The following is a 144,179-nucleotide window of genomic DNA, read 5'->3' as shown; positions in this document are numbered from 1 at the left end:
TGTCCCAAATACATACATTTAAATATCACTCGATTTGGACAGAATTTGCTAGACTTTTACAAAACCTATAGACTCAAAATTTAAGTTGGCTAATGCACTAGGGTGGAACACAATTTTAGTAAAAAACAAGGAAAATGTTGGTATTTCGACCATTTTTGTCGAAATCAGAAAAACATATATATGGGAGCTATATCTAAATCTGAACCGATTTCAATCAAATTTGGCACACATGACTATATTACTTATTGTACTCCTAGCGCAAAATTTCAACCAATTGGGCCAAAACTATGGCTTCTGGGGCTATATAAGTCCATATCGGGCGAAAAGTATATATGGAAGCTATATCTAAATCTGAACCGATTTCAATCAAATTTGGCACGCATAGCTACAATGCTAAATCTACTCCCTGTGCAAAATTTCAACCAAATTGGGCCAAAGCTCTGGTTTTTAGGACCATATTAGTCCATATCGGGCGAAAGATATATATGGGAGCTATATCTAAATCTGAACCGATTTCAATAAAATTTTGCACACTTGACTATACTACTAATTGTACTCCTAGTGCAAAATTTCAACCAAATTCGGACAAAAATCTGGCTTCTGGGGCCATATAAGTCCATATCGGGCGAAAGATATATATGGGAGCTATATCTAAATCTGAACCGATTTGGCTGATATTGTGCAAGATTTTCGAGATTCATAAAATATTTGGAGTACGGTATTTCAAGAAAATCGGTTGATAAACACGCTAACTATGAGCACATCGGGGATAAATATATATGACAGCTATATCTAAATCTGAACCGATTTTTTCCAAAACCAATAGCGATTGTCTCTGTCCCAAGAAACGGCCCTCTGCCAAATTTGAGGACGATCGGACTTAAATTGCGAGCTGTACTTTGTGCACAAAATTACATATACAGACAGACGGACGGACAGACGGACGGACGGACAGACAGACAGACAGACAGACAGACGGACATCGCTAAATCGACTCAGAATTTAATTCTAAGCCGATCGGTATAATAAAAGATGGGTCTACGACCACTATTTCTTGGCGTTACATACAAATGCACAAACTTATTATACCCTGTACCACAGTAGTGGTGAAGGGTATAACAAGTATATACAGCAGTAAGTTCGGCCGGGCCGAATCTTAAACACCCACCACCATGAATAATATATTAGGGTTTCCTTTGAAATTTCAGAGGGTTTGAGGACAGATCAATTGGGAGATCGGTCTATATGGTGGCTATACCAAAACATGGAACGATACGGACCATTTTCGGCACACCTTTTGATGATCTTCAAGTACGTCTAGATTTTCAATTTCAGGCAAATTGGATAAAAACTACGGTTTCTATAAGTCCAAGACCCCAAATCGGGAGGTCGGTTTATATGGGGACCATACCAAAACATGGACCGATACTCACAATTTTTAGCACACGTATTTGTGGTCCTACAATACCTCTAGATTTCCAATTTCAGGTAAATTGAATAAAAACTGCGGTTTCTATAAGCCCAAGAAGTAAAATCGGGAGATCGGTCTATATGGGGGCTATACCAAAACATGAACCGATACTCACCATTTTTGGCACACCTCCTTATGGTCATAAAATACCTCTAGATTTACAATTTCAGGCAAATTGGATAAAAACTACGGTTTCTATAAGTCGAAGACCCCAAATCGGGAGGTCGGTTTATATGGGGACCATACCAAAACATGGACCGATGCTCACCATTTTTGGCACACCTCTTTACGGTTCTAAAGTACCTCTCGATATCCAATTTCAGCTAAATTGGATAAAAACTGCGGTTTCTATAAGCCCAATAAGTAAAATCGGGAGATCGGTCTATATGGGGGCTATACCAAAATATGGACCGATACTCACAATTTTTGGCAAACGTATTTGTGGTCCTACAATACCTCTAGATTTCCAATTTCAGGTAAATTGAATAAAAACTGCGGTTTCTATAAGCCCAAGAAGTAAAATCGGGAGATCGGTCTATATGGGGGCTACACCAAAACATGAACCGATACTCACCATTTTTGGCACACCTCCTTATGGTCATAAAATACCTCTAGATTTAAAATTTCAGGCAAATTGGATAAAGACTACGATTTCTATAAGCCCAGGACCCCAAATCGGGAGGTCGGTTTATATGGGGACTATATCAAAATCTGGACCGATATAGCCCATCTTCGAACTTGACCTGCCTGCAGACAAAAGACGAGTTTGTGCAAAATTTCAGCACGATGGCTTCATTATTGAAGACTGTAGCGTAATTACAACAGACAGACAGACGGACAGACGGACATCGTTATATCGTCTTAGAATTTCTCCCTGATCAAGAATATATACACTTTATATAGTCGGAAATCGATATTTCGATGTGTTACAAACGGAATGACAAACTTATTATACCCCCGTCACCATTCTATGGTGGTGGGTATAAAAAAACAACAATTTCAAAAATATTTTATTGAAATTTAGGGCATGAAATTTTGTCAAAATTTCATTTAATTTTGTCTATATACAGGAATTTTGTCAAAAATTTAATTTCATTTCATTTTGTCAAAATTTCATTTCTATAGGAAATTTTGGCAAAATTGCATCTCTATAGGAAATTTTTTAAAATTTCATTTCTATACGAAATTTTGTTATACAAACTTTCTATGTCATGCGCCACACTGTGGAACAAGTTAGTGCATATGTTTGCAACACCCACAAGGAGAGGAGATAGATTTTGTCAAAATTTCATTTATATAGGAAATTTTGTCAGAATTTCATTTGTATAGGATATTTGGTCAAAATTTCATTTCTATAGGAAATTTTTGTATAAATTTCATTTCTATAGGAAATTTTGTCAAAATTTAATTTCTATAGAAAATTTTGCTGAAATTTCATTTCCATTTTCTCAAAATTTAATTTCTGTAGAAAATTTTGTCAAAATGTCAGGTTAGGTTAGGTTGGTTGGCAGCCCGATGTATCAGGCTCACTTAGACTATTCAGTCCATTGTGATACCACAGTGGTGAACTTATCACTGAGTGCTACCCGATTCCATGTTAAGCTCAATGACAGGGGACCTCCTTTGTCAAAATGTCGTTTCTATAGCAAATTTTTCCAAATTTAATTTCTATAGGAAATTTTGTCAAAATTTCAATTTTGTCAAAATATAATTTCTATAAGAAATTTTGCTAAAATTTAATTTCCATTTTATCAAAATTTTATTTACGTAGGATTTTTTTTTTCAAAATTTTATTGCTATAGGAAATTTTGTCAAAATTCCATTTCTATAAGAAATTTTGTCAAAATTCAATTTTTATAGGAAATTTTGTCAAAATGTCAACTTCGATTTTGTTTGGTGTTTGGTCAACAACAAAACAATTAAGTTGTTTTGTTATAGAAACTGGTGTCATTCCTCCTAATAAATACGAAATGTAAACATGGATTTCTTCCTGTCATCTTCGAGAGAAATTAAGCTCTTTGACTTTGACTATTTACTTGTGCGGACAAATCGTGCCTACAATGTTCGTAATGACCAAATGTAATTAAATCTTAATAACTTTAGCTTTGAGCACACAATCGCATCAAAGTTCAACCAATCACGTCGATGGAAATACAAACAAATTGCCAACATTGCCAAATTTCCTTTGGACAATCAGTTTTAATTGAAACACACATTGAAATACAAGCCACAATCACTGGTGATTACAACATAGACAAGGAGCCGGGCCATCCGGGCTTATTTAAAGATATTTCGATCTTCCTCTTTCTCCCCCTGTAAGAGCTACATAAAGAAAAAATCTGAGCCTGTCTTACAGTACGACTAGATTATCTGCACAAATGGTGGAATAATAATTTCAATTACATTGTACACCTTTTTGAGGCACGAGAGGCTCTTAGATAGGAGTAAAATAACAAACATATGTGGAGTAGCATAGCATCTATGAGGGCAACAAGTGGCAAGTGATTATTCCACGAATTCAATGAACCACAGTGTTTCTAAAGTTTGTAAATTTTTATTATTCTGCACAAACGCCATTGAACACGATGCATCAAAACGTCTATTCAAATGTTTGTGATATGAACCAAATTTAATTTTTTTTTAGTTTTTATTATATTTTGAGAAATTTAATTGTCCAAAACTTAAATTTTCTCTTAAAACGACCTAAATCCGTACTTTCTAAAACTTGTCCTTAAGGACTGCAGCGGAAGTGGAAAAAATTGAAGGGGAGATTCCGAGATGCGCTTTAAAAGAAATGTTTGTGGAATAACTTCCTATTTTTTTTTTGCTGGGCAAAGCTCTTTAGACGTTTCTGTCCTACCACATTCCTCATCAGCATCCTCTACTTGCAGCGAAACTATTATCTTTGATTCATTGTGGTGGGCAGCGTTGCCAGAATTGTTTCACCAAAAACCGCTAGATTTGCCCAAAAAAATAGCTAAAAAAAGCTAAAAAATGCTAAAAAATAGCTAGAAAAAAAGCTAAATTTTTTTGTATCAAAAGTCACATTTTTGATTGAAATTTAACAAACTTAAAGGCTTTATTTCACTTACAATGCATATTATTTTCATTTTAGTTCCACTTCTGTGAGACTGTAACAATATCTATGGCATATTAGCTCTGTTTGCGTATTCGATACATTTTGATTACTATCACAAATTTTTTACTGGAAGTCCTTCGTTTTGTGGGAGCTACCTTCCCAACACCTCTATTTTATTTACTTGTTATTTTAAAATAATAAATGATCTAAGCATGCTTTGGATTTGGTAAAAAAATGATTTGTCATTTTTTTAAATAAAATTTTAGTTTGGATTTGAAATTGTGAAAAATTCGAAATACATTACTTTTATTTAAATTGTAGAAAATACTATCAAAGTGCCTATCAAAGTGCTTTAAAAACGTGCTAACGCCAACTTAAATTTCCAAATTCAGACTCGACTTCAAGTAGAAATTATTGTATATATACGTTTTTAAAATAAAGTGTTGAAAAACATCTTCTATTTTTGAACGCTATTTTGGTTTGTGGTTAAGATGCAAAAACTCCTCACATTTAAAGACTATTTCATTAATTCTTCCTTCTTTCATGAAAACATACCCATTTTTAAGTTGAATCGCTTAATTATAAGGACAAAACGACTTTATCGTCTTTTGGACAAGGAAAACATAAAAGAAATTCACAAATGCTATTATAACCAAAATTCGCGTTCGTATTTTAAGGAGACGACAATATTTTTCAGTGCACAAAGCTATTCACATCTACTATTTTAATTTAGTAATATCGTAATAACTTTAGAATATTATAATAACATAAAAAGGATAAACGAGTCAAATGATAATATTCCCAATAATTTACTGACAGTTTATCTAACAAATTTGTATGGTAATAGTAGATTTAAAGTTTACGATAACTTTTATGTATATAATGAAAAAACTTTACAACAAGGTGTATTTGCTACAAAAATGCCCGCATAATGGCTGGACTCATTATTAATGTTTCAACTGTGCTTTGAAATATGTGGAAACCCTTATACTTGCAGCAAGGCTTAGATAAAAACGACGATTTATCCATATTTCAATAGAAACATGTCGAAAATAAAAAAAGCCAAAAATAGCTAAAGGGGTCATGAAAAAAAGCCAGAAAAAAAGCTGAAAGCTAAATGCATTTTTTTCCCGCTAAACGTCTTCAAAAAAAGCCAAATCTAGCGGGAAAAAAGCTAAATTGGCAACGCTGGTGGTGGGTATTTAAAATTCGGCCCGGCCGAACATTCGGCTATAATATTAGTTTTTAATACAGTATGAAGTAAAAAGCTTTAAACATTCGTCCACATTGGAGAATGAATAAAAGAGATACAGTGGCACACATAAGTATGGGCACACAAACAATTTTCTTGAATAAAAACCTACTTTAATTCGGATTGTAACTGCATTAAGCATCTAGATAATTTTTTATTTTAGAACAAACAATTTTTTGAATTAAAACCTACTTTAATTGGGATTGTAACTGCATTAAGCATCTAGATCATTTTTTATTTTAGAAAATTTTTTGTTCTTTAAATATTTAAATTAATATTTTGCTCGCAGGAGAAGGGTCCCTCACAGAAATTTAATTGTGTAGTGACAGAGAAAGGAGAAGACGGTGTAATACGTTGATATTATAGTTTATTGATGGTAAATCGTCTATAATTAGAGTGGTATACAATGACTGGAGATACGGGTGGTGTGGGCACGTTCCGGGACGTGGTACTGTTTCGATGGGGCTGGATGGGCTTGAGATGGTGGTCTGGATAAGCACACCAGTCTGGACTGGCCACGTGTTTGGCCTGATCAATGGTATGGTAGGAATGGGCGAGCTTAATGGTGACATAGCTCTTGAAGTCTGGGCAGGATCTTGCGCTGGCGAATCTGGGCAGGATCATACGCTGGCGAATCTGAGTGATGAAATGGCGACCTGGCTAAGTACGCTCTGGAAGTCTGGGCAGGATGATGCGCTGGCGAATCTGGGTGGTACACAAGTTAATCGAAGGGCAGAGACAATAGGATCGTGTAGATATTTAGTATCTGTGACCTTGATAAGGACACATGTCAAATGTAAGGCAGAGGCACCGAAGATCTAAGAGGAGCAGGGTAAATGGAATCGTGAAGATTTAGTGTGACCGTGACCTTGATAAGTACACAGGTCAAATATGGGGCAAACTCAAGGGGATCATGAAGATTGAGAGTGAGAGTGACTGTGATCTTGATAAGTACACTAGTCAAACGTAGGACAGAGACAACGAAAATCTATCAGGATTGCGAGCAGGGTAAATGGATTCCTGAAGATTTTGGAATGACCGTGACCTTTATAAGCACACAGGTAAAATATGGGGCAAAGTCATGGGATCGTGAAGATCGAGAGTGACTGTGACCTTGGTAAGTACACAAGTCAAATGTAAGGCAGAGACAACGAAGGTTCACGGAATCGTGAAGATTTAGGGTGACCGTGGCCTTGATAAGTACACAGGTCAAATATGGGGCGAAGTCACCGTGGTGCAATGGTTAGCATGCCCGCCTTGCATACACAAGGTCGTGGGTTCGATTCCTGCTTCGACCGAACACTAAAAAGTTTATCAGCGGTGGATTATCCCACCTCAGTAATGCTGGTGACATTTCTGAGGGTTACTTTTCGAAGCCAAAAGTTGCTAAAATTATATAATATCAAATTTAAATACTATTGTAAGAGTATACAATTCTTTTAGTTTTCTAAAAAAAGTATTATTTTGCAAAAATTTATTTTTATAGGAAATTTTGTCAAAACTTTATTCTACAGAAACAAAGATAAACAATTTTATCTCTATAGAAGATTTTGTCAAAATTTTATTTCTATAGAACATTTTGTCAAAATGTTGTTTCTACAGAAAATTTTTTGAAAATTTTATTTCTATAGAAAACTTTTTGAAAATTTTATTTCTATTTATTATTATTTTTATTATTATTATTTATTTATTTTATTCTCATTTCTTTACTTATAATAACAATAAGTACATAAGACAATTAAAATACTTCATATTGGTTTCACAATTGTATTCTATATGAAATAAATCTTGATTTCTGACAATAACTTTTATTTCTATAGAAAATTGTTTGAAAATTTTATTTCTATAGAAAATTGTTTTGTTTTTTGAAAATTTTATTTCTATAAAATGTTGTCTACAACATAATCTTAGCAGAAGATTATGTCAAAATTTTATTTCTATAGAAATTTTTGAGAAAATTTTATTTCTATAGAAAATTTTATTTCTATAGAAAATTTTATTTCTATAGAAAATGTTGTCAAAAGTTTATTTAATAGAAAATTTATGAAGCAGTACCTCTTTGCAAAATATACCAAACGAATGTGGTATATTCCTCTCAAATATGTTGAGATCCTGTAATAAAAACAAAAATATCCTCATTTGCGAATATGTTGATTTCTTCAATGTCCGCTATTTATCAGAGTTCAGTTGATATCTGAGAAACGTTCATATTTAGGGCAGAATAACTCTATATAGAGTAATTGTGATGAGAATGTACCAAATGGCTCGCGGTCGTGCCACGGTGCTTTTGGCAGTCGAAATGTATCGAAAAAGCACAAAAGTGTCATCTTTATGAACCCTGTTATGTATGGCACTGTATATCAAATTCTTAACGTCAAATTCAAAAATTGATTATTATTGTAGTTGTTTTGGAAGAAAAGTATATGAATTTTGTGATAAACGTTTATTATTTTCCAGGATATAAAAACAATTTCATGAAGACTAACTCAAAAATATTTTTTTAATTTAGAAACTTTTTCTATAAAAAGAACAATGTAGAAGAAATTTTTCGATTTTATAAATTTTACCTTTCTCCCGGACGGAGAATCGAACCGGGGACCATTACATAGCCAACACACATTTATTGTCATCAACAGATAATTATCGCTATAGCCATCCACGCACAAGCATCGCATATAGCCAAGCAGTTTTATCTATAGAGCATAGTTTTGGGCGCCCACGAGCCAATGTAAATAAACTTTATTTAAAAGAAATATACACTTTATTTGGGCACTTTCTTAATAGTACAACTTTTGGAAACGGGAGTAATGTAATTTTAGATATCTCCCAAAAATGTTTGCAAGATTTTGAAAAATTGTTCGGCATTACATACTACTCTATTAAAGTTTTACTACACTAAAAAAAAATATTGATATAAAGTTTCTCTGATATAAAGTTTTTTTCCTTGTCCAAAAGTCGATAAACTTTTCAATAGTTATAGTTAGGTGATTCGGCTTAAAAATGAGTAAATTTATATGAAGTAAAATGTTGTTTCAGTGAGGTCAACTTGACTTTAATAATTCTGAAAAAATCGTCGAAATTAATGAAATCGTCATTAAATTTGTTGACTTTTCGTATCTTGACTATAAAGCAAACAAGCGTTAAAAAATAGGGCATATTGTTTTAAAAACGGTTTTTACCTGAAATATAGCATTATTTCTTTTTGAAGTAGGGTCTGAATTTAAGTTGTTGTTAACATGGTTAAGTTGTTGTTAACAATTGACTGTGATAGCACATGAAGAAAAATGCTGAAAAAAAGGAATAAATTATTTTTTCCCCAGAAGTACGCAAACCTCAAACTTAAAAGAGAATTGTGTCTTAAATGTGTCCTTACTTCAATTCTCCGCTTCTCTGGGTCAAAATCGATACCAAAATGATGAGGGTGAAGACGAAATTTTGGATCCGGGTATGATTTTTTATGAATCTTTAAAATGTGTCTTATTATAACCTCCACCATAGGATGGGGATATATTAACTTTGTCATTCCGTTTGTAACACCAAATTTGTGTACAAAATTTCATCCGATTCGGCTGAAATTTGGTACATGGAGTAAGTATATGGTCTCTAACAACTATGCAAAAGTTGGTCCACATTGGTCAATAATTACATATAGCCCCAATATAAACCGATACCCCGATTTGGCTTGCGGAGCCTCTAAGAGAAGCAAATTTCCTCCGACCCGGATGAAATTTGGTACATGGTGTAAGTATATGGTCTCTATCAACTATGCAAAAATTGGTCCACAGAGAGCCTCAGAGAAGCAAATTTGATCCGATCCGGCTGGTGTTAGTATATGGTCTTTAACAAACATGCAAAAAATGGTCCACATCGGTCCATAAATATATATAGCCCCCATATAAACCGATCACCAGATTTGAACTCTGGAGCCTTTTGGAAGACCAAAATTCATCTGATTCAGTTGAAATTTGGTACGTGGTGTTAATATATGGCCTCAAACACCCATGCCAAAATTTGTCGAAATCGGTTCATAATTATATATAGCGTAGGGAAAAATCCTTTTTTGTAGGGATTTTTTCCTAAAATTACATCTGTAGGGAAAAAAGGACAGATTTTTCATTTTTCGACAAATGTAGGGAATTTTTCCAATTTCCAGAGTTTACTACATTTTGCAACAAGAAGATTACTTTTCCTTAATATTCCAGATATTTGAAGATCCAAAATATATGGTAGTCAAAGCTTCAACGAATGGAATACGCAATTCACCGTTAACGAAGTTCGAGTTTAGCCGCTAAAATCGCTAAAGTAAAACCTAAATCAGTAAGAACAAGTAAGGAAAGTCTAAAGTCGGGCGGGGCCGACTATATTATACCCTGCACCACTTTGTAGATCTAAATTTTCGATACCATATCACATCCGTCAAATGTGTTGGGGCTATATATAAAGGTTTGTCCCAAATACATACATTTAAATATCACTCGATCTGGACAGAATTTGATAGACTTCTACAAAATCTATAGACTCAAAATTTAAGTCGGCTAATGCACTAGGGTGGAACACAATGTTAGTAGAAACAAGTACATGCGGCCGCAAGTTCGGCCAGGCCGAATCTTATGTACCCACCACCATGGATTGCGTAGAAACTTCTACGAAAGACTGTGATTTAGTCCATACATGGTATATATTAGACAAAAAAGTTATGTATAGTTAAGTCTACAAGTAAATATGGGGGTCGCTTATTTGGGAGCTATATACAATTATGAACTTGATATGGACCAATTTTTGTGTGATTGGGGATCGATTTATCTGAGGGCCATATATAACTATAGACCTATATGGACCTAGTTAGGCATGGTTGTTAACGACCATATACTAGCACAATGTACCAAATTTCAACTCACTCGGATGAAATTTGCTCCTCCAAGAGGTTCCAAAACCAAATCTCGGGATCGGTTTATATGGGGCTTTGTACGATTATGGACTGATATGGACCACTTTTGGCATGGTTGTTAAATATCATATACTACCACCACGTACCAAATTTCAAGCAGATCGGATGAATTTTGCTTCTCCAAAATGCACCGGAGGTCAAATCTGGGGATCGGTTTATATGGGAGCTATATATAATTATGGACTGATAGGAACCAATTCCTGCATGGTTATTGGATACCATATACTAACATCACGTACCAAATTTCAACCGAATGGCAAGAATTTTGCTCTTCCAAGGGGCTCTGGAGGTCAAATCTGGGGATCGGTTTATATGGGGCCTATATATAATTATGGACCGATATCGACCAATTTTAGCATGGGAGTTTGAGGCCATATATTAACACCACATACCACATACCAAATTTCAACTGAATCAGATGAATTTTGGTCTTCCAAGAGGTTCCGGAGGTCAAATCTGGTGATCGGTTTATATGGGGGCTATATATAATTATGAACCGATGTGGACCAATTTGTGCATGGTTGCTATAGACCATATACTAACATCACGTACAAAATTTCAGCCGGATCGGATGAAATTTGCTTCTCTTAGCGGCCTCGCAAGCCAAATCGGGGGATCGGTTTATATGGGGGCTATATATAATTATGGACCGATGTCGACCAATTTTTGCATGGTTGTTAGAGACCATATACTAACACCATGTACCAAATTTCAGCCGGATCGGATGAAATTTGCTTCTCTTAGAGGCCTCGCAAGCCAAATCGGGGGATCGGTTTATATGGGGGCTATATATAATTATGGACCGATGTGGACCAATTTCTGCATGGTTGTTAGAGACCATATACTTAGGGGCCTCGCAAGCCAAATCGGGGGATCGGTTTATATGGGGGCTATATATAATTATGGACCGATGTGGACCAATTTTTGCATGGTTGTTAGAGACTATATACTAACACCATGTACCAAATTTCAGCCGGATCGGATGAAATTTGCTTCTCTTAGAGGCCTCGCAAGCCAAATTTTGGGGTCCGTTTATATGGGGGCTATACGTAAAAGTGGACCGATATGGCCCATTTGCAATACCATCCGACCTACATCAATAACAACTACTTGTGCCAAGTTTCAAGTCGATAGCTTGTTTCGTTCGGAAGTTAGCGTGATTTCAACAGACGGACGGACGGACGGACGGACATGCTCAGATCGACTCAGAATTTCACCACGACCCAGAATATATATACTTTATGGGGTCTTAGAGCAATATTTCGATGTAACACAACAGAATGACAAAGTTAATATACCCCCCATCCTATGGTGGTGGGTATAAAATATGGGAAACATTTAAATCTGGAGCAATTTTAAGAAAACTTCGCAAAAGTTTATTTATGATTTATCGCTCGATATATATACATTAGAAGTTTAGGAAAAGTAGAGTCATTTTTACAACTTTTCGACTAAGCAGTGGCGATTTTACAAGGAAAATGTTGGTATTTTGACCATTTTTGTCGAAATCAGAAAAACATATATATGGGAGCTATATCTAAATCTGAACCGATTTCAACCAAATTTGACACGCATAGCTACCTGTGCAAAATTTCAACTAAATCGGAGCAAAAAATTGGCCTCTGTGGGCAAATGGGTGTAAATCGGCCGAAAACTATATATGGGAGCTATATCTAAATCTGAACCGATTTGGCTGATATTTTGCAAGTTTTTCGAGACTCATAAAATATTCGGATGTACGGAATTTGAGGAAGATCGGTTGATAATCACGCCAATTATGACCAAATCGGTGATAAATATATATGGCAGCTATATCTAAATCTGAACCGATTTTTTCCAAAATCAATAGGGATCGTCTTTGAGCCGAAACAGGGCCCTATACCAAATTTTAGGACAATCGGACTAAAACTGCGAGCTGTACTTTGCACACAAAAATACATCAACAGACAGACAGACGGACAGACAGACAGACAGACAGACAGACAGACAGACGGACATCGCTAAATCGACTCAGAATTTAATTCTAAGACGATCGGTGTACTAAACGATGGGTCTCAGACTTTTGCTTCTTGGCGTTACATACAAATGCACAAACTTATTATACTCTGTACCACAGTAGTGGTGAAGGGTATAAAAATTTTGGGCGTAGGGAAAAAAGGGAATTTTTAGGAGCCGCGTAGGGAATTTTCAAAAAACTTCCTGGCATCACTGTATAGCCCCCATATAAACCGATCCCCAGATTTGACCTCCGGAGCCCCTTGGAAGAGCAGATTTCATCCGAATCGGTTGATATTTTGTACATGATGTTAGTATATGATATCCAAGAACCATGCAGGAATTGGTTCATATTAGTCCATAATTATATATAGCCCCCATATAAACCGATCCCCAGATTTGACCTCCGGAGCCCCTTGGAAGAGCAAATTTCATCCGAATCGGTTGATATTTTGTACATGATGTTAGTATATGATATCCAAGAACCATGCAGGAATTGGTTCATATTAGTCCATAATTATATATAGCCCCCATATAAACCGATCCCCAGATTTGACCTCCGGTGCCTTTTGGAAATTTGGTACATTGTGCTATTATACACTGAAAAAAATATTGTCGTGAGGTCAAAGATTTCATGTCTTTAAAATACGAATGCAAATTTTGCTTAGCATAGAAGACGCATTTCTCTATTTAGTATAAAGTTTTTTTCCTTGACCAAAGGTCGATAAACTTTTCAATGAAGTCGTATTGTCCTTATTATTAAGTGATTTGATTTAAAAATGGATATCATAACATGAAAGAGAAAATGTTTGGGCTAAGATCAACTTCACTTTAATAATTTAGAAAAAATCTTTAAATTTAATGAAATTGTCTTTAAATTTGTTGTCTTTTTGCATCTTGACTACAAAGCAAAAAATCGTTCAAATATAGGACATGTTTTTCAACACTTTATTTTAAAGACGTTTTTTACTTGAAACACAGCTAATTTCTACTAGAAGTCGAGTCTTAATTTGGAAAATAAAGTCGTCGTTAACTTGTTTTTAAAGGACTTTGATAGCATATGAAGAAAAAAAGCTGAAAAAGCGAAAAATTAAAATTTGCTTCCTAGAAGCAAGTACACAAAACCCGATTTTAAAAGAGAATTGTGTCTTAAAATTATCCTTACTTGTATTATCCGCTTCTTTGGCTCGGAATCAATACCAAATTTTTTAAAGTAAAGACAAAGTCTTTGGAACCGGGTATGCGTTTTTTTCAGTGTATGGCTGTTAAAAACCATGCCCAATTAGGTCCATATCGGTCTATAGTTATATATAGCCCTCATAAAGCGATTCCCAATCACACAAAAATTGGTCCATATCAAGTTCATAATTGTATCTGTATAGCCCCCATATAAGCGAACCCCATATTTCAATTCTGGCTCTCTACCACGTATAGACTAAGTCACAATTTAGAAAGAAGTTTTAAGATACCACAGCCCAAGTAATTCGATTGTGGATGACAGTCTTTCGTAGAAGTTTCTACGCAATCCTTGGTGGAGGGCGAACTTACGGCCGTATATACTTGTTAAAGTCTGAAAAAAACAGTGCTTGATATAAACGAAATGGACTATGATTTTAAAACAAAACTTATTTTTTATTGCAATAATAAACATTTTGTAACTAAAATTTTTTTGGTGATAAAAATGTGTTATTTTCGAAGAAATTCAAAAAACTATAATAAAAGAAAAACGTTTTTCAAACGTGTTTTCTTTGCCTGTAGATGAGATTACAAAAGAGTCCAGCCTCCAATGGTATCGATAAACTAAACTGTTTTTTATGCGTAGCATCACCAGGACATTTTGCATCACTTTTTCAAAAAGTTTCGTAATACAATTTAGAAGGTGACAATCAATTTCCCATACAATGTTATAGTGTAATCCATTGCCACAGACAAGCCAAGATTACCGTTTGAGCGGCAATCTCCAAAATGCAGAATCCACAGGAAACTCCAACTTACATCTAAATGTTGTCATTGTCGCATGAGATAGGTTTACGACTCCAAATGTTTGGCAAGTGAAAAATATGCATCTCTATTTTCTTCACACTGACAGTCAACAGCATCCACACTCCCGCTGAGTCAGGTTGTAGAATTGCTAATAATTTTCAAAGGCTGTGAATGCTACTGCGCGGCAAATATAAACAAATTAATTTGCAACATTTGTTTTATGCCATTGTTGGGTAGTGCATTTCAATTGACAATTGCACAAATCCAATGGAAACAAAAAACACCTAAATTTGAATGTGCAACTTCATGTTGCATACATATGATCTTACCTGAATCTCAAGTACTTGCATGCTTTCCTGGTAGCATTTAACTAATCCTGCTGCATTTATTATGAGCCAACCATACGCCCACTGCCATTTTGTAGCTAAAAGGAGGGGGCAAAGCTGTAACTATCAACGTTTAATGATTTTGGAGAATAAAAGCGTTAGAAATTAAACAAATCACACATAAATAAATTTAAATTTTATGAATGAAAAGAAAAATCAATTATGTGTCATGAATAATTGAATATAAACTTTATGAATTTTTCCACTTCCTATGATATAGACGACGGCAATAAGCCGTACCTTATGGCAAATAAACTGTATTTTCATGTAATTTGAGGAAGGATTACTGGGTCTTACTTAGGCCGGACGGGGGCTTTCATAATCTATACCACATATTTGAGGGTTTAGGCCTTGCTATAGAAAATCGTTAATAATTTAAAGTGCTCCCAAATTTGCTGGAAATGATAGATCCAACATATTTGTCTTACAGACCATTATATTGTGTAAAGCTACCAACAAGCATTTACATCTGAGTTTATTTAAAAAGATTGTTATTTTTTATGGAAGTGAGACTTTGACAAAAGTTTCTATAGCAATAAGATTTAGATATACAATTTTGACAAAATTTTCTATAGAAATAAAATTTTGATAACATTTTCTATGAAACTAAAAATTTTTTATAAAAATAAAATTTTCACAAAATTTTCTATAGAAATCAAAATTTGAGAAAATTTTAAATAGAAATAAAATTTTGATAAAATTGTCTATAGAAATTTTGATAAAATTGTCTATAGAAATAAATTTTTTGACAAAATTTTCTATAGAAATAAAATTTTTGACAAAATTTTCTATAGAAATTTTGAAAAAAAAATTGTATAGAATTAACATTTTGACAAAATTTTCTATAGAAATATTTGTCAAATTTTTATTTCTATAGAAATAAAATTTTGACAAATAGAATTTTAAAAAAAAATTCTATGGAAATAAAAGTTTGAGAAAATTTTATATAGAAATAAAATGTTGATAAAATTTTCTATGAAACTAAAAATTTTTTATAGAAATAAAATTTTGACAAAATTTTCTTTGGAATAAAATTTTGACATAATTTTCTATAGAAATAAAATTTTGACAAAATTTTCTATACAAATAAAATTTTGACAAAATTTTCTATAGAAATAAAATTTTGACAAAATTTTCTATAGAGATAAAATTTTGACAAAATTTTCTATAGAAATAAAATTTTGACAAAATTTTCTATAGCAATAAAATTTTGACAAAATTTTCTATAAAAATAAAAATTTTACAAAATTTTCTATAGAAATAAACTTTTGACAAAATTTTCTATAGAAATAAAATTTTGACAAAATAAAATTGTGACAAATAAAATTTTGACAAAATTTTCTATAAAAATAAAATTTTGACAAAATTTTCTATAGAAATAAAATTTTGACAAAATTTTCTATAGAAATAAAATTTTGACAAAATTTTCTATAAAAATAAAATTTTGATAAAATCTTCTATAGAAATAACAATTTTTATAGAAATAAAATTTTGACAAAATTTTCTATAAAAATACAATTTTTGACAAAATTTTCTTTAGAAATAAAATTTTGACAAAATTTTCGATAGAAATAAAATTTTGAGAAAATTTTGACAAAATTTTCTATTGAAATAAAATTTTTTTATAGAAATAAAATTAAAAAAAAAATCTATAGAAATAAATGTTTGACAAAATTTTCTATAGAAATAAAATTTTGACATAATTTTCTATAGAAATAAAATTTTGACAAAATTTTCTATACAAATAAAATTTTGACAAAATTTTCTATAGAAATACAATTTTGACAAAATTTTCTAAAGAAATAAAATTTTGACAAAATTTTCTATAAAAATAAAATTAAGGCAAATTGTGCTATTGAAATAAAATTTTGACAAAATTTTCTATAGAAATAAAATTTTGACATAGTTTTCTATAGAAATAAAATTTTGACAAAATTTTCTATACAAATAAAATTTTGACAAAATTTTCTATAGAAATAAAATTTTTACAAAATTTTCTAAAGAAATAAAATTTTGACAAAATTTTCTATAGAAATAAAATTAAGGCAAATTGTTCTATTGAAATAAAATTTTGACAAAATTTTCTATAGAAATAAAATTTTGGCGAAGTTTTCTATGGAAATAAAATTTTGACAAAATTTTCTATAAAAATAAAAATTTACAAAATTTTCTATAGAAATAAACTTTTGACAAAATTTTCTATAGAAATAAAATTTTGACAAACTAAAATTGAGACAAATAAAATTTTGACAAAATTTTCTATAAAAATAAAATTTTGACAATATTTTCTATAGAAATAAAATTTTGACAAAATTTTCTATAGGAATAAAATTTTGACAAAATGTTCTACAGAAATAACATTTTTGACAAAATTTTCTATAGAAATAAAATTTAGCAAAATTTTGTATAGAGATAAAATTTTGAAAAAAAAATCTATAAAAATAAAATTTTTACAAAATTTTCTATAGAAATAAAATTTTGATAAAATCTTCTATAGAAATAACAATTTTTATAGAAATAAAATTTTGACAAAATTTTCTATACAAATAAAATTTTGACAAAATTTTCTATAGAAATAAAATTTTGACAAAATTTTCTATAGAAATAAAATTTTGACAAAATTTTCTATAGAAATAAAATTTTGATAAAATCTTACATAGAAATAACAATTTTTATAGAAATAAAATTTGACAAAATTTTCTATAGAAATAAAATTTTTGACAAAATTTTCTATAGAAATAAAATTTTGACAAAATTTTCCATAGAAATAAAATTTTGAGAAAATTTTGATAAAATTTTCTATTGAAATAAAATTTTTTTATAGAAATAAAATTTAAAAAAAAATCTTTAGAAATAAAATTTACACAGAATTTTCTACAGAAGTAAAATTTTGACAAAATTTTCTATAGAAATAAAATTTTAACAAAATTTTCTATAGAAAAAAAATTTCGACAAAATTTTTTGTAGAAATAAAATTTTGAGAAAATTTTCTATAGAAATAAAATTTTAAGAAAATTTTCTATAGAAATAAATTTTTTTATAGAAATAGATTTTTGACAGAATTTTCTACAGAAGTAAAATTTTGACAAAAGTTTCTATACAAATAAAATTTTGACAAAATTTTTTATAGAAATAAAATTTTGACAAAATTTTCTATAGAAATAAAATTTTGACAAAATTGTCTATAGAAATAAAATTTTGACTAAATAATAATTTGGAAGATATTTGTGGTTTTGTAGTTTTTTTGGTAAAATTTTCTCCAAAAATTGGTTAATTATTTTTGGTTCGTGTGCAAAAACCACACCGTTTGCGATTGAACAAACAACGCAACGAACAAAAATATGCAACACCGATACAAAGTCCAAAGAAAAACAATCAAAAAAAAAAAAAAACAAGTGGAATGAAGTGCTGATTTTTGGTAAATTAATCAGCTGTGGTGAAGAAATTGAAAAGCAACCTCTTACACGCGTCATACACTTTCTGAATTTTATTATTTAGTTCGAAGAATAAATGCGTCTACAACAGCTGTTTGAAAGTGTAACCTTCTGCACCATAGACTAGCTACGGTGCAAAATGGGTTACATTTTTGGTCCTGCGATGGGTAACACCCGTCAATCGTGTTGGGCTGCACTCCAATCGAACAAATATATTCGCTTTATGGGAGTAGGTGTAAAATATGTAACACATTTTTACCAATCGAAATCACTATTAGTCTTGCATATAAGTTTATCATACCCCTCCGCAATCGATTTTCCATCGTAATTACCTCAATGACTTCATATCCTTTGATAGATTGATGAGTATGTGGAACTTTTTAGAAAAATTGTATTTGATGAATGGAGAAAGTGAATTATTTGAGTTGCATCATTTGAATATGACCTTTGTATTCACTGCTCATTACGATGACTCGCCACCTGAACATTTTTTGACAGTAATTGACGAATTGTTTTAATTACCGCCAAGTATCATTTGCATGTGATCAAAGGTGAAGCAATTTTATGAATTTGCAACTTGCCCCCAGATATGGCTACAGGTTTTGTTTTGCTAATACCCGGGCCTTAGGCAAATGCCAAATTAGCGTATTAGCCATATTGAAAAATTTCACATTCATGAACTTTGCAAGTGAACGTTATGATGTAAATCTATATGCACCATGGTTCATAAGCTTACATACTTGTATATGTAAGAATAAATTTCAGCAAACATTATTTCCAATATATTTGCTCATTTTACAAATATCAGTAAATCAGTTGTAACATAATTTTAATATGGGTCATTTTGTAAAAAAAATGAAAGTCAAAGAGTTTTCCAATACGTCCACATATTTTGATAGGCGACCTAGATAAACCGATTTGAGGTTTTACTTTATGTCGTAAATGGGGAATTTCAATACGACCTTAAACCTGGAAAATCGGCTATCGACTGGATGTTCACATAATGCAAAATCATAAAAACCGGCCAGGCCGGACCGTTTTTTAAACCGGTGGGCAGTGCTTTAAAAAATAAATAACCGGCATAACCGGACCAACCGGTTTTCCTCAAAAGTAGCAAAAACGCTTAATTTAATATAAATAAAGGCAAAAATACTTCAATGTTTTAACGTAAAAAGTAAATTCCTTGGCTCTAATTGCGGTAACAATAGCGATAAATATTAAAATTTTGGATTTTTTATTTTTTGGTTCCATTTGATTTTTGTGAATATTTCTTAAATGTTGACGAGTCCCGACAACTAACAAATTTCTTATACTCATTTTGTGGTTTTTTAAAACATTCACAAACAGAGCTCAGTTTCTACATAAAAATACACCAAATTAATTCGAATAATTACGTAAGTAATATAATTTGAACAATACAAACAATATTTTGTTTGGACCAATCCTGAAAATATATATGCTTGCAGCAAAATGTATTTGCTGTATATGTTACAGAAGCGATTTTTTTTTGAGGGTGCAATTGAACAAGCACGAATGGTTTATATTTCATAGAACTATCTCTGGGATTTTTTTTAGAAGACTAACGTATTTTATTTAACAGCTTGGAAGTGTTCAGAAAAGAGTTGTAAGTTCGGGAAGATTTCTTATTTCAGTTTACGTTGAAAACCGAAAAACACCGGTTCTACCGAAAATGGCATTTTATACAAAACCTTCAATCGGTACAAAACGAAAAACCGATCCACCGGTTATGATCACTCTAGCCAGGCCGAATCCTTCCACTATGAATTATATACTCGTACAAAATTCTACTAATGACTGTCATATTAAAACTACACGCTCACAAAAAATCGCTTCTGTAACATATACTCCCAAACATATTTTGCTTCAATCATATATATTTTTGGGTATTGCCCAAACATTTATATGTTTGATCTCTTCCAATATATAATATGTTTGAAAGCATATTGGTCTAAACAATATATGTTTGGGTAGTCTAAGTTCCAAACATTTTGTATTTCTGCATCCAAATTCAATAATGTTGTCTTCCAAAAAACAATATGTTATTATGTGAACATATAATATGTTTGGAAGCATTTTGCACCCAAAAATATTATATGCTTAAAAAAAATTCTCCCAAACAATATTGTGCTCAAAATTTTATTTATTTATTTATATATTTACAATCATAATGAATTATGAAAATAAACAGGTAATATAGGTGCTAACAACATAGGTTTTCGACCTGAATGCTCAAAATTTTGTTTCTGCCCAATTGTATATTCCCCCACATCTTTCTCACTTCCACGAGATTTTTTAGTTCTTAGCACCTTTTTCTGTAAAACAAATATTGTAGAAGAAATTATTCAATTGTATGATTTTTTTTATTTTAATTTTATCTTTTGCCGGACGGGGATTCGAACAGCGGACCACACAGTTTGTAAGGATCAAAGAAGTAGCTGATCAATTGCCCAAGGAAAAATAAAATGTTAATTTTGTAATAACAAGCAACAACCACCAACTTAATTCAATATCGCTCCCTGTTAAATAGCGCTCCAAGCTACTAAACACATATATGTTTATAGGCTATTTCTAAATTAATATATGTTTGCATCCAAGCATATTATATTTACAAACATTTTATGTCCCAAACATAATATGTTCTAACATATTAACATATATGTCCCAAACATGTTATGCTAGTTTATGAACATTATATGCTTGCACTCAAAAATATTGTGTTTAAAAATTTGTGTTCCAAACATATAATGTTTATAGCCAAACATATGAAAAACAGTCTTTTTCATCCGTGTCTGGAGTCTATGACAGACTGGGATTAAATCCCTATATAAGCAATTTTAGTTCTTGATCCGTTTATATACCGGAGTCTATAAATAATTATGCTACCCCATTAGGATCCAAAAGTCATATGTTGGGGGTCGGTTTATATGGGGACTACACGGATGAAAAAGACTGTTTTTCATATGTTTGGCTATAAACATTATATGTTTGGAACACAAATTTTTAAACACAATATTTTTGAGTGCAAGCATATAATGTTCATAAACTAGCATAAAATGTTTGGGACATATATGTTAATATGTTAGAACAAATTATGTTTGGGACATAAAATGTTTGTAAATATAATATGCTTGGATGCAAACATATATTAATTTAGAAATAGCCTATAAACATATATGTGTTTAGTAGCTTGGAGCGCTATTTAACAGGGAGCGATATTGAATTAAGTTGGTGGTTGTTGCTTGTTATTACAAAATTACCATTTTATTTTTCCTTGGGCAATTGATCAGCTACTTCTTTGATCCTTACAAACTGTGTGGTCCGCTGTTCGAATCCCCGTCCGGCAAAAGGTAAAATTAAAATAAAAAAAATCATAAAATTGAATAATTTCTTCTACAATGTTTGTATTAGAGAAAAAGGTGCTAAGAACTAAGAGTAAGATTTCGGGGAATATACAATTGGGCAGAAACAAAATTTTGAGCATTCAGGTCGAAAACCTATGTTGTTAGCACCTATATTACCTGTTTATTTTCATAATTCATTATGATTGTAAATATATAAATAAATAAATAAAATTTTGAGCACAATATTGTTTGGGAGAATTTTTTTAAGCATATAATATTTTTGGGTGCAAAATGCTTCCAAACTTATTTTATGGTCACATAATAACATATTGTTTTTTGGAAGACAACATTATTGAATTTGGATTTGGAAAATACAAAATGTTTGGAACTTAGACTACCCAAACATATATTGTTTGCTTTCAAACATATTATATATTGGAAGAGATCAAACATATAAATGTTTGGGCAATACCCAAAAATATATATGCTTGAAGCAAAATATGTTTGGGAGTATATGTTACAGAAGCGATTTTTTGTGAGCGTGTATATATAACTATGAACTGATGTGGACAAGTTTTTGGATGTTTATTTGAAATTTACTCCTCCAAGAGGCTCTGAAAGACATATCTAGGGGCCGCTTAATATGGGTGCTATATATAATTAAAATTGCGTCTGCAAGAAGCTGACGAAATCAGATCTGTCGATCGGTTTATATGGGTCATATATATAAATATGGATCGGAATTACTGCTCTCAGAGGCTGCGGAAATCAAATCTAGGGATCTGTTTATATGGATGTTTTATATAATTATGGACACATATGGACAAATTTTTACATAGTTATTAGAGGGCGTACACTAACATCACGTACGAATTTTAACCGTTGTGGATATAATGTGCCCCTCGAAGAAGCTCAGGAAAACATATTGGGGGATCGGTTTATATGGTGGATGTATATAATAATATAATTATAAATCTGCATGCATTATATAATTATAATCTGCATTATATAATTATAAATCTGCATGCATGTTAGTGGACATATACAAATTTCAACCGGATTGGATGAAAATTGCCACTGCAAGAAGTTGCGGAAATCAAATCTGGAGATCGGTTTATATGATGGCTACATATAATTATGGACCGATGTTGACAAATTTCTACATGTTTGTTACATCAACCGGATTGGAAGAAAATTGCTACTGCAAGAAGCTCCGAAAACAAAATTTGGGGATCGGTTTATATAGAGGCTATACCTAAAAGGGGACCAATATGGCCAATTTGCTATACCATCCGACCTACCTAAATAACAACTACTTGTGCTAAGTTTCAATCCGATAACTTGTTTCGTTCCGAAGTTGGAGTGATTTCCATGAACGTAAGATACACAGTACGACGACAGCCTTACATGCCATTTCGACACATATCAATAGGGGGCTTAATCAGCCCAAGCCGTGTCATAGGAAGGTCCAAGTGGCGCTTGACCTATCGAAAGCATTTGATACGGTCAACCATGGAACATTATTCGAGGACATCAAGAATACGTCCCTACCGGCAGGAATGAAGCGTTGAATTATATGTGTGGACGCCAGTCGTACGTGGAATTCAGGGACAAGAAGTCAAACCCCCGTAGAGTTAAACAGGGAGTTCCCCAGGGCGGGGTGATATCTCCGGCACTGTTTAACCTCTACCTGTCCTCGATTCCAGCAGGGTTGGCTTGTCACAAACTGTGACTTTTGCGACATACATTTGCGACGGTATAATACGTATGTCGCAAAAGTCGTAAACCTACTTTAGAAAACTAAATTTTGAATAGAAGAAATCCTGAACATTTTTTAATTTAGTTTGACAGCATTCGCTGTGATTTTCTGCAGAATTTTGTGAAAGTTTTCCCATGGTCAAGCCTATTTTCTTAGGTGGTATCGAAATTCCCGTTGGTGAGTGTGCAAAATACCTTGGGGGTTATATTGGACAGGAGACTGAACTTAAAGCTAAGAAAGGACGAGGAAATCCACGTTTACCCTGTACTCGTGCAAAAGGCAATAGGGAAAATGTGGGGTTAGGTTAGGTTAATGTGGTAGCCCGATTAAGATTCAGGCTCACTTAGACTATTCAGTCCATTGTGATAATGGGGACTAAAACCGAAAGTTGTGAACATTCCTAAGAATTGAAACTTCTTCGCACATATCATCGTCTTGGATATCATCGAATTCGCTGCCTAGCTGACGCGACTAAAGTATTTTCAGTTTGCGACTTTTGTTACTTTTTCTACATTTACAACGCGTATGTGACGTTTACAACTTTGCGACAGTCGCAAACCTAAAAAAGTTTGATACAGACCATCTCTGGATTCCACCCCCTCCTGACGGCGTCGGGATTGTGTCATATGCAGGCGATTGCACAATCATGGCATCCGCGCCCATTGTTGATGACATTTGCGATCGATTGAATGTCTACCTCGCTGATCTTACCAGTTATTTCACTGCAAGAAATTTGAGGATAACTCCCACCAAATCCTCAGCCACACTATTCACTACATGGGCGGCGGAAGTACGCAGGCAGTTGAATGTCAGAGTCGATGGCGAAACAGTTCCGACAACAAATTACCCCAAGATTCTCGGGGTCACATTCGACAGCCTTTTTAAGTCGTACGCCTATGCCACTTCAATTTGTGATAAGCTCCGCAGTAGAAACAAGGTCCTCAAGTCGCTTGCCGGCAGCACTTGGGGTGCGGACAAAGAAACCTTGTTAACTACATATAGGCCATTGGCCGGTCAGTGGTTAACTATGTAGCGCCAGTGTGGACACCTCAAACGAGCGATACGCAGTGGAATAACATACAGAGCTGTCAGGACGCTGCCCTTAGAACCGCAAAAGGATGTCTCCGCAGTACACCCCTGGATCACCTTTATGCGGAGACCAAGATCATCCCAGTGCGTGGACACAATTACAAGTTGTCAAAGCAGTACCTCTTGGGTTGCCATCTAAGTTGTCATCCGAACCACCATCTTGTGGATAGACAACCTCCACCCAGGAATGTAAGGGTTGATCTTCACCTTCTAGAGCCCGAGATCCAGCGTTACAAAAGAGAGCCTGTCGATCAGGCAGCATACCAGACAGGTCTGAACAAGATTCATGTAGCTGAAGTGGTGAGAAGCTACAAGGTTAATCCTGTTCTCGGAGTCCGAGCGCCGCCCATAGCATCGGAGGAGAGAGACCTCTCACGGCAGACCAGGGTAGTTTTGGCCCAACTAAGATCACGCAAGTGCAGCCGCCTCAATTCATACTTATCAGTGATTGATAGCAGCGTAGCTGACGTGTGTCCCATCTGTAATCAAGGGCCACGTGACACTCGTCACCTTTTTGCTTGCCCAGTTAAGCCTACCCGTCTCACTACCAGATCACTCTGGACACACCCCATCCTTGTCGCAGAGTTCCTTGATCTGGCTACCAGCTGAACTAAACAAGCATAGAACAAAATGGATGAGACTACATTAAAAACTGATACAACAACAACAACCACGAACCAGAATATATATTTTTTATGTATTCTGAAATTTCGATTTTAACAAACGGAATGATAAAGTTAGTTTTATTTCTTTCATAATAGGATAGTGGTCTCATCCTATTGTCAAGGGTATAACAATGAAAAATTAAATGAGCAGCAAAAGTCATGGAATCCCAAACAAAGAAGTATGTGTTTAAAATTTTCAAAAATGTTTTTCTTCATATTAAGAAAAATTTATTTTACCTATAGCAGAAGGTCACAGATTTCGAAGATAAATATCCTGATTTTAATGAAAACATTTTCAAAACAAAAACAAGTATATACGGCCGTAAGTTCGGCCAGGCCGAATCTTATGTACCCTCCACCATGGATTGCGTAGAAACTTCTACGAAAGACGGTCATTCACAATCGAATTACTTGGGTTGTGGTCTTAAATCGTTTTCTAAATTGTGAGTTAGTCCATACGTGGTATAAATTAGACAAAAAAGTTATGTCTAATTATACAATTATTTTTCGAGCTTTATGGACAGATATAGATTAAGGAACATGGTTAATAGAGCCATTGAAAAGAAAACGCCAGATACAAATCTATACACGCCTGGACTGTACATGTTTCGGTTCGGGCGAATGAATAAATTTCGTGTTGTTGCATTACTATGTAACAAAACGAAATAAAAATAAGATTAAGGGACTTGTAAGTTGTATGAAAAGATGATGTACAGTGGGAGAAAAGATGATTCAATTTGTAAGAGGAAATTTCCCAAATGTTTTCTCCATAAGGAGTTAGCATAAAGGGCCCAAAATTGAGTTATCTCTCCCAGCCAGATGGTTGTTATAATATTAGCACAATGTATCAAATTTCAACTCACTCGGATGAAATTTGCTCCTCCAAGAGGCTCCAAAACCAAATCTCGGGATCGGTTTATATGGGGGCTATATATGATTATGGACTGATATGGACCACTTTTGGCATGGTTGTTAAATATCATATACTACTACCACGTACCAAATTTCAGCCAGATCGGATGAATTTTGCTTCTCCAAAAGGCACCGGAGGTCAAATCTGGGGATCGGTTTATATGGGGGCTATATATAATTATGGACTGATATGAACCAATTCCTGCATGGTTGTTGGATACCATATACTAATATCACGTACCAAATTTCAACCGAATCGGATGAATTTTGCTCTTCCAAGGGGCTCCGTAGGTCAAATCTGGGGATCGGTTTATATGGGGGCTATATATAATTATTGACCGATTTCGACCAATTTTTGCATGGGTATTTGAGACCATATACTAACACCACGTACCAAATTTCAACTAAATCAGATGTATTTTGGTCTTCCAAGAGGCTCCGGATGCCAAATCTGGTGATCGGTTTATATGGGGGCTATATATAATTATAAACCGATGTGGACAAATTTTTGCATGGTTGTTAGAGATCATATGCTGACACCATGCACCAAATTTCAGCCGGATCGGATGAAATTTGTCTTTCTTAGAGGCCTCGTATTTGGGGGTCCGTTTATATGGGGGCTATACGTAAAAGAGGACCGATATGACCCATTTGCAATACCGTCCGACCTACATCAATAACAACTACTTGTGCCAAGTTTCAAGTCGATAGCTTGTTTCGTTCGGAAGTTAGCGTGATTTCAACAGACGGACGGACATGCTCAGATCGACTCAGAATTTCACCACGACCCAGACAAATTTTTGCATGGTTGTTAGAGATCATATGCTGACACCATGTACCAAATTTCAGCCGGATCGGATGAAATTTGTCTCTCTTAGAGGCCTCGAAAGCCAAATTTGGGGGTCCGTTTATATGGGGGCTATACGTAAAAGAGGACCGATATGGCTCATTTGCAATACCGTCCGACCTACATCAATAACAACTACTTGTGCCAAGTTTCAAGTCGATAGCTTGTTTCGTTCGGAAGTTAGCGTGATTTCAACAGACGGACGGACGGACATGCTCAGATCGAATCAGAATTTCACCACGACCCAGAATATATATACTTTATGGGGTCTTAGAGCAATATTTCGATGTGTTACAAACGGAATGACAAAGTTAATATACCCCCCATCCTATGGTGGAGGGTATAATTATAAATAAACTTGTCTTTAATATTGTGAGAATTTTGTGTCCTAAAAATTCGATTGCAGAATCATGCCTACACAGAAAAAAAATTCTGTAGTTAAACTAACGCTAAATTTAACTTATTTTTATTGGAAAAAATTTATTTGCTTGTAGTTAAATTTTATTATTTTTATCGAAATTTTCCAGAGCTTAATGAAATCTTACTTTTTTTAAGTATGTCTCAAAAATTTTATTAACTAAACGTGAGTTCAATGACCGTACACATAAGTTCAATATGAAATAAAACAAATGAAAATTTTCGTACGATTCCCAAAAATAGTAAGAATGAACTACTGTATGGTTAAAATGGACATGATTTGGCGCCAATGATTTTCTTCTTTACTTTTAGTTAATTTTTTCTTCTATGAGATGATGTAATTTCGTGAACTGCAGTGAAAAAGTACAACAGGGCATTAAAATTTCCTGGTTTTAACAACGCTTTGTGGAAATCTCAAAATGTGGAGTAAAATTTAGTTTAATTTTCGTGCGTGGTAGTTCATTCTTCCTATAAAAGAGTTCACTTTTTTTCGGTGTACATCAATATTGTCGGTTTATATATTAACCCAAAAAAGCATTTTGCAATTTTATCAAAGAGTTAAAGAAGGGTACATCCTACAATAAATTTTTACAATGTACCAAAGACTTGTTAAAGGTTTGGTAAGCTATTAATCGTTTATGAATGCTATTTTTCACGAAATAATTTATCAATCGTTCATAAACGTCAATTAAGTTTTTATGAATACGGCTGTAAATGTTGGTCCCAATGTAACTTCAGGTTTCAAAAAATTCCACAGGAAGCCAAATATTCTGGCTTATAGTTAGAAAACACTTCCAATTGAGTCAAAGGTAACAATTTCCCAAATACAATGTAACTTTTCGTTTTGTTTATTTTTCCACACAATTACGAAGCGTTTCATACTATTTCATATTTCATATAAAATTTCATTGTTCTAATGAAATATTTTTTATGTCAATGAAAAAGTTTCGTTGGATCTATAATAATCAATGTTTCATTGTGCGTAAGAAGATGGCTTAAAAATATAGCCATAGAGCTAATTTTCCAACTTGCCTGTCTCCAATGAAAAAAAATCTGTACTGGATTTCAGAACTTCTTTATTCTCTTTGCAAAATATGCTGGGAATATCTCATATTTTCAATAATTCGGATTCGCAGCTGTTGTTTTTGTTAATTCTCCAAAAAAAAAAAAATAAAGAAACGTCGAATCGACAAAAACCACTTGTCGGCACAAACAACGCAAATAATGAATTATTTTCGCCTTTATTATCATTAACAATATAATTGCCATTCTCCTCGTTACATCTATGGCTGGTGTATTAGGCGTCATGGATGCACTTAGTTCAGACTTCATTCATAACACGTTTCGGACCATCTCGCCATGGCAGGTGGAGGATACCATCAGATTTGCTTAGCTTGAGAAAAGCTGCGTTTAGTATCGCGCTAATCCATTTGTGACTTTCAGTAGCATCTTTGGGGTTTTGGGCTATGCAAATCTATGCCGAAGTGTAGCTAAGTAAAAACCATACGTAGGTTGGTCTGGTCTTTGGCATTCCTACCACTTCAGTAGCTGAGTGATCATAAATCTTCCAACTGTTGATTTCGCATGTACAATTTAAGATACCCCAGTGACGGACGGGATAGTTTGGTTGAAGCGTACTTGTGTGGTTGGGCCACCGAGAAATTGAGGTGGGCTAAATGGCAAAAGATTGAAAACATTTAGAATTAATTTCGTTTTATTTATCTATCTATCATCACAAAGACTAAAGCATGATGATAATTTGACAATTTTTATTTGATTTAAGAATATATACATGCATTTGTAAATTCAAACAGCATAGAATAAGGATACAGGAAACGTTACATTTGGTTTCTTGAAGACATATGGAAGAAATTGAAAACCTCTGTGGGTTGAGATGGTAGTTGTCCATGGCATATATGGAAAAAGTGGAGATATTAATGGAAACAAGTATATACAGCAATAAGTTCGGCCGGGCCGAATCTTAAATACCCACCATGAACCAAATATTAGGGTTTCCTTTGAAATTTCAGGAGGGCTTGAGGACTTGAGGACACTTCCCGAAGATACATTTAAAGATTTCACCTATGAGGACTATATCAGATTCTTGATTTATAAGAACCATTTTTGTTTGAGTTTTAGAGGAATCATTAACATCTCTTGTAAGTGTACAAGAAAATTATAAAATAACGTCTTGATTTGAAATCTTAAATCTGTAGATTTTCACCCGAGAAATAAAATCTGGAAATTTTAAATTGAGTTTCAAGCAATTTTCATGATCAGTGCGCCTTCTATACTCTCAAGAAGTGAAGTCGGTCTATATGGAGGCATTACCAAATGGACCGATAAAAACTTAATCCGATATACGTTTTTGTGAGCCTAAAATACCAGAATATTTACAATTTCAGGCAAATCGGATAAAAACTACGGTTTCTAGAAACCCAAGGAGTTAAATCGGGAGATCGTTCTTATGGGGGCTATACTAAAATATGGACCGATACTCACCGTTTTCGGCACACCTCTTTATGGTCCTAAAATACCTCTAGATTTTCAATTTCAGGCAAATTGGATAAAAACAACGGATTCTAGAAGTCCAAGAAGTAAAATCGGGAGATCGGTCTATATGGGGGCTATACCAAAACATGAAGCGATACTCACCAATTTTGGAATACCTCTTTATGGTCCGAAAATACCTCTAGATTTATAATTTCAGGCATATTGGATAAAAACTTCGGATTCTAGAAGCCTAAGATGTAAAATCGGGAGATCGGTCTATATGGGGGCTATACCAAAACATGGAACGATACCATTTTCGGCACACCCTTTGATGGTCCTCAAGTACCTCTAGATTTTCAATTTCAGGCAATTTGGATAAAAACTAAGGTTTCTATAAGCCCAAGACCCCAAATCGGGAGGTCGGTTTATATGGGGATAATACCAAAACGTGGACCGATGCTCACCATTTTTGGCACACCTCTTTACGGTTCTAAAGTATCTCTCGATTTCCAATTTCAGGTAAATTGGATAAAAACTGCGGTTTCTATAAGCCCAAGAAATAAAATCGGGAGATCGGTCTATATGGGGGCTATACCAAAATATGGACCGATACTCACAATTTTTGGCACACGTATTTGTGGTCCTACAATACCTCTAGATTTCCAATTTCAGGTAAATTGAATAAAAAATCGGGAGGTCGGTTTATATCGGGACTATATGAAACCCTTAACCGATATAGCCCATCTTCGAACTTGACTTGCCTGCAGACAAAAGACGAGTTTGTGCAAAATTTCAGCACGATTGCATCATTATTGAAGACTGTAGCGTGATTACAACAGACAGACAGACGGACATCGTTATATCGTCTTAGAATTTCTCCCTGATCAAGAATATATATACTTTATATAGTCGGAAATCGATATTTCGATGTGTTACAAACGGAATGACAAACTTATTATACCCCCGTCACCATTCTATCGTGGTGGGTATAAAAATGAGTTCCTCAATTTATGTAGAATAAACAGTAAGGAGGGTAAATATTAGGAATCAGCATTAGAAGCAGCCAGGTATGTTACATGGACATACATATGTTCTGGGATACAAATTTTATGTTTGGGACTCGATAACACTAGTTTACACTGCAAATGTACATTTGATGAGAGGTGACTTTCTTATGCATTTTGATGTGCTGAATTCGAAAATGAAAGTTAAATTTTTTTATGGAACAGTTTTTGAGATATCTCGTTATTTTTAGTTTCTTTCGGCCTTTTTTTCACTAAACAAATTATATCTCGAGCTAGAAATTTCCGATTATATCGTTGCATTTTTGTGTGGGTGAAAAGCTCATATTTATATGAGTTGACATTAAAATGTTGATTTTTATACCCTCCACCATAGGATGGGGGGTATATTAACTTTGTCATTCCGTTTGTAACACATCGAAATATTGCTCTAAGACCCCATAAAGTATATATATTCTGGGTCGTGGTGAAATTCTGAGTCGATCTGAGCATGTCCGTCCGTCCGTCCGTCTGTTGAAATCACGCTAACTTCCGAACGAAACAAGCTATCGACTTGAAACTTGGCACAAGTAGTTGTTATTGATGTAGGTCGGATGGTATTGCAAATGGGCCATATCGGTCCACTTTTACGTATAGCCCCCATATAAACGGACCCCCAAATTTGGCTTGCGATTGCTCTAAGAGAAGCAAATTTCATCCGATCCGGCTAAAATTTGGTACATGGTGTTAGTATATGGTCTCTAACAACCGTGCAAAAATTGGTCCACATCGGTCCATAATTATATATAGCCCCATATAAACCGATCCCCCGATTTGGCTTGCGAGGCCTCTAAGAGAAGCTAATTTCATCCGAACCGGCTGAAATTTGGGACATGGTGTTAGTATATGGTCTCTAACAACCATGCACAAATTGGTTCATATCGGTCCATAATTATATATAGCCCCCATATAAACCCATCACCAGATGTGACCTCCGGTGTCTCTTGGAAGACCAAAATTCATCTGATTCAGTTGAAATTTGGTACGTGGTGTTAATATATGGCCTCAAACTCCCATCCAAAAATTGGTCGATATCGGTCCATAATAATATATAGGCCCCATATAAACCGATCCCCAGATTTGACCTCCAGAGCCCCTTGGAAGAGCAAAATTCTTCCCTTTCGGTTGAAATTTGGTACGTGATGTTAGTATATGGTATCCAACAACCATGCATGGATTGGTTTCTATCAGTCCATAATTATATATAGCTCCCATATAAACCGATCTCCAGATTTGACCTCCGGTGCCTTTTGGAGAATCAAAATTCATCCGATCTGCTTGAAATTTGGTACGTGGTGGCAGTATATGCTATTTAACAACAATGCCAAAAGTGGTCCATATCAGTCCATAATCATAGATAGCCCCATATAAACCGATCCCGAGATTTGGTTTTGGATCCTCTTATATATGGCCCTCAGATAAATCGATCCCCAATCACACAAAAATTGGTCCATATCAAGTTCATAATTGTATATAGCCCCCATATAAGCGTCCCCCATATTTCAATTCTGGCTCTCTACGTACCCTGCAAAAAGTCCATATCGATTCGTAATTATTTGTAGACTTAACTATACATAACTTTTTTGTCTAACATATACCACGTATGGACTAACTCACAATTTAGAAAACGATGTTAAGAAGTTTTAAGATACCACAACCCAAGTAATTCGATTGTGGATGACAGTCTTTCGTAGAAGTTTCTACGCAATCCATGGTGGAAGGTACATAAGATTCGGCCTGGCCGAACTTACGGCCGTATATACTTGTTTTTTATACCCTCCATCATAGGATGGGGGTATATTAACTTTGTCATTCCGTTTGTAACACATCGAAATATTGCTCTAAGACCCCATAAAGTATATATATTCTGGGTCGTGGTGAAATTCTGAGTCGATCTAAGCATGTCCGTCCGTCCGTCCGTCCGTCCGTCCGTCTGTTGAAATCACGCTAACTTCCGAACGAAACAAGCTATCGACTTGAAACTTGACACAAGTAGTTGTTATCGATGTAGGTCGGATGGTATTGAAAATGGGCCATATCGGTCCACTTTTACGTATAGCCCCCATATAAAGGGACCCTCAGATTTGGCTTGTGGAGCCTCTAACAGAAGCATATTTCATCCGATCCGGCTGAAATTTGGTACATGGTGTGGGTATATGGTCTCTAACAATCATGCAAAAATTGGTTCACATCGGTCCATAATTATATATAGCCCCCATATAAACCGATCCCCAGATTTGGCTTGCGGAGCCTCAAAAAGAAGAAGATTTCAACCGATCCGGCTGAAATTTGGTACATGGTGTTGGTATATGGTCTCTAACAATTATGCAAAAATTGGTTCACATCGGTCTATAATTATATATAGCCCCCATATAAACCGATCCCCAGATTTGGCTTGCGGAGCCTCAAAGAGAAGCAAATTTCATCCGATCCGGCTGAAATTTGGTACATGATGTTGGTATATGGTCTCTAACAATCGCGCAAAAATTGGTCCACATCGGTCCATAATTATATATAGACCCCATATAAACCGATCTCCATATTTGGCTTGCGAAGCCTCAAAGAGAAGCAAATTGCATCCAATCCGGCTGAAATTTGGTACATGGTATTGGTATATGGTCTCTAACAATCGTGCAAAAATTTTTCCACATCGGTCAATAAGTATATATAGCCCCATATAAACCGATCCCCAGATTTGGGTAGCGGAGCCTCAAAGAGAAGCAAATTTCATCCGATCCGCCTGAAATTTGGTACATGATATTGGTATATGGTCTCTAACAACCATGCAAAAATTGGTCCACATCGGTTTATAATTATATATAGCCCCCGTATAAACCGATCCCCAGATTTGGCTTGCGAAGTCTCCAAGAGAAGCAAATTTCATCCAATCCGGTTGTAATTTGGAACATGGTGTTAGTATATGATCTTTAACAACCCTGCCAGAATTGGTCCATATCGGTCCATAATTATATATAGCCCCCATATAAAACGTTCTCCAGATTTGACCTCCGGAGCCTCTTGGAGGAGCAAAATTCATCCGATCCGGTTCAAATTAGGAACGTGGTGTTAGTATATGGTCGCTAACAACCATACCAAAATTGGTCTAATCACACAAAAATTGGTCCATATCGGTTCATAATCATGGTTGCCACTAGAGCCAAAAATAATCTACCAAAATTTTATTTCTATAGAAAATGTTGTCAAAATTTTATTTCTAGAGAAAATTTTATAAAAATTTTATTCGGTTCATAATAAAATTTTCATCATTGTCAAAATTTTATTTCTATAGAAAATTTTGTCAAAATTTTATTTCTATAGAAAATTTTGTCAAAATTTTATTTCTATATAAAATTTTGTTCAAATTTTATTCGGTTCATAATCATGGTTGCCACTCGATCCAAAAATATTCTACCAAGATTTTATTTCTATAGAAAATTTTGTCAAAAGTTTATTTCTATAGAAAATTTTGTTAAAATTTTATTTCTGTAGAAATTTTTGTCAAATTTTTTTTTATAGAAAATTTTGTCAAAATTTTTATTTCTATAGAAAATGTTGTGAAATGTTTATTTCTATAGAACATTTTGTTAAAATTTTATTTCTGTAGAAATTTTTGTCAAAATTTTGTGTCTACTTTGTCAAACTGAATTATATACGTATTGGATCTATCTTTTTTGATTTAATATATACCACGTATGGACTTACATACAATTTAGAAGATGGTGTTAGGAGGTTTTAAGATACCTTGCCATCGGCAAGCGTTACCGCAACTTAAGTAATTCGATTGTGGATGGCAGTGCTTAGAAGAAGTTTCTACGCAATCCATGATGGATGGTACATAAGCTTCGGCCTGGCCGAACTTACGGCCGTATATACTTGTTTTTTTTTTTTATTTTTTGGTTCCATTTGCTTTTTGTGAATATTTCTGAAATGTTATATTAAAAACGGTGTTGAAGAATCTCGACAACTAAAAGTTTTCTTGTACATACTGCATTTGACTTTCGAAGAATCATTTAGTTATTTTTCAAAATATTCACAAACAGAGCTCATTATCTAAAGAAATGTACACTAAATTAAGTCGAAATATTATAGATTTTGTTGACAAAATATACGCTCCTAAATGAACAAGCCCGATTTGCTTATATTTCATTGAAATATCTCTCTTTAGAAAACCAACGTATTTTATTTGACATCTTGGACGAATAATATGTTGGAAGTGTTCATAAACGTTGGGTTGGAAGTGCGCAGAAAATACATTCGTGATGTTTTCTTATTTCAGTTTACATTGAAAATAAAAACCCGAAAACGGGGTTTTGTGATATTAAAAACACCAGTTCTACCGGTCCACCTAAAATGGGATTTTATGCAAAACCGACAATCGATGCAAAACGAAAAATCGGTCCACCGGTTTTAACCGTCCGGTTTTGATCATTCTAATTGGACCAAATTATGTGTGGAAACTAAAATATTATTCAATGTAATATGTGTCTATGCAAACCATATTTTAATTTAGAAGTTTCTTACAAATAAATCTGGAGAATTCTCGTATAAGATTCCCAGAATTTTAATTAACAAAAAATGCGTCCCAAAGAAATAAAACAACTTTTAATAAATAAATTTCATTGGGATGAGTAAAGTAAAGCTCCTTGCTTTATTGAGATCTATCTTTTAACTAACATTAATATGGCGATTTCAAACCTATGTACGCCCATAGCGTTTTGTACTTGTTTCACTACTATTTTTATTTAAAAAAAGTGTCGCCAAAAAAGTAATGAAAATGTCCTTTTTGGATCCGTAAGTGGTGCAAAATTGACTCAGAAGCATTGATTTTAACATAGGCTTGTCATAGGACGGAAGTCCTCCATTTCAACAGCCGTTGCACAGAATTTGCATCACTTCTTTAGGTGTGATCCGAATTCAATGTTTTGGATGTAAATTAAAAAATCTGTGATATTTTGTCAAATAAATAATTTTTATAATTTTTAATGGATTCTACGCTTGTCAGAAACGTTTAACCTCAAATATTTTCAAAAATGCAAAATTTTTTCAGATTGGATTAAGCATTTTTTTCGACAAAATTTAAATAATTTGTACCACTTTATGAATTCTTACTCTGTTTTTAACCTATTTGAAACAAAACAAGTATATACGGCCGAAAGTTCGGCCAGGCCGAAGCTTATGTACCCTCCACCATGGATTGCGTAGAAACTTCTACTGAAGCCGATGGCAAGGTATTTTAAAACTTCCTAACACCGTAATATATACCACATAGTCCATACGTGGTATATATTAAACTAAAAAAGGCCGATTAATTACGTATATAATTAAGTTTAAAGTTTCTATAGAAATAAAATTTTGACAACATTTTCTATAGAAGTAAAATTTTGACAAAATTTTCTATAGAAATAAAATTTGGAAAAAATTTTCTATAGAAATAAAATTTTGACAAAATTTTCTATAGAAATAACATTTTGACAATATTTTCTATAAAAATAAAATTTTGGTAGATTATTTTTGGCTCGAGTGGCAACCATGATTATGAACCGATATGGGAATACTGGGAGTTGAGTACCTGACCAGACTCCTCAATTTGTCTTTGGAATCACACATTATACCCGATGTCTGGAAAATGGGAAGGGTGATTCCACTACTGAAACCGGGCAAAGATTCGAGCAAAGGTGAATCGTACAGGCCGATATCCCTTCTTTCGCCAGTAGCCAAGACACTTGAGGCATTACTCCTCCCCAGCCTTGTGGAGAATTTTTCAGCTGCCCACCATCAACATGGATTCCGTAAGGTACATAGTACGACAACAGCCTTACATGCCATTTCGACACATATTAATAAGGGACTTAACCAGCCCAGGCCGTGTCACAGGACGGTCCTCGTGGCGCTTGACCTATCGAAAGCATTCGATACGGTCAACCATGCCACATTATTTGAGGACATCGAGAATACGTCCCTACCGGCAGGAGCGAAGCGTTGGGTGCTGAATTATATGTGTGGACGCCAGTCGTACGTGGAATTCAGGGACAGAAAGTCAAGACCACGTAGAGTTAAACAGGGAGTTCCCCAAGGTGGGGTGATATCTCCGGCACTGTTTAACCTCTACATGTCCTCGATTCCACCCCTCCTGACGGCGTCGAGATTGTATCATATGCGGATGACTGTACAATCTTGGCATCTGGGCCCAATGTTGATGACATTTGCGATCGGTTGAACGTCTACATAGCTAATCTTACCAGTTATTTCACTGCGAGAAACTTGAGGATATCCCCCACCAAATCCTCAGCCACACTATTTACTACATGGACGGCAGAAGTGCGCAGGCAGTTGAATATCAGAGTCGATGGAGTAATAATTCCGACCACAAATTACCCCAAGATTCTTGGGGTCACATTCGACAGCCTTTTTAAGTCATCTGCCCATGCCACTGCAATTTGTAATAAGCTCCGTGGTAGAAACAAGGTCCTCAAGTCACTAGCCGGCAGTACTTGGGGTGCGGACAAAGAAACCTTGCTAACTACTTATAAGGCAATTGGCCGGTCAGTGGTAAACTATGCAGCGCCAGTGTGGACACCGCAGACCAGTGATACGCAGTGGAATAACATACAAACCTGCCAGAACGCTGCTCTTAGAACTGCGACTGGGTGTCTCCGCAGCACACCCCTGGATCACCTTTATGTGGAGACAAAGATCATCCGTGTGCGAAGACACAACTACATGTTGTCAAAGCAGTATCTCCTGGGTTGTTATCGCAGTAATCATCCAAACCACCATCTTATGGATACACAACCACCACCCAGGAACGTAAGGGTTGATATACATAATCTAGAGCGCGAGATCCAGCGCTATAAAAGAGAGCCTCTAGATCAAGCAGCGTACCAGGCAGGTTTGAACAGGATTCATGAGGATACTGTAGCTGAAGCGGTGAGAAGCTACAAGGTTAATCCTGTTCTTGGAGTCCAACCACCGCCCATAGCACCGGAGGAAAGAGACCTCCCACGGCAGACTAGAGTAGTTTTGGCCCAATTAAGATCAGGCAAGTGCAGCCGCCTCAATTCCTACTTATCGGTGATTGATAGCAGCGTAGCTGACGTTTGTCCAATTTGCAACCAAGGGCCACACGACACGCGTCATCTTTTCTCTTGCCCAGCCAAACCAACCCGACTTACCACCAGATCACTCTGGACACACCCCATCTTAGTCGCAGAGTTCCTTGATCTGCCAACAAGCTGATGTACCAAGCGTATAACATGAAATGGATGAGATCACAATAAACTGTTACAACAACAACATGAACCGATATGGACCAATTTTTGTGTGATTGGGGATCGGCTATATATAACTATAGACCAGTATGGACCAATTTTGGCATGGTTATTAGCGGCCTTATACTAACACCACGTTGCAAATTTCAACCGGATCGGATGAATTTTGCTCCTTCAAGAGGGTCCGGAGATCAAATCTGGGGATCGGCTTTTATGGGGGCTATATATAATTATGGGTCGATGTGGACCAATTTTTTGCATGGTAATTAAAAAACATATACCAACACCATGTACCAAATTTCAGCCGGATCGGATGAATTTTGCTTCTCTTAGAGGCTACGCAAGCCAAATCGGGGGATCGGTTTATATGGGGCTATATATAATTATGGACCGATGTGGACCAATTTTTGCATGTTTGTTAGAGACCATATACTAACACGATGTACCAAATTTCAACCGGATCGGATCAATTAAAATTAATAAAATTAACTGAAGATAAATGATATGAAAGAATTAAAATATAAATAGAAATTAAGCTTGAATTCAAGTGGAATACAAATGTAATCTCACCATATGTATATATTTCGACCTAGGAATGAATTCCTATTTGTTTTAAAAAGTTTAACATTTACCGTCAAAATCTTTTTATTCGCTTTTTCAATCGCTCAAAAGGTTCGTATCGACTGGTCGAAAGTAATGCTCCAAAAACACGATCGCGGCATCGTGACAGGTGTCGAATCGTGGATTAACGTGTTCGATCTCGAAAGTAAACAACCATTAGCGTAGCTAGACAATTTTCCCTGGGGGGGATATAGCCCCCCTAGCTTAAACTTTCTAGACTGAACTTATATTTTCAACTAATGTTTTATTTCATAAAATTGAATAAAAAATAGACATCAAAATAACTCGACAATCAATTTATAATAAAGCAACTAAAAGTACCCTACGGGAAATTGGTGCAAATTGCCACTGACGGACCTATCACAGAACTGGTACCTGTGCTCCAGTTAGTTGCAATTTTCACATTTAGTGAAATAAAATTATCAGAATAACCTTTTGTTCAACATATTTCAAAAGTTTTTTTTTTCATTTCGGGTTCGATTAGGAGCCCAAATTGAAAGAGATTTCTAAGAGTTTGTCCGAGACTGGTTCCTGAAGACCTGTTTATGGGTTGCTCCTGCTAAATTGTCCCAGGACGTGTCCTTTGGGATGAGTCCAAGACGCGTCCTAAAATGTAAGTTTACTCCGTCAATGACAAACCCATGTTAAAGTGGACGGTCCCTTCCATACGTTTTGGTCAGAACTGGGACTGGTCCATACACACCAGGGACTAGTCCTGTACCAGGTCTGTGGTTGATCCGTTTCCCGTAGGGTAGTTCCACACTTTTCTTAGCAAAAAATTGGGAGTTGTTCTAAAGGCACAACTTTAAAAGCACTTCCAAAAATGTCCTCACAAAGAAGTTAACTATTTTAACTACACAGGCAGTTTATTTACTTCATTTTTTTATATTTTAATGCGTAATTTGTTGTTTTCTTTTTTCAAATAGTTTAAAAAAAAGAGTAAGAATAAATAAAATGGTACAAATTATTCAAATTTTGCCACAAAAATGCTAAATCCATTATAGAAAAATCGATAATATTTGAAAATAGTCGAAGGAAAACGTTTCAAACAAGCGTTAGAATGCATTAAAAATCATAAAAAAGTATAAAAATTATTTATTTGGGAAAATATCACAAAATTTTTAATTCACATTCAAAACACTGAATTCGGATCACACCTTAAGAAGTGGTGCAAATTCATTGCAACGGCTGTTGAAACGGTGGACATTCGTTCTATGACAAGTTCATATTACATTCATCGCTTCTCCGCCAATTTTGTACCACTTCCAGACCCAAAAAGAACATTTTCACTTCTTTTTTGGCGACACTTTTTTGCAGTATTATTAATATTAATTTATTAATTTTAGAGAGAAGTTCACCAATGTAGTATCACAATGGACTGAATAGTCTAAGTGAGCTTGATACATCGGGCTGCCACCTAACCTAACCTAACCTAACCTAATATTAATTTATGAAAGAATAGTTTTAATGTCAATTACTATTTTTTATTCAACTAAATCATAAATTCAACCACAGCTTTATTTCATAATTATCAGACTTCTACCACAACCCAAGTAATTCGATTGTGCATGAAAGTCTTTAGTGGAACTTTGTGCGTTGTACGACTATATACTTGTTTAATTTTTATAAAAATGTAAAATAGTAAATAGGTTTTCAAATTCTGGGGGGGGGGCTAAAATTTTTCTGGGGAGGTCTAAGCCCCCTCCCCAGAGGCCTTCCTACGCTTATGTAAACAACAGTCGACTGTTCGACACCTGAAGAAGGGTTTAGGAGATACCTCGATCAGAGTGGCAAAAGTGCTTCGACAATTGGTTCAAACGCATGCAAAAATGTATAAATCTTAATGGGGAATATTATGAAAACCAATACAGCTATTTTCGATTATTAATATTTGCTTTTTTTTCTCTAATCGCGAAATATAAAAGGCAATCCTCGTACAACAACATCCACATTTTTGTAATCAAAGTCTAGGTCGCAATTTAAGTCCAATCGACTTCAAATTTGGCACAAGTATGTGTTTTGACTCAGAATAGAGCTCTATTGATTTTGGAAGAAATCGATTCAGATTTAGATATAGCTTCCATATATATCTTTCGCCCGATATTGGCTTATATGGCCCCAGAAGCCAGAGTTTTAGCCCAATTTGGTTGAAATTTTGCACTAGGAGTACAATTAGTAGTGTAGTCAAGTGTTCTAAATTTGGTTGAAATCAGTTCAGATTTAGATATAGCTCCCATATATATCTTTCGCCCGATTTACACTCATATGACCACAGTGGCCAATCTTTTACTCCGATTTAATTGAAATTTTGCACAGGGAGTAGAATTAGTATTGTAGGTATGCGTGCCAAATTTGGTTGAAATCGGTTCAGATTTAGATATAGCTCCCATATATAGTTTTCGCCCGATTTACACTCATATGACCACATAGGTCAATCTTTTACTTCGATTTAGTCGAAATTTTGCACAGGGAGTAGAATTACCATTGTAGCATTGGTTGAAGTTGGTTCAGATTTAGATATAGCTCCCATATATATGTTTTTCTGAATTCGACAAAAATGGTAAAAATTTTTTCCTTGTAAAATCGCCACTGTTTAGTCGAAAAGTTCTAAAAATAACAGTAATTTTCCTAAACTTCTAATATATATCGAGCGATAAATCATAAGTAAACTTTTGCGAAGTTTCCTTAAAATTGCTTCAGATTTAAATGTTTCCCATATTTTTTTACTAACATTGTGTATTTGTGGATTTTGTAGAAGTCTGTCAAATTCTGTCCAGATCGAGTGATATTTAAATGTATGTATTTGGGACAAACCTTTATATAGCCCCCAACATATTTGACGGATGCAGGGTATAATATAGTCGGCCCCGCCCGACTTTAGACTTTCCTTACTAGTTTTTCTTAGACCATAGTATTCGGCATCCTTTTAGCCATTGCTTTGTTACACATCACTTTTTGTGGCACACGTGCCCATTAAACTAACTCAAGTGCCCATTAAACTAACTCTGTAAGTTCACTTGCTTTTGTGTCTCAGCCACGGTTGCCACTCATGTCAAATATAATCTACCAAAATTTTAAGAAAACTTTACCAGAAATTTATTAAATTGAAAAAATTCTATTTTGAAGTTTTTGATCAAAATTTTGTGGGTAGTATGAAAAATGTTTTTGTTGTTTGTTTCAGTTACTACTTCTACAAAAAGGGTGAACTTACTCACAATGGACGAACATTTTATCAAAATTTTGTTTCTATTAAAAATTTTGTTAAAATTTTATTCCTATAGAAAATTTTGTAGAAGTTTTTTTTTTTTTTTTTTTAAGCTCGCTGCAAGTAGAGGATGCTGATGAGGAATGTGGTAATTCCCAAACAGTTGTCCATCCAACCATCTTTCAGTCTATGGGACTTTGCCCAAATGAATTTGACAAATATACTTTTCCTCTGTTGGTTAAGCTACTCTTGTAGTTTAGTTAACGCATGGTTTTAAGCTGAAATTAAAACAACAATAATGATTGAATAAAAAACCGACAACAACAAACAAAACAGAAATTTTATTTCTATAGCAAATTTTGTCTAAATTTTATTTTTATAGAAAATTTTGTCTAAATTTTTATTTCTATAGAAAAGTTTGTGTAAATTTTTATTTCAACAGAAAATTTTGTCTACCATAAATTTTTATTTCTATAGAAAATTTGTGAAGAACCTCTTAGTTGGAGAGGAATATTTTGCAAAATTTATCAAAACATCAAGAATTCTACCAATTTACCAAACTGTAGAAAATCTGCCATTTTTGGTAGAATTCTACCAACTGTGGCAACCGTGGTCGCAGATCTTTTCACCAGTTCTTTTGTTGTTACGCCGACACACCAATCTAATCAGGGGTTCCATTACTTCGCCATATAAATTAACCCTTCAAAAAGGTCGATAGTGCCGTTCACGTTAATCCACTAATAACACACAACAATACCGATAGTCCCACTCGATAATTTACGTGTAATTGTTATGAGAAACTCAAATTCGGAAATAAGAAAAGGTGACATTTTTGCAAAATGATTCACCTTCAGTTTATCGCTATGGCTGTGTTTACTCAGAAAAAAGCGATTAATACTCGAGTTATCTAAATTAAATATGTTTCTGTCTACGGCAATTAATCCTACACCAAAATTCAATATTTTATTGTACTATACTCGTATTTAGTTTCTCAGTGCTGGAATAATTTTTTGCTTTTTGTTCCTTTTTTGTTTGTTTTTATAAAAGCTTGATTACATTCGGCGACTTATGCCTGTTGTACTGCCTCATATTTGTGACATATGTCACATTTTAAGTCATAATGACTTCATTCATAATAATCCCCCAATGATTTCCTCATCAATTTGTTTTGCAGCTATGTCACCATCATCAAGGTATTTAGATTTACAATAATTGTGAAATATGTCCTCAAATCTTGTAAATTCACAAATTCATGCGATTTCATGTTTTTTCTCTCTCTCTCTCTCTCTGCCAAAGTTATCAATTATGTTATGTCCGTCCACAAACGACAAGTAATAGGATTTTTTAGAATAAATAAAAATAAATTCAAAGCTATCACATTGTCCCAGCCACAAATCACAATTATTTAAGTAAATAGGCTTAAAAGGTGGTCGAATCTGTGGATAGGAAAAAAGCAAAATACAATTGGCGCTAAAAACACTCATTGAATCACTCGCTCGCACAATTGCATTAAATAACGACAGGAAAATTACACAATTTTTGAATATGAATTCGGACCAGCCTTGGTGGAGTAGATTCTGTCAGCTGACAGTCTATAGTAGTGTATTCCGAAAACTCCGCCTTTTCTTGGTTGGAGTTTAATCTGTTTGGCACAATGGGAGTTTTTTTTTCTAAAAAATGCATAGCATTTATTTGCATTCTACTCAGATTTTTATTGAATTAGTTTTTCACCATTGATATTACTTATTCAAATTTGTTGCATAGTTTTAGGCGTGTGTGAAATTATTCATCTTGTGGTAAAAGGTTGGGTTTGAGTACATGTGACCTTTACATATTCAGAAGGTCATGCTCTCCGTGGCCAGAGATCCATTGTGAACATTCTTCGAAGAATGTACAAGGTCTAGGGGTAGAGTTTGGGAAATTACTTGAAAATATTGAGAGAGAGAGAGCTTTTATATCCAAAGGGTCTGTTGGTTGTTTGGATGAGGTAGATGGAACTAGATGACAAGCAGTGATTATATTATCTTTGCCACATCCTGCAAAGTCCAGTACAACATCCAGCAAAGAAGTGTTCCAGGATATACGTAGGTTAGGTTAGGCGGCAGCCCGATGTATCAGGCTCACTTAGACTATTCAGTCCATTGTGATACCACATTGGTGAACTTCTCTCTTATCACTGAGTGCTGTCCGATTCCATGTTAAGCTCAATGACAAGGGACCTCCTTTTTTATAGCCGAGTCCGAACGGCGTTCCACATTGTAGTGAAACCACTTAGAGAAGAAGGTAGTGACTCCAAATCGCGATGATAAACAAAATACGACGGCCAAAGCGGGATCCCGGAGGCTGTACACGACGATGCTGACGAAGTTTGACTGCGTGGTAATGGACGACGAAACCTACGTCAAAGCCGACTACAAGCAGCTTCCGGGACAGGAGTTTTATACGGCAAAAGGAAGGGGAAAGGTAGCAGATATTTTCAAGCACATAAAACTGTCAAAGTTCGCAAAGAAATATCTGGTTTAGCAAGCCATCTGTACCTGTGGCTTGAAAAGCAGCATTTTCATAGCTTCCGTGACTGTCAACCAAGAAATTTACGTGAAAGAGTGTTTGAATAAACGTCTGCTGCCTTTCCTGAAGAAACACGGTTGTTCCGTACTGTTTTGGCCGGATTTGGCATCTTGCCATTACGGTAAAAAGGCCATGGAGTGGTACGCCGCCAACAACGTGCAGGTGGTTCCCAAGGACAAGAACCCTCCCAACACGCCAGAGCTCCGCCCAATTGAAAAATACTGGGCTATTGTCAAGCGGAACCTAAAGAAGACCAAAAAAACTGCTAAGGACGAGCAGCAGTTCAAGGCAAACTGGCTTTCTGCGGCGAAGAAGGCGGACAAGGTGGCTGTACAAAATCTGATGGCAGGTGTCAAGCGTGAGGCCCGGCAATTCGGATTTGAAAAAGCGAAAGCCTAACTGAATATTTTTCCTGAATTTTATACTAATTGAATTTGAAAAAGAAATTTAATTTGATTTTTTAAATAAACGATTTCACCGATTTACACGCGTTTTCCCTTGACCAAATTTTGACCGTATCACCCTTTAAACTTATTATTGTGCAGTTCAAATACTGTCGTAGCCAGTCTAGATGCAAATGTTGGGTATCCTCTGTCTACATGCGACATCATAGAGAGAATCTTCCATGCGTCGTTAAAGCCTTCGCTGAGGAGTCATCATGGGATGTGAAGCAAATGCGCATCATAATATATGCGACACTAATAGGGTAATTTTGCCTACCAACCTGGTAGTTTGCAATAAGTGAAATGTCTCAACCTTCTTCACCAAAGAAAGGGAAGAGGTTTAGGCCTCACCTTAGCCTCACAAGAACTGAATGATAAGATATCTGAGTGGAAGATTTTAAGCGAACATAGCTTCTCAGATCATCGCTTCATCATCAAATTGGTTTTCAAAACTATATTTCCGACAAATATGAGGGAAGCTGATTGCAATAACTATAAGATGATACTGGAGATACCAGAGACAAATACAAAGGCCTTCAACATCTCACTGAAAGCGGAAAGTGGAAAAACCGCCATAGTGGTGTATGGAGTTAAGAAATGTGAGGAAATCCAACAGGAAGCACTTTAACAGGGCAATGTCCACAAGAGGTCTGGTAGACTGGGACGCTTATAAGATGAATCTGAGAGTAGGTTAGGTTAGGTGGCAGCCCGATGTATCAGGCTCACTTAGACTATTCAGTCCATTGGGATACGACATTGGTGAACTGAACTGAATCTGAGAGTACATAAGCAAGAACTGGGAAGAGCTTAGCACAGCTCTTGGAATGCTTACTGTAGTAATACTGAAAACACATCCGAGGCTTCCGGACCACGAAAGCTATTAGCATCTACTCTGGGTTTCAGTAAACCATAGGAGGGTCTTTGGACAACGTCCAATGAGGAGACTATGATAGTACTACTGAACATGCATTTTCCTGAAAATGGGTTGGCTGAACCATAGTCTAGAAGAACCATAGAACCTTAACGGTGATTTCCTATTGGGAAAATTGTATAGGAATTGTATAGGAAGTGAACTTGAAGTAGATTTGGAATGTTTAAATCGCCCGAACCGGATGGAATTACTCCGGTGGAATGCAACATCGGAGGTTCTTTGGGCAACGTCTAATGATGAGACGCTGGAAGTACTATTGGACCTATATTTTCCTGGAAATCAGATGGCTGAACCGTCCTCTAGCAGTAGCATAGAAGCTCTATGACTATTTTCTATCAAGAATATTGAATCGCAATCTATAATGAAGTGAGCTTTAAGTAAATTTGGGCCGTTAAAAGCCCCCGAACCAGATGTACATACTCCGGCGGAATTGCATGCAGTGGAGTTCCATGAAAAGTGCCACAAACATGTAAAAAGAAAACAACAATCGGGAGGTCATAGAGAAATTGGCTCCTAACAACCATCGCACTGGCAGATTTGCATTCATAACGCTAATGTCGGCACAAATGCAGGGTTACGGAGAAAATTTCATACTTAAGAAATCACCATTAATACTTTTTCTTGATGCGAAAAGCTCCTCAAAAACATACATCGAACCCATTGTTCCAAATTAAATCCCCCATGAAATAAAGTGCCAACATTTAGATCAGCATTTAAGCCGATCACTAACAGCGCAAACAACCCGATCTCCGCTGAGATGGTATAGGCGTTACTGTTGTTGTCCGTGCTGCATAATGCAATAGTGGCCAAAGGGGCTGGCTAGTTTCGATACGATTTTCTTTTTGTTTTTCATATTCCTCAATCATTTGAAACACATTTTGGCACAGGTTTGTAGCAGTTGATAATTTATAGCTGCCTCATAGCTGACAACACTAAATTATAAAACTTATGACGGCCCGAAGAGGACGGACACATGGAGTTGCAACTGCCTGCAGTTGTTCAGTTCATACATAGTACGTGGTTACTTGAAAAATAAGTTGTAAACTGGACATATTTGCGAAAATTGTGAATGATCTCGTCGTAATCTTTATCCGAAGTGGAGCCATTGAACAAATTGATTGATGGCATACCATTTCACGATGGAAGGGGTAATGTTTGAAACTCCAATGGATTGAAGTTAAAAGTAGACTTAAAGACGTTCACATTTAAGAGTATAGAAGAGTTGTACTCATATTTGTCCTATTCACGGAAAGATGGATCTAAATCATTCCACCTGCTCATTAGGAGAGCAATGTTTTTCACTAATAAACATCATGAAAGTGTCTAATAAGATGCTGTCATCTATCAATTGTCCAATAAAAATGAAGTGAGAGGGTATCTGGCTAGGTAGTTAAGGCAAAAAATTGTTAATATCCATGGAATCAAGCGTAAATTATTAGAATGGACTGATGTTCTGGCACATGGAATAATGAACATTCAGGCATTGAAAGGAATCGTTTTTTTTATTAGGATTAATGGATTATCTGCAACAGGAATTAAGTTAATGACAAAATGGTTGTCATTATTCTGATGTAACATTGTTCTGATTTCACCCCTGATTGAAACAGAAAATAAAATTCGACGCAAAACTAATTCAGGTTTATTTTCTTCACACCACGATCACCTTGTTTCGTCATTGAAGCAATGTTAGACAATATCATTGTTAGTTCTCAGGGGTGGTTTGAAGTGAAATGCAATAAATTACAATTTGAAACTGTTGTGAATGTTCTGAAAATGATTCTGGATATTCATTCAAATAAAAGGCGTGCGATTTAGAAACATTCAGGCTATAGAAGGATACAGTCCATGGCCATTCATAAACCAGTATTATTGTCAGATAGAAAAGGAACACATGATCAAATTTTGTTTCCATTTCTATAGCGTAATAGTCTATGACATTTAATTACTAGCATGATTTATTATAAATTCTTATTTATACTAGGTGCGATAAATAGTTTGGAAACGTATGTGTAAGTATTTTACGTTAATGAAGAGTGGGAGAGAGAGATAGAGAGGAAGGAAATTCAGCACGTCAGGACAATTTTGTCATTGTGGTGTTATTGGACGAAATAAAATTAAAACAAGTATATACGGCCGTAAGTTTGGCCAGGCCGAATCTTATGTACCCTCCACCATGGATTGCGTAGAAACTTCTACGAAAGCCTTCATCCTTCTTAACATCGTTTTCTAAATTGTGAGTTAGTCCATACGTGGTATATATTAGACAAAAAAGTTATGTATAGGTAAGTCTACAAATAATTACGAATCGACATGTACTTTTGCACGCACGGTACGTAGAGAGCCAGAATTGAAATATGGGGGTCGCTTATATGGGGGCTATAAACAATTATGAACTTGATATGGACCAATTTTTGTGTGATTGGGGATCGATTTATCTGAGGGCTATATATAACTATAGACCGATGTGGACCTCGTTAGGCATGGTTGTTGACGGCCATATACTAGCACAATGTACCAAATTTCAATTGACTCGGATGAAATTTGCTACTCCAAGAGGCTTCAAAATCAAATCTCGGGATCGGTTTATATGGGGGCTATATATGATTATGGACTGATATGGACCACTTTTGGCATGGTTGTTAAATATCATATACTACCACCACGTACCAAATTTCAACCAGATCGGATGAATTTTGCTTCTCCAAAAAGCACCACAGCTCAAATCTGGGGATCGGGGGGCTATATATAATTATGGACTGATATGAACTAATTCCTGCATGGTTGTTGGACACCATATACTAACATCACATACCAAATTTCAACCGAATCGGATGAATTTTGCTCTTCCAAGGGGCTCCGGAGATCAAATCTGGGGATCGGTTTATATGGGGGCTATATATAATTATGGACCGATTTCGACCAATTTTTGCATGGGTGTTTGAGGCCATATACTAACACCACGTACCAAATTTCAACTGAATTAGATGAATTTTGGTCTTCCAAGAGGCTCCGGAGGTCAAATCAAATGATCGGTTTATATGGGGGCTATATATAATTATAGACAGATGTGGACCAATTTTTGCATGGTCATTAGAGACCGTATACTAACACCATGTACTAAATTTCAACCGGATCGGATGAAATTTGCTTCTCTTAGAGGCCCCGCAAGCCAAATCGGGGGATCGGTTTATAGAGGGCGGCTATATGTAATTATGGACCGATGTGGACCAATTTTTGCATGGTTAGACCATAACCATGTACCAAATTTCAGCCGGATCGGATGAAATTTGCTTCTCTTAGAGCAATATGGGGGCTATATGTAAAAGTGGACCGATATGGCCCATTTGCAATACCATCAGACCTACATCAATAACAACTACTTATGCCAAGTTTCAAGTTGATAGCTTGTTTTGTTAGCGTGATTTCAACAGACGGACGGACATGCTCAGATCGACTCAGAATTTCACCACGACCCATAATATGTATGTACTTTATGGGGTCTTAGAGCAATATTTCGATGTGTTACAAACGGAATGACAAAGTTAATATACCCCCATACTATGGTGGAGGGTATAACAAGCAGTAAGTTCGGCTGGTCCGAATCTTAAATACCCACCACCATGAATCAAATATAATATTTTCCTTTGAAAACTCTTCGTCGTAGCGAATTTCAGGGGTGGTTGATGACAGATATTCTGCCCAGCAGATCAGTTCAAACAGTACGTATTCCGAAGATAAATTTTAAAGATTCTATCTACGAAGACTAGAACAGATTCTGGATTTATAAGAACCATTTTTGTTTGAGTTTTAGAGGAATCATAAACACCTCGTATAAGAGTGCAAGAAAATTATGAAATAACGCCTTGCTTTGAAATCTAAAATCTGTAGATGTTTACTCCCATTATTCAAATGATTACGAGAAGAAAAATCTGGAAAGTTTACCTTCACATTAAAGCAATATTCATGATCTATGCGCGTTCTATACCCTCAAGAAATGAAATCGGTCTATATGGAGGCGTTACCAAATGGACCAATAAAAACTAAATCCGATAAAGATTTTTATACCCTTCACCACTACTGTGGTATAATAAGTTTGTGCATTTGTATGTAACGCCAAGAAGGAAAAGTCTGAGACCCATCGTTTAGTATACCGATCGTCTTAGAATTAAATTCTGAGTCGATTTAGCGATGTCCGTCTGTCTGTCCGTCTGTCTGTCTGTCTGTTGATGTATTTTTGTGTGCAAAGTACAGCTCGCAGTTTTAGTCCGATTGTCCTTAAATTTGGTATAGGGTCCTGTTTCGACTCAAAGATGATCCCTATTGATTTTGGAAAAAATCGGTTCAGATTTAGAAATAGCTGCCATATATATTTTTCACCGATCTGGTCATAATTGGCGCGTATATCAACCGACCTTCCTAAAATTCCGTACATCCGAATATTTTACGAGTCTCGAAAAACTTGCAAAATATCAGCCAAATCGGTTCAGATTTAGATATAGCTCCCATATATAGCTTTCGCCCGATTTACACTCAAATGACCACAGAGGCCAATTTTTTGCTCCGATTTAGTTGAAATTTTGCACAGGGAGTATAATTAGTATTGTAGCTATGCGTGCCAAATTTGGTTGAAATCGGTTCAGATTTAGATATAGCTCCCATATATAGCTTTCGCCCGATTTACACTCAAATGACCACAGAGGCCAATTTTTTGCTCCGATTTAGTTGAAATTTTGCACAGGGAGTATAATTAGCATTGTAGCTATGTGTGCCAAATTTGGTTGAAATCGGTTCAGATTTAGATATAGCACCCATATATAGCTTTCGCCCGATTTACACTCATATGACCACAGAGGCCAATTTTTTGCTCCGATTTAGTTGAAATTTTGCACAGGGAGTAGAATTAGCATTGTTGCTATGCGTGCCAAATAAGGTTGAAATCGGTTCAGATTTAGATATAGCTCACATATATATGTTTTTCTGATTTGGACAAAATTTTTCAAAATACCAACATTTTCCTTATAAAATCGCCACTGCTTAGTCGAAAAGTTGTAAAAATGACTCTAATTTTCCTAAACTTCTAATACATATATATCGAGCAATAAATCATAAATAAACTTTTGCGAAGTTTCCTTAAAATTGCTTCAGATTTCAATGTTTCCCATATTTTTTATTAACATTGTGTTCCACCCTAGTGCATTAGCCGACTTAAATTTTGAGTCTATAGATTTTGTAGAAGTCTATCAAATTCTTCCAGATCGAGTGATATTTAAATGTATGTATTTGGGACAAACCTTTATATATAGCCCCCAACACATTTGACGGATGTGATATGGTATCGAAAATTTAGATCTACAAAGTGGTGCAGGGTATAATATAGTCGGCCCCGCCCGACTTTAGACTTTCCTTACTGGTTTTACTTTAATTTATTTTCCCCCATTTTCCTCTTCGTACCACTGTACCCCTCCATTACTTGCTTTGCGTCACTGTACGCATTACTTTCATTACTTGGATAAAGTACGAGTGATACTAAAGGAAATTTACTTCCACCACTCAACGTTACTGACTTATATGTAGAGAATTCCCATCTGGTTACGGTCACTACCGACTTAAGAATGCGGGTTTGTCGGGACGATGGTATGAATCAAACGAAGCTTGACGTGTAGTAAAGCGAGACCGCAGCCTAACATCCGATAGCACACCCGATTCATCTTAACGCGTTTCGTTCGCATCCTATCTTTGTAGTTAACTACCACTCCCCACCGTCTTCTCCATCCCCTCTTCCGCCATGGGGCTATACAACACACCTCCCTAACGCGTTCGTCCGCTTACGCAATTCGTTCGCATAACTCAAACGCTAGTATAGCCGAATCCTCTCCTTTTCGCTCTTATCGTTACAGAAGCCGAGTCGGCACGACACCATCGTCATCCCCGTACACGAACAGCATCGGGCCGACACCATCGTCATTCCCGTTTACGTACACCAGTTGGCCCGACACCATCGCTACCCCGTACCCGAGCACCGTCGGCCGGCACCATCAGCATCGCCCCGTTTCACTATCGACACCAGTCAGCGTCGCCCCGTTTCAACATCGCACCGTCTCATCATCGTAACCAGTTATCATCGCATCATCACCAACCGTCAACATCGCCTCGTTTCATCGTCGTCACCAGTCAGCGTCGCCCCGTTTCAACATCGCACCGTCTCATCATCGTAACCAGTTATCATCGCATCATCACCAACTGTCAACATCGCCTCTTATCATCGTCGTCACCAGTCAGCATCTCACCGTTGCAACATCGATCAGCCGATCCCAAAAGGTCGAATCATACGATGTTTTACCTTTCAGGAAACATCAATATTTTATAACAGCCCATTCATTTACCCAATAAGTATTTGGAAATACCACTCCATAAAGATTATTTTTTAAGTGTTGTTTCGAACAACACTGTACATTGTGCAGTCGGAAACCGATATTTCGATCTGTTACAAACGAAATGACAAACTTAATATATCACATCACCATTCTATGTTGGTGGGTATAAAAAATCGGGACTATACTAAAACATGGTCCAATAACCCCCATACTCAGTACATCTATTTGTGGAAATGCACCTTCAGTGTGAAAATTTTTTTTACCCACCGCCATAGAATGGTGATGAGGGTATTATAAGTTTGCCATTCCATTTGTAACATATCGAAATATCGATTTCCGACTATATAAAGTATATATATTCTTGACCAGGGAATAATTCTAAAACTATATAACCATGTCCGTGTGTCTGTCTGTAGTAATCACGCTACAACTTTCATTAATGGCGCTATCGTTTTGAAATTGGGCACAGATTCTTATTTTTGTTTGCAGACAGGTCAAGTTCGAAGCTATATCGGTCGAGGTTTTGATATAGTCCCCATATAAACCAACCTCCCGATTTGGGGTCTTAGTTTTATAGAAACCGAATTTTTTATCCAATTTGCCGGAAATTGGAAATCTAGAGGTATTCTAATACAATAAAGAGGTGAAAATGGTGAGTATCGGTCCATGCTTTGGCATAGGCCCCATATAGACCGATCTCCCGATTTAATTCCTTAAGCTCCCAACAAAAAATACTTCAGCAGTAAGAGTTTAGTTGCGCTTTTTGGTATATAATACAGTAGGCAGTGCATCCACACTGCTTGAATCGGTGGCGATAACGAAAACGAGTAATCAAACTAGTTTATGATCATTCGTTTACGTTATTGCAACAAATTCATGCAGTATAGATGCATGAAAGGTAGTCCTGTTTTTCTTCACGCCAACAATGCTATACTCAAGATTATATATCACTTCTGAGCAATATTTCTATTAAAATGAGCAATTATATCAGCGCTATGTAGAAGCTGTTCTAAATCGGGACATCGCCCACAAAAATCAGCGCTTATTCGGTTGTTTTGTAAGCAGTTGGTACTGCCTCTCTCCCTTACAATCCTGCTGAAATAGTGCTCCATTTTTTGCAGGGCTTTTAGAATTCACAGTTTCTGCCCAATTTGTCTGAAATTGGAAATCTAAACGTTTTTTTAGGACCATAATATATTGTGTATCGATATAGCGCCTTATAAACGGGCCCTCCGATTTGAGGTTTAGATTCTGTAGGTTTTCAGAACCCCATGTAGAGCCAGTAGGGAAAGTCTAAAGTCGGGCGGGGCCGACTATATTATACCCTGCACCACTTTGTAGATCTAAATTTTCGATACCATATCATATCCGTCAAATGTGTTGGGGGCTATATATAAAGGTTTGTCCCAAATACATACATTTAAATATCACTCGATCTGGAAGAATTTGATAGACTTCTACAAAATCTATAGACTCAAAATTTAAGTCGGCTAATGCACTAGGGTGGAACACAATGTTAATAAAAAATATGGGAAACATTGAAATCTGAAGCAATTTTAAGGAAACTTCGCAAAAGTTTATTTATGATTTATTGCTCGAAAATTAGAGTCATTTTTACAACTTTTCGACTAAGCAGTGGCGATTTTATAAGGAAAATGTTGGTATTTTGAAAATTTTTGTCCAAATCAGAAAAACATATATATGTGAGCTATATCTAAATCTGAACCGATTTCAACCTAATTTGGCACGCATAGCAACAATGCTAATTCTACTCCATGTGCAAAATTTCAACTAAATCGGAGCAAAAAATTGGCCTCTGTGGTCATATGAGTGTAAATCGGGCGAAAGCTATATATGGGTGCTATATCTAAATCTGAACCGATTTCAACCAAATTTGGCACGCATAGCTACAATGCTAATTATACTCCCTGTGCAAAATTTCAACTAAATCGGAGCAAAAAATTGGCCTCTGTGGTCATTTGAGTGTAAATCGGGCGAAAGCTATATATGGGAGCTATATCTAAATCTGAACCGATTTCAACCAAATTTGGCACGCATAGCTACAATACTAATTATACTCCCTGTGCAAAATTTCAACTAAATCGGAGCAAAAAATTGGCCTCTGTGGTCATTTGAGTGTAAATCGGGCGAAAGCTATATATGGGAGCTATATCTAAATCTGAACCGATTTGGCTGATATTTTGCAAGTTTTTCGAGACTCGTAAAATATTCGGATGTACGGAATTTTAGGAAGATCGGTTGATATACGCGCCAATTATGACCAGATCGGTGAAAAATATATATGGCAGCTATATCTAAATCTGAACCGATTTTTTCCAATATCAATAGGGATCGTCTTTGAGTCGAAACAGGACCCTATACCAAATTTAAGGACAATCGGACTAAAACTGCGAGCTGTACTTTGCACACAAAAATACATCAACAGACAGACAGACGGACAGACAGACAGACAGACAGACAGACAGACGGACATCGCTAAATCGACTCAGAATTTAATTCTAAGACGATCGGTATACTAAACGATGGGTCTCAGACTTTTCCTTCTTGGCGTTACATACAAATGCACAAACTTATTATACCCTGTACCACAGTAGTGGTGAAGGGTAAAATGAAAATTATGTTAAATTCAACATTTCACCCCCGTGGAGATTTGATTCCGTGCCTTTTGACTTTTTCACTTCCATGGAAGTTCTTTTGAGAAGGTTTTGCACTTTACAAGATATTTCAATTTTTTATTGAGTTTAAATGCAAAAAATATAATTCTACAAAAATATACTCCGAAAGTAACAAAGTAAAAACGATAAAAACCCCATAAAAACAATCTTTTGAAAAAATATTTGAGAAAAAATTTGCCGCTGGTGAAATTTGTGTTTTTATACCCACCACCATAGAATGGTGATGGGGGTATAATAAGTTTGTCATTCCGTGTGTAACACATCGAAATATCGATTTCCGACTATATAAAGTATATATATTCTTGATCAGGGAGAAATTCTAAGACGATATAAGCATGTCCGTCTGTCTGTTGCAATCACTCTACAGCCTTCAATAATGGCGCTATCGTCCTGAAATTTGGCACAGATTCGTTTTTTGTTTGCATGCAGGTCAAGTTCGAAGATGGGTTATATCGGTCCAAGTTTTGATATAGTCCCCATAAAAAACCGACTTCCCGATTTGGGGTCTTGGGCTTATAAAAACCGTAGTTTTTCTCCAATTTGCCTTTGAATTGAAAATGTAGAGGAAAATGAGGACCACAAAAAAGTGTGCCGAAAATTGTGCCCATTGGTCCATTTGCACCATAAAGATGTGTGTCGATGTCCATGTTTTGGTATAGCCGCCGTATAGACCGATCTCCCGATTTTTATTCTTGGGCTTCTATAAACTGTATTTATTACCCGATTTGCCTACACTAATAGAAAAAGTTTCGTTATATTAACGAAATGTGTCGTTAAAAGTCAGCCAACGAAACAAATTCGTTAATACAACGAAATTTTTCGTTATTATAACGAATTTTCTGTTAATTGACGTAACGTTCGTACTATTAACGAATATTTTCATTGTATTAATGAACATGTTTCGTTATATCAATGAAAATTTATCGTTGGCTGAGTTTTAATGAAATTTTCTTTGTGTGTAGAATTGGAAATCTAGAGGTATTTTGGGACTACAAATATGTGTGCCGAAATTGAGGTTTATCGGTCCATTTTTTGGTACAACTCCCATATAGACCGATCTCCCGTCTAGAGACTATATTTTCTAGCCGATTTGCTTGAAATTGAAAATCTGGAGGTATTTTAAGATCACAAATAGATGAGTCGAAAATGGTGCCTATCGGTTCATGTTTTGGTATAGCCCCCATATAGACCGATACCCCGACTTTATTTCTTGGTCTTCTGGAATCCGTAGAATGAAATTTTAAACAAACTAAATTCCCCTTTTGTATAAAGTTTTTTCGTTTAGATCAAACTAATCCGAATTTTTGATAAGCGATTCAACGATTGTCTCTAAAATTTGTGTCAAAAGAAAACTTTTCCATGATGTTCGTATTTACAAATGCCAACAAACCCAGGTTCAACACCCAGTCGGAGCGAAAAAGTTTTTCAAATTGTAAAAATTAGAAATTAAAATATAAAAGTGTTAATAAAAATGCTGTTAAAAAATGAAAAGTGATATTGGCAAAGAAAATATTGTTTTTGGAGATGATACAAGTGTTAACTACTTCCGGATCACTAGTTGGGGATTTTTTGGAAGCTCTTTTTTGCTGGGTACCCTCATCACCAGCCATCCTATGGTGGTGGGTATAAAATTGTTGCTATTATGTCAATTTGTAGGCTGACATTAAAGAGTATAACAAATATTATAATTTATGGGTAATTGAATGGTGTGACATTAATGGAGGACAAACATCCTCAAACAGAGAAATCATAAAAAAGCAATCGCCCCTTGGGAAACAAATTTCTCATGATCGACACAAGTCAAAACAAGGGGTGGCAGATGAAAAGGTGGTGGATGAATTGTCTGCAAATAAAAGTACGCTACTTCTTCTAGGACTTTTGGCATTATTCCCATCCAGAGAGGCGTTGCTGCAGTGTCTTAACTTCTCAAGAGATATTAACATAAATCTGTTACCATCATAGGTGGATGTGGGCTATTCTTCATAGTTTGCTGCATGGCCTTTTATTATCTGTTTTTTATGACTTAAAGGAATGTTCGTTTTTTTTTGGGAATTTCATAAAACAAGTTTCAATGTCGCACTTAGGATTACAAGCGTATTTGGATAGGAATGAAAAAAAAGAGAACAAACTATAAAAAGCTTTACTACTCCTTAGATCCTCCAAAGATTTATGGCTTAGACCTCGAAGCCAATCGTCGTCGCATTAGTATCACATATCATGCTTACTATCTATGTCCAACATCGCTTCATCGATGGCTAATGCCCCCTTATGTCTCATATGCTGTGGGACAACCTATTCGTCCGTCTAGCTGTACGTTAATGTAGACTATCTTAACACCGATGGCCAAAACGGATTTGATCATGGTCACGTTCGAAGTTACACTGTTTTTGCACTATTTTGTTGCTTTTTAGCGGCATTGCATCCACTTACTCTCTTACACCTAGTTGGACCTACGGATTCATATGGCCTAGAGATCAGCGTGGTAAAAATGAAAAAAAGGAAACGAAAAAACATTTAACGCTTCATTAGATGTGACTAAATGCAACACCTTTTTCTTATATCCATTGACAAGGGCACAGTGTTCACGATAGAAGTTGAAATGTCAGTGTCATTTATACTCAAGAAAAATTTGTATACCCTCCACCATAGGAAGCGGGTTATACTAACATTGTCATTCCCTTTGTAACATATCGAAATATTGGTCTGAGAACCCAAAAACTATATACCATATATTCAGGGTGGTGGTGAAAATCTGAGTCGATCTAGCGATGTCCGTCCGTCTGTTGAAATCACGCTAACTTCAGGATGAAACCATCTATGGACTTGAAACTTGGTACAAGTAGTTGTTATGGTGGAATTGTAGGTCCAAAAATTGATGCGCCGGATATGCTTTGTATCGGTAGACCTGTAGACAATTTTAGTAAGATTTACATGAAATCTTGAGATATTTTGAGGTCCATAAATAGGTATGTCTATGCACCCTCAAAACAAAATCGCTTCTGTAACATATGCCCCAAACACATTTTGCTTCAAGCATATATATTTTCGGGATTGGTCCAAGCAAAATATTGTCTGTATTGTTCAAACATATTCAACTTAGACATACACTGGTAGAAAAAATTTTAATGAAATTTTAGAAAAAATTTTAATGAAATTTTCTTTGGTTACTTCCATTCTTTTACTTGAAGGTCTCTCTTTCTAAACACATATGTGTTTATAGGCTATTTCTAAATTAATATATGTTTGCATCCAAGCATTTTATATTTACAAGCATTTTATGTCCTAAACATAATATGTTGTAACATATTAACATATATGTCTCAAACATATTATGCTATGAACATTATATGCTTGCACTTAAAAATATTGTGTTGACAATTTTGAGTTCTAAACATATAATTTTTACACCCAAACATACCAAAAACAGTCTTTTTATACCCTCCATCATAGGATGGGGGTATATTAACTTTGTCATTCCGTTTGTAACACATCGAAATATTGCTCTAAGACCCCATAAAGTATATATATTCTGGGTCGTGGTGAAATTCTGAGTCGATCTGAGCATGTCCGTCCGTCCGTCCGTCTGTTGAAATCACGCTAACTTCCGAACGAAACAAGCTATCGACTTGAAACTTGGCACAAGTAGTTGTTATCGATGTAGGTCGGATGGTATTGAAAATGGGCCATATCGGTCCACTTTTACGTATAGCCCCCATATAAAGGCACCCTCAGATTTGGCTTGTGGAGCCTCTAACAGAAGCATATTTAATCCGATCCGGCTGAAATTTGGTATATAGTATCTAACAACCGTGCAAAAATTGGTCCACATCGGTCCATAATTATATATAGCCCCCATATAAACCGATCTCCAGATTTGGCTTGCGAAGCCTAAAAGAGAAGCAAATTTCATCCGATCCGGCTGAAATTTGGTACATGATGTTGGTATACGGTCTCTAACAATCATGCAAAAATTGGTCCACATCAGTCCATAATTATATATAGCCCCCATATAAACCGATCCCCAGATTTGGCTTGTGGAGCCTCAAAGAGAAGCAAATTTCATCCGATCCGGCTGAAATTTGGTACATGATGTTGGTATATGGTCTCTAACAACCGTGCAAAAATTGGTCCACATCGGTCCATAATTATATATGGCGCCCATATAAACCGATCCCCAGATTTGGCTTGCGAAGCCTCAAAGAGGAGCAAATTGCATCCGATCCGGCTGAAATTTAGTACATGGTATTGGTATATGGTCTCTAACAACCGTGCAAAAATTGGTCCACATCGGTCCATAATTATATATGGCGCCCATATAAACCGATCCCCAGATTTGGGTTGCGGAGCCTCAAAGAGAAGCAAAGTTCATCCGATCCGCCTGAAATTTGGTACATGATATTGGTATATGGTCTCTAATAACCGTGCAAAAATTGGTCCACATCGGTCCATAATTATATATGGCGCCCATATAAACCGATCCCCAGGTTTGGGTTGCGGAGCCTCAAAGAGAAGCAAATTTCATCCGATCCGCCTGAAATTTGGTACATGATATTGGTATATGGTATCTAACAACCATACACAAATTGGTCCACATCGGTTCATAATTATATATAGCCCCCATATAAACCGATCCCCAGATTTGGCTTGCGAAGTCTCCAAGAGAAGCAAATTTCATCCAATCCGGTTGTAATTTGGAACATGGTGTTAGTATATGATCTTTAACAACCGTGCCAGAATTGGTCCATATCGGTCCATAATTATATATAGCCCCCATATAAAACATTCTCCAGATTTGACCTCCGGAGCCTCTTGGAGGAGCAAAATTCATCTGATCCGGTTCAAATTAGGCACGTGGTGTTAGTATATGGTCGCTAACAACCATACCAAAATTGGTCCAATCACACAAAAATTGGTCCATATCGGTTCATAATCATGGTTGCCACTAGAGCCAAAAATAATCTACCAAAATTTTATTTATATAGAAAATTTTGTCAAAATTTTATTTCTATAGAAAATTTTGTTCAAATTTTATTCGGTTCATAATCATGATTGCCACTCGAGCCAAAAATAATCTACCAAGATTTTATTTCTATAGAAAATTTTGTCAAAAGTTTATTTCTATAGAAAATTTTGTTAAAATTTTATTTCTGTAGAAATTTTTGTCAAAATTTTCTTTCTATAGAAAATTTTGTCAAAATTTTTATTTCCATAGAAAATTTTGTGAAAATATTATTTCTATAGAAAATTTTGTTAAATTTTATTTCTGTAGAAAATTTTGTCAAAATTTTAGGTCTGTTTTGACAAAGAAATTATATACGTATTGGATCGATCTTTTTTTTTTGATTTAATATATACCACGTATGGACTTACATAAAATTTAGAAGATGGTGTTAGGAGGTTTTAAGATACCTTGCCATCGGCAAGCGTTACCGCAACTTAAGTAATTCGATTGTGGATGGCAGTGTTTAGATGAAGTTTCTACGCAATCCATGATGGAGGGTATATAAGCTTCGGCCTGACCGAACTTACGGCCGTATATACTTGTTATATATATTATTATTATTGCCCCAATATAGACCGATCTCCTGATTTAAGTGACTGGACATCTACACGCAAAGAAAAAAACAACACCTTTGGGAAACGATTGCCGAAACCCTTTTTCTTTTGTTAGAGTTTTTTGAATTTCTTCGAAAATTTTAAACTTTTATGCAAAAAAAAATCGTTTGTTACAAAATTTTTATTTTTTCAACAAAAAATTTATTTTTGAACCAACAACACAGCCGATTTCGTTTATATCAAGCACTGTTCTTTTCTGACTTTGAGTCTTTAATAAGACACATTTTACAGTTTCATAGAAAAAATTTAATATAGTAGTATGTAATGTTGAACATTTTTTCGGAGTCTTCCGAACATATCTGGAATATATGTAAAAAAAAACTTTTAGGTGTTCGGTCGAAGCAGGGATCGAACCCAGGACCCTTGGTATGCAAGGCGGACGTACCAACCACTGCTCCATGGTGTCCAACTAAATGTATGTTTCTGTTAAATAAAACTTGTTTAATCGGCTCGTGGACGCCTCAAACTATGCTATATAAATGTAACTTATAGCGATAATTGTCTATTGATGACAATAGCAGCTACATAGCTCAGTGGATAGTGTGTTGGCTTATAAATTGCAAGGTCCGCGGTTCAATTCTCCGTCCAGGCGAAAGGCAAAATTTAAAAAAAATATGAAATGGAATAATTTCTTCTACATTGTTCGTATTACAGAAAAAGGTGCTAAACTAAAAAAAACTTCGTGGAAGTGTGAAAGATGTCGGGGAAAATGCAATTATCCAGAAAAGAATGCTTTATGAAATTGTTTTTACATCCTGGAAAAGAATAAACGTTTATCATAAAAAGAATATACTTTTCTTCCAAATAAACTTCCTTACAGCGAAAAGCAAATGAGAAACGATCTTTGTTTGTCTAAAATTTCGTTTGGGAGGAAAGAATTATTTATTTTATATTTTTGCGTGTACAACGTGTAGGCATACAAAATACTGACCACATCGACATAAATCTATATATAACCCCGATTTTCATACGATTATGCGAAATCAAATTGGAAATAGTACGCCTATGAAATTTGGCACAAAGTCTGCTTTTGCATTTGAACCATGCATAGATATTAAAATTGTCCTAGTTTTTTTCTATAAGTACACGCTCACAAAAAATCGCTTCTGTAACATATACTCCCAAACATATTTTGCTTCAAGCATATACATTTTTGGCTATTGCCCAAACATTTATATGTTTGATCTCTTCCAATATATAATATGTTTGAAAGCATATTGGTCTAAACAATATATGTTTGGGTAGTCTAAGTTCCAAACATTTTGTATTTTTGCACCCAAATTCAATAATGTTGTCTTCCAAAAAACAATATGTTATTATGTAAACATATAATATGTTTGGAAGCATTTTGCACCCAAAAATATTATATGCTTGAAAAAATTCTCCCAAACAATATTGTCCTCAAAATTTTATTTATTTATTTATATATTTACAATCATAATGAATTATGAAAATAAACAGGTAATATTGGTGCTAACAACATAGGTTTTCGACCTGAATGCTCAAAATTTTGTTTCTGCCCAATTGTATATTCCCCCACATCTTTCTCACTTCCACGAGATTTTTTAGTTCTTAGCACCTTTTTCTGTAATACAAACATTGTAGAAGAAATTATTCAATTGTATGATTTTTTTTTATTTTAATTTTACCTTTTGCCGGACGGGGATTCGAACAGCGGACCACACAGTTTGTAAGGATCAAAGAAGTAGCTGATCAATTGCCCAAGGAAAAATAAAATGTTAATTTTGTAATAACAAGCAACAACCACCAACTTAATTCAATATCGCTCCCTGTTAAATAGCGCTCCAAGCTACTAAACACATATATGTTTATAGGCTATTTCTAAATTAATATATGTTTGCATCCAAGCATATTATATTTAAAAACATTTTATGTCCCAAACATAATATGTTCTAACATATTAACATATATGTCCCAAACATGTTATGCTAGTTTATGAACATTATATGCTTGCACTCAAAAATATTGTGTTTAAAAATTTGTGTTCCAAACATATAATGTTTATAGCCAAACATATGAAAAACAGTTTTTTTCATCCGTGTAAATACAAATGTTACTAATAAAATCGATTTTAAATATAAATTTATAAAAAAAGTGCGAAAAATTGTTCTAAAAACGTTTACTATAGAAATTCCAACATTGATTAACTAAATTCATGTCAGCTGAAAAATAGTTCATTATTTCTTAAAATTTGTAAATTTTATGAATAATGGGCCCATCATGAACTTCGTATAGCATTAAAAACATTCTTGCAATTTTGAACTCCAATTTTTTCCTTCAAACGACAAAATTTTCTTTAACAAATCAGCGTGACATCTGCGTAATACAGTTTAGTTAAAATTTTCTAAAATTAATCTATTTTTTTATAAAATTAACTAAAATTATTTAAATGTTAATTGGATCAATTAATTTTTAATTGACTTTCAATTAATTTTTTAATTGATACTATCATTTCTGTGATTGAAGACGTCTCTATTAAACAATTAATTAGATCAATTAATTTCGTGATTGTATTAGAATTTGTTTTTGTGTATGGTTGATATATCCAGTTGAAGTGTATTTTTGATTTCTCTCGATGATATTTGAGAGAATTGCTTTTGGGGTAGTCTTATGTGTTCCCCACCTCTGCGCTCATTTTTGGTGAGTCCACTATCTATAACATAGTTAATTTACTGATATTGTGAACTTTTCCAAAATTCGTTTTATTGAAAATTTGCTTTTTAATATGCTGATTATAATTTTTGTGTCAAGTTTTTGTTTGTACCCTGCAGTGAAACCACTTAGAGAAGAAATGTCACCAGCATTACTGAGGTGGGATAATCCACCGATGAAAAACTTTTTGGTGTTCGGTCGAAGCAGGAATCGAACCCACGACCTTGTGTATGCAAGGCGGGCATGCTAACCATTGCACCACGGTGGCTCCCGGAAGTAGTTACATAGTTAAAAATTTAGTAGTTAAAAAATTAATTAAGTTTTGCAATCAACATCCATTAAATTTTTAATTTAATCAATTAAAAAATTACTTGAAATTTGCTAATGGAATCAATTAATTTTTTAGTCAAGTATGTTTTCAATGTCCAATTAAAACTGTAAGTGATACTATCATTTTCGTGATTGAAGACATTTCAATTAAAAAATTAATTGGATCAATTAATTTCGTGATTGAATCAATTTTTTTTCTGCGTACACATGTTTTTTTTCGATTTTATTTTTAAATCAATCAAAAGGTGAAAACAAATAATGAAAGTAAAATTAAAATGTCATCACCGCTGGGATTTGAACCTGTGCCGTTTGACTTTTGCACTTCCATGGAAGTTTTTTTGAGAAGGTTTAGAAAATTATGAGAAATATCAATTTTTTGTTGATTTTTAATTGAAAACTATATTAATAGAAAAATTAATGCCGGAAATGACAAAATAAAAACAATGCATCATAAAATACAAAGACAATTTTCCAAAAACTATTTGAAAAAAAAAATCGCCGATGGTGAGATTTGAACCGGCAATCTTTAATTTTTTGTATCTCAAGCAGTAATTAAAATGTTATGCCTAGATAATATGAAAATAAAAGTGTAATAAAAATTATTGATAAAAATAAAAGTGAATTTGGTGAAAATTTGTTTTTTTAGTTTTTTTTTTAATTCTTCTTCCAAGACATAACTTCTAAAGTAATGCAAATGATCCAAAAACAAAGTACTTCCGCCCTATGACAAACCCATATTAAAATCATTGTAAATGATCTACGTTTTCACTACTTCTGGATAACAAATCGGGGATCCAAAGTATTTTTATGGAAGCTCTTCTTTCGCTGCGTTGTTTAAAATAAAAAAGTGGAATTAATTTTAATTAGAAATTTAAATATATTTCATTTATTTTTTATGTTTGTTTTGTTTTTACCAAATACATATTACTTTTGTAATATGTATTTGGTACTGCAGAGAGAATAAAAACACAAGAGAACGAAACTGTGAAGCGAAACTGCGTCAGTAGCAGGGCTGCCAATTTTGCCGATTTATCGGCATTTTGACGATTTTTTACTCAAAATATAGCAAATGCCGATTTTCCGATTTTTGCTCCAAAAATGACGATATTAGCTACGTTCAAAAATTTTGACTAGAAGCAGTTCGTTTACACGTTGGAAGCCAGCAAAATAGAGCATACATTTGACAGTTGTCAGATGGAGAAATTGCGTGTTTTTGCTAGAGATTTCATACATGTTGGATCTATACCTCATTTTACACCTACAGTATTAGTATCACGGTTGCCACTCGTGCCAAAAATACTCCACCAAAATTTTAAGAATATTTTACCAAAAATCTACTAAATAAAAAAAAAATATTTTTAGGTTGTTGATACAATTTTTGTGGTTAGTAATTAAACAAAATGTTTTTGTTTCTACAGAAAAAGTTGCCAAAATTTAATTTCTATAGAATATTTTCTCAAAATTTTATTTCTATAGAATTTTTTGTCAAAATTTTATTTCTATAGAAAATTTTGTCAAAATTTTATTTCTATTAAAAATTTTGTCAATATTTTATTTCTATAGAAAATTTTGTCAAAATTTTATTTCTATTAAAAATTTTGTCAAAATTTTATTTCAATAGCATATTTTATCAGAATTTCATTTTGTATAGAACATTTGTGAAGTACTTCTGGCAAAATGTACCAAACGACCAAGAACTTTACCAAGTCTAAATTGTACCATTTTTGCTAGCATTTTACCAACTATGGCAATCGCGGTCATACGTCACCTAGAAATCTCGCTGAGTGAAACTCGTTCTTAATTTCAACACAAAGACTCACGGACATCGCTATATCAACGAAGTCCCTAAAACGAAAATTTTTTAAGTGCTATATTTCTATAGAATATTTACTCAAAATTTTATTTCTATAGAAATTTTTGTCAAAATTTTATTTCTATAGAAGATTGTCAAAATGTTATTTCTATAGAAAAGTTTGTTAAAATTTTATTTCCGCATACATTTTTTGTTAAAATTTTCTTTTTCAAAAAAAAATTTGTTAAAATTTTATATCAAAATATTATTTCCGTAGAAGATTTTGTCAAAATTTTATTTCTATAGAAAATTTTGGCAACATTTTATTTCTATAGAAAATGTTGTCAAAATTGTATTTCTATACAAAATGTTGTCAAAATTGTATTTCTATACAAAATTTTGTAAGAATTTTATTTTTATAGAAAATGTGGTCAACATTTTAGTTTAATAGAAAATTTTTTCAAAATTATATTTCTATAGAAAAAAAATTTATTTCTATAAAACAACTTTCTCAATACTTTATATCTGTAGAAAATGTTTGCGTATTTTTATAGAACGTTCTTGAAAATTTTTATTTCTATAGAACATTTTTGGCAGTTTGTTGTCTATAGTAAATTCTTGCAAAATTTTATTTCTAAGAAAATTTCGTCAAAATTTTATTTCTAGAGAAGATTTTGTTAAAATTTTATTTCAATAGAAAATTGAAACTCTTAATTGGAGAGACTATAAGTGTTTTATTGTCAAATTGTGGAAAATTTTTAAATAAAAATCTTACTGAATTAGTAACTATATACTAAAAAATTAATTTTTATATTATTTTTTGAATTGCATAGCATAGCATTGCATATTTATACCCTTCACCACTACTGTGGTACAGGGTATAATAAGTTTGTGCATTTGTATGTAACGCCAAGAAGGAAAAGTCTGTGACCCATCGTTTAGTATACCGATCGTCTTAGAATTAAATTCTGAGTCGATTTAGCGATGTCCGTCTGTCTGTCTGTCTGTCTGTCTGTCTGTTGATGTATTTTTGTGTGCAAAGTACAGCTCGCAGTTTTAGTCCGATTGTCCTAAAATTTGGCATAGGGCCCTGTTTCGGCTCAAAGACGATCCCTATTGATTTTGGAAAAAATCGGTTCAGATTTAGATATAGCTGCCATATATATTTTTCACCGATCTGGTCATAATTGGCGTGTATATCAACCGATCTTCCTCAAATTCCGTACATCCGAATATTTTATGAGTCTCGAAAAACTTGCAAAATATCAGCCAAATCGGTTCAGATTTAGATATAGCTCCCATATATAGCTTTCGCCCGATTTACACTCATTTGCCCACAGAGGCCAATTTTTTGCTCCGATTTAGTTGAAATTTTGCACAGGGAGTATACTTAGCATTGTAGCTATGCGTGCCAAATTTGGTTGAAATCGGTTCAGATTTAGATATAGCTCCCATATATAGTTTTCGCCCGATTTACACTCATATGACCACAGAGGCCAATTTTTTTCTCCGATTTAGTTGAAATTTTGCACAGGGAGTAGAATTAGCATTGTAGCTATGCGTGCCAAATTTGGTTGAAATCGGTTCAGATTTAGATATATCTCCAATATATAGCTTTCGCCCGATTTACACTCATATGACCGTAGAGGCCAATTTTTTGCTCCGATTTAGTTGAAATTTTGCACAGGGAGTAGAATTAGCATTGTAGCTATGCGTGCCAAATTTGGTTGAAATCGGTTCAGATTTAGATATATCTCCCATATATAGCTTTCGCCCGATTTACACTCATATGACCGCAGAGGCCAATTTTTAACTCCGATTTAGTTGAAATTGTACACAGGGAGTAGAATTAGCATTGTAGCTATGCGTGCCAAATTTGGTTGAAATCGGTTCAGATTTAGATATAGCTCCCATATATATGTTTTTCTGATTTCGACAAAAATGGTCAAAATACCAACATTTTCCTTGTAAAATCGCCACTGCTTAGTCGAAAAGTTGTAAAAATGACTCTAATTTTCCTAAACTTCTAATGCATATATATAGGGAGACACCGTGGTGCAATGGTTAGCATGCCCGCCTTGCATACACAAGGTCGTGGGTTCGATTCCTGCTACGACCGAACACCAAAAAGTTTTTCAGCGGTGGATTATCCCACCTCAGTAATGCTGGTGACATTTCTGAGGGTTTCAAAGCTTCTCAAAGTGGTTTCACTGGAATGTGGAACGCCGTTCGTACTCGGCTATAAAAAGGAGGTCCCTTGTCATTGAGCTTAACATGGAATCGGGCAGCACTCAGTGATAAGAGAGAAGTTCACCACTGTGGTATCACAATGGACTGAATAGTCTAAGTGAGCCTGATACATCGGGCTGCCACATAACCTAACCTAACCTAACCTAATGCATATATATCGAGCGATAAATCATAAATAAACTTTTGCGAAGTTTTCTTAAAATTGCTCCAGATTTAAATGTTTCCCATATTTTTTTTACTAATATTGTGTTCCACCCTAGTGCATTAGCCGACTTAAATTTTGAGTCTATAGGTTTTGTAGAAGTCTATCAAATTCTGTCCAGATCGAGTGATATTTAAATGTATGTATTTGGGACAAACCTTTATATATAACCCCAACACATTTGACGGATGTGATATGGTATCGAAAATTTAGATCTACAAAGTGGTGCAGGGTATAATATAGTCGGCCCCGCCCGACTTTAGACTTTCCTTACTTGTTTTTTTTTGTTATTTTTATACAAAACCGAACCCATTGTGCTTTTGTTGTTGAAATGAATAGTTGGATATGTTAATTTTCTGTTCTTTATATGAAATAAAAACTTTTGTTTTTAACCAAAAAATTAGTTTGGATTGAATATTATTTACATTGCAGATTTTTTTTGATGATTTTTAAAATGGAAGTGACGATTATGACGAATTTTTCGCAAAAAAGTGAGGATTTTTTTGAAATTTTATTGGCAGCTCTGGTCAGTAGGTGGCAGTCCTGAGGAAAATTTCTTAATATCATGCAGATTTTGTCGGTGCTTCTCTCAAATATCATACAGTTTCCGTCGGCGTCACCCAATTCAGTAGTCTGCCGGCTTCACGAAACGTAAAAAAAATAGGATTTAGAACCTAATTTGTAATAACAAATGTTCTTTTGTATAAATCTTTTCATTCCATTAAATTTTTTGGCAGCCAATTTGAAATTATAACTGCCGATGCTTTTATAAACAATTTATCAAAACAGCGCTTCGACCGCAACATCGGTAATATCAAAGCTGCAGGCATTGTGCTACATCTATACGGTTGACATTTGTTGTTTTCGTAGAAGAGAAATTTTCGTCTTCTTGTGGTTTTATTCTCTCTGAGTACTGCTCGATTCTATGTTTATCTTAATAATTAATTTGTTAATATATGATGGACAAATTCGAGAATTCTTCTCAAATTAATCTAAATTGGAAACTGTTATTTAATCACTGTTCTTCCATCTTTGAAATTTGTAACACCGTGATGCATTAATTTAGCATATTTCCCGTTTTTGTTTGGTGCCAAGACACCATGGCTAAAGTGCAGAAGGATGGTCAACAAAGGCAAATGGCATTTTGATGTGCACGTCGTGTATCTTGTAGTTACACTAGAAAAAGTTTTTCCTTTTTTTGTACTGAATGCTGAATGTTGCATGTTTGCCAGAGGTTTGCATCGATGTTATGTCGCTTGTCAGTTTCGTGAGATACTTATCGACAATGTAAAATCTCCACACAATCTCCAAGCTATTATGAATGGATACCGCTTTTGCTTTTTAACTTAAGTCAAGTCGAAAAAACACTCGATCTCAATGAGATTATCAGTACCTTTTAGTCTATGGTTGGTTACATTCAATGGAGGAAGTTATTTTGATAATGGCATGCTTCCAATGTTGTTGTTTTTTTTTTTTGTTAACACAATGATCACGCGATTTCTGTGTCCTTGACATTAAGTGTTATCTTTAGTGTGATTTGATTTATGTACGGTAACTAATTCGTAATCTATTCACCTTAAAATACTTTAGAATAAGTGCAATGCAATAACCAAATTTACTGCTTTTAATTCTCAATGCAATAGGATGGCGTAATAATTTCGCCATTCTGTTTGTAAGGCATCGAAATATTCAACTTCCATAAAAATGGAAGTTGTTCCTCTAACATTTCTATTTGACCGTTTTAAGTGAAAATGTAATTTTTGGACATTTAAAAGTCACAAAAGAAATATAAAATCGATAAAAAGAAAAATATTTGATAAACATTCGCCTATGTTAAATTTCTTTGAGCCTCTCTTCTTTAACTTCTAAAGTAATGCAAAGGATTCGAAAACTGTGTATTATCGTCCAATGACAAGCCCTTTGAAATGCATTAGAGATATTCCAAATTTGCACTACTCCCGGATAACATGTTGGGAATCCAAACTTTTTTGAAAGTTCTCATTCTGCATTAAAAAAAAAAGTTTACTTGGATCCAAAGATTTTGACCTTCCTTTAAGGATTTCGGTACTGACTCCTAGCCAAAGATGCGAATTCTTTAAAATAAATAAATTTTTTAGCGACCTATCTGGCTTTAAATCTAGGACCAATAAGATTATAATTAGGATACACATCTCATTTATCAAATTTTCATTCTCTTTTCGCAGTTTATTAATTAAGGTACTCAGGTACAAACAAATGCCAGTTTAAAAATCCAAATTACAACGGATACTTCAAATTAAACAAGTATATACGGCCGTAAGTTCGGCCAGGCCGAAGCTTATGTACCCTCCATCATGGATTGCGTAGAAACTTCTTCTAATCCCTGCCATCCACAATCGAATTACTTAAGTTGCGGTAACGCTTGCCGATGGCAAGGTATCTTAAAACCTCCTAACACCATCTTCTAAATTGTATGTAAGTCCATACGTGGTATATATTAAATCAAAAAAGATCGACCCAATACGTATATAATTCAGTTTGACAAAGTAGACATAAAATTTTGACAAAATTTTCTACAGAAATAAAATTTTAACAAAATTTTCTATAGAAATAAAATTTTCGCAAAATTTTCTATAGAAATAAAAATTTTGACAAAATTTTCTATAGAAAGAAAATTTTGACAAAAATTTCTACAGAATTAAAATTTTAACAAAATTTTCTATAGAAATAAACTTTTGACAAAATTTTCTATAGAAATAAAATCTTGGTAGATTATTTTTGGCTCGAGTGGCAACCATGATTATGAACCGAATAAAATTTGAACAAAAAAAAAAATTTTGTCAAAATTTTATTTCTATAGAAAATTTTGTTCAAATTTTATTCGGTTCATAATCATGGTTGCCACTCGAGCCAAAAATAATCTACCAAGATTTTATTTCTATAGAAAATTTTGTCAAAAGTTTTCTATAGAAATAAAATTTTGACAAAATTTTCTATAGAAATAAAATTTGGTAGATTATTTTTGACTCTAGTGGCAACCATGGTTATGAACCGATATGGACCAATTTTTGTGTGATTGGACCAATTTTGGTATGGTTGTTAGCGACCATATACTAACACCACGTTCCTAATTTGAACCGGATCGGATGAATTTTGCTCCTCCAAGAGGCTCCGGAGGTCAAATCTGGAGAATGTTTTATATGGGGGATATATATAGTTATGGACCGATATGGACCATTTCTGGCACGGTTGTTAAAGATCATATACTAACACCATGTTCCAAATTACAACCGGATTGGATGAAATTTGCTTCTCTTGGAGACTTCGCAAGCCAAATCTGGGGATCTGTTTATATGGGGGCTATATATAATTATGAACCGATGTGGACCAATTTTTGCATGGTTGTTAGAGACCATATACCAACATCATGTACCAAATTTCAGCCGGATCGGATGAAATATGCTTCTCTTAGAGGCTCCACAAGCCAAATCTGGGGATCGGTTTATATGGGGGCTATATATAATTATGGACCGATATGGACCAATTTTTGCATGGTTGTTAGAGACCATATACCAACATCATGTACCAAATTTCAGCCGGATCGGATGAAACTTTCTTCTCTTTGAGGCTCCGCAAGCCAAATCTGGGGATCGGTTTATATGGGGGCTATATATAATTATGGACCGATGTGGACCAATATTTGCATGGTTGTTGGAGACCATATACCAACACCATGTACCAAATTTCAGACGGATCGGATGAAATTTGCTTCTCTTTTAGGCTCCGCAAGCCAAATCTGGGGATCGGTTTATATGTGGGCTATATATAATTATGGACCGATATGGACCAATTTTTGCATGGTTGTTAGAGACCATATACCAACATCATGTACCAAATTTCAGCCGGATCGGATGAAACTTTCTTCTCTTTGAGGCTCCGCAAGCCAAATCTGGGGATCGGTTTATATGGGGGCTATATATAATTATGGACCGATGTGGACCAATATTTGCATGGTTGTTGGAGACCATATACCAACACCATGTACCAAATTTCAGACGGATCGGATGAAATTTGCTTCTCTTTTAGGCTCCGCAAGCCAAATCTGGGGATCGGTTTATATGGGGGCTATATATAATTATGGACCGATGTGGACCAATTTTTGCACGGTTGTTAGAGACCTTATAAAAACACCATATACCAAATTTCAGCCGGATCGGATGAAATATGCTTCCGTTAGAGGCTCCACAAGCCAAATCTGAGGGTCCCTTTATATGGGGGCTATACGTAAAAGTGGACCGATATGGCCCATTTTCAATACCATCCGACCTACATCGATAACAACAACTTGTGCCAAGTTTCAAGTCGATAGCTTGTTTCGTTCGGAAGTTAGCGTGATTTCAACAGACGGACGGACGGACGGACGGACGGACGGACATGCTTAGATCGACTCAGAATTTCACCACGACCCAGAATATATATACTTTATGGGGTCTTAGAGCAATATTTCGATGTGTTACAAACGGAATGACAAAGTTAATATACCCCCATCCTATGATGGAGGGTATAAAAAGTTTTTTTTTTTAATTCCAAAAAAGCTTTAAACCAAAGACGCTAAATCCTCAAATTAAGTCTTAGCTTATATTTGAAGCGTTTTTATCATAAATCTAAAGTTTCAATATTCAATATTCAGTTAACCCATTTTCTCATAGCGTCGTCATATGACGACAGAAACATTGGCATGTTCAATGCACCAGTGTACCGTTATCGCTGCACAGAAAAAAATAAAAAAAAAACAACAAGGGTATTCTTTGTTAATTGCGACGCCCATTTACCGGAAACCTGAACCCGATATGACAATTTTTTTTATACCCTTCACCAGTGTTACCGTTGGAAATTTTGAAAAAGACGCATACTCAAAAAAAGGTCGCACAAAAAAGTAGCATAATGATAAAAAATTCGCATACAATTGTGAAGTATTTTTATTACAAAAAATCTTCTATAAATCAACACAAAAACAATACAGGAACACTCCCTTTAACATAAAGAGATATTTTAGCAACTTATTGTATCATAAAATCCAGTAAAACGTAAACTTGCAATAAAAATAATGGATTTTTTCTCCTTCCTAAAATTAGAAGAAATGTACGAGAACGCCATCAAGTGCCAATTTACTATCAGCCAATTAAAAGCATTTAAATCAATTAATATTTATATTTATTTTTCTTGCATGATTTTACTGGGAAAAAAAAATTCCTAGCAAAAACTTGCAACTTATCTATTCCTCAAATTTCAAATTTGATCTCACTCTGGCTCTCTTTTGCTGGTTTTTTGGAGTAAACGAAAGACCCCAATAAAAATTTGTGATAATTATAAAAAATTAGTGGGTACTCGAACGGAGCTAGTGGTTGAAATGATATGCAACAAAACAACGAATTAACAAACCAGAACATCGTGTAGGGTAGGTATCGTAGGTTAAGTGTCCATTGTAATACTATACGTGATTTACTTCTCTCTTAGTTATGAGTGCTTCTATGTTTAGCTCAATGACTACTTGTCATCGAAAAGTGAACTCTTTTTTATAGTCGAGTTCTGGCGTCTCACATTGTGGTGGAGACGATTTGAAACATCCAGCATCCACCGTAGAAACACATTTTGCTCTTTCGTCGAAACTGGGTTTGAATCCATGACCCTTTGTATACAAGGCGGGCCATTGAAATGGCTTCGCGTAAGGCGCACGGCGATGAATTTCCACTTATAAAAATTGCTTAAAATTTAAGCACTTCCCTTTTGTGCCACTTTAGTCGCACATTTTACATATTTTAAACAAGTAAGTAAAGTAAACCACCATTACAGAATTAGTAATCATAAACATTTGTGGGGTAACATATAGGTCTGGGAGATAAACCGCAGTTGCATATTTAAGAAAATTAATGGGGTACATGTTTATGGGTGCTTTTTGTCAATCTGACTATAGCTCATAGTCAATGTTGCCAGGGAAAATGTTCGGTTTACCCCACAACGACAAAAAAAGTTCCCTAATTTCCCATACATTCCCAAACAATTTTCCCTACTATATTTTTCGTTAAATTTAAAACATTTTACAAAACAAAAATGGTTCTAAGTACTTTATTATCTTAAAACATGAATATGCAACGTATATAACTTAGAATATAAATTTGTATTACCACCACGGTTACCACAGTTGGTAGAATTTTACCCAAATTAGTAATCTTTTTTGTTAAATCTCTATAAAAATAAAATTGTGGAAAAAGTTTCTATAAACAAATTTTTGTGATTAATTTTTCTATAGAAATAAAATTTTGACAATAAATTCTATAGAAATAAAATTTTGAGAAAAAATTCCACAGAAATAAAATTTTGAGAAAATTTTTTATAGAAATAATATTTTGAAAAAAATTTCTATAGAAATACAATTTTGACAAAATGTTCTATAGAAATAAAATGTTGACAAAATGTTCTACAGGAATAAAGTTTACCGCACATTGTTAAAGATCAAGCCTTGCCGGCTTCTAATTTCCTCCTCTGGAGCCACCAAAATGTAAAAATTATAACAAATTGTGTTGAGTGAAAATGTCCTACAAATGTCCTACGTCCCTACAAGACGCTAAATATTAGAAAAGCCCTACATATAGGGAATTTCCCCTACTTCTAGCAACACTGGCTGCGTTGATATTGCGCCAACGGAGCTAGTATGCCACTAATATTGAATCCATTATTAAAAAAAAAGAGAAAATCGTTAAATTAGTGTGGGTAATAAATACAAATTTGTAAAAATCGAGCAATATTCTTATGTAAGAGTTACAAGTACGTATAAGTACGATCGGCTAGTACATCAAAATTTGAAATTTGAGTAACATTGGTTAATAAATAAGAGTACTATGGCCAAATGTGGGAAAATCGAGCGATGCATATATATGGAAGCTATATCTAAATCTGAACCAATTTGCATAATATTTTGCGGGTTTGATTAATACCACAAAAGGTTACCTTGTGCAAGATTTGAGTAAGATCAGTTACGAAATGAGGCCTGTATGGTCAAACATAAGGTTATTAGGGGCGAATTTTTCAAAATCGGGCGATGCATATATGGGAGCTATATCTAAATTTGAACCGATTTCGATGAAATTTTGCACATATAGTTAGTACTATAGAGGACTGGATCTAGCCAACTTTTAGTAAGATCGGTTAATAAATAAGGGTATATATTTTATGGGGTCTAAAATCAATATTTCTGGTAGGCACATATTTTGGCCGATCAAACTTATTATACCCTGACCACTATGTGGTTTAGGGTATACAAATTTGTAGCAAAAATTATAAACTTAATTTTAATTTAAACAAAATTCTTTATTTTACCAAGCTTGAGATCTATTTGTTTTTATTATTTTTTTAATTAAAATTTCAGTATTTTAAAGAAATATGTCCTTAATATTTTGTAAATTTCGCATCCTAAAATTTAGGTTGCGTAATCTTTAATATCACGTAAATATTTTTTTCAGTGTGGATGTTAAAATACTGATTAGATCTTGCATATTTTTTCCAGAACCTGAGTTTGTTTATTGAAATTTTATTCACGCACATTTACGAAAAAAAAAATTATATCCACCGGAACAAATGTCTCCCCATTTTAAATTGTGCACTAAGAAAACTTACTTGTATCCAAAGATTTTGGCTTTCTTTTAAGGTTTTGGTATTGTTTCCGAGATAAAGATGCGGCTTCTTTAAAATAATAACATTTTTTGGAACCTATCTATCTTTATATCTAGAATCAAAAAATCAATATTAAGATACAAATCTAATTTATCGAACTTTTATTATCATTTTGGGTTATAGTAATAAATCTATTTTCGTACATACACATATTAGTTTAGATATCAAAATTATAACAAAGTAAAAGATGTTTTGTTAGTTAAAAAAATTAAACCAACGATACAAAATCCTAAAAATAACACATATAGCCCATTCTCATTAGGCTCGCAATCTATTAAAGGTGGATTTGAAATCTCTTTTTATAAGGCAAATTACATTTGAAATCTACCTAAAGTGGATTTTGGAAGTGTTATGTTCATTATTTTAAATATAAAGATTCACTGTATCAGATTGGTATTAAATTTAGCGGAAAACATTTTTGAAGCAACAATTATAAACTCGTTTAAGTGAAATTTCTTTATTTTAAAGGAATTGGGGAAAAATTGTGAATTGACAGAAAAAAAATTCAAGAAAATTTTTCCAATTAAAGTCTTAATTTAGTTTTAAAAAATATCAATAATTTAGTTTTAAAAAATATCAATAATTTAGTTTTAAAAAATGGTATCAATTAATTTTTTAATTGGATCAATTAATTTTTTAATTGGATCAATTAATTTTTCAATTGATACAGTGCACCCGCGGTAACGTGAACACGATTTTTCATACTCTAACTACTCCATAACGCCGAAAAACATGAAAGTTGACGTTAAAGGCAGATTCACAATCACAAACACAATTTCAAATACACTTACGAAATTGTTTAATGATCTAGTTTGGGTTTTTTTTCGTGATTTTTAATTATTAATTTAAATTGCTGTATAACTACATACCCACTGATATTCTTCCGATCTCTTTATACCCTTCACCACTACTGTGGTACAGGGTATAATAAGTTTGTGCTTTTGTATGTAACGCCAAGAAGGAAAAGTCTGAGACCCATCGTTTAGTATACCGATAGTCTTAGAATTAAATTCTGAGTCGATTTAGCGATGTCCGTCTGTCTGTTTGTATGTCTGTTGGTGTATTTTTGTGTGCAAAGTACAGCTCGCAGTTTTAGTCCGATTGTCCTAAAATTTGGTATAGGGTTTCGGCTCAAAGACGATCCCTATTGATTTTGGAAAAAATTGGTTCAGATTTAGATATAGCTGCCATATATATTTTTCACCGATCTGGTCATAATTGGCGTTTATATCAACCGATCTTCCTCAAATTCCGTACATCCGAATATTTTATGAGAATCGGTTCAAATTTAGATATAGCTCCCATATATAGCTTTCGCCCGATTTACACTCATTTGCCCAGAGAAGCCAATTTTTTGCTCCGATTTAGTTGAAATTTTGCACAGGGAGTAGAATTAGCATTATAGCTATGCGTGTCAAATTTGGTTGAAATCGGTTCAGATTTAGATATAGCTCCCATATATAGCTTTCGCCCGATTTACACTCAAATGACCACAGAGGCTAATTTTTTGCTCCGATTTAGTTGAAATTTTACACAGGGAGTAGAATTAGCATTGTAGCTATGTGTGTCAAATTTGGTTGAAATCGGTTCAGATTTAGATATAGCTCCCATATATAGCTTTCGCCCGATTTCCACTCATATGACCACAGAGGCAAATTTTTTGCTACGATTTAATTGAAATTTTGCATAGGGAGTAGAATTAGCATTGTAGCTATGCGTGCCAAATTTGGTTGACATCGGTTCAGATTAAGGATATAGCTCTCATATATAGCTTTCGCCCGATTTACACTCATATGACCCCAGAGGCCAATTTTTTGCTACGATTTAATTGAAATTTTGCACAGGGAGTAGAATTAGCATTGTAGCTATGTGTGTCAAATTTGGCTGAAATCGGTTCAGATTTAGATATATCTCCCATATATAGCTTTCGCCCGATTTACACTCATAAGACCACTGAGGCCAATTTTTAACTCCGATTTAGTTGAAATTTTGCACAGGGAGTAGAATTAGCATTGTAGCTATGCGTGTCAAAGTTGGTTGACATCGGTTCAGATTTAGATATAGCTCCCATATATGTTTTTATGATTTCGACAAAAATGGTCAAAATACCAACATTTGCCTTGTAAAATCGCCACTGCTTAGTCGAAAAGTTGTAAAAATGACTCTAATTTTCCTAAACTTCTAAACATATCGAGCGATAAATCATAAATAAACTTTGGCGAAGTTTCCTTAAAATTGCTTCAGATTTAAATGTTTCCCATATTTTTTTACTGAAATTGTGTTCCACCCTAGTGCATTAGCCCCAACACATTTGACGGATGTGATATGGTACCGAAAATTTAGATCTACAAAGTGGTGCAGGGTATAATATAGTCGGCCCCGCCCGACTTTAGACTTTCCTTACTTGTTTTTTTTTTTAATTTTTTCATGAAATTATATTAAGTTTTTAATATTACTAATAACAAAAATAAAATACTGTCATGGCTATGGTTTGTTTTGTTCACGTTACCGCGTGCACTGTACTATTGAAGACATTTCAATTAAAAAATTAATTGTATCAATTAATTTCGTGATTGAATTAGAAAACAAATTTTTGTGTGTTCCATGCCCTCAAACAGCCTATATCAAACCATGAACCGGTATATACCAAATTTAGCACACTATTGATATCAAATAAATTCATTTTTAAATCAATTCTTTTTTGTGTCGAATTAAAACCGTGATTGATACTATCATTTTCGTGATTGAAGATATTTCAATTAAAAAATTTATTTCGTGATTGAATCATAAATATTTCTTGGAGCCACCGTGGTGCAATGGTTAGCATGCCCGCCTTGCATACACAAGGTCGTGGGTTCGATTCCTGCTTCGACCGAACACCAAAAAGTTTTTCAGCGGTGGATTATCCCACCTCAGTAATGCTGGTGACATTTCTGAGGGTTTAAAAGCTTCTCTAAGTGGTTTCACTGCAATGTGGAACGCCGTTCGGACTCGGCTATAAAAAGGAGGTCCCTTGTCATTGAGCTTAACATAGAATCGGGCAGCACTCAGTGATAAGAGAGAAGTTCACCAATGTGGTATCACAATGGACTGAATAGTCTAAGTGTGCCTGATACATCGGGCTGCCACCTAACCAAACCTTGTGTATAAGTCCTTTATCATCACTGGTATTAGCATTGCAATGAGACCGCAAACTGACAAGGTGTTCTCTTGAGATAACCGCACAGATTCTTTTCAATTTGTAGCTATTAACAATAGCAACATGTTGAATATCATTTTATCCAATCATTGTAGAGTCTTGGCAACATTCATCCCTTGGGCGAGTGGATAAATAAGACTAAACATTGTAATGTTGCAATGTTGGTGAACGAAACATTCTGGTTATTATTGTGCTACATGCATGAAGTAAATGTTGCATTGCATGCATTCAGCACACAAGTAAAGACAAAAGGCAACATTGATCGCCACACGAAGAGCATACACGATTCCCACAATCAGTTGTTTGAACACATTTGCTAGCGACACAACATCAACGGGAAACGGAATACTTCGGGTTCGGCGTATTTAATGCACTTTACAGACTATCAGTTATTCCGGACGGAATGTCGGCGTTTGTAAAGAATCTTACATTGTGTCGGATCGATACGACTTGTCGGCGATGACTAAATAATCGGTAAATGTGTTATCGATCCCATAAACATGCAGCAGTATCGATTATGCCTTCGGACTTAGCTTATAATGTGCACAATATATGGGATATGTTCGACACAAGCACTGTCGTCCGGAATAACTGATAGTCTGTAAAGCGCATAACATTCGTACGGAAATGTGCGTTATTTTTTGAAAGAGAAAAATTGATTAGAGATAGAAACAAACAAACAAAATTGTCTACTGCAATTGCACAAAGATGACAAACGCGATTAGTGATCTAAACACAAGCAAGGATTAAAGCCAGTGTATAGCCAAATTGAGAAAAAGAAAGCTGGTGATTTAGACAATTGGTTGACCAAGTGATTTCTGTGGCAATCCAAGAGTATTAGTTTTTTTATACCGTGTTAATTTAGCATTTTTTTCTTTTGAAAATTCCGAAATTGAAGAAAACAAACAAATGCCAGTATTAATAGAAAAAGTGAAATTATTAAATTCTCTGTGTCATATCAATCTATGTCAAAACAATTTCAAGTGACAACTCAAGTTAAGTTTAATGTAGGCAATAAAATTTTATGGAAAACAGGATGAATTAAATATTAGAGTGAAAATTACAAGGTGTCTTTAACAAAAAGGAATTATAAAGAAATTCAACAAAGGATATTCATTGAAAATTAATGAACATTTCCCCGCACTGCATGTTATTATTGGATAAAGTGGATATATAAACAAATAAAGGGTAAGTAAAACAATTTACCAAGTGGATTTTTGTGAATTAATTGATTGACTGACTGATTATATCTTGACGCCCTGTACAACAAGAATATCAGATTTTTATAATAAGAGTACACTGAATGAAAAGGCTTCCGAAGACAAAATTTTAAACAAAAAATTATATTTTTGTTCTTAGCGATATAGCAATTTGTTCAATAAACAATTTTGTGGGCTAATTATAAATTCGTACATTAGAAAGAATTCGTTTGATTTTAGAGATTAATTTGATTTGAAAAAAAGTTTCATTTGAAATGAAAAAAGTTTAATTTGATTTGAAAAAGGTTTCATTTGGTTTGAAAAAGGTTTCATTTGATTTGGGAAAGGTTTCATTCGATTTGAAAAAGGTTTCAATTGATTTGAAAAGGGTTTTATTTGAAGTGAAAATGCTATAGAAATAAAATTTTGAGAAAATTTTCTATAGATATAAAATTTTGAACAAATTTTCCTTGGAATTAAAATTTTGAAATTTTCTATAAATTAAATATCTTTAAAGCTTTTAATTTTAGTGTTATTTTATAACCAAAAATTGTCGCTGATAGGAACGTCGTTGATAATAACTACAAAAATGTGATCAAAAAAATTCAAACAAGATTGTTTTTGTTTTTAATTTGGAAGATTTGTGGTTAAATGTTCTTCAAAAATAATCTACCAAAATTTGAAGAAAGTTTTATCAAAAAACTACCAAATAAAAAATCTTGTGTTGATAATATGAAATGTTTTTTTTTTTTTTTGAAAGAAATGTTTTACTATTTTAGAAGTTTATTTATTTATTTGGGTGTTTTAATAACCCCTGAATTGTAAATGTGTTGAAGTTAAAAACCGAAGAAAAATTTTCAAAATTTTATTTCTATGAAAATGTCGTCAAACTTTTATTTCGATGGAACTTTTTGTCAAAATTTTATTTCGATAGAAATTTTTGTCAACATTTTATTTCGATAGAAATTTTTGTCAAAATTTTATATCGATAGAAATTTTTGTCAAAATTTTATTTTAAGAGAAAATCTGGACAAAATTTTATTTCTAGACGAAATTTTGTCAAAATTTTATTTCTAGAGGAAATCTGTGGCAACCGTGGTAAGGATACCTTTAAGCCACAATTTTCTTTTAAATACGAGTTTTATGTAGTTGATACTAAGAAATAAATTTTAATTTATTTCCTTTTTTTCATATGCTATCAGTCTTATAAAAACGTGTCAATGACGACTTCCCAAATTTAGACTGAAATCATACTATTTTTTATGTAAAAAAACGTTTTTAAAATAAAAACAAGTAAGGAAAGTCTAAAGTCGGGCGGTGCCGACTATATTATACCCTGCACCACTTTGTAGATCTAAATTTTCGATACCATATCACATCCGTCAAATGTGTTGGGGGGGGGCTATATATAAAGGTTTGTCCCAAATACATACATTTAAATATCACTCGATCTGGAAGAATTTGACAGACTTCTACAAAATCTATAGACTCAAAATTTAAATCGGCTAATGCACCAGGGTGGAACACAATTTTAGTAAAAAAATATCGGAAACATTTAAATTGAAGCAATTTTAAGGAAACTTCGCAAAAGTTTATTTATGATTTATCGCTCGATATATATGTATTAGAAGTTTAGGAAAATTAGAGTCATTTTTACAATTTTTCGACTAAGCAGTGGCGATTTTACAAGGAAAATGTCGGTATTTTTACCATTTTTGTCGAAATCAGAAAAACATATATATGGGAGCTATATCTAAATCAGAACCGATTTCAACCACATTTGGCACGCATAGCAACAATGCTAATTCTACTCCCTGTGCAAAATTTCAACTAAATCGGAGTTAAAAATTGGCCTCTGTGGTCATATGAGTGTAAACCGGGCGAAAGCTATATATGGGAGATATATCTAAATCTGAACCGATTTCAGCCAAATTTGGCACGCATAGCTACAATGCTAATTCTACTTCCTGTGCAAAATTTCAACTAAATCGGAGCAAAAAATTGGCCTCTGTGGTCATATGAGTGTAAATCGGGCGAAAGCTATATATGGGAGATATATCCAAATCTGAACCGATTTCACCCAAATTTGGCACGCATAGTTACAATGCTAATTCTACTCCCTGTGCAAAATTTCAACTAAATCGGAGTTAAAAATTTGCCTCTGTGGTCATATGAGTGTAAATCGGGCGAAAGCTATATATGGGAGATATATCCAAATCTGAACCGATTTCAACCAAATTTGGCACGCATAGTTACAATGCTAATTCTACTCCCTGTGCAAAATTTCAACTTAATCGGAGTTAAAAATTGGCCTCTGTGGGCAAATGAGTGTAAATCGGGCGAAAGCTATATATGGGAGCTATATCTAAATCTGAACCGATTTGGCTGATATTTTGAAAGTTTTTCGAGACCCATAAAATATTCGGATGTACGGAATTTGAGGAAGATCGGTTGATATACACTCCAATTATGACCAGATCGGTGAAAAATATATATGGCAGCTATATCTAAATCTGAACCGATTTTTTCCAAAATCAATAGGGATCGTCTTTGAGCCGAAATAGAACCCTATACCAAATTTTAGGACAATCGGACTAAAACTGCGAGCTGTAGTTTGCACACAAAAATACATCAACAGACAGACAGACAGACGGACAGACAGACAGACAGACAGACGGACATCGCTAAATCGACTCAGAATTTAATTCTAAGCCGATCCGTATACTAAAAGTTTGGTCTATGATTACTCCTTATTGGCGTTACATACAAATGCACAAACTTATTATACCCTGTACCACAGTAGTGGTGAAGGGTATAATAATATATTAAAAATATCTAACGCTTTTTAGTTTTATAGTCAAAATATAAACTGTTATCAAATTTAGATCATCATAGCTGTACTACAGCGTTTAAGGGTCTGGCTGAGAATATAAAAGAGAGAGTATTGATTGCACTACTTGCTCTATTATATCATTCAAAATAAGTTTTTGTCCTGCGACAAAAACTGTCGGAATTTCTGCACTCCTCTGTATGCTCGTCGAGCCTAATGACATCCTATCGCAGTTATATATCACAATATGTTCAGGTTGGTCGGGATAAATCCAAAGCACTAAAGCTTCAATGTCTTACTGATTTATTCTAAATCTCAAATGTATGTGGATGATCTTGAAATTTATGTAAGAAGTAGTCCTGAAATGTTTAAAAGGTTTATAGAGAAATTTATTGATGTTTTACGTGAAGTAAATTTATGGGCACAGAGAAATGGCTTGTCCTTCAATGCAACGAAATCTAAGTGTCTGGTAATCCACAAACGTGTCAACCGCTTATCACTTGGATCTTACGTTTATATAGATTAAAGGGTGATACGGTCAAAATTTGGTCAAGGGAAAACGGTGAAATCTTTTATTTAAAAAATCAAATTAAATTTCTTTTTCAAGTTCAATTAGTATAAAATTCAGGAAAAATATTCAGTTAGGCTTTCGCTTTTCCAAATCCGAATTGCCGGGCCTCACGCTTGACACCTGCCATCAGATTTTGTACAGCCACCTTGTCCACCTTCTTCGCCGCAGAAAGCCAGTTTGCCTTGAACTGCTGCTCGTCCTTAGCAGTTTTTTTGGTCTTCTTTAGGTTCCGTATTTCTCAATTGGGCGGAGCTCTGGCGTGTTGGGAGGGTTCTTGTCCCTGGGAACCACCTGCACGTTGTTGGCGGCGTACCACTCCATGGCCTTTTTACCATAATGGCAAGATGCCAAATCCGGCCAAAACAGTACGGAACAAACGTGTTTCTTCAGGAAAGGCAACAAACACTCTTTCACGTAAATTTCTTGGTTGACAGTCCCGGAAGCTATGAAAATGCTGCTTTTCAAGCCACAGGTACAGATGGCTTGCCAAACCAGATATTTCTTTGCGAACTTTGACAGTTTTATGTGCTTGAAAATATCTGCTACCTTTCCCCTTCCTTTTGCCGTATAAAACTCCTGTCCCGGAAGCTGCTTGTAGTCGGCTTTGACGTAGGTTTCGTCGTCCATTACCACGCAGTCAAACTTCGTCAGCATCGTCGTGTACAGCCTCCGGGATCGCGCTTTGGTCGTCGTATTTTGTTTATCATCGCGATTTGGAGTCACTACCTTCTTGTAAGTCGATAGTCCGGCTCGTTTTTTGGCTCGATGCACGGTTGTAGACGATACACCAGGCAACTCTCTTTGTCGTCTCAGCGGTTTCCGGTTTTCGATTTCCCCAAACACTTTAATTACATTTGTAACGATGATTTGGCAACTTTTAGCGATTTTGCCGATCAAAATTTTGATACGCTGCTCTTCTTGCTTGGACGGCATTTTGACAACTGAAGAGTGAATTCCAAAATCAAAATAGGAGCAACATTCTACACACACACACCTTCAAAACGAGGGGTGTTCAGGTTTTTTTAAATGCAAAATTGAAAGAAATACGTCAAGTTTATATTGACCAAATTTTGACCGTATCCATTAGCGTAGCTAGACAATTTTCCTAGGGGGGGCTATAGCCCCCCTAGCTAAAAATTTATAGACTGAACTTATAGGTTCAATTAATGTTTTATTTCATAAAATTGAATAAAAAATAAGACATCAAAATAACTCGACAATTAATTTATAATAAAGCAACTAAAAGTAGTTCCACACTTTTCCCAGCAAAAAAATTGTGAGTTGTTCTAAAGGAACAACTTTAAAAGTACTTCCAAAAATGTCCTCAATTATTTTAACTACACAGGAAGTTTTTTTACTTCATTTTTTTTCATATTTTAATGTATAATTTTTTGTTTTCTTTTTTTTCAAATAGTTTAAAAAAGAGTAAGAATAAATAAATTGGTACAAATTATTCAAATTTTGCCACAAAACTGCTAAATCCATTATAGAAATATCGATAATTTTGGAAATTATTCGAGGAAAAACGTTTCAAACAAGCGTCAGAATGCATTAAAAATCATAAAAACAATATAAAAATTATTTATTTGGGAAAATATCACAAATTTTTTTAATTCACATTCAAAACACTGAATTCGGATTTCACCTTAAGAAGTGATGCAAATTCATTGCAACGGCTGTTGAAACGGTGGACGTTTGTCCTATGACAAGCTCATATTATATTCATTGCTTCTCCGCCAATTTTGCACCACTTCTAGACCCAAAAAGAACATTTTCACTACTTTTTTGCAAACGCTTTTTCGCAGCATTATTAAGATATTAATTTATGAAAGAATAGTTTTAATATCAATTACTATTTTTATACCCTCCATCATAGGATGGGGGTATATTAACTTTGTCATTCCGTTTGTAACACATCGAAATATTGCTCTAAGACCCCATAAAGTATATATATTCTGGGTCGTGGTGAAATTCTGAGTCGATCTAAGCATGTCCGTCCGTCCGTCCGTCCGTCTGTTGAAATCACGCTAACTTCCGAACGAAACAAGCTATCGACTTGAAACTTGGCACAAGTAGTTGTTATCGATGTAGGTCGGATGGTATTGAAAATGGGCAATATCGGTCCACTTTTACGTATAGCCCCCATATAAAGGGACCCTCAGATTTGGTTTGTGGAGCCTCTAAAAGAAGCATATTTCATCCGATCCGGCTGATATTTGGTATATGGTGTTGGTATATGGTCTCTAAAAACCATGAAAAAATTGGTCCACATCGGTCCATAATTATATATAGCCCCCATATAAACCGATCCCCAGATTTGGCTTGTGGAGCCTCTAACAGAAGCATATTTCATCCGATCCGGCTGAAATTTGGTATATGGTGTTGGTATATGGTCTCTAACAACCATGCAAAAATTGGTCCATATCGGTCCTTAATTATATATACCCCCCATATAAACCGATCCCCAGATTTGGCTAGTGGAGCCTCTAAGAGAAGCATATTTCATCCGATCCGGCTGAAATTTGGTACATGGTGTTAGTATATGGTCTCTAACAATCATGCAAAAATTGGTCCACATCGGTCCATAGTTATATATAGACCCCATATAAACCGATCCCCAGATTTGGCTTGCGAAGCCTCAAAGAGAAGCATATTGCATCCGATCCGGCTGAAATTTGGTACATGGTATTGGTATATTGTCTCTAACAACCGTGCAAAAATTGGTCCACATCGGTCCATAATTATATATAGCGCCCATATAAACCGATCCCCAGATTTGGGTTGCGGAGCCTCAAAGAGAAGCAAATTTTATCCGATCCGGCTGAAATTTGGTACATGATAACCATGCAAAAATTGGTCCACATCGGTTCATAATTATATATAGCCCCCATATAAACCGATCCCCAGATTTGAACTCCGGAGCCTCTTAGAGGAGCAAATTTAATCCGATCCCTTTGAAATTTGGTACATGGTGTTGGTATATGTTCTTTAACTACCATTCAAACATTGGTCCATAATTATATATAGTCCCCATATAAACCGATCCCCAGATTTGACCTCCGGAGCCTTTTGCAAGAGCAAAATTCATCCGATCTGGTTGGAATTTGGAACGTAGTGTTAGTATGTGGTATCTAACAAACACGCAAGAATTGGTCCATATCGGTCCATAATTATATATAGCCCCCATATAAATCGATCCCCAGATATGACCTCCGGAACCTCTTGGAGGAGCAAAATTCATCCGATTCGGTTAAAATTTAGTACGTGGTGTTAGTATATGGCCTCTATTAACCATGCAAAAATTGGCCCATATCGGTCCATAATTATATATAGTCCCCATATAAACCGTTCCCCAGATTTGATCTCCGGAGCCTCTTGGAGGAGCAAAATTCATCCGATCCGGTTGAAATTTCGAACGAGGTGTTAGTATATGGCCGCTAATAACCATACCAAAATCGATCCATATTGGTCTACAGTTATATATAGCCGATCCCCAATCACACAAAAATTGGTCCATATCGGTTCATAATCTTGGTTGCCACTCGAGCCAAAAATAATCTACCAAAATAATTCGATTGTGGATGAAAGTCTTTAGTAGAAGTTTCTACGCAATCCATGGTGGAGGGTACATAAGCTTCGGCCTGGCCGAACTTACGGCCGTATATACTTGTTTTAATTAGTATGACAGCTGGTTCTAATAAGATAAAAAGGATCATAACAGGCTTTTTTAAATTTCTTGTACTTAACAAAAGGTTTTCCTTCGGAGTCAGTTTTCGGAGGCGATATGTAAATTTACGTCTGGCCGAACGTAGATTCGTCTCTTCCCTGTTAATGCATCATTCCTAAAAGTCATGTAGTGACCATCAGTGAAAATTAAGGAACTCATGTTTATAAAGTCTGTATGTCTTTCATTTATTACCTAATTAGCCATTGGTTTACACGTTATCAACTTTTACCATTTACTTCCTACTTCCCGGGCTATTGTTCCGCAAATACGATAAACACTCAATATTAACAGCGCCACACATTGACTAGCCATCATCACTCTTATCTGTAAATGCTATGCCTCGTTGGTTAAACAAATCTTCTAAGCCAAAATAAAACAAAGCGAAATGAATCCCAAACAAATTGCCTTCATATTCCTGGAACAAATAAACAATGCGTCCATTAGCACTTCATATTTCACTTACCTTCTCTTAACAACAAATGAATGAAGCTACGGATACATTGAATATAGAATTTCCATTTTTCTATGTATTTTTTAGTTGAGAGTATAAATTCCAAATACTAAATTAAAAATAAAAAAACCAACCAACAAAAAATTAGGGTTGCACGGATGAAGAAGTAAACAACTTTATTTAATTTAATTTAAGTTAAGTTAATTTATTTTTAAATGAAATATAATTTTATTTTATTATAATTTACTAAAGTAATAAATTTTAGTATTGATAAATGAAGTTTTAGTTATTTATTTCCTTTCGACCATCCCTAGTGTACCTTCAAGTGCGTGGGTGGGTTAAAAAAAATGGAAATTTTTCAAAATATTCCAAAAAGAAGGAAAACTAAATAAATTTCCATTTTACTCATCATCATCCAATTGTTTATCTTTTTCATAAATTCGAGTGCAAGTATTTGTTGATGGCTAGCTACATGGCGAAGCAATATTGGAAACGACAGGCGCGGACTTTGCTCTTTTACATTTTTGAGGTAAATAATCCAAAGTGTAAAGAGTCTATTGCAGCGACCATTGTATCGAGAAAATCTGTGTAAATATTTGGAAAATATTTCTATACATTCCCTTTCGCGCCATAATTTTGTGGTTTTCGGAAGGAATTTTATGACTTTGCATTCGTTGGCATTACAGCTGAAGGGGATTTCATTTGACTGAGTTCAAAAGAGTGATCGTAAATTTCTCACATGCAGGCGTATAATACATCAACATTAAGATAACCTTAAATATTTTACCGGCAATCCAAATGGTGTGAAGTTTTATGGGCTTTTGCTTTTAGCAGCGAAGGTTCAAAAATCCTATAAATTTACACAATAAAAGTGTTGTAAATTTTAAAAATGTTTATTATTTCATAATGCATTTTGGAGGTGCTTTTTCATCTGCATAATCATAAATTAGGCATTTCAGGGATATAATTATGAGGAAAAAAGATTTTGGTGCACTTAACTCAAACGTATGGTAATAATTTCTCATGGAGTTATTGGAGTTATAGGTTCAATTCAAGACATTGACATCGTGGGCAAATGTTCTTTTGGCTATAGTTTAGCAAAACATTATTTTTGCGATTTTAGTGATGGGTTCATATGTTGATTGAGCCTTTGCTTCACTTCCGTCACCGACGGGTGAACTGCGGCAGTAGCTGCTGGTATTGGCGCTGGAGCATTTTCATTAGGTAGGGGAAGGTATGACTTGAAGGAATTACAATAACGTTAAATCTATTTTATTCTGGATTCCACGGTGGTAGGTTAGGTTCGGTGGCAGCCCGACGTATCAGGCTCACTTAGACTATTCAGTTCATTGTGATACCACAATGATGAACTTCTCTCTTATCACTGAGTGCTGCCCGATTCCATGTAAGGCTCAATGACAAGAGACTTCCTTTTTATACCCAAGTCCGAACGGCGTTCCACATTGCAGTGAAACCACTTAGAGAAGCTTTGAACATTCAGAAATGTCACCGGTGGGAGAATCCACGGCTAAAGAACTATTTGGTGTTTGATCGAAGCAGGAATCGAACCCACGACCTTGGGAATGCAAGGCGGGCATGCTGACCATTGCACCACGGTGGCTCCCGGTGGTATATCTGCCTGATTTTCAGAAAAAAAAATATGTACAGTAGAATCTCCAATGTATCTTTAGTAGATGTAGCCCAATGATAGTTCGATGATTTATCTCCTCACCTTCACAATGAAAAGTATAAGTGCCCCGAATCTGCATAGATTTGTTAAAGAGTTAGTGTTCAATAACTCATCCAAATTTTCAACGGTCAACGGTTGGAAGTTCTGAGCATTTTCTTGTCTTGAAGTTTGCAGCCCAGTGGGCATAACATTCCATTGAATAGTGGTGTTTTATTCTAGTATCATACTAGACATTCGTAATGGGTACCTATTACAAAGAATAGACTGTGTAATGGTGAGTAATGAGTCGGTAAAATAAATGTGACATCTATTTTCATTTGCCACTTTCTGAACAATTGCCTTCACATGTATTAAGGATATTAAGATATTAAGAAAATAAAAACGTTTTTGCGTAAATCAGTGCTGCCGCTACTACTTCAATCGAAGTATTTTGCTTCATTTTCACAAAATTTACTTCGTCACTACTTCTTTCAAAAATCTGCTTCACTTTTGGTTCTGCTTCAAATTTTTAAATTTTTCCCCATATTACCTAATTGTTTTTCCTATTCCTTTAATTACGATGAACATAGCGGTTTTAATCATTGAATTATTAACCGATGTAGACCAATTTTTGCATGGTTGTTACAGACCATATACTAACACCATGTACCAAATTTCAGCCGGATCGGATGAAATTTGGTTCTCTTAGAGGCTCCGCAAGCCAAATCGGGGGATCAGTTAATATGGGGGCTATATATAATTATGGACCGATGTGGACCAATTTTTGCATGGTTGTTAGAGATCATATGCTGAAGCCATGTACCAAATTTCAGCTGGATCGGATGAAATTTGTTTCTCTTAGAGTCCCCGCAAGCCAAATTTGAGGGTCCGTTTATATGTGGGCTATACGTAAAAGTGGACCGAAATGGCCCATTTGCAATACCATCCGACCTACATCAATAACAACTACTTGTGCCAAGTTTCGTTCGGAAGTTAGCGTTTTTCAACAGACGGACGGACGGACGGACATGCTCAGATCGACTCCGAATTTCACCACGACCCATAATATATATACTTTATGGGGTCTTAGAGCAATATTTCGATGTGTTACAAACGGAATGACAAAGTTAATATACCCCCCATCCTATGGTGGAGGGTATAATAAAATTAATTCTATTGTTTGTTTTCAAAAATGTATGCTACTTCAATTTTATTCAATCTACTCCACTTTTTTCCAAAATCTACTTCACTCAATTTGTCACTAGCGGCAGCACTGGCGTAAATTGATGCAAATGCCATGAGAACCCGCGCAGTGATTCGGGGAAATCACGAATTGCTTAAGAGATATCACAGTTTCATGACCAGTTTGTACGTCGACTTTCACGGTCTAACTCTCGGTCATTGCTTAATTTTGAAAATTCAGTTGAAACCGGTCTACTGGGATTTGAAGTTGGCAGCCCAGTTGTAAACATCATATTTCTTTGCTGGTGGTTTGTAGTATGTTCGTATTTACTAGATATAGGTACCTATTACACCCTATAGGCTTTATGACTTCCAAAATAGAATATTACGTATTATAAAAATCGCGCACGCAAAAAAATGTTTTGTTGTTCTTTTGTTAAAGTTTTTTGAATTTCTGCGAAAATTTCAAAAACCCCTCAAAAAATACTACAAAATTTTTATTTTTGCATTAAGGAAAATAATTTTTGTTCCAAAATCACAAGCCATTACACGCACTGTTTTTTCTGACTGTAAGTCTTTAATAATACACATTTTGCATTTTCATGGTACATTTTTAATATAGTGGTATGTAATTCCGAAGATCGTTTCAAAATCTTGTAATCTTACATTATTTCCGTATCCAAAAGTTGTATTTTTAAGAAAGTGGCCAACTAAAAGTATGTTTCGTTAAAATAAAGTTTCTTTACATCGGCCCGAGGGCGCCGAAAACTATTCTATATCAATATAACTGCTTAACTGTATGTGATGCTTGTGCGTTAATGGTCATAGCGATAATTGTTTGTTGTTGACACGTAGCCCAGTGGATAGTGTATTGGATTACAAACTGTATGGTCCGCGATTCGATTCTCCGTCCAGGCAAATGGTAAAATTAAAAAAAAATATTTATATAAGATCAAATAATTTCTTCTACATTGTTTGTATTACAGGTGCTAATAACTAAATAAATAAGATGCAATTAGCCAAGTCTTTATGAAATTGTTTTTTATCCTGTAAAAGAATCAACGTTTACCTCAAAAAGTATATACTTTTCGTCCTTACAGCGAAAAGCAAACGGAAAATATATTTGTTTGTAAAAAATTATTTATTATATTTATTTTGCGTGGGGCTGGTCAGGCGGAATGTGGAATCACGAATCATGAGTGGAAGGTAAACTAACGATCGTTTGTCCTAAATAATTCCGTGTAATGACTTGCTTTGGTGGAAAATTGCCCATAGAGACCACCACTGTGAGGACGAAATTTGTGATATTCGTAATAGGTACCTACATTCAAAAAAAGTTAGCCCTCTATTTCACTAAAGCCAAATTAATTTTATTTTTGTTCATGGAATTATTAGGTTAAAGTGGCAGCCCGATTAAGATTCAGGCTCAATTAGACTATTCAGTCCATTGTGATAAACGTTTGGATAAAGTTTCCGTTACTCTAATAATTTTTTTGGGTACGTTGGTTAAATGGACTATAAAATGGGGAAAAAATTATACATAAATGAAGCATACAGATTTACTAAATTCGTACTTCTGACAAAATTGTTTATTATTTCTTTAAATTTGTAAATTTTACTACCAATGCGTCCATCGTGAAAGACATTCTTGCAATTTTGAACTCCAACTTTTCACTGTTTTTTCATTGTATTACAGGCAATTCTGATATGGTAAAAAATTGGTAGATTTTGCAATATATTCCGCTCCAACTAAGATGTAAAGGGTGATACGGTCAGAATTTGGTCAAGGGAAAACGCGTGTAAATCGGTGAATTCGTTTATTTAAAAAATCAAATTAAATTTCTTTTTCAAGTTCAATTAGTATGAAATTCAGGAAAAATATTCAGTTAGGCTTTCGCTTTTCCAAATCCGAATTGCCGGGCCTCACGCTTGACACCTGCCATCAGATTTTGTACAGCCACCTTGTCCACCTTCTTCGCCGCAGAAAGCCAGTTTGCCTTGAACTGCTGCTCGTCCTTAGCAGTTTTTTGGTCCTCTTTAGGTTCCGTTTGACAGTAGCCCAATATTTCTCAATTGGGCGGAGCTCTGGCGTGTTGGGAGGGTTCTTGTCCTTGGGAACCACATGCACGTTGTTGGCGGCGTACCACTCATGGCCTTTTTACCGTAATGGCAAGATGCCAAATCCGGCCAAAACAGTACGGAACAACCGTGTTTCTTCAGGAAAGGCAGCAGACGTTTATTCAAACACTCTTTCACGTAAATTTCTTGGTTGACAGTCCCGGAAGCTATGAAAATGCTGCTTTTCAAGCCACAGGTACAGATGGCTTGCCAAACCAGATATTTCTTTGCGAACTTTGACAGTTTTATGTGCTTGAAAATATCTGCTACCTTTCCCCTTCCTTTTGCCGTATAAAACTCCTGTCCCGGAAGCTGCTTGTAGTCGGCTTTGACGTAGGTTTCGTCGTCCATTACCATGCAGTCAAACTTCGTCAGCATCGTCGTGTACTGCCCCCGGGATCGCGCTTTGGCCGTCGTATTTTGTTTATCATCGCGATTTGGAGTCACTACCCTCTTGTAAGTCGATAGTCCGGCTCGTTTTTTGGCTCGATGCACGGTTGTAGACGATACACCCAACTTATTTGCGGCATCTCGGAGAGAGGGGTTAGGGTTTCGCTTGAAACTACCGGCAACTCTCTTTGTCGTCTCAGCGGCTTCCGGTTTTCGATTTCCCCCCGATCCAGACTTCCTGGCTGTCGTCAGACGTTCCCCAAACACTTAAATTACATTTGTAACGGTTGATTTGGCAACTTTTAGCGATTTACCAGCTTTGCGTGCGAGTAGCTCGGATTTTCGCGATGCGCGAGCAAAATTTTGATACGCTGCTCTTCTTGCTTGGACGGCATTTTGACAACTGAAGAGTGAATTCCAAAATCAAAATAGGAGCAACATTCTACACACACACACACCTTCAAAATGAGGGGTGTTCAGGTTTTTTTTAAATGCAAAATTGAAAGAAATACGTCAAGTTTATGTTGATCAAATTTTGACCGTATCACCCTTTACTTCAGTTTTCTATAGAAATAAAAATTTGATAATATTTTCTATAGAAATAAAATTTTTCCAAAATTTTCTATACAAATAAAATTTTGATAAAATTTTCTATACAAATAAAAAATTTTGATAAAATTGTCTATAAAAATACAAAATTTGGCAAACTTTTCTGTAGAAATAAAATTTTGATAAAATTTTCTATAGAAATAAAATTTTTACTAAATTTACTATAAAAATAAAATTTTGACAAAATTTTCTATGGAAATTAAATTTTTACAAAATTTTCTATAGCAGTAAAATTCAATATCTTTGAAAATTTTAATTTTCGTGTTAGGTCATACTACACGGACGAAAAAGACTGTTTTTTATATGTTTGGGTGTAAAAATTATATGTTTGGAACTTAAATTTTTTAACACAATATTTTCAAGTGCAAGCATATAATGTTCATAAAATAGCATAACATGGTTGGGGCATATATATTAATATGTTAGAATATATTATGTTGGGGACATAAAATGTTTATAGATATAATATGCTTAGATGCAAACATATATTAATTTGGAAATAGTATATAAACATATATGTGTTTAGAAAGAGAGACCTAGAGAGTATGCTGTAAGTAAAATAATGGATGGATGGATGGATGGATGGCGCCTTAAAAATATATCCACATTAAGAAAATTTCATTAATCTTTTTCTAACACTGTATGCCCTAAGGTGAAACATAATATGTTTGAACAATACAAACAATATTTTGTTTGGACCAATCCTGAAAATATATATGCTTGAAGCAAAATGTGTTTGGGGCATATGTTACAAAAGCGATTTTATTGAGGGTGTATCAACGTCACATGGTGATAAAGTTCTCCTTTTTTGTAGAAGTAGTAACTTTCCCTTATTGGTGCAAGCTAAACTCATTAAAACATTTAAAATTCTACACATTTGCAATCCAAGAGATATTTATACAGATGTTTTTTTTATACCCTCCACCATAGAATGGGGGGTATATTAACTTTGTCATTCCGTTTGTAACACATCGAAATATTGCTCTAAGACCCCATAAAGTATATATATTCTGGGTCGTGGTGATATTCTGAGTCGATCTGAGCATGTCCGTCCGTCCGTCCGTCTGTTGAAATCACGCTAACTTCCGAACGAAACAAGCTATCGACTTGAAACTTGGCACAAGTAGTTGTTATTGATGTAGGTCGGATGGTATTGCAAATGGGCCATACTGGTCCACTTTTACGTATAGGCCCCATATTAACGGACCCCCAAATTTGGCTTGCGAGGCCTCTAAGAGAAGCAAATTTCATCCGATCCGGCTGAAATTTGGTACATGGTGTTAGTATATGGCCTTAAACACCCATGCAAAAATTGGTCCATATCGGTCCATAATTATATATACCCCCCATATAAACCGATCCCCCGATTTGGCTTGCGGAGCCTCTAAGAGAAGCAAATTTCATCCGATCCGGCTGAAATTTGGTACATGATGTTAGTATATGGTCTCTAACAACCATGGAAAAATTGGTCCATATCGGTCCATAATTATATATAGCCCCCATATAAGCCGATCACCAGATTTGACCTTCGGAGCCTCTTGGAAGACCAAAATTTATCTGATGCAGTTGAAATTTGGTACGTGATGGTAATATATGGCCTCAAACACCCATGCAAAAATTGGTCGATATCGGTCCATAATTATATATAGGCCCCATATAAACCGATCCCCAGATTTGACCTCCGGAGCACCTTGGAAGAGCAAAATTCTTCCCATTCGGTTGAAATTTGGTACGTGATGTTAGTATAGGGTATCCAACAACCATGCAGGAATTGGTTCCTATCAGTCCATAATAATATATAGCTCCCATATAAACCGATCCCCAGATTTGACCTCCGGTGCCTTTTGGAGAAGCAAAATTCATCCGATCTTGTTGAAATTTGGTACGTGGTGGTAGTATATGATATTTAACAACCATGTGAGTTGAAATTTGTGGATGACTGTCTTTCGTAGAGTTTCTACGCAATCCATGGTGGAGGGTACATAAGATTCGGCCTGGCCGAACTTACGGCCACATATACTTTTTTTTTTTTTAATTTGGTAGATTTTTGGTAACATTTTCTTTGGCACGAAAGGCAACTATTGCGAAATTTTATCAGTTGATGGAGAATTTTTAGGTGTTCTGATTAGTTTGCGAAAGATGGCCTCGAATCGAAATATTCAATATGTCAGTTAATATAAATATTATTTCTTTAAATTAAAAATATTTTTCTGTACTTTAATGAAAGAAAAAGACAAAGATTCGTTACCTAGATTTAATGAAAAACAATTTAAAGTGAAGATTAAAGACTTTATTTTAATTAAAATTTTACTATTTACTAAAGTAATTTGGAAAATTAGGTTCCTAAAATTTGCGCCACGTCGTATGGTGGATGGTCTATAAAAAATCGTAATTTCCTTTGAATAAGTCTACATAACTAACTTTTCGTCTTAAAACATTAAACAATTTAATGGAAATGGGCAAAACAGCAATTAGAAGAGAACTCATTGGAAAATAAATGCATAGGAAATCATCTACCCTATATGGGCTTGAAGACAAGTGCATCACTATCGTCAGCCAACATCAGGCTTACATGAATAGGCAATAATTGTATAAATTTCGCGGAATTTGAAAATCATTTCCAATCATCCTAAACGTCACACGCCCTTCCGTCTGCGTACCTGTAGCATTGTTTTGTGCAAATTGATCTATGCTAGAGACTATAAGAAAAATAAACATGCCTTTGTTCCAAGCGAAACCTTAACTTAATTACTCTATGGTTTTCTTTTATTCTCTCATCCACAGGTATATTCATACTCCATTGTTTGCCGTGATCATAGGGCAAAGGCTAAAGCGAAAAAAACAAAAGAAGCAGTCACTACAATACAGTGATTCCATTTTAAGGTCTATGGAAGAAATTCACATGTCATCGATAAACAAAAGAAGGTATCAACAACAATGCCATCATCGCAGCATCAGAAGCACACATAAACAATGATCATTAGATGATCCAAGTGGAAAGCAGTATTGCACAGACCCCGATTACACCATCATCATCATCATAATTCTCCATCATCGAAAGATCATTGTCAAGCACATAATTTTGATCATTATCATCAGCCTTAGCCTTTTCAAATACTTCGCCCAATAGCCTCGATTGGAGACATCCATAAACGGCGACAATAGAACATTTTCCGAAAAATTAAGCACCATCTGGCGTTTTAAGGCCCCATTGTGACGTCACATATTTCATCTCAAACTATTTTGTCATTTGGTGGGGGGGAGCCACGACAATAGACACGAAACGCAATCAACAAGTGTGGCTATAAATTCCTCTTGGGAATTATCAAAACTGTATCATCCCATTCATTCCCCAACATCGTTTAATTAATCACTCGCAATAAAACGCCACTCACGCTGCAAGACAGCTTGAGAAACTGCTTTGCCCCACGAACTAGGCAGCTATCCTAAGACAGATACCTCATACATCTCAGCATGAATAGTTTGAGACCGAATAGCGTTTGCGATACTACTCCGCTGCAGCGTCTGGAAAGTCAAAGCAGTTGCAGTGAACCATCTTCGCCGACATTGAATGGGGCTACATTGGCTGCAGCTTCCATTTCGGTTGGTCTATGTGGTGCTGCTGTCGCCACATCGGTGACCAATACCAACAAATCCAAACTAGCCTCTGGTCCACCAGTACTCAATGGAACAACAACCACGGCCTTACTCTCACCAAATTGCAACGGTGAGTGTGACAACAATTATCTGGGAACAGGAGCTGGGGCAAATGGTCGAGTTACCTCCTCATCTGGTGGCGGTGGTTGCGCATTGAGTACGGGCTCCGGTGGTAGTGGCATCTCAGCTTCGCCATCGTCAACAACAACGGCAAGTACGAATAGCACCACTTTGTCATCGCTATCGAATCACAATAACAACAATAACATTAAGAACGAGAATAGTTTGAGCATATTCATCAATTCCGGTAGTACTGGAGGTCATCATAACGGATCAGTGGGCAGTGGAGGAGTTGTTCTTTTGGGTCAAAAGCATAAAATGGAATTGTATGGAACACGCAAGATATGTTGTCGAATTTTAGTGGATTTCGTTTTACTGGCCTGCGGTAAGTAAGGAGAGAAAATTTATTGGGTATGTTTTTTTTATAAGAATATCGAATATTTGTGATTCATGAAACGAGGGAGGTATGACAATTATGGGAAGATTTAAAAACATCGCTTAACCAGTGTTGTTGGCTTCAATTCGAAGTGTTTTTTTTTTATACCCTCAACCATAGGATGGGGGTATATTAACTTTGTCATTCCGTTTGTAATATTGCTTTAAGACCCCAGAAAGTATATATATTCTGGGTCGTGGTGAAATTCTGAGTCGATCTAAGCATGTGTGTCCGTCCGTCTGTTGAAATCACGCTAACTTCCGAACGAAACAAGCTATCGACTTGAAACTTGGCACAAGTAGTTGTTATTGATGTAGGTCGGATGGTATTGCAAATGGGCCATATTAGAGGTGTGCACATGAGTAATAGTTTACTCACGCTCACGCACACTCACGAAAAGAAAATTTGTACTCACGCACACTTATGCACGAAAACGTTTTGACTCACGAAAAATATCGTGACTCACGAATAATTTTATGATTAATTTACCTTACCGAAGTGTCTGATAACATGAGCATTATTAAAATCGAAAGTGTTATTAAACTCTTAACATCCCAGGTGTCATTAAAATTGTAATTGAATTTAACTCTTAAGCGTTTTATGTTGGTGATCAGGAATATTTTCGTGTGTGTAATTCGTTACTCACGCACACTCACGAAGATATTATTTTCGTGACTCACGCTCACGCACGACATTTTATTTTGTTAATCACGCTCACGCACATTCATGCTGTTGTCATGAGCGCGACTCACGACTCATGCACGAATCACGAAAATTTTCGTGAGTCACGACAATTTTGTGTCACGTGCACACCTCTAGGTCATATCGGACCACTTTTACGTATAGCCCCCATATAAACCGATCCCCAAATTTGGCTTGCGGAGCCTCTAAGAGAAGCAAATTTCATTCGATCCGGCTGAAATTTGGTACACAGTGTTAGTATATGGTCTCTAACAACCGTGCCAACTTTGGTTCACATCGGCCCATAATTATATATAGCCCCCATGTAAACCGATCCCCCGATTTGGCTTGCGGAGCTTCTAAGAGAAGCAAATTTCATCCGATCCGGCTGAAATTTGGTACATAGTATTAGTATATGGTCTCTAACAACCGTGCCAACTTTCAATTTTAGTTCAATTTTCAGCTTCTTCAATCAGTAGTTTAATGACCAAATCTGTGGAACATGTTTGAGGCATGCTTTTTTTAGTGCATAAAAATCGAATGTGGACTGTTTCAAATGGGAATTTCGTTTGTCTAAACTTTCATTCCGAAGGAAAGTATTTTTATACCCTCCACCATAAGATGTGGGGTATATTAACTTTGTCATTCCGTTTGCAACACATCGAAATATTGCTCTAAGACCCCATAAAGTATATATATTCTGGGTCGTGGTGAAATTCTGAGTCGATCTAAGCATGTCCGTCCGTCCGTCCGTCTGTTGAAATCACGCTAACTTCCGAACGAAACAAGCTATCGACTTGAAACTTGGCACAAGTAGTTGTTATTGATGTAGGTCGGATGGTATTGCAAATGGGCCACTTTTACGTATAGCCCCCATATAAAAGGACCCTTAGATTTGGCTTGTGGAGCCTCTAACAGAAGCATATTTCATCCGATCCGGCTGAAATTTGGTACATGGTGTTGGTATGTGGTCTCTAACAACCATGCGAAAATTGGTCCACATCGGTCCATAATTATATATAACCCCCATATAAACCGATCCCCAGATTTGGCTTGCGAAGCCTCAAAGAGAAGCAAATTTCATGCGATCTTGCTGAAATTTGGTACATGGTGTTGGTATATGGTCTCTAACAACCATGCGAAAATTGGTCCACATCGGTCCATAATTATATATAACCCCCATATAAACCGAACCCCAGATTTGGCTTGCGGAGCCTCAAAAAGAACAAATTTCATCCGATCCGGCTGAAATTTGCTACATGGTGTTGGTATATGGTCTCTAACAACCATGCGAAAATTGGTCCACATCGGTCCATAATTATATATAGCCCCCATATAAACCGATCCCCAGATTTGGCTTGCGGAGCCTCAAAGAGAAGCAAATTTCATCCGATCCGGCTGAAATTTTCTACATGGTTTTGGTATATGGTCTCTAACAACCATGCAAAAATTGGTCCACATCGGTCCATAATTATATATAGCCCCCATATAAACCGATCCCCAGATTTGGCTTGCGGAGCCTCAAAGAGAAGCAAATTTCATCCGACTGAAATTTTGTACATCGGTCCATAATTATATATAGCCCCCATATAAACCGTTCTACAGATTTGACCTCCGGAGCGTCTTGGAGGAGCAAAATTCATCCGATCCGGTTCAAATGTGGAACGTGGTGCTAGTATATGGCCGCTAACAACCATACCAAAAATTGGTCCATATCGGTTCATAATCATGGTTGCCACTCGAGCCAAAAATAATCTACCAAAATTTTATTTCTATAGAATATTTTGTCAAAATTTTATTTCTATTTACAATTTTGTCAAAATTTTATTTCTATAGAAAATTTTGTTAAAATTTTATTTCTATAGAAAATTTTTGTTAAAATTTTATTTCTATAGAAAATTTTGTCAAAATTTTATTTCTATAGAAAATTTTGTCAAAATTTTATTTCTATAGAAAATTTTGTTAAAATTTTATTTCTAAAGAAAATTTTGTTAAAATTTTATTTCTAAAGAAAATTTTGTCAAAATTTTATTTCTATAGAAAATTTTGTCAAAATTTTATTTCTATAGAAAATTTTGTTAAAATTTTATTGCTATAGAAAATTTTGTTAAAATTTTATTTCTGTAGACAATTTTGTCAAAATTTTATTTCTATAGAAAATTTTGTCAAAATTTTATGTCTATAGAAAATTTTGTCAAACTGAATTATATACGTATTTGGACGATCTTTTTTTGATTTAATATATACCACGTATGGATTTACATACAATTTAGAAGACGGTGTTAGGAGGTTTTAAGATACCTTGCCATCGGCAAGCGTTACCGCAACTTAAGTAATTCGAATGTGGATGGCAGTGTGTAGAAGATGTTTCTACGCAATCCATGGTGGAGGGTACATAAGCTTCGGCCTGGCCGAACTTACGGCCGTATGTACTTGTTTCTTTTGGTGTACTATGTTGACATGATGATATTTCTTCCTTGCGTAGAACTTAATATTGCGTCCTCTTATTTGAGTATGAATAATCATTGAAACGTATATGAATTTAATATATCTTAATTTAATGTTTATTTAAAAAATATTTGTTATCAAAAACAAAAAAGAAAATGTAAACAAATTTGCACATCATCTCTGACTCACGCTCATGCTACTACACACCAAATTTTATTTATCACTTCTTTTAAAGATGAATTGACTTTAATCGATGGTCTGCCATTTTATTTATTCAATTACAAAATTGTACAAGAAGATTGATTTGAATTTATTGATATTGATTAAGTTTATATGCAATTATCTCCATTAGTTTTTCTATTAATTCAAAAATACCAATGAAGTAATTTATCTCTCGAATGGATACGTTTCCTCGTTCCCCTCCCAAAAAAGATGATGAGAAAAAGTTGCCTACGATATTCATGTTGTCTCTTATCATATTTAAGACGCTTTCTTTGCGTTTCATTCGCAATTGAACTTTTTGCACTTTGCTCGTGATCTTTAGAGACATTTACGAGTTATTTCATACAAGTTTTCAATATTTCTGAGGCAATACGAATAGCTGTCATTCATGTCATGAATTCTTCAATTTATTATAAATGATTCGGAAGCAACAGATGTACATATGCTAAAATGCAGAGATTCCCAAACGGTATATGTAAACATGTAACCACACGCAGAGAAGGAATATGATCACCTCAAACATATTTCAAGAGCAAAATGTTATTTTTGCATGGTGACCATGTAACATGTTTATCACAAAGCTTTTATTTTCTCGTCAAATATAACCTGCTTGTCGAAATCAAATACATGATTTCCGAGAAAATAACATGGTTGCGAAAACCATGTTACATGGCCACCACCCAAAAATAACATTTTGCTCTTAAAACATGCTTGAGGTAATCATATTCCTTCTCTGGGTGCATATAAACCGACTTCCTGATTTGTTTTGTGGAACCTCTTGGAAGACTAAATTTTATCCCATCCGGTTGAAATTTGGTAAGTTATTTGCCCTCTTACAACCATGTAAAAATTGTTCCATATCTGTCCATAAATATATATATACACGGACGAAAAAAACTGTTTAACATGTTTGGGGTTTTCATTTGCTTGGGTGTAAAAATTATATGTTTGGAACTCAAATTTTTAGTACATTATTTTTAAGTGGAAGCATATAATCTTCATAAACTAACATAATATGTTTGCGACATAAATGTTAAATGTTATGTTAGATAAATATAATATGTGTGGATGCAAACATATGTTTATTTAGAAATTGCCTATATACATATATGTGTTTAGAAAGAGAGACCGAAAGAGTATGCTGCAAGTAAAAAAAAATGGAAGTAACCAATTGGCGCCTTTAAAATATATACGCTTAGAGGTAGTGATACCAGTATTGTCCCCAAATTTGGACACTTTCGTCCCCAAAAATCCCCAATTTAAATTAAAATTTAAACTATTATTTTTTTTTTTTTTTTGAAAAAAAGTAAAGGAATAGGCTCTGCTGTAGAAGATCCGTAATAATTTAAAAATTAAAAAAATAATAAATTTTTGTTATGGTAGTTTGCGAAGTACTACAAAAAAATCGTGGGTTCGATTCCTGCTTCGACCGAACACCAAAAAGTTTTTCAGCGGTGGATTATCCCACCTCAGTAATGTTGGTGACATTTCTGAGGGTTTCAAAGCTTCTCTAAGCGGTTTCACTGCAATGTGGAACGCCGTTCGGACTAGGCTATAAAAAGGAGGTCCCTTGTCATTGAGCTTAACATGGAATCGTGCAGCACTCGGTGATAAGAGGGAAGTTCAACAATGTGGTATCACAATGGACTGAATAGTCTGAGTGAGCCTGATACATAGGGCTGCCACCTAACCTAACCTAACCTAACCTAAGGGTATTCAAAATATCATTCGATATAAGTCTCCATCAGAATTAATTATGCTCGGACGAAAAAGACTGGTTTTCATATGTTTGGGTGTAAAAATTATATGTTTGAAATTTTTTAACACAATATTTTTAAGTGCGAGCATATAATGTTCATGTTTGGGACATATATGTTAATATGTTAGAATATGTTATGTTTGGGACATACAATTTTTGTAAATATAATATGTTTGAAAGCAAAAATATATTAATTTAGAAATAGCCTGGAAAGAAAGAAAATGGAAGTAACCAATTGGCGTCTTAAAATTATATATACACTGAGAAAATCTCATTAAATGTTTTTCTACCCATGTGAAACATAATATGTTTGAACAATACAAACAATATTTTGTTTGGACCAATCCTGAAAATATATATTTGAAGAAGAATGTTTTTGGGGTATATGTTAGAGAAACAATTTTTTTGAGGTTGCTGGTATAAGGAATCATCGAATTTTTATCTTACGTAAATCGTCTCCTAAATACTCGAGAAATAAAAATGGGAATTCGGTCAATATGTGTATTTATGAATTAAAATTTAGTTATTAATAGTAAAGAAATAAAATAGGATTATTGGAAAAAAGACCCTCAAAAAATCGCTTCTGTAACATACACCCCAAACACATTTTGCTTCAAGCATTTATATTTTCAGGATTGGTGCAAACAAAATATTGTTTGTATTGTTCAAATATATTATGTTTCATCTTAGGGCATACACTGGTAGCAAAAATTTTAATGAAATTTTCTTTGTGTGGATATACTTTAAAGGCGCCAATTGGTTACTTCCATTATTTTACTTGCAGCATACTCTCCAGGTCTTTTTAAAAACAAATATATGTTTATAGGCTATTTCCAAATTAATATATGTTTGCATCTAAGCATATTATATTTACAAAAATTTTATGTCCCAAACATAATATCTTCTAACATATTAACATATATGTCCCAAACATGTTATGATAGTTTATGAACATTATATGCTTGCACTCAAAAATATTGTGTTAAAAAATTTGAGTTCCAAACATATAATTTTTACACCCAAACATATAAAAAACAGTCTTTTTCGTCCGTGCATTAACGAAAAATATCCACGATTTAGGGAAAAATCCCCAACACTGGGTAGACATTCGGTCTGACCGAACTTTCGGTCGTATTTACGTATTTATTTCTGTGGTTGATACTATTATTTTGCTTATTGAACCAATTTCAATTATAAATGTAATCAGAAAAATGTATTTTTTTGTGTATTTACTATGAGAGCATGTCATGTTCTTAACGTATTTTGATAAGTTCTATTGACGAAAAATACTCAAAAACATATTTTTCCCGAAGATTTTCATTAATCGGTTAGTTACTGAAACTTTCCATTTGCACTTTGGCTCCACGAGGAATACGATTTATATTTGGTACATTTATTAATTTATTTTGATTTGTTTAGTGCAATTATTGTTTCGCAAAAATATTAAAAAAATAAATAAATAAAAAAAGTCTGCGCATATAAAAATGTTTCCATTGCTTGGTGTTATAATCGCGGTGGTGAGTGCGAATTTTAAGGCAAGTGTAGTTAGCATTTCCACTTTGCCAGCAGGGGAACCGCATGAACATTGATTTCATCAATTAAATATATGACCATCCATCCATCCATTCGATGAAAACAAAGGCCCATTGAAACTGGACTGTATTGTCTCTATCATTCAACACCATTGTCATAATTTCTATGGAGGCCACAAAGATCAAACATTTGATGCTTTTCCACCGGGGGTACTTCCACAAACAGCAGCATCACTCCCTATCTGTGGTAAAGAAATGAAGCTCCCTTCCATCACTTTTTTGTTGTTTTTTTTTTGCTTTGTAAAATAAAGGGGTGTTAGAATTAACGTTGATCGAAATGGTTACTCCCCCACCATTGCATTTATATTGTGGTCTTATTTTAATTTATGATTTTTTAGATATTGTTTTTTGTATTATTTTGTTTATTATGTTCATGTTTCCATTTCCATTTTTGGCGGGAGATATGTACGAATGTTGATATTTATTTAGTCTTGCTAACTAAATCATTTTGTACTTTGCGACCTGAATATGAATTAAATGAAAACATCGTCTAATTTAAATTGCATGCTTGTATGATTTTTTTAATATAGAATACTTAAAAATTTATTCTGTTTATGTTAGGTTTTACAGATTCAAGTACACACAAAAAAAATTTTTTCTAGTTCAATCACGAAAATTATTGATTCAATTAATTTTTTAATTGAAATGTCTTCAATCACAGAAATAATAGTATCAATTAAAAAATTAATTGAAGGTCAATTAAAAAATTAATTGATACTATTAATTTTTGTGATTGATTTTTGTTTCAATTAAAAAATTTGTTGAATCAATTAAATTTTTAATTGAATATTTTTTAAAACTCAATTAAAATTTTAATTGGAAAAATTTTCGTAAAATTTTTTTCTGTGTAGAGATGGGTAATGTACAGTTGTGTTCCATTGGAATAGATTTTGTGAAATTAAATGGGTTTTTTTCGGCATGGTGGCTAACTATTCACTCCAAAAAAAATTCACAACGATTCGGTGAAAACATTATAAGCTTTCTCTAAGGCCTGTCTAAAGGCCAGTATTAGAGATTTTTCTTTCATAGATGGGGACGAACCTTTTTTTAGGGAATTTCTGGAAATTTGCACTGAAAGGACACTTTTCATTTCTCAGGAACTAAAAAACAAGTGAGTAAAGTAGAAAGTTGGGCGGGGCGGGGCCGACTATATCATACCCTAAACCACCCCTACTGAATTAATAAACATTGTTTGTGGGGTATCAATGGTATATGTTTGGGAGATAAACCGCATTTGCTGATAAGTCCCCGGTCTGACACATAGATGGCGTCGCTAGTATTAAATGCATATTATTTTTATATAGTACCAACCTTCAAATGACACGTGTCACAATTTGACGTCTGTAAGTCAATTAGTTTGTGAGATAGAGCGTCTTTTGTGAAGCAACTTTTGTTATTGTGAAAAAATGGAATAAAAAGGAATTTCGTGTTTTGATAAAATACTGTTTTCTGAAGGGAAAAAATACGGTGGAAGCAAAAACTTGGCTTGATAATGAGTTTCCGGACTCTGCCCCAGGGAAATCAACAATAATTGATTGGTATACAAAATTCAAGCGTGGTGAAATGAGCACGGAGGACGGTGAACGCAGTGGACGTCCGAAAGAGGTGGTTACCGACGAAAACATCAAAAAAATCCACAAAATGATTTTGAAGGACCGTAAAATGAAGTTGATCGAGATAGCAGAGACCTTAAAGATATCAAAGGAACGTGTTGGTCATATCATTCATCAATATTTGGACCAAAAACAACAACGTGTTGATGATTATGAGCGTTGTTTGCAGCTGTTAACCCGTAATACACCCGAGTTTTTCCATCGATATGTGACAATGGATGAAACATGGCTCCATGGACTCCTGAGTCCAATCGACAGTCGGCTGAGTGGACAGCGACCGGTGAACCGTCTCCGAAGTGTGGAAAGACTCAAAAGTCCGATGGCAAAGTAATGGCCTCTGTTTTTTGGGATGCGCATGGAATAATTTTTATCGATTATCTTGAGAAGGGAAAAACCATCAACAGTGACTATTATATGGCGTTATTGGAGCGTTTGAAGGTCGAAATTGCGGCAAAACGGCCCCATATGAAGAAGAAAAAAGTGTTTTTACACCAAGACAACGTACCGTGCCACAAGTCATTGAGAACGATGGCAAAAACAAATGGGTATACCACATTTGCTGCACTCACCCTATCTAAATCTGAACCGATTTCGATGAAATTTGGCACACTTAAAGGCTGGTCAATTAGATTACTTTGTGGCAAATTTGACGACGATCGGTTAGTAAATGAACGCAATCTGACCCCATTTATCGAAATCGGGCGATACATATATATGGGAGCTATATCTAAATTTGATTCGATTTCTTCCAAATTCAATAGCGTACGTCCTTGTGCCCAAAAAAACACTCTGTACCAAATTTCATCAAAATCGGTTAATAATTGTGAACAACAAATACATGGACAGACGGACACCAAGCGCTAGATCGACTCAGGAGGTGATTCTGAGTCGATCGGTATATATTTTATGGGGTCTAAAATCAATATTTCTCGTACATTTTTTGGCAGATCAAAGTTATTATACCCTGACCACTATGTGGTTTAGGGTATACAAATAAGTCACAGTCACCCTGAAGCATAAATTTTTCTCTCTCACTCTCTCTCTCTCTCTCTCTCTCTTTTACACTCCACTCTCTACCCTTACCTTCGAATACAGGAAGTAAATGTAATGGTTGTTTACTTGAAAAACTCAACAGTTGTTTTTCTAATGATTGGCCTAAATGACTGGTTATTCAGAAATTTATAGAAAAAAACTGAACCTTATTATAAGTCAATTATATGGGTATGTACTTGGATTTTTTCTCATTTTACAGAAAATTTATGCCACACGCAGAAAAGAAACATGATTGTCACAATCATATTCGAAGAGCAAAATAATATGATAGGAGTTATTTTGGCGGCGACCATGTAACATTTTCACCTGCAGCCATGTTGGCTCAGTGAACATGGTTCTAAGAAAAATAAAATTGTCCTCAGCTAAAATGTTTTTATATTGATAGAAAGATTTTTGTTGGAATCAAAAGACAATGGTCACTATGGTATTCGTCAAAAATGTTTTTCCTCCAGTTAAAAGAACATGGTCACAACCTAAAATGGTTTACTCTTTATGAAAAAACTTTTTCGTCGTTGAAAAAAGGACGTCACTTGAGAAAAGAAAACACAAAATTAACTTTATTTATTTATAAACTAATTCATTGTTTATTTGTATTTATAATGTCGTGCAAGCAAACATCACATATTTTTACACACTCTATTTTGGTTCAATATCAACAATAAGTCATCATTCCACACTTTTTATTCGTGTCCATCAATTGTACAAACGCAGACATCATAAAAATAAATTATATCATATAGCAAAATGCAGAACAAAAACCAGGTAAATTTTTTCAATTACACTTTCCTTTTTTGTGTTCACATAAAACCACGTATCACTTCTGAATAAATAAATTAACACAAAACACAGTAATTCCGTATTCTCCGTCCATTCCAAGCAACCATCAACACACGACTGACGCGCAAAATGAAAATCGTGTGTACCTGCTCAATGTTTTTATAAAATTCTTTTCGCTGTTAAAAAATTAAATGGTCACGAAAACAATGTACATGGTCTTTATGGCCATGTAATGGTTCTAGACATGTCTGTACGTAACCTATAAAAATACTTTTTTCCCTGCAAAAAAGTAAAAAAAAATTGAATGGTTAGGTACATGATTTTCCCGACCATGTAATGGTCTCAAATTCTATTATTTCTATAGAAATAAAATTTTGATGAAAAATTTTCTATATAGAAATAAAGTTTTGACAAAATTTTCTATAGAAATAAAATGTTGACAAAATTTTCTATAGAAATAATATTGTGACTAATTTTCCATAGAAATAAAATTTTGGCAAAATGGTCTATATTTCCTTTAGAAATAACATTTTGTTAAAAATTTCTCGAAAAAAAACCCAAAATTTATGAAAATTCCCCACCAAATCCCCAAGTCCCCATCTCAAAAATTTCGTCTCCGTTTACGAAAAAATATCCCCAATTTGGGGAAAGATCTCCAATGCTGGCAACACTGTGGTGTTTTTATTCTCGCATTTGTATCAATGTAAAAGATCGTAATTGGTGTCTTACTCTCTGCCACCGACATTTTGTAGGTAAGATTGCAATACGAAAAAAGCCACCGGTTGCAGTTCTCTGAAACTGACATTAGTGTCTTTGATAAAATTCTCTTTTCTGTGAAGTTATTACAGGCTAAAAACTAGTAAACAGTTACAGTAAGAAAAGAACAGTGCTTGATATAATCGAAATGGGCTGAGCCTATGGATAAAATATAATTATTTTTTATTGCAAAAATAACAATTTTGTAATAAAAAATGATTTTGGTACTTTGGTACTTTGAAACTTTCGAAGAAATTCAAAAACTCAAAAACAAAAGAAAAACGTGAACATTAATTTATTTAGGCGTGAATAATACAATTTGCTTAAAAAGTTATGTTATTCTGCTTTGGACATTCGAGTTTTTAATTTTAGCGGCAAAACTCGAACTTAATGTCCGCTTTTATTTTTGAAAGTGTCCGTCAACTCATCTTGGACTACTTATTAATAAAGAGGAACTAAACTTATTTTTTTTCTGAAGATCCCTTTGTAATTTTTATATATTTTCCACTAGTTTTTAGTTTCCTTTCTTCCTAAATATTTTGATTTCTTTTGACGAACCAAAAAAAAAAAAAGAAAAATGTGCCCATAATGCCAAAGTGATAAAGATAACACATGTTCACACATACTCGGACGAAAAAGACTGTTTTTCATATGTTTGGGTGTAATAATTATATGTTTGGAACTCACATTTTTTAACACAATATTTTTAAGTGCAAGCATATAATGTTCAGAAACTAGCATAACATGTTTGGGACATATATGTTAATATGTTAGAATATATTATGTTGGGGACATAAAACGTTTGTAAATATAATATGCTTAGATGCAAACATATATTAATTTGGAAATAGTCTATAAACATATATGTGTTTAGAAAGAGAGACCCAAATAAAATAATGGAAGTAACCAATTGGCGCCCTAAAAATATATCCACACAAAGAAAATTTCATTAAAATTTTTTTCTACCAGTGTATGCCCTAAGGTGAAACATAATATGTTTGAACAATACAATCAATATTTTGTTTGGACCAATCCTGAATATATATATATGCTTGAAGCAAAATGTGTTTGGGGTATAGGTTACAGAAGCGATTTTTTGATGATGTACTTTAATTGCTGCTCACAAGGCAAAAACTCATGCTGTTCTTATACCCTCCACCATTGGATGGGGGGTATATTAACTTTGCCATTCCGTTTGTAACACATCGAAATATTGCTCTAAGACCCCATAAAGTATATATATTCTGGGTCGTGGTGAAATTCTGAGTCGATTTGAGCATGTCCGTCCGTCTGTCCATCCGTCTGTTGAAATCACGCTAACTTCCGAACGAAACAAGCTATCGACTTGAAACTTGGCACAAGTAGTTGTTATTGATGTAGGACGGATGGTATTGCAAACGGGCCATATCGGTCCAGTTTTACGTATAGCCCCCATATAAAGGGACCCTCAGATTTGGCTTGTGGAGCCTCTAACAGCAGCATGTTTCATCCGATCCGGCTGAAATTTGGTACATGGTGTTGGTATATGGTCTCTAACAACCGTGCAAAAATTGGTCCACATCGGTCCATAATTATATATAGCCCCCATATAAACCGATCCCCAGATTTGGCTTGCGGACCCTCAAAGAGAAGCAAATTTCATCCGATCCGGCTGAAATTCGGTACATGGTGTTGGTAGATGGTCTCTAACAACCATACAAAAATTGGTCGATATCGGTCCATAATTATATATAGGCTCCATATAAACCGATCCCCAGATTTGACCTCCAGAGCACCTTGGAAGAGCAAAATTCTTCCTATTCGGTTGAAATTTGGTACGTGATGTTAGTATATGGTATCCAACAACCATGCAGGAATTGGTTTCTATCAGTCCATAATTATAATTATGGTTTTGGAGCCTCTTGGAGGAGCAAATTTCATCCGAGTGAGCTGAAATTTGTGGATGACAGTCTTTCGTAGAAGTTTCTACGCAATCCATGGTGGAGGGTACATAAGATTCGGCCTGGCCGAACTTACGTTCGTATATACTTGTTTTTTTTTTTATGTCTATTCTCGTTACTCCGAATACGCAATTTAATATTCAAATTAAATAATATTTAGACTTAAGCATATCAAATTTTTGGCGAATCCTTATTAACATACCAAGCGTATAGCCAAAACAAATGAACACATAAGACAGTTTTCCAAAACAAAATATAAGCAGTTTCACAGAAATTGCTCTCTTTTAATGTGTTATGTTGATATCTTCTGTCAACCCTCCCGGTTTCCATCTCTATTTCTTTCTCTTTACTCTCTCTCTTTCTGTCGCTCCTTGAATAAAATTTCACAACATACATATGTTTACTCGAAATTTGTAAATTTATATATGTTTACATTCACACATATTATTCATTCTTGTCCCAAACATTACATATTGTTTAACATATGTGTCCCAAACATTTAATGCTAGTTTAGGAACATAACATTTTTGCACTTATATATATTGTGTTTAAAAAATTGTGCCCGAAACACATTTTGTTTATATCGGAACATATGAAAAACATATTTTTTCTAACAGCGTACATGTGACTGATTAGTCCACTGAAAAACTCAACAAAGTTATCTAATAATCGGATTAAATTATTTGCTATTTAGAAATGCATAAAAAATCAACCTTATTTTAAATCGATTATCTACTTATTTGTATGACTTCACAGAAATATATTTGACATTCTTCAAAAATGTTTATTTTTGTACATCAGTATCCTATAATATACAAAGACAATGCTGCATGAAGGAATTTTGTATACCATTATAACAGTTTGTCTCCTTGCAACGAGCATTTGTGTAAGTATTAAAGTTCAAATCAAAACGGCAGCACAAAATGAAGCTATCGTCGGTTATCTTCTTTATTACAGTCAACAGATGATCGGACCTTGGCTCTCGAAATTCGCAATATAACATGTGTGAAATTTACAAATTTGCTACAATCCATCGAATGCGAATATCACAAAATTGCCATAGACGATTATGGTTTTAGTGTACGGTATAGTTTCACACGTGATATGGCCAGCTCTTTAATTGCACGGTTCGTGATCGATATTAAACCAGAAATTTTGAATAAGGAAATTCGTTTGATCGATTATCGCATAAATTCATGCATACTCCTAAAGCAAAAAACTTCACAATGGTTTATGAAAAGATTTCTTAACGAATTCAAGAGAACTAATAATTTGCCTACATCATGTCCCCTGAAAGCGGTTAGTCTTGCATTGTTATCGATTTATTTTTATTTTATGTTTTGACAAAACATACTACGAGTATGTTGATAATTTAAATTTTATTGCAGAATTTTGTATATCGAATGGACAATTTCACAGTGAATAGTGATTGGATTCCTCGTATGTTAACTTTATCCGACTTCATCTTCACTATTGAGTTGTACAACAGACAGCAGCGAATTGGAATGTGGACAATATATGGTGGTGTCGTTTAAGAATGATTACAGAACATTTTGTTTGTTCATGGAAAGTACCTATGAAAAAAGACTAAGCACGAATTTGTTAAATTTATTACACTTAAAGACAAATAATGTTTTGGTCCCAAAACATCTATCTAATCATACCTAATTATTGTTTATTACAAAATTTTCTGGAACTTCCTTATGAGCCAATGCACAAGAATGCGGTAAAATTAATTCATTCGTTCTATTGAGGAAATTTATCATAAAAATTGAGCCAACAAAAATTTTTCATTGACACAATGATTTTTTTACATGAATGAAAATCTAAATCATGGTATCGATGAAAGTGTTCTTTACATGAGTGGTGTGTATTTCATTAATACACTGTTAGAAAAATATGTTTTTCATATGTTCCGCTATAAACAAAATGTGTTTCGGGCACAATTTTTAAACACAATATATTTAAGTGCAAACATGCAATGTTCCTAAACTAACACTAAATGTTTGGGATACATATATTAATATATTAGAATATATTATGTTTGAATGTTTCATAAAAATAATATGTGTGAATGTAAACATATACAAATTTACAAATTTCAAGTAAACATTTATAAGTTGTGATATTTTATTCAGAGAGTGACAGAGAGAGAGTATAGAGAAAGAAATAGAGATGGAAACCGGAAGGGTTGACGAAAGATATCAACATAACACGGCGACAGAATCAAAAGAGAGCTATTTGTGTATGTTATATCGAAAACTGTTTTATGATAAGGCCAAAAATTAGATATGCTTAAATCTAAATATTATTTAATTTGAATATTAGAATGAGTATTCGGAGTAAAGAGAATAGACATTTGAAACAAGTATATACAGCACTAAGTTCGGCCGGGCCGAATTTTAAATACCCACCACCATGAACCAAATATTAGGGTTTCCTTTGAAATTTCAGGAGGGATTGAGGACTTGAGGACACTTCCCGAAGATAAATTTAAAGATTTCACCTATGAGGACTATATCAGATTCTGGATTTATAAGAACCATTTTTGTTTGAGTTTTAGAGGAATCATTAACATCTCTTGTAAGTGTGCAAGAAAATTATAAAATAACGCCTTGCTTTGAAATCTTAAATCTGTAGATTTTCACCCGAGAAGTATCTGAAATCTGAAAATTTTACATTGAGTTTCAAGCAATTTTCATGATCAGTGCGCCTTCTATACCCTCAAGAAATGAAGTCGGTCTATATGTAGGCATTACCAAAAGGACCGATAAAAACTTAATCCGATACATGTTTTTGGGAGCCTAAAATAATATTTACAATTTCAGGCAAATCGCATAAAAACTACGGATTCCAGAAACCCAAGAAGTAAAATCGGGATATCAGTCTATATGGGGGCTATACCAAAACATGGACCGATACTCACCATTTGTGGCACACCTCTTTATGGTCCTCAAATACCTATAAATTTCCAATTTCAGACAAATTGTATTTAAACTACGGATTCTATAAGCCGAAGACCCCAAATCGGGAGGTCGTTTTATATGGGGACCATACCAAAACATGGACCGATACTCACAATTTTTGGCACACGTATTTGTGATCCTACAATACCTCTAGATTTCCAATTTCAGGTAAATTGAATAAAAACTGCGGTTTCTATAAGCCCAAGAAGTAAAATCGGGAGATCGGTCTAAATGGGGGCTATACCAAAATATGGACCGATACTCACCATTTTCGGCACACCTCTTTATGGTCCTAAAATACCACTAGATTTCCAATTTCAGGCAAATAGGATAAAAACTTCGGATTCTAGAAGCCCAAGAATTAAAATCGGGAAATCGGTCTATATGGGGGCTATACCAAATATGGACCGATACTTACCATTTCCGGCACACCTCTTTATGATCCTAAAATACCACTAGATTTCCAATTTCAGACAAATTGGATAAAAACTACGGTTTCTATAAGCCCAAGACCCCAAATCGGGAGGTCCTTTTATATGGGGACCATACCAAAACATGGACCGATACTCACAATTTTTGGCATACGTATTTGTGGACCTACAATACTTCTAGATTTCCAATTTCAGGTAAATTGAATAAAAACTGCGGTTTCTATAAGCCCAAGAAGTAAAATCGGGAGATCGGTCTAAATGGGGGCTATACCAAAATATGGACCGATACTCACCATTTTCGGCACACCTCTTTATGGTCCTAAAATACCACTAGATTTCCAATTTCAGGCAAATAGGATAAAAACTTCGGATTCTAGAAGCCCAAGAATTAAAATCGGGAAATCGGTCTATATGGGGGCTATACCAAATATGGACCGATACTTACCATTTCCGGCACACCTCTTTATGATCCTAAAATACCACTAGATTTCCAATTTCAGACAAATTGGATAAAAACTACGGTTTCTATAAGCCCAAGACCCCAAATCGGGAGGTCCTTTTATATGGGGACCATACCAAAACATGGACCGATACTCACAATTTTTGGCATACGTATTTGTGGACCTACAATACTTCTAGATTTCCAATTTCAGGTAAATTGAATAAAAACTGCGGTTTCTATAAGCCCAAGAAGTAAAATCGGGAGATCGGTATATGGGGGCTATACCAAAATATTTTCCGATACTCACAATTTTTGGCACACGTATTTGTGGTCTTACAATACCTCTAGATTTCCAATTTCAGGTAAATTGAATAAAAACTGCGGTTTCTATAAGCCCAAGACCCCAAATCGGGAGGTCGGTTTATATGAGGACTATATCAAAACCTGGACCGATATAGCCCATCTTCGAACTTGACCTGCCTGCAGACATAAGACGAGTTTGTGCAAAATTTCAGCGCGATTGCTTCATTATTGAAGACTGTAGCGTGATTACAACAGACAGACAGACAGACAGACAGACGGACAGACGGACATCGTTATATCGTCTTAGAATTTCTCCCTGATCAAGAATATATATACTTTATATAGTCGGAAATCGATATTTCGATGCGTTACAAACGGAATGACAAACTTATTATACCCCCGTCACCATTCTATGGTGGTGGGTATAAAAATAAACAGCATGTGTTTTCGCCTTGAGAGCAGCATTTTATGTATGTGTGGACATGTGTCTTGTTTATCATTTTGGCATTATGGACACAATTTTTTTTTCTTGGTTCGTTAAAAGAAATCGGAACGAACAAGTAGTAAGTCAAAATATTGAGGCAAAGGAAATAAAAAAAAAAAACAAGTATATACGGCCGTAAGTTCGGCCAGGCCGAAACTTATGTATCCTCCACCATGGATTGCGTAGAAACTTCTACGAAAGACTGTCATCCACAATCGAATTACTTGGGTTGTGGTATCTAAAAACTTCTTAACATCGTTTTCTAAATTGTGAGTTAGTCCATACGTGGTAGAGAGCCAGAATTGAAATATGGGGGTCGCTTATATGGGGGCTATATACAATTATGAACTTGATATGGACCAATATTTGGGTGATTGGGAATCGATTTATCTGAGGGCTATATATAACTATAGACCGATATGGACCTAGTTAGGGATGGTTGTTAACGGGCATATAACATACTAGCACAACGTACCAAATTTCAACTGACTCGGATGAAATTTGCTCCTCCAAGAGGCTCCAAAACCAAATCTCGGGATCGGTTTATATGGGGGCTATATATGATTATGGACTGATATGGACCACTTTTGGCATGGCTGTTAAATATCATATACTACCACCATGTACCAAATTTCAACCAGATCGGATGAATTTTGCTTCTCCAAAAGGCAGCGGAGGTCAAATCTTAGGATCGGTTTATATGGGGGCTATATATAATTATGGACTGATATGGACCACTTTTGGCATGGCTGTTAAATATCATATACTTCCACCACGTACCAAATTTCAACCAGATATACTACCACCACGTACCAAATTTCAACCAGATCGGATGAATTTTGCTTCTCCAAAAGGCAGCGGAGGTCCAATCTGGGGATCGGTTTATATGGGGGCTATATATAATATTTGACCGATTTCGACCAATTTTTGCATTGGTGTTTAAGGCCACATTTTAACACCACGTACCAAATTTCAAATGAATTTTGGTCTTCCAAGAGGCTCTGGAGGTCAAATCTGGTGATCGGTTTATATGGGAGCTATATATAATTATGGACCGATGTGGACCATTTTTGCATGATCATTAGAGACCATGTACTAACACCATATACCAAATTGCAGCCGTATCGGATGAAATTTGCTTCTCTTAGAGGCTCCGCAAGCCAAATTGGGGGATCGGTTTATATGGGGGCTATATGTAATTATTGACCGATGTGGACCAATTTTTGCATAGTTGTTAGGGACTATATATATATACTTACACCATGTACCAAATTTCAGCCGGATCGAGTGAAATTTGCTTCTCTTAGAGGCCCCACAAGTCAAATAAGGGGATCGGTTTATATGGGGGCTATATATAATTATGGACCGATGTGGACCAATTTTTGCATGGATGTTAGAGATCAAATGACATTAGCTTCTCTTAGAGTCCCCGCAATCCAAATTTGGGAGTCCGTTTATATGGGGGCTATACGTAAAAGGTGATACGGTCAAATTTGGTCAATATAAACTTGACGTATTTCTTTCAATTTTGCATTTAAAAAACCTGAACACCCCTCATTCTGAAGGTGTGTGCGTAGAATGTTGCTCCTATTTTGATTTTGGAATTCACTCTTCAGTTGTCAAAATGCCGTCCAAGCAAGAAGAGCAGCGATTCAAAATTTTGCTCGCGCATCGCGCAAATCCGAACTACTCGCACGCAAAGCTGGCAAAATCGCTAAAATTTGCGAAATCAACCGTTACAAATGTAAGTAAAGTGTTTGGGGAACGTTTGTCGACAGCCAGGAAGTCTGGATCGGGGGGAAATCGAAAACCGGAAGCCGCTGAGACGACAAAGAGAGTTGCCGGTAGTTTCAAGCGAAACCCTAACCTCTCTCTCCGAGATGCCGCAAATAAGCTGGGTGTATCGTCTACAACCGTGCATCGAGCCAAAAAACGAGCCGGACTATCGACTTACATGAAGGTAGTGACCCCAAATCGCGATGATAAACAAAATACGACGGCCACAGCGCGATCCCGGAGGCTGTACACGACGATGCTGACGAAGTTTGACTGCGTGCGGACGACGAAACCTACGTCAAAGCCGACTACAAGCAGCTTCCGGGACAGGAGTTTTATACGGCAAAAGGAAGGGGAAAGGTAGCAGATATTTTCAAGCACATAAAACTGTCAAAGTTCGCAAAGAAATATCTGGTTTGGCAAGCCATCTGTACCTGTGGCTTGAAAAGCAGCATTTCCATAGCTTCCGGGACTGTCAACCAAGAAATTTACGTGAAAGAGTGTTTGAATAAACGTCTGCTGCCTTTCCCGAAGAAACACGGTTGTTCCGTACTGTTTTGGCCGGATTTGGCATCTTGCCATTACTGTAAAAAGGACATGGAGTGGTACGCCGCCAACAACGTGCCGGTGGTTCCCAAGGACAAGAACCCTCCCAACACGCCAGAGCTCCGCCCAATTGAGAAATACTGGGCTATTGTCAAGCGGAACCTAAATAAGACCAAAAAAACTGCTAAGGACGAGCAGCAGTTCAAGGCAAACTGGCTTTCTGCGACGAAGAAGGTGGACAAGGTGGCTGTACAAAATCTGATGGCAGATGTCAAGCGTGAGGCTCGGCAATTCGGATTTGGAAAAGCGAAAGCCTAACTGAATATTTTTACTGAATTTTATACTAATTGAACTTGAAAAAGAAATTTAATTTGATTTTTTAAATAAACGATTTCATCGATTTACACGCGTTTTCCCTTGACCAAATTTTGACTGTATCACCCTTTAAACGTGTACCGATATGGCCTATGTGCAATACCATTCGACCTACATCAATAACAACTACTTGTGCCAAGTTTCAAGTCGATAACTTGTTTCGTTCGGAAGTTAGCGTGATTTCAACAGACGGAGGGACATACTCAGATCGACTCAGAATTTCACCACGACCCAGAATATATATACTTATATATGGGGTCTTAGAGTAATATTTCGATGTGTTACAAACGGAATGACAAAGTTAATATACCCCCATCCTATGGTGGAGGGTATAATAAAAGCATGACAAAGATTTCATAGTTTTTGTCCAATTATTACGAATTTTCTACGGCAGTGCATATTCATTTATTTTAATTTTCTTTGGGATTTTTTTTCCCAGGATCCAATTTTAAAATTAAGATCAAATTTGACACTATTATGTGTCAATTGAATTAAACAAACTCATACATATTATCCTAAAGTAGTAAAAATTATACAATTCTCTAATAGCATGATTTTGAAATTCAAAACCTTAGAAAGTATACAATTTTGGAAACTATTGACTAAAAAAAAAAAAGAAACAGCCAAAATTTATTGGTACCATTTTTTCGAAGTCATATCACCCCAAAGCTTGAAGTCAAGTTGTGTCATTATCAAATGAAAATGATATCGCTATGGCGTGTTGTACTTTACGAGCAATGTTGGTAGCCACGAACACCTGCCTCTATGCAAGTCTAACTCTTTGGGCCAAAATATCCACTTCTGGTTGTTCAGAGTTAATGTTGATGCAGTAGATTTTCGATAAAAAAAAATAAACACCAACATTACTTCATTCGGTGACGTTTAAGCGACAAAATTGTGTACGACCAGGTCGATATCCATGTAAAGTGTGTAACTATGTTCATTGGGTTTTGCTGAACCAATCAAAATTTATTTAATTTTGGAAACACGATGCTCAATGGTGGGGTCATAACGAATCTGCTGTACCCTTCAGCAAACGACAATATTTTATTGTTCCAAATCAAATAAATATATACGACCGTAAGGTGGGCCAGACCGAATATTAACTTGCCCCCACCATGTATTGCATAGAAAGTTCTACTTAGGGCTATATATGATTATAGACCGATATGGACCAATTGTTGCATGATTGTTCGAGACCATATACTAACACCACGATCGGATGAAATTTTCTCCTCCAAGAGGGTCCGCAAGCCAAATCGATGGGCCTATACCTAAAAGTGGTGCGATAAGACCCAAATACAATATCATCCGACCTATAACAACTATTAGTGCCAAGTTTCAGGTCAATAGCTTGTTTCGGACGTACAATGCTAGATTGACTCAGAATTTCACCATGAGCCGGAGTATACATACTTTATGAAGTTTAAGACCAATATTTCGATGTGTTACAAACGGAATGATAAAGTAAATATACCCCCCATCCTATGCATAGGTCATGTGTATAGAAATGTTGGAAATAGCATTAAATTTTCGAATCAGCTCAGATTTGTTCGAATTGTTTACCTTTGGCCTTTAAACGGCCAACAAAACCATCACAGTTTCTGCAATATTTTGGCCAAATCCCGGCGAAGTAGCGTCTTGAGATGATCGATACTGTTGTATTTATTAATGCTAGCCCTAATCTCAAAAGGTCTCAGATATCAGGAGTGATATCTGACGTTTAGATGGGTCCATATTTGCTTAGTATCGTTGCAACCCTTGCAATTCTCCCATCGGATATTCGCCATTATAACATCCTTCTCACGTACTATGAGCTTTCAGGTAGCCATAGGCATGCCAACAGATTCTAGTTCCCCTTGAATATGTAAGGTACTTCCTAGCCTTGCTAACTCATCCGCATCGACGTTCCCTGGTATGTTCCTGTGGCCAGGCAACCATATTAGGTGAATATTGTACTGCTAAGCCATCTCATTGAGAGATTTGCGGCAGCTGTGGCCGTTTTCGAGTTAAGGGACACAGAGTCCAAGGTCTTCTGTCCTTACTCCACTCATCTACAATCACCACTTAATACATTCCTTGGTTTCTTTATTATCGCAACTTTAGTTGAAGCCGAATCCTTAGTCCTATTTCTTCTGCAGCGTCCATATACCTCAAAAACTGGGATAAATGGCACATATCCTACAGGAATTGTTGATCCATTTTTTTTATCTTGGCTCGACTTTCCTTTCGAGGCCGCTATCGAACAGGAACTGAGAATGAGAAGACGAGCGTGGCTCGTTGTTTGTGTTGCAGACCACTTCAGCTTTGACTAAATCGGCGCTTTTATTAGGGCAATAGTTCAGATTCGACGTATTACAATCGAAGTGTTCGATGTATTACCTTCCATGATCTCCTCGTTAGGTATCTTGCACCTTTATATAGAATTAATAAAATGAAGCACTAAACTGGCAGTAAAAAGTGGTACACTAACATAAAAATTGTGGTACTGAGCTTAACATGTGGCATTGAGCTTAACATGGAATCGGGCAGCACTCAGTGATAAGAGAGAAGTTCACCACTGTGGTATCACAATGGGCTGAATAGTCTAAGTGAGCCTGATACATCGGGCTGCCACATAACCTAACCTAACCTAACCTACAATATTTTAAAGTTTCTTTTAATTAGGTCCAAATGAGCCAAACAATTATTTTATATTCAAATCAATCCTTGGTATTGACAGTTCTGCTGGAAAACCGGAATAGTTTCTATAAAATTTTCATTGCATACATTTAGGCACCACGGTTGTATACTTGTTAATACTTGATACTTTACTCAAGGAACGACAACACTGTTCAAGGCATAGTGTAGGGTACTTAAGTTCACAAAAATTACTTGAATATAAATATTATTTATTAGAATTGTATTTATTATTTATTTATTTGATAGCAGTAGATTGTCTCTATGGGAGATATCGAATTGAAAGAAATATACGATCTGCCAATCGATATGATTTTTGTCTTAATTCTTTCTTATCTTGCATATCTTTGTTTTTGTCTATTTGCAGTTGGTCTACCCGTTCTCAGCTTTACATTATGGGGTGAAGCCTACAAACGTGGCTTTTTCTGTAATGATGATTCGTTGATGCATCCCTATCATGAATCCACCGTACCAAGTTGGATGCTGTATATGATGTGCCTGGTGATACCGATTTCAATGGTAAGTAATGACTGTTTGTAGTACAACCACGAAGCCACATGAGAACATGTGTTTTGTTCGTGGTCGACATTCATAATTTGATTTATGCATGTTTTCCTAATTGAGATGAAAGAGAAGGGATTTGGAAGTACAGTGTGACATAGCTAAAATGTTAAGGTCGATAACTTTTTGTTTGTTTTCTTTAATGATTTATGGCTGTATACTTGGCCAAAATATATCAATATATACTTCGGAAAAATGATTTTTTGTCGAATGATAATCAGATCACTGATTTCGTTGTTTTTGTTTATCAGTCTTTTCTTTTCATTCAAGAGAGTGTACTCCAAATATCAACCAGATTGAATGAAAGAAGTCAAATATGGGGACTGCTTTATTTGGCGACTCTAAAAGTAGCTCTTGCCATTAAGCTAAACATGGAATCGGGCAGCACTAATCTACATATAAATATGGACTGATATGGACCAATTTTTGAACGTTTATTAAAATGCATATAACAGGTTGGCTGATAAGTCCCCGGTCTAACAAAGAAAAACACATTTTTTTGTCAAAATTTTATTATTCAACATAGTTCCCTTCAAGAGCGATACAACGATTATAACGATCTTCCATTTTTTTGATACCATTTTGGTAATACTCCTTCGGTTTTGCCTCAAAATAGGCCTCAGTTTCGGCGATCACCTCTACATTGCAGCCAAATTTTTTCCCTGCATCCTTTTGAGATCTGAGAACAAGAAAAAGTCGCTGGGGGCCAGATCTGGAGAATACGGTGGGTGGGGAAGCAATTCGAAGCCCAATTCATGAATTTTTGCCATCGTTCTCAATGACTTGTGGCACGGTGCGTTGTCTTGGTGGAATAACACTTTTCACCTCCACCATAGGATGGGGGGTATATTAACTTTGTCATTCCGTTTGTAACACATCGAAATATTGCTCTAAGACCCCATAAAGTATATATATTATGGGTCGTGGTGAAATTCTGAATCGATCTAAGCATGTCCGTCCGTCCGTCTGTTGAAATCACGCTAACTTCCGAACGAAACAAGCTATCGACTTGAAACTTGGCACAAGTAGTTGTTATTGATGTAGGTCGGATGGTATTGCAAATGGGCCATATCGGTCCACTTTTACGTATAGCCCCCATATAAACGGACCCCCAAATTTGGTTTGCGGAGCCTGTAAGAGAAGCAAATTTCATCCGATCCGGCTGAGATTTGGTACATGGTGTAACTAACAACCACGCAAAAATTGGTCCACATCGGTCCATAATTATATATAGCCCCCATATAACCCGATCCCCCGATTTGGCTTTCGGAGCCTCTAAGAGAAGCAAATTTCATCCGATCCGGCTGAAATTTGGTACATTGTGTTAGTATATGGTCTTTAACAACCGTGCAAAAATTGGTCGACATCGGTCCATAATTATATATAGCCCCCATATAAACCGATCCTCAGATTTGGCTTGCGGAGCCTCTAAGAGAAGAAAATTTCATCCGATCCGGCTGAAATTTGGTACATGGTGTAAGTACATATATGGTCTCTAACAACTATGTAAAAATTGGTCCACATCGGTCTATAATTATATATAGCCCCCATATAAACCGATCCCCAGATTTGACCTCCGGAGCCCCTTGGATGAGCAAAATTCATCGGATTCGGTTGAAATTTGGTACGTGATGTTAGTATGTGGTATCCAACAACCATGCATGAATTGGTTCATATCAGTCCATAATTATATATAGCCCCCATATAAACCGATCCCCAGATTTGACCTCAAGCCTTGTGGAGAAGCAAAATTCATCCGATTTGGATGAAATTTGGTACGTGGTGGTAGTATATGATATTTAACAACCATGCCAAAAGTGTTCCATATCAGTCCATAATCATATATAGCCCCCATATAAACCGATCCCGAGATTTGGTTTTGGAGCCTCTTGGAGGAGTAAATTTCCTCCGAGTCCGTTGAAATTTGGTACATTGTGCTAGTATATGGCCGTTAACAACCATGCCCAAATAGGTCCGTATCGGTCTATAAAGTTATATATAGCCCTCAGATAAATCGATCCCCAATCACACAAAAATTGGTCCATATCAAGTTCATAATTGTATATAGCCCCCATATAAGCGACCCCCATATTTCAATTCTGCCTTCCTACGTACCGTGCAAAAGTCCATATCGATTCGTAATTATTTGTAGACTTACATACCTTTTTGTTTAATATATACACCGAAAGAATTCTCTTCGTTAATTTTACGAAGAATTCTTCATTAACTATTCTTCCTGAATTCTTCATAAAAATAACGAAATTTTCATTCATTTTCGTAAATTTTACGAAGAACATTTTACGAATATACGAAACTTCTACGAAACATTCTACATTAACTTTTCTTCGTAAAAAGTTCGTACTTTTAACGAAACTTTCTTCATATATCATGAATTTTGTGAAGAAATTTTTACGAATATTTTACGAAACATTCTGCGTTAAAATTTCTTCATAAAAAGTACGAAACATTTTCTTTGAAATAACGAAGAAGTTTCATTGAAGTTGTAAAATTTCCGTTCGCGGCATTAAATTGTCTTTTATAATGTGCTTGAATGTATTCCTTTATTCTATTTTTTATGCAAGTCTATGCTACTTCTTATTTGGGTGATAGCGCGCTATGAATAAAAGTGAAGCAATAAAACTAAAAATTATTCAAAAACTTAAGATGTAAAGTAGTGATGTAATTTTTCACACTTGCAACTACAACCAAATGCACTTTCGACTATAAATTTTTTTTTCTAAAAGTTCAAACATTTTTCAGAAAAAAGTACGAACGTTTTTCATAAAAAGTACGAACATTTTTCATAAAAACTACGAAAATTTTTCATAAAAAGTACGAAATATTTTTATAAAAAGAACGAAATTGTTTCATAAAAAGTACGAAGATTTTTCATAAAAAGTACGAAGATTCTTCATAAAAAGTACGAATTTTTTTCTTACAAACTACGAAAATTTTGGAAGAACTTTTCTTCGTAAAAAGTACGAAATATTTCGTACTTTTAACGAAAAGTTTCTTTGGTTGTAAAACAATGACAAATTTCGTACTTTTAACGAAAATGTTCGTTCTTTTAACGAAGAAAATTCTTTCGGTGTACCACGTATGGACTAACTCACAATTTAGAAAACGATTTAAGATACCACAACCCAAGTAATTCGATTGTGTATAACAGTCTTTCGTAGAAGTTTCTACGCAATCCATGGTGGAGGGTACATAAGATTCGGCCTGGCTGAACTTACGGCCGTTTATACTTGTTATAATTTTATTCTATAGAAAATTTTGTCAAAATTTTATTTCTATAGAAAATTTAGTGAAAATTTTATTTCTATCGAAAATTGAAGTATCACTTAGTTGGAGAGAAATATTTTGCAAAATCTGCCAAAACATCAAGAATTCTACCAATCTACCAAACAGTAAAATATTCACCACTTTTGGTAGAATTGTACTAATTGTGGCAAGCGTGATCACGTGCCAAATTTCGGAAATCAAATCTGTTCGAATTAGCTACCTTTGGCATGGATTATAGACTTCAAGCGGTCGACAGAGCCATCACATGTTTCCCCATGTGATGGCTTTTCCTGAGAAGTTTCAAAAATTGGTCCACATCGGTCCATAATTATATATAGACCCCATATAAACCGATCCCCAGATTTGACCTCCGGAGCCCCTTGGAAGAAAAAAATTTATCCGATTCGGTTGAAATTTGGTACGTGATGTTAGTATATGATATCAAACAACCACACAGGAATTGGTTCATATCAGTCCATATTTATATAGAGCCCCCATATAAACGATCCCCATATTTGTCCTCCGGTGCCTTTTGGAGAAACAAAATTCATCCGATCTGGTTGAAATTTGGTACGTGGTGGTAGTATATGGTCTCTAACAACCATGCCAAAAGTGGTCCATATCAGTCCATAATCATATATAGCCCCCCATATAAACCGATCCCGAGATTTGGTTTTGGAGCCTCTTGGAGGAGCAAATTTTATCCGAGTCAGTTGAAATTTGGGACATTGTGCTAGTACATGGCCGTTAACAACCATGCCTAACTAGGTGCATATCGGTCTATAGTTATATACAATCCTCAGATAAATCGATCCCCAATCACACAAAAATTGGTCAATATCAAGTTCATAATTGTACACAGCCCCCATAAAAGCACCCCCATATTTCAATTGTGGGTCTCTACGTACCGTGCAAAAGTCCATATCGATTCGTAATTATTTGATGACTTACCTATATCGTGGTGCAATGGTTAGCATGCCCGCCTTGCATACAGAAGGTCGTGGGTTCGATTCCTGCTTCGACCGAACACCAAAAAGTTTTTCAGCGGTGCATTATCCCACCTCAGTAATGCTGGTGACATTTCTGAGGGTTTCAAAGCTTCTCTAAGTGGTTTCATTCGGCTATAAAAAGGAGGTCCCCCGTCATTGAGCTTAACATGGAATCGGGCAGCACTTAGTGATAAGAGAGAAGTTCACCAATGTGGTATCACAATGGACTGAATAGTCTAAGTGAGCCTGAAACATCGGGCTACCACCAGTGCTGCCGCTAGTGAAAAATTGTGTGAAGTAGATTTTGGAAAAAAGTGGAGTAGATTCAATAAAATTGAAGTAGTCCTTCTGTTGAAATCACGCTAACTTCCGAACGAAAGAAGCTATCGACTTGAAACTTGGCACAAGTAGTTGTTTTTGATGTAGGTCGGATGGTATTGCAAATGGGCCATATCGGTCCACTTTTACGTATAGCCCCCATATAAACGGACCCCCAAATTTGGCTTGCGGGGACTCTAAGAGAAGCAAATTTCATCCGATCCAGCTGAAATTTGGTACATGGTTTCAGTATACGATCTCTACCAACCATGCAAAAATTGGTCCACATCGGTCCATAATTATATATAGGTCCAAATTTAAAAATTTGAAGCGGAACAAAAAGTGAAGCAGATTTTCGGAAGAAGGAGTGACGAAGTAAATTTTGTGAAAATGAAGCAAAATACTTCGATTGAAGTAGTAGCGGTAGCACTGGCTACCACCTAACCTAAGCTAACCTAACCTACCTAAACATACCTTTTTTGTCTAGTATATACCACGTATGGACTAACTCACAATTTAGAAAACGATGTTAAGAAGTTTTAAGGTACCACAACCCAAGTAATTCGATTGTGGATGACAGTCTTTCGTAGAAGTTTCTACGCAAGCCATGGTGGAGGGTATATAAGATTCGGCCTGGCCGAGCTTTCGTCCGTATATACTTGTTTATTTAAAATTATTTCTGAGATTGATACTATAATTTTCGTGAAAAAATTTCAATTAAATAAAATGAATCAATTAATTTCGTGAACGAATGAGAAAAAATGTCTTGTCATGCAGAAAACATTTGATCTTCACTGTAAGACACTTGTAATTGATGTTGTATTTAATGCTGTTTGCACAATCAACTTTTCTTATTTATGTTTATTAAATAAAAAATTGAAAAATTATTTATTTCATTCACTGGATATCGAGATAGCTGCTGATGCTAGTGGCTGTGGTGTTGTTGTCTCTGGCAGGTTTATTAAAATTGATTTCTTGTTAGTGTCTCAGAATTGCCTGTAGCAATTTGCCTGCTGGCTGTATTTTAGTCTATGGGACCATAAAAAAACTTTTACACCAAAGCAGGTTGTAAACTAAAGACTGCGAAAAAGGGATTAGAGCAAGTCATAATGTAGAACTATGGAAAAATATCACAGCTGTAAGGGTCGATATTATGAATCTGCCAGATTGTTTAACCATAAACTTTATGTTGTTATCTTCTGTTAGCCTAGAACAATTCCATTCCATTGGCTTCTATAGAACACAAAAGTACCGCCTCCTGTTGTGTTGTTTACAAACATTTGCCTCTGAATATGTTGAACATTCCATGTTAGGTAGTTGTTTTCATATGCTCAGTATCACATCCGTATGTAAATATTTACGAAAACATACAACAACAAAGCACAGGCGCATGCGCAACATGCAACAAAAAAATTTCGCTTCATGTTTAAAAGGCCAACAACAGTCGCAAAAGTGTTGCCCTCGTTAATTTTTTAGTTTTTGATCTTAATTCCGATCTAGCTCTCGGGTTTTTTGTGTTGTTTGCCGCTGCAGATGAAAAACTCCGAAAGTCTGTAAAGTCAATGTTTACATGCCTTGTTTGTCTCTTCATATATTTCTTTTGTTTGTATCGTACTAGCGATTTTAACGAATGCATGTGGTGTTAACCCGTTTTTTGGGTCTTCCTTGGAATGACTATGCTGGCAGAAGCATTTTCCAAAATGTAGCTTAATTGATTGTTTTCACATGTATTTATATGATATTATCACTTTAGAGTGTCTTGTTTTTCTATTTAGTGGAATAAATAGAGATTAAAGATAAACTAAACTATTCATCTAAAATGCAAGATCAAAGAAGAATTATTCGAAGCCGCTTCATGAAATAGAAGAAGAGTCTTGGTTGTTTTTTTTTCATCAACTTATACAACAGGAAAATTAAGAATATTATTAATTACTTAACAAAAAGCCAAATTTTAATCAAAGTTGCACTAAAGATACTTCCATTGTTTTGTAGGCCATATATTGGGTCTCCCAAATACATCATGAAATATCTGTTTTTACCCTCAGGTAAAAAGGCAACAGGATCTATCTATCCAACATATATAAATCTAGATGCCCATCTCTTTCCAGTGGCCACATTTCTCTCTGTTTTGGATACGCTGCATTACTCCAATTCAGAAATTTTTTCTTCACTTTATTGTTTAAAGGCAACAAACTTTGTTCTAATTCGCTATCTTTTTGGTACCAATTATGCTTTCAAATGGCTAACAAAGCCATACGAAAGTGGCTCTTATGGGATTGGTAATTTTTATGCCCACATTACTCTCAAAAATATTCCAGACGTAAAAGTCCAAAAGATTGAGATCACGGTTGCCACAGTTGGTAGAATTCTACCACAAATGATAGATTTTTTACTGTTTGGTAGAATTCTGAAAATAAAATTTTTACAACATTTTCCAGAGAAATAAAATTTTGACAAAATTTTCTATAGAAATAAAACTTTGACAAAATGTTCTATAGAAATAAAATTTTGACAAAATTTTCTATAGAAATAAAATTTTATTTGTTGTTTTGATCTCAGATTTAAAACCATTGCATTGGCTAAACTATAAGAGTAGCTTAACAAACAGAGGGAAAGAATGTTTGTAAAAAATTTTGGGCAAAGCCCTATATATGGTTCGATGGACGCACGTTTTGGAATTACCACATTCCTCATCAGCGTCCTCTACTTGCAGCAAAACTATCAACCAATTATCAGAATAAATTCGCGTAGTTCACTAAACCCAAAGCGAACCACACTCGAACCTTCCGAAAAAATGTTTATGACAGTTGGCCTTTGCCTAAATAAATCCTTGTATAAATTTCTCTCTTTTCCTTAGCCACTGTTAAATCATCGATTTGAGTTTGTACAAAGATTTATTTAGGCAAAGGCCAACTATCATAAACTTTTTTTTCGGAAGGTTCGAGTGTGGTTCACTTTGGCTTTAGTGAACTGCCTGAATTTATTCTGATAATTGGTTGATAGTTTTGCTGCAAGTAGAGGATGTTGATGAGGAATGTGGTAATTCCGAAACGTTCGCCCATCCAACCATTTTGCAGCCTATAGGGCTTTGCCCAAATAAATTTGACAAACATTCTTTTCCTCTGTTGGTTAAGCTACTCTTGTAGTTTAGTCAACACAATGGTTTTAAAGCTGAGATCACAACAATCAATATGATTGAAGTACAAATCAACAATAAAAACAAAAACGATGGAAATAAAATTTTGACAAAATTTTCTATAGAAAATCTTCTAGAGAAATAAAATTTTCTATAAAACAAAATTGAAAACATTTTCCCATAGTAATAAAATTTCGAAAAAAAAAATCTATAGAAATAAAACTTAGACAAAATTGTCTATAGAAATAAAATTTTCTATAGAAATAAAATTTTGACAAAAATTTTCTGTAGAAATAAAATTTTGACAAAATTTTCTAAAGAAATAAGATTTTGACAAAATTTTTTATAAAAATAAAATTTAGACAACAACTTCTAGGGAAATAAAATTTTCTATAAAAAAAATTGAAAACATTTTCCATAGTAGTAAAATTTTGAAAAAAAATCTATAGAAATAACATTTTGACAAAATTTTCTATAGAAATAAAATTTTGACAAAATTTTCTATAGAAATAAAATTTTGACAAAATGTTCTATAGAAATAAAATTTTGACAAAATTTTCTATAGAAATAAAATTTTGACAACATTTTCTATAGAAATAAAATTTTGACAAAATCTTCTATAGAAATAAGATTTTGACAAAATTTTCTATAGAAATAAAATTTTGACAAAATTTTCTATAGAAATAAAATTTTGACAACATTTTCTATAGAAATAAAATTTTGACAAAATTTTCAATAGAAATAAAATTTTGACAAAATTTTCTATAGAAATAAAATTTTGACAAAATTTTCTAAATAAAATTTTGACAAAATTTTCTATAGAAATAAAACTTTGACAAAATTTTCTATAGAAATAAAATTTTGACAAAATTTTCTATAGAAATAAAATTTTGACAAAATTTTCTATAGAAATAAAACTTTGACAAAATTTTCTATAGAAATAAAATTTTGACAAAATTTTCTATAGAAATAAAATTTTGACAAAATTTTCTATAGAAATAAAATATTGAGAAAATTTTCTATAGAAATAAAATGTTGACAAAATTTTCTATAGAATTAAAATATTGCGAAAATTTTCTATAGAAATAAAATTTTGACGAAATTTTCTACTGAAATACATTTTTGAAATATTTTTTCTAGAAGTTTTGAACATTTTTTTCTACAAATAAAAAATTTTCTATTGAAATAAAATTTTGACAAAATTTTCTATAGAAATAAGATTTTAACAAAATTTGCTAAAGAAATAAAATTTTGACAAATTTTTCTATAGAAATAAGATTTTGACAAAATTTTCTATAGAAATAAAATTTTGACAAAATTTTCTATAGAAATAAAATTTTGACAAAATATTCCATAGAAATAAAATTTTGACAAAATTTTCTATAGAAATAAAATTTTGACAAAATTTTCTATAGAAATAAAATTTTGACAAAATTTTCTATAGAAATAAAATGTTGACAAAATTTTCTATAGAAATAAAATATTGCGAAAATTTTCTATAGAAATAAAATTTTGACGAAATTTTCTACTGAAATACATTTTTGAAATATTTTTTCTAGAAGTTTTGAAAATTTTTTTCTACAAATAAAAAATTTTCTATTGAAATAAAATTTTGAAAAAATTTTCTATAGAAATAAAATTTTAACAAAATGTGCTAAAGAAATAAAATTTTAACAAAATTTTCTATAGAGATAAAATTTTTACAAAATTTTCTATAGAAATAAAATTTTAACAAAATTTTCCATAGAAATAAAATTTTGACAAAATTTTGGATAGAAATAAAATTTTCTATAGAAATAAAATTTTGACAAATTTTTCAATAGAAATAACATTTAGAGAAAATTTTCTATAGAAATAAAATTTTGACGAAATTTTCTACTGAAATATATTGTCGAAATATTTTTTGTAGACGTTTTGAAAAATTTTTTCTACAAATAAAAAATTGTCTATTGCAATAAAATTGTGACAAAATTTTCTATAGAAATAAAATTTTAACAAAATTTTCTATAGAAATAAAATTTTAACAAAATTTTCTATAGAAATAAAATGTTGACAAAATTTTCTATAGAAATAAAATTTTGACAAGATTTTCTATAGAAATAAAATTTTAACAAAATTTTCTATAGAAATAAAATTATAAGGAAATTTTCTATAGATATACAATTTTGACAAAATTTTCTATAGAAATAAAATTTTAACGAAATTTTCTACTGAAATACATTTTTGAAATATTTTTTCTAGAAGTTTTGAACATAGAAATAAAATTTTTCTATAGAAATAAAATTTCGACAAGATTTTCTATAGAAACAAAATTTTAACAAAATTTTCTATAGATATAAAATTATGAGGAAATTTTCTATAGAAATAAAATTTTTACAACATTTTCTATAGAAATAAAATTTTAACGAAATTTTCTACTGAAATACATTTTTGAAATATTTTTTCTAGAAGTTTTGAACATTTTTTTCTAGAAATAAAATTTTCAAAAAATGTTCTATAAAATAAAATTTTGACAAAATTTTTTCGTTAATATTACAATTCTTTTCTATCAGTATAGGATTATACTTTTCGCTTTGATGATGAATTATATGAACAATATATTTTGTCCGAGAAACCAAATATTTTTATTCGAAAAAAAAATTTACCAAATTAGTACACAACATTTAAAGGCAATTAGCAATATTTTGCCAAGCGTAATGGTTTTGGCTGGAAACAAAACAAGAACAACAATTGGATTATACATGTAATTAAATATACAGGCCATTGTCTGTGAATAAGTTCCGCGAAAGCAATAGCCACAAAAATTTCAAATTCCCAAATTAAAAAAAAAAGCAAAAAATATAGGAAAACACTTGTAAACTTCCATAGTCTGGTGCAACCTAATAAAATTGTTCGACATTTTGTTGATATCAATCGTTTTTCGGTAAGCAAATAAATTTTGAGAAAAGAAAAAAATAATAAATAATTTTGGCTAGAGATTCTGGGTGCCTCAAAAAAGAAAATATTTACAATAATTAATTTGGTTTTTCTTTCGATTCATGGTAATTAAAATGCAAATTTTGTTTGTTTTTCTCTTCCATTTTCTTTTTTTTGGTTATTTGTGTGTTTGGTGTGCCCGACTCGACAGATAACAATTGTGGAATTTTTCAAAGGAAATTCACACAAAATGCGCAGCTTTGGCAATTTATCATCGAGCAATTACTACTTTTGGCATCTGGAAATACCCGACTGGGCAATTGAGTGTTACAAGCGCATTGGTCTGCTTATCTTTGGTTCAGGTGTTTGTGAGCTTACCACCGATATTGCCAAGTATTCCATAGGACGATTGCGGCCACACTTCTTTGCGGTAAGTATATTGGAGTTAGTCCATAAAAACAAAAATGTAATAACATCAAAAATTACTACAAAGTTCCATCGATGTATGGCGATATTACGAACAGGCATATTAATAAATTTTAAGTGTTAAAACATTAATATATTGAGAGACTAAATGGACCATAATTTGTGTTTAAAATATGAGCAATTTATGTAGTTTTCCATTTAAGTGCTTGTCGTAGTTCGTAATTAAAATCTGCAACTGAATTAAGTGATAGTTCTTTTAAATTGCAATTTTGTAAAAAAAACAAGCAGTAAGTAAGTTAAGTTTTAGACTGACTGAAGCCAATTACATTTTAAGCCTGCCTTTTTTTTTTTTTTTGAGGCTCTAATTCAGATGAATTTTATATATAGATCCCATAAATGTAATTACAGTTGGTAAAGTATATAAGAAAATTTTATTGAAACGTCATGTCTCTTTGGTGTTCTTTGGTACAAAAAACGTTTAATATAAGAAAAACGTTTATAAGAAAAAACTGATAAAAGAATAATTTTACAATCACGCTAGATGACACTCCTATTGAAAATATAAATTCTATAGAAAATTTAATTTGTAAAACAAAACAAAAAAATTTTTAAATCCTGATAATGAATTTCCGAACTAATTGCATCAACAATAGAATAACAAACGAACCTAAGAACGTAACTTGATTTTTTCAAATTTATTTTATTTTTATTCTATGACAGAATGAAGTTATTAAATTTTGTATTTTCAAAACCGAAGATTTGTAAATTATATCCATACAAGAAAGTTTCTTATATCCATGTATGTATGTATGGATATAAGAAACCTTCACCACTACCCTTCACCACTACTGTGGTACATGGCAGGGCTGTGGAGTCGAGCCAATTTTGCTCGACTCCAGCATTTCTTTTTAGCCTCGACTCCGACTCCGGATTCGACTCCAAGTGGTGTACCTAAATCTCATGTTAACAATATTCCAATTGTATTTTTAAGTTTCCAAAAATAGACCGATATAAGAATTCTATTTTGCCATATGTGTTTATATGTCCAAAAGAACTCTTTTTTATACCCTCCACCATAGGATGGGGGGCATATTAACTTTGCCATTCCGTTTGTAACATATCGAAATATTGCTCTAAGACACCATAAAGTATATATATTCTGGGTCGTGGTGAAATTCTGAGTCGATCTGAGCATGTCCGTCCGTCCGTCCGTCTGTTGAAATCACGCTAACTTCCGAACGAAAGAAGCTATCGACTTGAAACTTGGCACAAGTAGTTGTTATTGATGTAGGTCGGACGGCATTGCAAATGGCCCACATCGGTCCACTTTTACGTACAGCCCCCATATAAACGGACCCCCAAATTTGGCTTGCGAATCCTCTAAGAGAAGCAAATTTCATCCGATCCGGCTGAAATTTGGTACATAGTGTTAGTATATGGTCTCTAACAACCACGCAAAAATTGGTCCACATCGGTCCTTAATTATATATAGCCCCCATATAAACCGATCCCCAGATTTGGCTTGCGGAGCCTCTAAGAGAAGCAAATTTCATCCGATCCGGCTGAAATTTGGTACATGGTGTTGGTATATGGTATCTAACAACCATGCAAAAATTGGTCCACATCGGTCCATAATTATATAAAGGCTGGTACGGTCAAAATTTGGTCAATATAAACTTGACGTATTTCTTTCAATTTTGCATTTAAAAAACCTGAACACCCCTCATTTTGAAGGTGTGTGTGTGTAGAATGTTGCTCCTATTTTGATTTTGGAATTCACTCTTCAGTTGTCAAAATGCCGTCCAAGCAAGAAGAGCAGCGTATCAAAATTTTGCTCGCGCATCGCGAAAATCCGAGCTACTCGCACGCAAAGCTGGCAAAATCGCTAAAAGTTGCCAAATCAACCGTTACAAATGTAATTAAAGTGTTTGGGGAACGTTTGTCGACAGCCAGGAAGTCTGGATCGGAGGGAAATCGAAAACCGGAAGCCGCTGAGACGACAAAGAGAGTTGCCGGTAGTTTCAAGCGAAGCCCTAACTTGTCTCTCCGAGATGCCGCAAATAAGCTGGGTGTATCGTCTACAACCGTGCATCGAGCCAAAAAACGAGCCGGACTATCGACTTACAAGAAGGTAGTGACTCCAAATCGCGATGATAAACAAAATACGACGACCAAAGCGCGATCCCGAAGGCTGTGCACGACGATGCTGACGAAGTTTGACTGCGTGGTAATGGACGACGAAACCTACGTCAAAGCCGACTACAAACAGCTTCCGGGACAGGAGTTTTATACGGAAAAAGGAAGGGGAAAGGTAGCAGATATTTTCAAGCACATAAAACTGTCAAAGTTCGCAAAGAAATATCTGGTTTGGCAAGCCATCTGTACCTGTGGCTTGAAAAGCAGCATTTTCATAGCTTCCGGGACTGTCAACCAAGAAATTTACGTGAAAGAGTGTTTGAATAAACGTCTGCTGCCTTTCCTGAAGAAACACGGTTGTTCCGTACTGTTTTGGTCGGATTTGGCATCTTGCCATTACGGTAAAAAGGCCATGGAGTGGTACGCCGCCAACAACGTGCAGGTGGTTCCCAAGGACAAGAACCCTCCCAACACGCCAGAGCTCCGCCCAATTGAGAAATACTGGGCTATTGTCAAGCGGAACCTAAAGAAGACCAAAAAAACTGCTAAGGACGAGCAGCAGTTCAAGGCAAACTGGCTTTATGCGGCGAAGAAGGTGGACATGGTGGCTGTATAAAATCTGATGGCAGGTGTCAAGCGTTCGGATTTGGAAAAGCGAAAGCCTAACTGAATATTTTTCCTGAATTTTATACTAATTGAACTTGAAAAAGAAATTTAATTTAATTTTTTAAATAAACGATTTCACCGATTTACACGCGTTTTCCCGTGACCAAATTTTGACCGTATCACCCTTTATATAGCCCTTATATAAACCGATCGCCCGATTTGGCTTGCGGAGCCTCTAAGTGAAGCAAATTTTATCCGATGGTCTAATGACCATGCAAAAATTGGTCAACATCGGTCCATAATTATATATAGCCGTCATATAAACTGATCACCGGATTTGACTCCGGAGCCTCTTGGAAGACCAAAATTTATCTAATTCAGTTCAAATTTGGTACGTGGTTTTAATATATGGCCTCAAACACCCATGCAAAAATTCGTCGAAATCGGTCCATAATTTTATATAGGCCCTATATAAACCGATCCCCAAATTTGACCTCCGGAGTCCCTTGGAATAGCAAAATTCATCCGATTCGGTTGAAATTTTGTACGTGATGTTAGTATATTATATCCAACAACTATGCAGGTATTGGTTCATATCAGTCCATAATTATATATAGCCCCCATATAAACCGATCCCCAGATTTAGCTTGCGGAGCCTCTAATAGAAGCAAATTTCATACGATTCGGTTGAAATTTGGTACATTGTGCTAGTATATGGCCGTTAACAACCATGCCTAACAAGGTCCATATCGGTCTATAGTTATACAGAGCCCTCAGATAAATCGATCCCCAATCACACAAAAATTGGTCTATATCAAGTTCATAATTGTATATAGCCCCCACATAAGCGACCCCCATATTTCAATTCTGGCTCTCTGCGTATGTGCAAAACGTCCATATCGATTCGTAATTATTTGTAGAATTACCTATACAAAACTTTTTTGTCTAATATATAGCACGTATGGACTAACCCACAATTTAGAAAACGATGTTAAGAAGTTTTAAGATACCACAACCCAAGTAATTCGATTGTGGATGACATTCTTTCGTAGAAGTTTCTACGCAATCTATGGTGGAGGGTACATAAGATTCGGCCTGGCCGAACTTAAGGCCGTATATACTTGTTAAATGTTGATATGACTCGACGATAAACCTCAGCTGTACATTTTAATTTCAGGCCAATAAATTAAAGTACGATACAACTATATAGAGACCACATCGAAATGTGGGTAGATAACAACAATCTCCAGAATATATCCTCTAGACGGTTTTTGTTAGATTTTTGTTATTTTTTGTTGTATTTTATAACGAACTCATTTTACGCCCATTAGCGCGAGTCATTTTCGTATCGTATTATAATCACATAACTGACATAGCAGTTTTTGATCTCCTAAAGTACTCGAATATGACTCATTTACATGATTTTTGTTAAAACAGTCACCCAAATGCTAGCTGGGATATATTTATAAAAACACAAAATTTCAAAATATAATGAGGCTTCCAGCAGTTTTGGATGTAAAATCCTGATATTGGTTTATAAAGGCATTTTATAAAAAATAAATTTACATAAAAAAGAAAAATAATAATAAAATCAAAATATTGGACTAATCATATAGAATGTTTAAATGTTAACAAATGTAATGTGTCAGATATATAAAACAAACATAAACTGCCAAAAATTAGGACGGGCGGAATTTTAAATAACAACTACTATACAACATATAACAGGAATAGCTGGACAGTTACGAATATTGTTTCTATAGAAATAAAATGGTGAAACATCGATTTATAAATGGTCTATCTGTTATGGACATTACAAGCCATTAATTTAATGTTAAGAATTTCGAGTGGCTTTAATGAAACAAACTTTCTCCCAAAAGACCGGCTGTGGTTTAATTTAAAATTACAGCTTCCAAAGACATCGGATGTATATTTCTCAAGTAATTATGTAGGGCTATGAATCTCATAAAATTTTATGTTAATGGCATGAAATTCGCAACATAATTTATTATAATAACGAAAAACTTCATTACATTATGCAATTGTTTTGTTGACTAAATTTTAAAAACAAATTTCGTTAAAATTAATTTTTTTCTATCAGTGTAGGATGACGAATTATATGAACAATATATTTTGTCTGAAAAACCAAATATTTGTAATCGAAAAAAAAAAAATAACAAATCAATATAGAACATTTAAAGGCAATTATCAATATTTTGCCAAATGGTTTTGGCTGGAAATAAAACAAGAACAACAATTGGACTATACATGTAATTAAATATACAGGCCATTGTCTCTGAATAAGTTCCGCGAAAGCAATAGCCACAAAAATTTCAAATTCCCAAATCTGGGCCTGGAAATTATGAATCTCAAATAACTCTAAATTCCAAATTTCTGATAAATCTTATGAAATTTCATAAAAAATCGGAACTTGGGTTTAAATGTGTTGCTATACCACAAAATTGCCCGGTATGACCTATCTTCGAACTCGACATGCCTGCCAAAAATTCAGAACGTTAGGTTCTACTGTTATATTGCCTTAAAATTGTACCCTTATCAAGAGTATATAGGGCCAAAAATCGATATTTGAATATGCTAAAAATGGACAATGCAATTGACCAATTCAGCCCATATTCTAGTCAAACCTCACCGTGAAATTTCACCTATATAAATACACTTCGAATGGCTTGAAATCCAGTGCTTCGTTTTTCGTTGTTCGATTGAAAACCCTAATGGAATCTAATTTGTCGAAATATTTCTTTAGATAGAAAGATATGAAGTGTTTTTAAAGTTTGTTTCGCCGAAGTCGGAGTCCAGCAAAATGTCTACGACTCCGGCTCCGACTCCAGCAAAATCTTCAGACTCCAACTCTAAGACTCCGTCTCCACAGCCCTGGTACAGGGTATAATAAGTTTGTGCCTTTGTATGTAACGCCAAGAAGGAAAAGTCTGAGACCCATCGTTTAGTATACCGATCGTCTTAGAATTAAACTCTGAGTCGATTTAGTACAGGTCGCAGTTTAAGTCCGATCGTCCTAAAATTTGGCACAGAGTTTTAGTTTGGCTCAAAGACAATCGCTATTGATTTTGAAAAAAATCGGTTCAGAGTTAGGTATAGCTGCCATATATATTTATCACCGATCTGGTCATAATCAACTTATTCTCTTAAAATTTCGTACAGCCAAATGGCTTGCGGCTCTCGTAAAATATGCAAAATATCAGCCAAATCGGTTCAGATTTAGATATAGCTCCCATATATATCTTTCGTCCGATTGGGACTAATATGACCACAGAGGCAAAAGTTTTACTCTGATTTACGTGAAATTTTTCAGAGGGAGTAGAATTAACATAGTAACTATGCATGTGAAATTTTATTGAAATCGGTTCAGATTTCGATATAGCTTCCATATATATGTTTTTCCGATTTAGGCCAAAATGGCCAAAATACCCACATTTTCATTATAAAATCGCCGCTGCTAAGTCGAAAACTTGTAAATATTACTCAAATTTTCCTATTACTCTAATACACATCTATCGACCGATAAATCATAAATACGCTTTTGCAATGTTGCCTCAAAATTTGTTCAGATTTAAATGTTTCCCATATTTTTTTAGTAACATTGTGCTTCATCCCAGGACATAAGCCGATTTAAATTTTAGTTCTAGAGATTTTGTAGAAGTACAAAAACCGGTTAAGATATAAACATTTGTAAATGGGAATATAAACCTTCATGGAGGAGTTGAGATGGTAACACAAATTTTGGTCTACAAAGTGGTGAAGGGTATAATATAGTCGGCCCCGCCCGACTTTAGACTTTAATTCCCTATACGAAAAAACGCATATAAGATTTTTGTTGTTGATTTTTTTTGACTTTCTTGTATCCGTTATCTGCTGTATAATGAAGATATGGGAGCTACAAACTAATAAACGTATAGGAAAACTTTCAGCTTTATTTGCGAAAATAAGCGATTTGATTAAAATGACAAGGAATTAAATTGTATTTGGAAATCATTTTTATAGTTTGTAATTTGAACAGAAAATTTGAGTTGTAGTTCACTTGGTACATAATACATCATGGCAAACAAATTGAACTGAAATTTAAAAACGTTCAGTAAATAAATTCCGATTTATTTATTCAATCTCTTTTTAGGTTTGTCAACCAATATTACCCGATGGCAGCACGTGTGAAAGTCCTCTGAACGAAGGACGTTACATCGAAGAATTCACCTGTCGAGCACTTGATTACTCTGCGAAAATTATAAAAGAAGCACATCTATCCTTTCCCAGTGGACATGCAAGTTTTACTTGTTTCACAATGATTTACACAGCGGTAAGTGGTTACTATATAATCAATAGCATAAATTCTATACTACACTAAGTGGGAATACATATGGATTGAAGCGGAAGGTCACTATCTGGATTTTCTCGTCGTCGAAGGTCCGGACGACTGGGAAATGGGCAAAGGTACTGCAAAGCCCGAAAAATTCCCACGTTTAAGCCCATATCCTTAGGGGGCATTGAAATTCCCTTTGGCGAGTGTGCAAAATACCTTGAGTTATATTAGACAGGATGCTGAACTTTAAGCATAAAATCACGGTAATCTTGTACTCGTGCAGAAAATCAATAGGGGAAACATGGGGACTAAAACCCAAAATTATGCATTGGCTCTATACGACAGTGGGTAGACCTGTAATGTTACATGGTGGTGTTATCGGCCCCCAGAGTGCCTAACTCTGCAGCAGTCTTTAAGTTTAGACAAAAACAGACTCCCTTATGTCATGTTGCATCTATTGTTTTAAGACATAAAGAAACAAAGGCTCTACGTTTGCCATAAATATTATACTCAGACAATCAACCTGATATAATCCATGGACTGTGTGGCGCTCAAATCGAAACCGTTGATACCAAGAGGCTTCGGAGGTCAAATCTGGTGATCGGTTTATATGGGGGCTATATATAATAATGGACCGATGTGGACCAATTTTTCATGGTCATTAGAGACCATATTCTAACACCATGTACCAAACTTCAGCTGGATCGGATGAAATTTGCTTCTCTTAGAAGTTCCGCAAGCCAAATCGGGGATGGGTTTATATGGGGGCTATATGTAATTATGGACCGATGTGGACCAATTTTTGCATGGTTATTAGAGACCATGTACCAAATTTCAGCCGAATCGGATGAAATTTGCTTCTCTTAAAGGCTTCGCAAGCCAAATCGGGGGATCGGTTTATATGGGGCCTATATGTAATTGTGAACCGATGTGGACCAATTTTTGCATGGTTGTTAGAGATCATATGCTGACACCATGTACCAAATTTCAGCTGGATCGGATGAAATTTGCTTCTCTCTCAAGCCAAATTTGAGGGTCCGTTTATATGGGGGCTATACGTAAAAGTGGACCGATATGGCCCATTTGCAATACCATCCGACCTACATAAATAACAACTATTTGTGACAAGTTTCAAGTCGATAGCTTGTTTCGTTCGGAAGTTAGCCTGATTTCAACAGCCGAACGGACGGACGGAGATGCTCAGATCGACTCAGAATTGCACCACGACCCAGAATATATACTTTATGGGGTCTTAGAGCAATATTTCGATGTGTTACAAACGGAATGACAAAGTTAATATACCCCCATCCTATGGTGGAGGGTATAAAAATATGTAATACCAAAATCCTTAGGGAACATCAAAATGTTTGGATCCAAGTAAACTTTTTATACCCTGCGCCACACTGTGGAACAGGGTATTATAAGTTAGTGCATATGTTTGCAACACCCAGAAGGAGACGAGCAAAAATGCTCAGGGTGGGCCCCTGAGTCGATATAGCCATGTTCGTCTGTCCGTCTATCTGTGAACACATTTTTGTGATCAAAGTCTAGGTTGCAGTTTTAGACCAATCGACTTCAAATTTGGCACAAGTATGTGTTTTGGCTCAGAATAGAACCCTATTGCTTTTGAAAGAAATCGGTTCAGATTTAGATATAGCTCCCATATATATCTTCCTCCCGATATGGACTAATATGGTCCCAGAAGCCAGGGTTTTATCCTAATTTGCTTAAAATTTTGCACAAGAAGAACAATTGGTACTATAGTCAAGTTTGCCAAATTTGATTGAAATCGGTTAAGATTTAGATATAGCTCTCGTATATATCTTCCGCCCGATACGGACTAATATGGTCCCAGAAGGCAGAGTTTTACCCCAATTTGGTTGAAATTTTGCACTAGGAGTATAATTAGTAGTGTAGTCAAGTCTGCCAAATTTTTATTAAAATTGGTTCAGATTTAGATATAGCTCCCATATATATCGTTCGCCCGATTTACACTCATATGACCACAGAGGCCAATTTTTAACTCCGATTTAGTTAAAATTTTGCACAGGGAGTAGAATTAGCATTGTTACTATGCGTGCCAAATTTGGTTGAAATCGGTTCAGATTTGGATATATCTCCCATATATAGCTTTCGCCCGATTTACACTCATATGACCACAGAGGCCAATTTTAAACTTCGATTTAGTTGAAATTTTGCACAGGGAGTAGAATTAGCATTGTAGCTATGCGTGCCAAATTTGGTTGAAATCGGTTCAGATTTAGATATAGCTCCCATATATATGTTTTTCTGATTTCGACAAAAATGGTCAAAATGCAAAAATTTTCCTTGTAAATTCGCCACTGCTTAGTCGAAAAGTTGTAAAAATGGCTCTAATTTTCCTAAACTTCTAATACATATATATCGAGCGATAAATCATAAATAAACTTTTGCGAAGTTTCCTTAAAATTGCTTCAGATTTAAATGTTTCCCATATTTTTACTAACATTGTGTTCCACCCTAGTGCATTAGTCGACTTAAATTTTGAGTCTATAGATTTTGTAAAAGTCTATCAAATTCTGTCCAAATCGAGTGATATTTAAATGTATGTATTTGGGACAAACTTTTATATATAGCAACCAACACATTTGACGAATTTTATATGGCATCGAAAATTTAGATCTACAAAGTGGTGCAGGGTATAATATAGTTGGCCCCGCCCGAATTTAGACTTTCCTTACTTATTTTGAGTATACACCTATGCAAATCTCTCAACGAGATAGCTGATTACTAAATAGTCATCTGATAATCAGGTTGATACAAAGGAAGACAATAATCGGTTGGATTCAAAGAAAAAAAAAATTGTCGACCAAACGCAAGCTTTGAAACTTATTATGAAATTGGGAATATTCAATATTCCAATGGTAAAAGCTGTAGCTCAATCTGAAAACAATGATTGTCTTTGTCACAATTCGAATAAAATTTGAATCTGTTTCCATTCTTTTATTTACAGATTTATCTGCAAAAGCGTTTGACATGCACCCGTAGTAAAATGTTCAAACATTTACTGCAGTTTCTATTCCTTATGTTCGCATGGTATACATCACTGACACGTGTTTCCGATTACAAGCATCACTGGACAGATGTCTTGGCGGGTTCATTGATTGGAACAACCTACGCAATAATAGTGGTAAGTAGCAAAATTAATCCAAAACGTCTATGATATGGATTCAAAGGAAACGATAATTTATTTTTATTAAAAACATATTTCTCTAAACATTTTCTTATTCATTAACCCTGTTTGTTGTTTTTGTTTCTTCTTACAGACTTCTTCCATGTGGTGATCATTTAAGAAAACGACCGTCGAAGATCAATCTATCTTGATCTTCTTGGAAATCATTCTAATGCTGAGTATGAGATGTTGGCCGATTATGAGACAATCGGACAGTTGATGTTGTGTTTTTGATTTTGTATTTTTTTTTTTTATTTTTAAGTTGGGATAAAATCTCAGAATTAATTTTAAGGTTTCTTTGTTTCTTAAATTGGTTTTAATTGCTTTAATTTTTATTTTGATTGAGATTAGCATTGGAAGTATATAAAAAATTGGTTGTAAATTCCTATATATTTTTCATCCATGGAAATTTGATATCAAGCACAAGCAAATCGAAAACGCAGATGACAAGAATTTGATAATAAAAAAATAATAATAGATTTTTCTTTAGAAATGTTTGGGGTATTTCATGATAAACCAGAAAACCAATTTCTATAAACCCCCCACAGGATCACTAGCTGATATGTAAAATTTTAAAATAAAATAAATTAAATTAAATTATAATAAAATAAACAAAAATAAAAAAAAAATAATTATTTAATATTTGCTTCAAATTTTTTATTATTAATAATATTAATATTTTTTTTATATTCTGTGATCTTCGTTTTTTTGAATTAATTTCAGCAGTTTTTTAATTAACTAAAATTCCGAGCGGCAATATTTTATATGTGATAGTAATCGCTTTTGTGTAATGAAAAATTTCTAAAAATGATTTAATTTTAATTTAGTTTGTGACAAAACTAAGTTACTTGTCATCTGTTCTTTCATTGATCCGTGGTTTCTTAAATAACATTGTTTTATTTGATATCTTTTGTTTTACTGAAATCTCATTGAATTATTTGCTTTAGCAAAATTAAATATACTTCTTGTCAGATTTAAGTTTAAATTATTTCAATAGAAAAATAGTCTCTAATTGCAGCGGCAATCATTATAAAAATCAAGATATCGCAAAGTATTTATTATAAATGTACAATATGTATTATTTTTACAAAAAACTACACATAAATATATATACTTCTCAATATAAGAACCATTTTAATGACTTTTATCTATTTTATTTATATTTATTGTATACACAGGTAAGAATATATGTTCAAGTTAAAAATCCCAACTACAGTAATGCCCGCATAAATTCTTCATACTTTGTTACGATTCTCTCTATCAGGTCTCAATACGGAGAAGTGGGCTAGGTGAGGTTACGTTAGGTTAAAGTGACAGCCCGATTAAGCTTCAGGTTCACTTAGACTATTAAGTCCATTGGGAGCCAACGTGGTGCAATGGTTAGCATGTCCGCCTTGCATACACAAGGTCGTGGGTTCGATTCCTGCTTCGACCAAACACCAAAAAGTTTTTCAGCGGTGGATTATCCCATCTCAGTAATGCTGGTAAC

The 144,179-nt window shown here is 34.7% G+C and overlaps 2 protein-coding genes across 6 annotated transcripts; both read left to right on the top strand.

Moving 5' to 3' along the window:
• Nucleotides 1-79,328: 79,328 nt before the first annotated feature.
• wun2 (wunen-2) lies at nucleotides 79,329-143,819 on the top strand. Of its 5 annotated transcripts, none has more exons than XM_075313296.1 (8): nucleotides 79,329-79,385; nucleotides 79,930-80,219; nucleotides 96,562-97,879; nucleotides 121,141-121,292; nucleotides 132,190-132,408; nucleotides 139,297-139,476; nucleotides 142,472-142,648; nucleotides 142,785-143,819. In XM_075313296.1, exons 3-8 carry the CDS (start codon nucleotides 97,252-97,254, stop codon nucleotides 142,800-142,802), a joined length of 1,374 nt encoding a protein of 457 aa, XP_075169411.1. In that variant the 5' UTR covers nucleotides 79,329-79,385; nucleotides 79,930-80,219; nucleotides 96,562-97,251; the 3' UTR covers nucleotides 142,803-143,819. The 5 variants fall into 5 exon arrangements, with proteins under 5 accessions (XP_075169411.1, XP_075169413.1, XP_075169412.1 ...); XM_075313298.1 differs by having other exon boundaries at nucleotides 79,364-79,385; nucleotides 80,067-80,219; XM_075313297.1 differs by having other exon boundaries at nucleotides 79,365-79,385; nucleotides 80,033-80,219.
• On the top strand, nucleotides 111,528-112,570 carry LOC142240806 (uncharacterized). The gene is made up of 3 exons (XM_075312535.1): nucleotides 111,528-111,657; nucleotides 111,729-112,070; nucleotides 112,160-112,570. Exons 1-3 carry the CDS (start codon nucleotides 111,595-111,597, stop codon nucleotides 112,304-112,306), a joined length of 552 nt encoding a protein of 183 aa, XP_075168650.1. The 5' UTR covers nucleotides 111,528-111,594; the 3' UTR covers nucleotides 112,307-112,570.
• Nucleotides 143,820-144,179: the final 360 nt, after the last annotated feature.

The sequence above is a fragment of the Haematobia irritans genome, chromosome 5 (assembly GCF_050003625.1).
Source record: "Haematobia irritans isolate KBUSLIRL chromosome 5, ASM5000362v1, whole genome shotgun sequence".
NCBI lineage: Eukaryota > Metazoa > Arthropoda > Insecta > Diptera > Muscidae > Haematobia > Haematobia irritans.
The sequence above is the reverse complement of the archived record's forward strand: the minus strand, read 5'-3'. Positions and strand labels throughout refer to the sequence as shown.

What these genes read in the sequence shown, in the direction of transcription:
- LOC142240806 (XM_075312535.1), top strand. Translation starts at nt 111,595, where the DNA reads ATGCTGCATGAAGGAATTTTGTATACCATTATAACAGTTTGTCTCCTT. An exon ending in TCCTTGCAACGAGCATTTGT is followed by an intron (nt 111,658 to 111,728) that starts GTAAGTATTAAA and finishes TCTTTATTACAG; the next exon opens with TCAACAGATGATCGGACCTT. An exon ending in CATCATGTCCCCTGAAAGCG is followed by an intron (nt 112,071 to 112,159) that starts GTTAGTCTTGCA and finishes ATTTTATTGCAG; the next exon opens with AATTTTGTATATCGAATGGA.
- wun2 (XM_075313296.1), top strand. Translation starts at nt 97,252, where the DNA reads ATGAATAGTTTGAGACCGAATAGCGTTTGCGATACTACTCCGCTGCAG. An exon ending in TGGTGATACCGATTTCAATG is followed by an intron (nt 121,293 to 132,189) that starts GTAAGTAATGAC and finishes CCGACTCGACAG; the next exon opens with ATAACAATTGTGGAATTTTT. An exon ending in TGCGGCCACACTTCTTTGCG is followed by an intron (nt 132,409 to 139,296) that starts GTAAGTATATTG and finishes ATCTCTTTTTAG; the next exon opens with GTTTGTCAACCAATATTACC.